General features: G+C 41.4%; 2 protein-coding genes and 1 long non-coding RNA gene across 3 annotated transcripts; 1 reads left to right on the forward strand and 2 right to left on the reverse strand.

Moving 5' to 3' along the window:
• Nucleotides 1-19718: 19718 nt before the first annotated feature.
• nav2a (neuron navigator 2a) lies at nt 19719-105120 on the forward strand. The gene is given in 41 exon segments (XM_019346135.2): nt 19719-20017; nt 31771-31888; nt 35676-35728; nt 43964-44036; nt 45084-45327; nt 45516-45572; nt 48320-48453; nt 56108-57338; nt 59317-59426; nt 59527-59635; nt 60338-60760; nt 67454-67576; nt 79266-79395; nt 80895-81213; nt 81414-82137; nt 83534-83753; nt 85301-85584; nt 86600-86665; nt 87360-87404; nt 87969-88129; nt 88261-88443; nt 90773-90825; nt 92763-92786; nt 93175-93249; nt 94868-94951; nt 95054-95177; nt 95366-95547; nt 97016-97188; nt 97291-97444; nt 97685-97871; nt 98045-98142; nt 98242-98337; nt 98526-98700; nt 99266-99501; nt 99920-100071; nt 100342-100413; nt 101587-101783; nt 101863-101981; nt 102256-102343; nt 102346-102455; nt 102601-105120. Coding segments are annotated over 41 exon segments (7383 nt in total). The 5' UTR covers nt 19719-19966; the 3' UTR covers nt 102727-105120.
• LOC112842058 (uncharacterized) lies at nt 41560-43277 on the reverse strand. Its single transcript, XR_003213651.1, has 3 exons — nt 43137-43277; nt 42463-42544; nt 41560-41898 (listed from the first exon to the last, which is right to left on the reverse strand). It is a non-coding gene; the product is annotated as an uncharacterized LOC112842058 (long non-coding RNA).
• dbx1a (developing brain homeobox 1a) lies at nt 104901-108813 on the reverse strand. Its single transcript, XM_005458912.3, has 4 exons — nt 108340-108813; nt 108125-108226; nt 106381-106583; nt 104901-106256 (listed from the first exon to the last, which is right to left on the reverse strand). The coding sequence occupies exons 1-4, from the start codon at nt 108698-108700 to the stop codon at nt 105963-105965; spliced, it is 960 nt and encodes a 319-aa protein (XP_005458969.1). The 5' UTR covers nt 108701-108813; the 3' UTR covers nt 104901-105962.
• Between the last annotated feature and the right edge of the window lie 35366 nt (nt 108814-144179).

A 144179-nucleotide genomic window follows, 5' to 3' on the forward strand; every position in this document is an offset into this window, starting at 1 on the left:
CAGAGTAGAATAGCATTTTTAAGTATGTACATTCTAGTTGTTGCCTAAATACACTTCTGAAAAAAATAAAATAAACAAGAGCATGTTTGCAAATGATAGTGATCCAGTATTTATCTCCTGACTCTTCAGTCAAGTACAAAAAGTAATAACTTGCTTCCTGTTGTTTCTCCAACTTATTCCTTTGTTCCCTTCAAGTCATTTCTGTTCTGATCTGCCCTATTTCTGTTCCAGCTCACTTCTTCTCTTCCTCTGTGCCTTACCTGCTGTTTCCTGTCTGCCGTTTCTGTCCTATTTCATCACTGGGGGGGCAGTAAGTGGTTTTGTGTCACAGCAGTTGGGGGTAATTGCTATTTAAGCCCGGGGCTCGCATTACATGGGCTGCTTTATTGCAGCCCTGTTACATGGTGCAATTTTTAATCTCACCCATATTGATTATTCCACTAAGGAACAGAGTGCCATGCAGTTGAATGTCACTTGCTGCTGGGTGGGGGCTGGTGTTTGGGATATTTAGGCCAAGCAACCTCTTCCTTTTTTCTGAACACTCAAATGCACAAAGGAGGTCACACCAAGTAATATTGACTTACCTACGTTTATTATGTCATTTGGAACATTTCTGGAAACAGCAGGAAGTGGGGCTCTAATGCTTTCAGACAGTAGTTGTCCTTTTCTTCACCCTCATCCATACATAAAATATTAACCACTGTCTCCGTTGTTGGTTGTTTGGGGGGGTTAAATGTTAATGTTTCCGCAATAAAAGAGAAGATTCCTAGAAGTCATAGCAGTTGTGTAATTAGATTCTGGTGGAAAACACGTCCAGCATATTGTGTTCACATGTAAGTCCACCTTTAGCTAAATGGTGGTAAATGAGCTATTAAAGGCTGATTAGTGCCGGTTAATTGTGCAGACTTCATTACAAGCCAATTGAGGAGACAGTTTCTTATATTTTATATATTTCTATTCTCTCGCAATTTTTCCATTAAAAAAGTAGGGCTTCAGATCACATGGTGAGTTTCTCCCCCACGTCCACACATGTACACACACACACACACACACACACACACACACACACACACACACACACACACACACCTACCTACCTCGGAGCTGTGGCCGTGATGACTTCTCCCTGCTTTTCTTATCTGTCACCCCAGTTTACTGCAGGGAGACTGTTGTTTGGGTGCTGCTGTCTTCTGTGTCTCGCTTTTGTCCACTGTCTGAGTGTGTGTGTGTACTTATTCGCTTGTGTATTTTGTGAGTTTTCTCTTGTGTTGTTTCTTTTGTTCCTGGTACCCAGGTTATGTTTTTGGGGTTTTATTTATTTATTTGGTGAAGTCAAGAGCTGCATATATGCGTTTGCTCTTGAGCCTGGAGTTTTGTGAGGATTTGTAGTTTTTGACCTTAAAGTGAGAATACTAGAAATTAAGGACATTTTGTCAGGTATTTAAGTAATCTGTGCAGAATTTGTCTCTGTCTCAAGAATTCTGTGTGTGTGTATTTTATTTTATTTTATTTTTTACATCCATTGAGCGATTCACAGGCACGTCTTGTTTCTACTAGCAAAGCCTCTTTTGTCTTCGGAACAGCTTGAATTATTATTTGTGGTAAAGATTGCCCGATTTGTCAGCTGCACAGTCATGACTGGAATCTCCTGTTCCCATTCTATTGGACTGAGATTTGGTGACTGTGGAGACCCATTTGAGTACAATGAATGCATGTGCATGTTGAAGAAACTAGTTTGAGATGATTTCAGCTCTGTAAAATGGCATATTATGAAAATGAAAATTGGTACAGTGTTTTTCATAAAAGGTTAAACATGGTCAACGACAGTAGGCTATGGTGTTTAAAAGATGCTCATTTGATGCTACGGGGTAGGGCAGGGCAATATGGCCAAAAATATTTATCACGATATATATTTGAAAATCTGCGATAACGATATAACTGTCAATATAATTGACGCGAGACAAAATACTTTACAACTCCACAACTTTATTAGTGCAAAAAAAACCCATCAATGTATTTCCACTTAAACAAGCAGCTATTTTTATGTGCATTAAAGTTATATAAAAATTAACATTTCAAATGCAAATTCCTTGCTGACAGTTTAACCAAAAGGCATTTCCAGTGGAAATTAGATGAAACTGTATTAATCCCTCGGGTGGGTTGCTCCAGGAAATTCAGTTGGCCGACATATCCTGAGCATAACCATGTATAATATCCACAAAACTTAAAAAGAGGTTATACACACACAACATGGTAATATTATGTTGAAGCACAGTACGTATTATTCTGCGAGGCTCCTGACTACGGTAGCCGTAATGCTCCGACAATCCATCAAGCGGTCTGGCTTCGTAACTTACGAAGGTCGTACTAAAACATTTTTTGACAGATTTTTGAGCGCCGTGTACCACATAAGAGCAGTTCGAGGTCAGTAAGCACAACCAGAATTCATACATAAGGGACACCGGATTATAAGGGGCAGTGTCGATTTTTCAGAAAATCTAAGAATTGATTTTAAGTGTGCCTTATTTTCCGAAAAACAAGGTGATAACGACGGCCCGCTTGCATGCTCTACCAAAAATTGTGCTTTGGTGTTTATCTGACGGACGAAAGCCAAACCAGTTCCAACCATGTGCGTATAAAAACAAAGGCACTGCGCATGCGCGTTTTACCCATATTCTATCGCGATATTTCATTTTCTTATCATTGCCTAACATTATACCGGTATAACTGTGAACGGTATGATATGGCCAGCCATAGTAAGGGGCCCAAATGAGTCAAGAAAATAACTGAATTCTAGATACAAGGCAGGATGGATCCATGCTTTCATGCTGTTTACACCAAACTCTGAACCTACCAACTGAGTGTTGCAACAAAAATCCAGCCTCATCAGCTCAAGCAACCTTTTTCCTATCTTCTGTTGTCCACTTTTGGTGATCCCCTGCAAATTGAAGCCTCAGTTTCCAGTTCTTAGTATGGTCTCCTGTTGCTGTAGTCTATTTACTTCAAGGTTCAAATTGTTGTATATTCAGATATGCTCTTCTGCATCACATGTTCTAACAACTGCTTGTTTGGGTTACTGTTGGCTTCCTTTTCATTCTCCTCTGACCTCTGGCATTTTCACACAGAAAACTGCAGCTCACTGGATATTTTCTCTTTTTCAGACCTTTTTCTGTACACTCTAGAGATGTTGTGTGGGAAAATCGCAGTAGATCAGCAGTTTCTGAAATACTCAGACCAGTCCTTCAAGACCAACAACCATAGCACATTCAAAGCTACAGAAGTACAACCTAAGTTAAAATATGTAGGACATTTTCTTTTAACAAAGGTCTTATTGTACTTGACTTGAGGCCAAATGACTTGTTAAGAGTACAAGTGTGTGTGCGCATGTTTGAAGCTCCTTCTGAACAGACAGAATCCTGCTCAGAGTGATGATTTGTGTAGGTGTCATGTGACAGGAAAGTGACAGGATGCCCCAAAGACACATACATACAAAGATTTACATACACACCACATGCGTGCATGAACACACACATGTTTGCACACACGTGTCACAGCTGTAGCTGGGCAAGGGCACAAACACACTCAGCAGGATCCAGACTGATGCACACACCCTTCCCTATCAGGTGACTCTTTATTGCATTATCTGTGCTGTGGATCCTGGACTTGTTTCATGTTTCCAAAGCAAACAGTGCTTCTCTCTCCTCTTCCGAGCTGGCTTAGCTCATTCTCTTAAACAAATTTGTATAAATAGGTTTGATATTCTGAGTGTTGTTTATTTGTGTGTGATTGGCCTGATGCTGTGTGTTGTGTCACTCGAGACATGCCAGGACCCTGCTGGGCTTCAGGGAGTCAGCTCCTCTTCCCCCTGTGATCCGGCCTTGCAGAACTGCCACTGTTCATTATTGTAACTAACTGTGTGTGTGTGTGTGTGTGTGTGTGTGTGTGTGTGTGAGAGAGAGAGAGAGAGAAAGAGAGGAAATAGTCCAGTGTGTAGGTCAAGCTGTAGATTGTGTGCTGTCATGGTGGAAATGTCAGGCCGTTGCTCCAGTTAGTGCAGCTCCTGTCAGTGAGAGCCTACTGTACTTGTTCTGCTCTGCTAACTCTGCTAATGAAAAAAAATCAGCAAAGGATGGCTATAAAGTGTGTGTGTGTGTGTGTGTGTGTCCATGCGTGTGTGCAATTTTCTTTCATTTACAATGCAGAAATATTTAAATAGATATGAAGTTGTTTGGTTGGAGATTCTGGGAGTGGATTGCTGCCAGTCTGTGACTTAAATTTGTTATACTTCACTATAGAATGATGGGTGCAGCACCCTTTCAAGAATAGCCTGCTCAGTAAGGCCAACCGAAGTGACAGGAGGAATGGGGTGTGTTCAGCAAACAGACAGCTGTTTCTAGTCAACATTTCACTGCAGCGATTCAAAAGCTCTGGTCTATGACTCCAATCCAGATAAATTAGATTATTTGGAGTGATACATAGTAACATTAATTTTGCACAGTTTGTACTGCGGGTGTGTGCTGCACTAATAAGCAAAAGTTGAATAACAGACTGCACTGATATTGAAGGGAGCATGCATTTATGTTTGTAACTCCTTATAGCATCCGCAGTGAGCATGAGGAGCAGATCAAAGTTAACCCATGGTAGCCATTGCTAACAAAAAATTTGGTACGTTTGTCAAAACCATGACTGTGGGATAGCAGAAATTGTAGTGTACAGTTTGAGTTTAAAATGAGATGGTGTTGTCTATCATGTAGCCCATTTCAAAACTGAATACCAATACACAGGAAAATGTGCAACACCATTCTGATGAAGGGAAGGGGGGGAGAAATGCATGATTAGGAGACTTAAAAAAAAATTGTAAAAACTTAAAGATTAGATCAATAGTGGCTCGTACAAATGCATTCAGGTACAGCTGTGTTTATTTCCTGTGTTTTTCCTGGTTTCTATCTATTTGCTGGTAGAGTTTTTACAGCTTCAGTCTACAAACGAATAACACTTTGGAGACACAAATAATTGTGTTAACCTGTTACATTAACACTGTCCAATAATGTTAGGCTGATAGCATTTGCTGCCTAGCTCCCACATTAACGTTATCATTTTATTTTTAGCCATAGTTGCTAGCTGGTACCTTAACTTAATAACTGGCTAATGTGGCTATCAAGTAATTGCTAACAGCTAAACTGCTAATGCCAACGTGTGCACCAGCTAGGTTAACATTTATAACAACTGTTAAATAATTCATTGTTGTTAATATGAAGCTTTACTGACCTCACTAGTGGCTATAAACACAACCTGAGGGTGTCAGTTTTTGAGGTGCTCACCAAGTTTGTATATTATTTGCATGCTCAGCTGCTAAAGAGTGGAGCAGCTGTATGCCTGCTGCCTGTAGTACTGAAAAACAGGTTCCTTCACATTTTCAGAATTTTGGCATAGAAAGGTACTGTTTCGGTTGTGGCGACATCCCTAGTTAGAATTTCATTACGTGTTTGGTAGGTTTACTCTTTTATCAACTTGACAGAGAATATTCATTGGATACTAACTGATTCATCTCTGAACTAAAACACTAGAGCCAACTTTAAATCTTGTTTTTTCCAGCTGGAGCATAAACACAACTACTGGAATATCACAACATTTGCAGAGAAAGAGGTCATTATTTGTAACAATAGGCTTTGTTTAGACAGACAATAGCTCAGGTATAAAAAAAAAAAATGCTGCCTCCTTATCTATGTCAGTGAAACCATTAAAATGACAGTGAATGTGCCGGCACACAGTGGTTTGATAGAAAAATACATGTTCGTAGCAATAAAGTTGGGCGTGTGCCAGCTTTTGCTGCAATCTACCTGCTGATTACCAAGACAGAGGTTAGCATCATTGTTCCTGTGACACAATTTCAAATGTCTGCGCTGCTTTTTGGGATGTGCTAAGGTAACATGTCCTGACTAAATGTATACCCTTTAAATTTCTTTAAAACGCTGTGCATTGAGTGTGAACAGGTCATTGTGGATTTGCACAGAGCTATGAACAGCGTATTCTTGGGATTATAACTCCACTGTCAGATATTGATAATTTACATCACGCATGAGTTCATAGATGATCTCTGACATTAAATTCTCAGCTATAGGGCTCTCAGCAAACGCCCACCATCTACCCCCACAACTGTTTATTATTCTAAGAAGAAATACTGTATAAACACGCAGCAGAGCAATGCAGTGGGTGTCCTAGTTATTACTGTCAATACCGCCCATTTACTGCCAAACGGGCTCTATTATTAGACTTCACTGGACTGTCATCAGGTATCTTCAAAGGTTGTTGCATAAATCAAATATGACTCCTTTTTTCTTTCTACTCTGCGAAGTGCTGCAGTGTGATCTGTGAGGGGTTGGAAAATGTTTAGTATCACAGAGGATAGTAGGAAAATAATGGAAGTTTCCCCTCTAACTCTACATGCTGTATGTTTTTCTTCTTTCCTCATTTTCCAAATGAGTGGATGACGTGAGACAAGCAGGGTGGAGTAAATGTATTTTCCTTTATGTTTCAAAGAAGTCCTGTGATGTCAGGATATGGTTGTTTTTAATCAGGGAGGCCCTCTGTATTTTCACTCACCACCACTTACAGCTGTAGTTGACAAAGTGGGGTAACTGAGACCTGCAGGTAGTGATTGCAAGGCTACATTCAAATGGGTGAAACTCAATGAAGCCAGTTAGAAACATTCAAGACAAATACAGTGTACAGGGTTTCAGATTTCACGGGGTATAAAAAAATAAATAATAATTTCACCTACAACCCCACCCCTCTCTATGTACACCACCATGACACAAATTTATAATCTGATATTGGTATTTGCATAATTTAGAATTAATGTAACAGGATTAAGATTAACATACTAAGCACACCCTTCCTTTGGATTAAATCGTGCTCTTGCAAAAGTCCATTGTGTGTGTGTGTGTGTGTGTGTGTGTGTGTGTGTGTGTGTGGCAGGGGTGTTACTGTTCTGAGAGTTACTAGAAATGAGAGAGTGTGTAGTTAATGTCTGACCCTTTCACATCCAAATAGAATAGAGGTGCGCTCAGTTTAGAGACCTAGACTTTCACATGTTTCTAATGTTTCTAATTTTTTATTTAGATTGTTTATTGTAAGTAATTACTGCATTAGACTATTATTTAAAGTAAACAGTGGTTTCAAACTAAAAGACCTGGGAAGATGTAGAGTAGACCTGGAGGAAGATTTTTGGCTTTTTTTGTTTTAGTCTGAAATAGTTGAACAACCACTGAAAAGATTTCCATGGGATCATGTGGAGACATTAACAGTTCATAAAGGATGGCTGGTTTCTGATGGTGCCATCAGTAGTCAGGGAAATCTTGCCACTGCTAGTTTTTTGTTGGAGAGAAAATATTTTTCCATCAAAACATAGTTGAGAATACAGTTATATACAACTCTTGATTCAAATACAGATTACTCTGTACGTTCTTAAATTAAGTAGTTATGGGTGACTGGGGATGGGCGTAAATCCTTCTCTTGCGTAAATCTCTTTTTTTCCTCACCTTACCGTAGCAGGATCTCAGCAGCTTGACTAAGCCTGCTGGGAGTTAGGCTGATCTGACACTAGTCCACTAATTGGCCATCCTCATATTTAAAAAGTGGAAGCTTAACAGACAGAAGAGGGAAAGAATACAGAAAAGAGAGTCCATCAATCAGTACAACATTATATAGGAATGTCTATACCAAAATTAATGACTGTGTATTGATTTGTTGTCAAGATATTTCAGTCAGTATCACAAATGTCAACCTCATGATGGCACTGGAGATAAAATCTGGATCACCAAAGCCATTAAGTTGGATGACAACTCCTGAAATGACCAGAACAAGCAGGCTTACATTCTATGTGGAACACAAATGTGTGGAAAAAACAAGAGTCCATCTAATATTTGTTGCTGGAAATTCTACTTTTCATGAAATAGCATCAAAGCAGGTTAATAGTATTGTTGTTTTCCATTAAAATCACATGATTTTGTGCAACCCGTGTTGAGTGGGCTGGGATGATTTGCCACGTTTTAAGACCATTGGCAAACCTTCTCCCGCATATAAAAATGCAAGTGGAACTAGCAAGTTATTATTTCTTTCTGAATATTATTTTGTATCAGTGGTTAACATGTAGCATCAGGGTGGAATTTTTATGTGAGAGGCAAACTCGCTGTGTGAGAGGAACCCACTGTGTAGATATGTTGAGCTTTTCACATATGTCAGTCCTGATCTAAGCCACACCTGCTGCTAACCACGACTTACCAGTGAGGGAGAGAGAGAGAGGCAGTAGAGGAAAGCGCAGTGTGTTTCAGGCTGTGTAGTCACAGGCTGAGCGGTCGCTGAAGTGAGCGGTCGCTGTGTCGCTGCTGCCTTTTGCTTTTTTTCCCCCTTCCTCTCCATCTCCTCGTTTCTACTACTCTCTCTGCTCTTCCTCAAAAAAAGAGGTTTCTTGCTGTCTTCCTGAAGCCATGGTGTAATTAATTACCAGGGCTCTGTGGGAGTGGAGCTGCTCTGCTTCCAATTGGATCCTTGGCCATTTGCTGACTCTCACTCATTGCTGGAAATAAATGGAAGGGAACACTCACTCTACCGCGAGGCAACTGGGGATTCCTTTTGGTGTGAAGTGGGATTTTTGATCTTCTTTCTTGGACTTTCCAGAGTGAGTTTTCATCAGGATACCTTTTTATTTTTTGAAACCAAAAAACTCTGAGGGCAAATTATTCTTGCATGAAACGACAAGCTGATCCAACTTAGTAACAGGAAGCAGGTGGGATTCTGTGGGTTTTAAACCCCTCCACTGCATGTTGGGGAGCTCAGGTCAACCCCCACCCCACCTCCTGCTAAGAATCAGTAGGAGAAGCTAAGACTGGGACATGAACAAACTGCACACTTCAATCAGGTGTCGGATCAGGTGCACCCTCAATGTGTGTGCTGTGTTTTTTTCCTTTCTTTTTTCCCCCCTCCAGTCTGGTAACTTATTCACAAACAGAAAAGTAGCTTGATTGCAGAGAATTCCTGCTTACCAGTGGCAGGATTTCCATCTCAGTGTGACAGGGAGGGGAGCTTGCAGTTATCTGGTGGCTGGGGAAAAGATGCCAGCCATTCTAGTGGCCTCAAATATGAAGTCGGGACTCCCCAAACCTAAACCTGTGCACAGTGCCCTACCTATCCCCCCAGACCCCCAGCAGGACGTCACCTCTAGCTCTACCTCCGGCACCTCTCAAGACACACATCCCCCTCGTTGGGCCAGCAGGTGGGCTCAAGACCCCCAAGAACCAACGCAGCAGAATCAGAGGTTGGCAGAAACACTCAGGTCAGGATGTAAAACAGTCATCTCCAAACCCAGATCCTAAGTGTTATTCTGCTAATACTGCTTAATTAAGAATTTTGTAGCAATGACATAGAGATGAGCTGCAAGGAGGATACATGGTTGATTATTTGTGTAGAATATTTTTTTTTACTATTAATTCTTATTAGTACTCACTGATTTAAAACTCCAAAAGAAAAAAATCCCAAGTAATTATAGTTTAAAAGCAGTTTGAGGGCCTCTTTCCCCGTGGAGGACAATAAAGCATTTATAAAAGAAATATAATAGAAAGATATTCTGTTCTTCAATTGTCAGCTGTAAATCGACAAACTCTGTATCTTCACTTTATTTGGCTCAGTGTAGCATAACAAAAACACAGAGCCAGATTCAGTGAGTTCCTGGAAGGACATGGAGCAGGCTGTGTCTCTGCTGTCCAGGATGGCAGCGTAGCAGGATATCAGGGTGGCTGTTTTGCTGTGTTTGTGAAATATTGGCTGCGCTTAGCAACCCCACGCAATGCAAAGGGCTGCAACGGCAAGAGGGATCGCTCCAACACCATGTAAGGCAGTGAGGGGAAGAAGGTGTCTGTGTGGGTTTGTGTGTATTGGTGAGGCAGCAAGTCCATGCTTGCCAGTCTGTCTGTACAGTGTGGGCTCAGTAAGCTTTTGCAGTTATTTGGGAAATCTGAATCCAGCGTGAGGACCTGATACAGGATACCACTTCTCTCGCACATGGCACGAGTTTGCTGCTGGTGTCATTTGTGTAGTGGCTAATCATGTTTTCTGACTGACCTACTTTCTGTGACTTTCTTGCTCTCTCCTGTCTGCCCTCTTTTCTCTTCCTCTCTTTATCCCCGTGGTGCTGATGATGCAGCCATCTTCACTCTCAGCTGGGTTAACCTTTGACCTCCATGACCAGGAGCAATGTTATTGCACTCATATCCTGAAATCTTTCAAATCCATGTGTATGTAGGTGACAGAGAGATGGGGGGTTTCTATCTAAAGCCATGTTTAGTAGACTACCCTTATTAGTCCAGCAAAGTAGTGTTTGTTCATATATTAGCTTTATTGCCCTTATTTCAGCCTTGTGTCTGCTGGGCTTCACCCAGGGAAATGACTGAACAGATCGGAGGGCTGTGAGGCAGAATTCCTGATGAGGTTTTTGATGAGCCTTCCACATGCAGGTCAAAGCCTCAGTGGAGTACCTGCACAGACTCCAGTGGTCCTTAGCATGAATTCAATCTGCTCTGATGGCAGGGTGAGATGAGACGAGGCTGTCTGGAGATGTGGTGGCTGCCTCACCAGACACAACAGTGAGAACTTGTCTTTTGCCTAATAGTCACAAAGGATTCCAGTCATCCTAAACATTCTCTCCACTGTCATTTGGTGACATTCATTTTTCTTCTTCTGGTTATATATAAATTAAAAGATGCTATGTCCAGAGTGTTGCAGCAGCTTTCATAGCAAGAAATGCTTGTGAGGTAGGGCAAGAGCTTTTTCTCTGGAGGGTCCATTTTGCACCAGATTTCATCAATACAAATGGGTGAAACATCATCTTTAGAAAGTCAGGAACAAATTTCAGTCCCCACAGAAGATGTAAATAGACTAGTCATAAGGGTGGGTTGAGGTTTGAGTCATTTCTCAACCATGAATACTTGCCCTTTTGCTTGTACTGTCTCTGTCATCTCTATAACTGGTGCTGCTTCTTTTTATTTGAGCATGAAGGTCTCCTGAAATTCAAATCTAATTTCAAGGAAAAAAGCCCCTCCCATAACAGGTCGCATCATTGCTGAATCCCCCTATCCTTTTTATAAATTGTTGAAAATATAGGAAAAAGCATAAGCAGAACCAGATGTGTTTGAATGGCAAACACCAAACACAGCATGCCCTGAACATAATGGGTACTAGCAGAGTATGTCAGTAGTTATCTGAGGGATTAGTGAAGTCATACCAGAGTGTGTCTGTGGCTGTGCTCTTCCCATGCATCCAGCTTGGATGGCCCACTTGGCACTAAACACACAAACATGTTGTGTACACCTGTAACAAAGAGTTAATCCATAATGCAGCAAGAGCAGCAGGAGGCAGAGGGAGACAGGCAGGCTGTATTTACAGGCAGGGAAGAGGATAGTCCTGGATAGTACTAAGGATAGTGCTTAGTCTGTGTGTGTGCTGTGTGTCAGTGGAGTCTGGCACAATCTGCTGAATCTGATGTGAAGGTGATAGTCTGGAAATGTGTGAATGGTATTTGAAGCTGTTTTCTGTGTGTGTGTGTGTGTGTGTGTGTGTGTGTGTGTGTGTGTCTGTCTGTCTGCGTGTGTGCGTGTGTGTGTGTGTGTGTACTATATTTGCTTCTAATGTGTGACATCATAAGAAATGACTGCTGTTCAGCTGTTGTGACCTTTAACTTTTTCCCATACTGTTATTCCTGAGTGCCTTGCCTTGAACAGATACTCTACTGCCCTCTGGTGTTTGAGTTTTCTCCTGCGCCTTCTTCCATCCGCAGACGCTATGAATTGTGTGGGTGTGAATGTGTGTTATTCCTGTCATTGAAGGCATCTGTCATTGCTTCTCTTTTCATTATAAATGCCTCAGTTTTGACCCTGAGCACCTTCGCTCTCTATCTTCCTTGCCCCCCCCCCATTCCCTCTTTTCCCTCTTTGTAATGTAATTGTTCATTATTGCCAGCTCATCAATTCTTAGCTACAGCTTTCAAAGGGTAAAGGTTCAAACCAAGAATTTTTGAAAGTCACACTGACCGCAGAAGACCCTGAAAAATACATTCTGGTACAATATGCAGCATACGTAGTCCTTTTATAAGGCATTAAAAACACATACGCACAAACACACAGAGTTACACGCTTGCTCACACAGAGAGATTTGTCTGTGTGCCAGTGTGATAAGGAGGTACTATCTTAATAAGCATCTCTCCAGATGCAGGCATAAGGCAGACTGTCTGTAAAGACTGGCTTTATTAGACTCATTACAAAAGCTCATTTCAGCCTGTGAGCTGAATCCCAATCACTTCAATACACAGTGAACCTGTGGAAACAAACAACGAACTACAATTAAGACAGGCCCTCATTCTATGGGGCTGGTAATAAAGAGCTTTGTTTGGATATTAAATCATCACGATAATAGATACTAATTTTACTAAGACAGGGCTCTGTTAATGTAATTCCTTCCATTCATAAAAATTTATAAATCCCTGAGATTATGATTTTCTCCAGTTTCAAAATTTAAATTCAGTCTGAGTCCATTGCATGACTGACAAACATATGTATCAAGTAACATGTTTGAAGCAATTTAATTATTCAAAGCTAATTAAATGACCTTTAAAGGGGAGGTACTGACTGATGGTGATGAAAGTGTAGAGATTATATATGCAAGCACACGCACACACAGACACACACACATATATATATCATCTGATTTGACTATGAGTTGTTTGTTTTCCAGATATAAAGAGTTATGCTGTTCAATTATGCTGTGTAAATGTTATTTTAGAAGATTTTCAAGCTTTTGGAAGAAGAAGCAAAAATACTACACAGAGCTTTAAGCATGAGACAAGACAAGTGAAAGCAATCGAACAAAAGCAGAAAATATTTAATAAAAGCATTATTGGCCTGTAAATGTCAGCATCAACCTTTAAAGCCCATTTCACTTGACCCCTCTCGTATGCTGGGTCTCTCATCAGCATCCTGTGAAAGGCAGTAATGACTTTTTTTATGGTGCTTACATCCAACCTAAGCCTCTTTAACACACGGCCCAGCAGGTGAGAGTGAAAGGCAGAAAACTGTCATCCTGCATTGGATTGCTAATGTCTTCTTACCTGCCCGGAGCAGGGCAGATTGGGTGGGGGTGCTGGGTGACTATATTGCTTCTTTTTTATTACCATGACAAAGGGTCACACATACACATATGTCTCTACAGAAGGCACTGCAAGTAGATGTTAAATTTAATGGATGTTTGAGTGACTCTTTGTTGTAAATTTCATTGTTCAAAAGGAATAACAGAGAATTCAACACACTGCAGGATTCAGACAATGAGTCCAGGAGAAAGGGCCATGTCTTGTTAGGTGTTGTGAGTGATCCTCATGAATTCAGGTTATACACTTTACCATTTTGTGGTTTCAGATGTCACTGTTGTCAGTCTGGAAACCGAGGTGGATTTCTTTAATTCCTGGCAGCTGACACTTTTGAGATAAGAGGTTTTCACCCAGTAGCCAATCACACATTTCATTATCACCGTGAGGGAGGAGGAAGCCAGTGTAAGAGTGGCATCACCACCTGTGTGTGTCCTGTGTCAGACAACACAGAGGCGGTCATCCTGCAGATTTATCAGGTTGGGCTGAAACAACCCAGTGGCTGTGATACCAGCAGATGCTTTAGGCACAGACTGAAAACGGTCAGATATACTGAGACAGGAATGTGTGGCTTTTATCTGAAATGAGGAGGCAGCTTGTCCTCCAATAGGTCGCTGAGCACCTTGTCAGTGTGAAATGGTGCAAAGATAAAGAACCGTGCAGTGTATGTGTTTAGGTTAAGTGCTGATTTCATTTATAATTTCATGAATACGAAATATTGCTGTCTTAATCAGAGTTTGTTTTATCTAAAAATGTTGCATGTGGTAGCTTTTCAGCCCTGGTTTAGTTGTCAGAATAAATGTGCTCATGCTTATGTACTGTATGAGAGTAAGAAGTAGAACTGTTCAGGTAAAAATCAGGAACTAAATAATCAAAAAGTCGCATTTGATGTAGAGTGTGGGAAAATGACAGACAAGACAGCAATAAGCTGTAAAATCATCGAGCAGTTTTTTTTTTATCAATAAATGACCATGATGCTTTTTCAAAGCAGTTCTGTGTTTTCTTTGCAGTATTTTTTCTTAAGCATATATGTGATCATATGGCAGTTGACTCCAGTTGTAATGACTTCATCTCTGCCTAATGCATCTCGATCAGATTCCACTTCCTGTGTGGTCGTCCCCTGTCCTTCCTGTGTGAGGTCATGGCTGAGGACATAACCATATTAATTAAGACTGGGCATCTGCTTCTCCTGAGTCAACATCCTTCCATTGATCTCCCTCCAAGGTGCCCTCCTCACTTTGGTTTCTCTCCTTCTCTGCTTTCCTTGTGTTAGTTGTCACAAGGACCCCATTTGTGCAGACAAGCGGGTTATGGTGAGTGGCGCCGCGTGGGGAATCTGCACGGCAGAGTGCTCAGACTAACACAATCAGCTTCATGTCAGTCTGGAAACAGAAGGCAACGTAGAAAACGAAGGTAGAGGTCAGCAGGGCTGAGCTCACCCTCCCCAGAGGATTGCACCAAAGGTCTTGCTGGACCGACACTCTGTTGGATAGCTTTATGACATCCATGGAGCCAGCAGGGAGCCAATGACGTATGATGGTCATGAAAGTTTGATGCGACATGTTAGATTTAAACAGATGAACCGTACAAAGAAAAATTACATGTTCGAAGCTAGGGAAAATTGGAACTTTGATATTAATATGAAGAGACAGCACAGAAATCCTGTTGAGTAGATTACATATATGTGGCCAAAAGTTACATATACTCATCATGGGCATGAAGATCATGGTATTTTGTGCTGGGTTTTTTTCCAGGCCAGGCATCTTCAATGATGTTTAACAATAAACAAGAATTAGGCGCAGAAGTTTGAATTTATTTTGAATTTTCTCTAATCCCCAGAGGGTCAAAGTGTTTTTGGTAATTGGCTAGGTGTGTAACCATGATTGTGAGGTGAGTGTTTCAAATGAAATGTAAAAAATGGCAGTGTATATTAAATCTCCACAAGCTCTTTTTAATCCATGCTCCTCCAGCTCTACAAGCTTAGAATGAATGAAGAAGGTTGCTAATAGGTTGCTTCTTTTCGCATTTAGAGCCTTATGTTTGTGTTGAAGGCTGTTTTCCCCTTCAGCTCTGACTCTTCTTTCACAATCTTCACTTCTGGTGCTGTTAAATGATCAAGCAAGTAGCAAACAGAAAGCTTAATGTTCTATCTAACGCACTTATTTGGAAGAGATAGTTACATTTTTTGGCCAAATATTTAGATATGTAATTGTATATACTGTATTTCCTAAATGTTAAGTGTATCACCATTTGTCTGTATGGTTCTCAGCTGTGCTCTGGGTTTGATGTGATTGTTGACCGTAAATAGGCATAAAACAACTATGAAATATTGCCTGGCTTTCTGTAGGCACTGCCTGCTTGAGAAAAGACGATATCGTGGATTTCTCCATCCAGCTTCAGGGAGTTTCTCATGCCGTTTTATTGCTCTGATTACAACCTGGCTAGAATCACAATGAAAGCGTGAGTGTGTATGCGCTGTACTGTGTTTGTGTGTGTTGTACTGCATGTCTGGGCTCACTCAGTTGGACTGGTTTAGGCTTGCTGATAAATGCTGAATCCAAGAGCTGGGCTGTAAATCTGCCATTCAAGAAGCCTCACCCAGATCCTTAACACTTTAAGTACCGTAACTTTGAAGACACCAGCTTCACCTGCTCCGACGCATGCATGAATAAACCAATCTATTTTACTTAAACAGTTAACCTCCTTTCAGGGATTACATATTATTTAAGAAGATCAAATGACTTGTGAACAGTTTGTGCTTTTTTTGCTGGATTGGATAACCTTTTCCAGTCTGTGAGAGGGTTGTCTGGTGTGTTTAGATGCTGTTTCATCAATAAGGCATCACTAAGGTGGCCTCAGCTGGTAGCTGTGGTAGACGGGCCCAGATGGCATCCTTGGATCCAAACTGTTCTAATCAGGTTTGTAATGGGACACCAGACAACTGTAATAACATTTTCTTTGCTTTGTACGAACAGAACAAACTGCAAGGTGAGTTGAAGATTATGTTGAGTGCAGCACTGCGCCGTGTTAATATGTTATAAATGTAATTTTCTTATGCTTGCGTCATACCCTTAAATTCAACAATTGAAAGTAGTAAATGTGTAAGGTACTGTAGTTAATACTCATTTAAAGCTCGGCAGATAGTATTACATCTGTCTGCCTGTATGGTGTCTTACTGTGGGGAGACATGGTAAATGGACTGGTTCTTAAATAGATTTTCAACTCAAGCACTCAGACCACTTCACACAACATGCCTCATTCATCCATTCATATAAACACTTTTTTCTAGTGTTTTCTATTTAACATTCATGCTGTGATGAAATCATCAGAATGTGAATCATCATAGAGCAACATGGGGTTCAGTGTCTTTCGCAAGGATAGTTTGACATGCAAGCCGGAGCAGCCAAGGTTCGAACCTTCTGATTAATAGATGACCTGCTCCACTTCCTAAGCTACGTTTTACTTCCTCAAGATACCTTTGCTTCTGATTATATTAAGGGTTTTGTGTTTGTACCATAAGCTGCTGTCTCACTGTCTTCACTTCTGAGATTTAATCTCCTCAATATTTCCAGGCATCAAGTTGTCCACCACTCTTAGGTTGTAGTGTCCTATCTTACTCACTTATTTGCAGATGAAGAAGAAAAAATGGATGATGAGTGATTACCTAATATTTGTACCTGCAGTAACCTTTAGTTATTTAGTTTGTTTAGACACAAGACAATGTCAAAGCCATAGAGAGACAAAGGATATAATCTGCCGTTACTTCCACAGCTGTCTCTCCACTAAATCCATATGTCCCTCAACCCCTCCCACCCCGAAATCACCTCCATCTAGAACAGCACAGCCAGGCAGCAGGTCCATCCCACCCCTTCACCCCCATTATTATTGCAGTCTTCCTCCCCAGGCTTTGAGAACACAGAGGTTTGAGTCCCCCAAAACAAGGACCCTTCCATGATGGGGTTACCCCCATTGTCCCTGACACACTAAGGTTTATCTGGGACTGTGAAAGGAACCATACTCAGCCCATTCACTGTGACTTCACTTAATGAGCTTGTTGAAGACTTGGACTAAAACAGTTAAACAGAAGCACTAAATGCTGACACATTCTCCGCTTGTTGAATATAATTAAATCAATGCCAGTTACGTGTAGTGGGAGACTGATGTTTCAGTGGTGTGGGAGGCTGTGTTGATTGGCTTTTCTTTTGTGGTGGTTATCACTTGAACTAGAGCATAGAAAAAGCAGGATGCCTGCAGTGTTTTTGCCTGTTTAAAGAATAGAAACCATCTGATAATCAACAGTGTAGTGGTGTCATAAAAGTGCACCTTTTAGAGATGCTCAGAAAACGTCCTGGATAGAAAAAAGGAAATGCATCATCAAGTTAAAAAGTTACAAATCCAACATGAACATTTTTAGCATGTTGGTGCAGCTACTTGCTAAAGAACTGTCAGTGTGTGTCCATATCCCCTAAATTCAGTTTCTTTTCTTTCATGAACAACATAAAAGCAATCAGCAACTTTCTAACTTTCTTTTTTTGTTAAAGAAGCAACAATTCCATTTTTTTTTTTGATTTTCAGTTTTCTTTCTAAGAGTTAATATTGACAGCTTTTTCTGATACAAACTTTAATTTTTATAATAAAAGAAAGTATTAAAGTTTATAATTTCCCCCAAACTGCAGTGTATTACAGGTTCTTCTGTCACTAAAATACTGAAAACAAAGTGCTCTGCTACTATTATTTTCATTGATAAATAATGAAATGAAAATGAGCCATTGTACACCCACCTTTACCCGAAATATTCGAACTTACCAAAGAAAATCAGCTACAAGTTATTAACGTAATTTTCAGTAGCTTCAGAAGATGGGACATAGACTCTGTTCAGTTTTTAATTCACCTCTATAATTTTCCTCCTAAGTGCTTTGACCCTTTGCTCGTACCGCGGCTGCTTGCTTGTGGTTGACTCTGAATTCAAGGTAGCTTTAGCGTTAGCCATTTTGCCTTTGTTAGCTAACCCATTAAGCTGGACGAGGGGATATAGATCGCTAATCTTATAGAAATACATATATCTATATGTATCTCGAGCCCTTTACTTCTATAGTAGTGGCATCATTGTGCTGCAGGCTGACTTTTAGTTTGTGAAATCACGGTTTTAATGGCTGTTAGCATACATATTTCTGCCTTCAAATGGTAAATATTAGCATGCTAACACACTAAAATAAGATCATTAACTTTGTGATTGGAATAACATATTGATATTTAACTCAGTCTTTAGCTACCCTCAGTTTTATTGTCATGATTTTTCAGTTGTTGTTTTTCTTTTTTCTTTTTGCACAACACTTCTGATGGGTGTCTCTGTCACTAGCAAGGAACAAAGACAATTACAGGGTCAAGTCAAAACTTGAATCTCAATCATGTATAGAGTAATATATTTTAACTGAAAGCCACTGACAGTTGATTGTGTTGACTTAGAGTTTATGGTGCATTTGAGCTCTGAATATGAAAACATAAAATACACATTTCCTCTCAGTCACAGAGTAGAAAACCTGCCATGGACGGCTATAAGTTGCATCTCTGTTCTTTTTTGGCAGTATAAAATGCTGTTGAAAAGCAAACCCTTTCTTTCATTACTTTATACTGTCTTCATGGTTTTAGTGTTATTGTTGTTTCATAAAGCTTAAAGCATTTTGTTCCGCCTGCTGGAAGCGATCAGGCATCCCCCTACTGTGGGAACTTTCTGTAAATCTTGGGCCTTTCCCAAAATTCAAATTCAGCTTGTAATTTGTGGTCGGTGGTTGCAGCGTGTATGCACAGAGGATTGGAACACGCTCAAACGCAGGGCATCCTGTACTGTGGACTCTTACATACACACTCACACATACATAAATGCTTAGGTTATGAACCCACTGTACGCATGCACATAAATAAACACATGCAGCTGCTGCAGTGTGTTGCGGGTGACGGCTGATCAGAGAGCGGACTGTTCCTTCTATGGTTGGGAAAAATAAAACTTGGCTTTTTAAAAAAAAAATTTAACAGGCAGCAGAGGAGCCGGTTAAAGAAATAATAAATAGAAAACCTACGGTTAGCATTGAGCTTTACGTGGTTTGGACTTTGGTTCTGCGCTTCTCACTATTTATTCTCTCCACTGCTATCAAGGGTGCACCGATCATCCCTTTTTTGTCTTTTGTGCTCACTTTTTGTCATGTATGGGGTAGACTGTCGGGGGAGGGGTGGTAGAAAGGTTAAGAGGTCTGTCCTTTTCTCTTGCTGTCTCCTCCCCATATGACCAATAGTCCATTGAAGAGGAATAGCACAATGTGTTGCTGTGGTCCAAGCATGAGGGGGATCCTCTCCTGCTTCTTCTCCACCGCATTTGGTTTGGCTGCCTCTCAGAGCGGCAGCAGAAGCCGCGGAGTGCCTCTTGCCTTTCACCTCCTGCCTTTATTTTTCCCTCCTCCTATGTCCCAGAGTGGGTGGAGAGAAACTGGAGGGACTGAGCTCCTTCCCCCCCCCCAGGCATACAGAGACCTGCTGGGGCTCCAGCAAGCAGTAGCTCTTCTGTTCTCCCTGGATCTCCAACGGTGCACCCAGTCGGGATTCAAACTTGCAGTTGGATTCTTTTTTAATTTGTGGATTTTTCTGTATTTTGCTACAGCTCTGCTCAGTGCAGGTTGTTCTAGACCTGCTACTAATGGCTTATATTTTGGTTTGGCTGGGCAAGCAACAGTCTTCCTCGGTGTGAGGCAGGTGTCTCTGAGGAAGGAAGCTGCACGACGCAACATGAGTGTGATGTTGTGCCGCTGGGAGCAGAACAATTTCACCATGAAACTGGTAGGCTGAACACTTCCAGATCATCACAAAGGTCAACCACCCATACGAAATCAGAAAACCGTGTATTTCAGTTCTTGACTGTGCATATAGAAAAGTATGTAGGCTTCTCTCTGTTGTTGACAGCTCTTTCTATTCACATCCTTCCCTGAAGCTGTAACATCAGAACATTTTTTTCTCCACTCTGTGTTTATGTGTCAGTAAAAGTGCTTGTCTCATCAGTCCAAAACCTTACAGCAGCTACAGTGTTAGATTGCACGCACACAGTGGATTAGTGGTGATCGTTTTAATATCAGAAGAAAGTGCTGAAGGCATGCATCTTGATTTTCCCCTCACCTGATACTAGCTTCACTTTGATGTCTGCATGGAAAGTTAAAACAGGCTTATCTAAGGCTTTAAACTGATTTGTGTAGCACATTTGCGTGTGTGTGTGTGTGTGTGTGTGTGTGTGTGTGTTTCTTCCCCTTTAAAGCATTTAAGGGGGAAAAATCAGGTTTGCTTGCTGCTTTGTTGCCTAGTGTTTGGTGTCATATAAGTATGATGGCAGAGAGATGGTAATTATTTAACAGCATCTGGGACACTGAGATAAAACACAGGGCCGGTCAGGTGCAGGTGGGTCATGTGGTGCAAACAAATGAGGGGAAAAAAGGGTCTGTGTAATGACTGATGTATATGATAAAAGTAGGAAGCAGCAGATTTAATAAAAGTCTGTTAGGATAATAGGCATCCTGTTGAGTTTACACGTAACTGAAGCGGACAGAACACACTCTCTTTTTCTTTTCTCTCTCTTTTTTCACGTCTCTCTCTTTTTCAGCCTTTTTCCTTATCTGGATCTCCTGTGAGCCCAGAGAAGAAGGGGAGATGGAAGCAGAGGAGGTTATTGCCAAAGCCTTGAGATGAGCTGATAAGAGGGCTAGCTTAATTACACACTGCTAACCTACACACAACTCAAATGAGGAGGGGGATTGTGTGTTTTCCGTGTGCCTGTGTGAAATGGAGTGGGGCTGACAAAGGCACGCACAGCCCAACATGTGCACACACTTAGAGAAATTAAAATGACCTTTCTTTTTATTATGAAGTGTAGTCGATGTCCATAGTTCTCTCTGTTATAGAACAGGTCTATTGATTATTTGATTTTCAAGATTCTTTTGTCGATGTGTGACCCATGCAGCATAAATCAAAATGCATGAATGATGTGCTTAATACTGATCCTGAGTCATGCCAGCATATGCAGAGGAGTGAAACCATGTTTTTGTTTTCGGTTACGCAAATAGATGTTCTACACCGTCAAGGCTATACCCATGCATGACACACTCAAGCTCTCAATAGCACAACGCACCCACGGCATGCCATAACTACCCTTTATTAAATTATTCTTCTCTGAAAAATCATCTAAGTAAACTCAAAGCACATCTGTTTTTTCTTTTTAAAAACTGATGTACTTAGTTGCATTTGATAAAGTCAAGCGGCTGATTCTAAGAAATCACAGGTACATGGCATGTACTTTAACCATAATGCACCCAAACATTTGGTTGAATAGAAGGATGTGAAAGCAGCAGCAATCTTTGGCCAATTTTGAACTGAAAAAGCTGTGGAATTCAACATCTGACTCAAAGGTAAAAAGATTGAAGGTTGAATATACATTATACAGGGCTTAAAAAGTCATGGTGGATAAGTGCTTTTCCAAATGCAGGAGAGTTAAAACAACAGCAGTGGTATTGTAGAGTTCTGGAGGTCACACCTCAGATGCTGCAAATATCTGCTGATTTTCAAGGACCACGATGAAGCTGTTTCGCTCTAACATCACTACCAAAACTGTCTTTATAACAGCTGCTGTGCCCTCATGAGCATCAGGCTGCATGTCTCAAAATTGATGTTGATTACATGTTGCGTAGCAGACACTGCTGTGCCGTTTCAGCTGTGCACGACTTTGGGGAATTTTGAGGTACTCATGATTCACTTCTCTCATATCCTGGAAGAACCTTTCTGTACAATCAGAGCTCTCGCTGCTGGATGCAAATGCTCTTTTCTTTTTATCGATTACTAGATGATGTTTTTCAGCCCATGGTCTTCAGATCACTTTTGACAAGTACAGGTGCCAGCACATGCTCACGCCGTCTCTTGGCTCTGTTTCCTATCCTCTTAACAGCACAGCTCTGGCCAAGTCATTTGTCTACATGTGCCTAGTATGGCCTCCATGCCTCACAAAGCCACATGTCTTTCATGTGCCAAACAGAGAGTAAGCAAAGACACGAGGGCTTATTTAAAGCTGGCCTGGTTCAGTTTTCTGTGGGCTAAAGCCACTTGAGAGGACAGTGTGAGTACACTGGCATGGAGTGGATCGCTGCCAAGGGCCTTACAGACCATGAACTAACCATGGTGTATCCTCCTCGTGACACCAAAGAAAAAGCTGCAGCCACAGATACACTTTTAATGAAGAGGAGAGAAAAAGAAAGGAGCACAAATGCTTTTGTGCTGTTTTCGTTTGTTTTCGGTTTGGTAGGATTACTGTATGAAGAACATGCACCTCGTACTCCGTCCTTAAAACATTTATGTTTGGTTTGTCAGGACGGATGATAGGAAAGACACCCAGTAAACTTTTTCCACTGTAGCAAAGGAATGTTTAGACATTTTAAAGATATAGCTTGTGGTCGGAAAGGGGAAGACTTAATGCTATTTCCAGGTAATTTCAGGGGTTGTTCATAGAATTGTCACTGCAACCTGTCTGGTATATAAGAATAATTCTCTTAAAAAGAAGAAATAAGATAAAGATAAATACATATAAAACTATTTGTAATATTCTAGTATAATATACTTTTTTTCTTGATTTTTCTTGAATTGCTTCACTGACTCAAGCTTGCATTTGCCTCTAGTTTTCATTTGCCTCTAGTACATCATAAAGTGTTGCTATGGAAAGTCTGTTTGACCACCCACTGGTCAAGCATTAAAAATCTCAGTGTTAGAGCGCAGGGCATAGCACAGCAGCTGCTAGAGCAGACTGTTGTCATTTCTGTCAGACCAGGACACCTTTGTGATGCTTGTTTTCTCAGAAGCCATCTGTTTGTGTCTGCTAGTGCTCACTGAGAGCTGTGCAGAGAATTCCCTTTGCCCAGTGCTGTGTTTCTGTGTTTTTTTAAGACGAGCAAGTTTCCTGCATTCACAGCGAGTGTTGTTGAGACTGTGTGTCGGAAGTGACAGAAAAATATACCACTGTTGGGTAAGTAGGATGCCCCTATGTACTACTCCCACCCCTCACTTCTTGATTGCTGTGTAAGTGACTCAGTCCATCCATCATCTCCCACCAGCCATCTGCTAGCCAGCCCAGCCTGGGTCAGAGGGGATGTGTTGCCACATGTCACCCTCAGCCTGCAGCAGCACAGAGGGATGCTGAGTCCTCATCGATAGGGCTCAGCATGTCTAGGCAGCAGGAGGGGTCACCCACAAAAATACATTTTCTAAGTAGTTTTTCAGGGTATCAAAGAGGTCATCCTTTACTTTGGAAAAAGTGGGAAAGAAAAATCTTAAATGCATGTATTCATCCATGTTCTATCACTAGAGCATAATCCAGCTGCCACAGGCCAAGGTATACCCTGGACAAGTCGTCTGTCTGTCAGTCACAGGACTAACACAGAGAGACAGACAACCATTCTCACTCACATTCACACCTATGGGCAATTTAGAATACTAAGTTAACCTAACCCCACATGTCTTTGGAAGAAGAATTGACCAGATGGATGTGGATTCAAATCCAGGACCTTCTTGCTGTGAGGCAGTAGTGCTAACCACCGCGCCACCGTGCTGTCCCACCATAAGTCTTTAATGTTAGAGAAAACTGGAGGATGCATTTGTCTTTATTTATTTTAATACAATTTAGAAGTCATCAGATTAAAACCCAGTAGAAGGCAGCACATTGCAGTGCAGATATGTGTTTTCTTGAGTAAAGCATGGAGAGTTTCTTTAGTGAAGCTGCTCTGAGACCCGCACTTGAAGTTTGTATTCCTTTTAGTGACACTGTAAGGTGTGAGGTCTCTTCGTGAATGTGAAGCAGCACACTGCTGATGACATAAGATGATGGCTGGATTTAGGAAGTAGCGCAGCCCACCCCCGACACCTGAGACCTCCCATGTTTTTTGTGTTTGTATTTGAGTGTGTATGTGTGTGCGCGTGCGCCTGCTATAAAATACAGCACCAGGTGTGCATGAAGGTCACTAAAGTGTCCTGTCATTAAGTGTGAGGAGCAAAGACATCCATCATATTTATATAATCTGTCTTCGACACAGGGAGCAACGGTGTGCTGTGAAGCACCACATACAGTAGGAAACTTCAAAATCTGATTTCTTTCTCATTGCCTGAATCAGCACCAATTATGTTCCCCTAGTACAACAGAAGACACGGCTTAGTTGTAGAACTGTTACATGCAGGTTGGGCCACCTACCGATAATGTAGGTAACTTATGTAGGGAAAGTCTGACAGTTAATGATCTTTCATGCTGGAGTTTTGGGTTTTTGTCTTGTTTGTCTTTTTCAAATACAGCAATCCTCCCTAACACAGTTCTCAAGTATTAAACATAAAAGGTTCCGTTTCTAGGTTAGTTTTCTTTTGACAGTCTCTCCACTCGTAGCAGAAGAAGGAACTGAGTCAAGGTGTCTGACTCAGTGAATGACAGACAGTGAGGGAGGGAGAGAGGGAGAAGGAGAGGGAGATTAAAAGAGTGTCAGACTGTCTGAGGCTTCACTATGAAGCTGACTAAAACAGGGTGAGATAAGAGAGAAGTACATTTATGGAGGAATAAAGCATGCCCCTTTCCTACAAGCAAGCCAGACAGAAGTTGTCACAGAGAAGTGTGTGTGAGAGGGGGAACACAGCATGACCAGTTATCTGTTCCAGTGTGCACCAAGTGCTCTTATCTTTTGGTCTTTTTGAAACTAAGGGATCTTCAAAATCTGAAGTTATCTTCGCCCAGATATTTGTGTTTATCGACGTGGTGGCCCCACATGGCGGGGTACAGCGGGCTCAGGGTGCCAGCCAGAAGCTACAGCCGCTTCTCCTGTGAAGCCTACAAAGTGGTAAGAAACCAGGGAGTACTTAATGCAGTGAGGCATTTAGAGTTTGTGGGCTGTCAGGGTGTTATGAATGCTTTTTTTTATACATATCTACCTTTTGATGAAGATAAAATAACATAAGAAATGATAGAGAGTATGCATTTACCTCGGGATTTAAGAAGGGAGACTGGGGAGAGAGTGCAAGAGGAAAGGTCAGCTTGAAATAGACATGTCAGGGGTAGAAACTGATCTCCAGGAACAGCAAGGAATTATTATAGATTCCTCCTTACTGAAGTGGGTATGCTACAAGTTTAATAAATGAATGGAGTCTCAGTGCTGGGATTTAGTTTTACCTTATAAACCCCTAAATAGTCGCAGGAAGAGGCCTTCAACTTAGGTTGCTCTGCGTTTGACGAGGTAGATTTCTTTTGAAAAGGTAGAAGAAAGCATTGTTATCAGAGCATGTCTTTTGTAGACTCAGCACTCAGGGCCATTACCTGAATTATAACAAGAGCTGTTTAAGTCCTGGCTCCCTATGAAAGCTTTTTGTGAGAGATAGCACTTTATGGCAGCTTTGGTCCTGCTGCGTTCTCCTTAAAGTTCTTGCTCATGTTGGTAGATTAGTTCATAATGGCGTGTTAAGCACAGCGCTTTTTAGGTTGCTTACTGAACCCTGAAAGTAATAAGGGTAATAGTCCTGAAGTTATCAACATAATTGTTGCTGCACCATCGACGTATGTGAGAACTGTGCTTTGAAGGACAGACCTCAGGTGTTGTGGTTTAATGCCGTGTGAAAATGTGAGAAATATTGTGGCTGGTTTGTGATTTTTACGCTTGAACTTCAGTGGAAAGACTAAATGGTCCTCGACAAGTGGAGAAAATTAACACACCTCTCGGTTATGAAACAATTCGAAAACCTTTGCGGTTGGAAAACAAAAGGAAACACATCATTATCACCAAACTAAAAATATACAAATCCAAAATGCCAGGAAAACATTTTGAGCATATTGCTGAACCCATGTGGTAAAATTAGATGCTTCTGTTTTTGGAATGCGCAAATTAAACAAAAAGTACTGGCAGCAAGTTTTTTAGTATGTGTCTAGGGGAAGTCTGATAGCTGTGTGGTTATTTTAGTATGTTTACTGTAATTCCATTAACTCTAATATAACAATAATTTGGTATAGAATTTCACTGATGATTGTCCATTGCTAGCTAAAATTTCCCACTGTCCTTAAACATGCAAACACTAGAAACAAAGTTACGCTGCAATAGGCCCAGGTTACTGACAGCTTCCCATGATGCACTTAGTGTTTCTTCTTCTTCTCTCTGCATTTATACATTTATCCATCACTTGCATTTACAGATGTCTGCCCCTTCCTGAGGCTGGTTCTGATGGAGAGTTTTCTGTTAAAAGGGAGTTTTTCCTTTCCACTCTTGGCAAGTGCTTGCTCAGACGGTGTTGTCTGATTGTTATGCTTTCTCTGTATTATTGTAGGGTCTTTACATTACAGTATGTGTAGTAAAGTGCGCTGAGGCGGCTGCTGTTGTAATTTGGTGCTATATAAATAAAACTGAATTCAATTCAGTTGAATATGATCAAAAAACGGTCGATAGCCAAGTTTTAGGTACTTAAAAAAGTCACTTGCAGCAGAGTGAGGACAAGCATCAGATTAGATAGAGTGCAGTGTTTGCTTTAGTGAACAAGTTATCATTTCTCAAGTGAGTGTTATTCCAAACAACAGAGATAAAAGAGCAAAAGAAATAAAAAGTGTTTGCTCCAGCTGCGTGTCAGTTTGAAATAAGCAAACATGCCCACAGGAAGTACACAAACACATCAGTCTATCTCCTCCTTCTGTCCTCAACCGAGTGACATTTGCCAAACTTATGCATCTAAACTCTTCAGTTTTCAGAAAGTGCCCTTCAAATTGAGGGCACACTCCCAGTGTGAGGCTCTGGCTGCCCGCAACTTCTGTTTGACAGGGCCAACCGAGCACTGCAGGGATGGCCTGTGTGCGTCATGCCCTTCTGTAGGCATCCCACACCAGCTTGGTGACTCAGCAAGCTGAGGCAGCAGGGATGCTGGATGTGAAGCAGATCTGTGCGTTTTTGTAAGAAAAAAAAAAGGAAAGATGCATCAGTCTGAATGACTCATCAATGTTTGTTAGAGGCTTTGAAGAACTGATGCTTTTCCAATTTTAAGCCTTAAATGGGACATTATTATTATGTGAACACGATGATGCAGTTGGGTCCAGGCTTTCATGCGGTGTGTGCTTGTGACTTGACAAAGCATGGCTCACTGTTTAAAGAATCTTTTGACTAAATGGCAAGCGATGGAGAGAAAATCTACTGTAGACTCCATACAATCGCACACTGATACCAGACTGACTGTATAATGGCAGCATTTATGTCAGGTTGCGGTGTTGGTGTGCTTTCAGTGCTTTCAGTGTTGCAGCAGAAAACAAATAACTGAAGTGAGAACTTAATCTTATTGAGTCTTAATAAAACAAATATTGACAAAGTTTAACCAAGTTGAAAAAGGTGATAAATCACAGTTTGTTATTCCAATACTCAGCATGTCACAAAATGTTAAAAATTGCAATAATATCTAGAATGAAGGATCATGATAATATCGTAACATGGGGTGTCTGGTGATTAACACTTCTACATGATGGATGCGCGCAGTGTCTAAATGATTCTGACGGTTAACACTCCAATCTCAATGCCTTTCTGTATTTTCAAATCCAGGGTCCTTAAGCCCGGGGCAAAAACAGTAGTTATCTGTAACTCTCCAAATACCATCAGACTGCTCTGCTACTTGTTACTGTTATATCAAAGAAAGATGCAAACTACCGGCAGGCCCAGATTTGGTTTATGGAGGCGACATATTCCCAAAGCAAAATGTCAGTAGAATTGATAGACCACATTTTACAGTTTCTGTAAGTCCGTGACATTGTGAATGAGTCAGTGTCATGTTGCTTTCTCTGATGATGGGAACGTCCCTTACCACAGCTCCAACTTACAACTCCTAAAACGACCCCCATTACCATCAGGGGGTAATGGAGGGATTTTCCATCTTAGAAGATGCATCTGCACGTTATGAATCCCCGACTGCCACACTGTTGTTGACATATGGCTGCGACGGTACTGGTGAGGAAGATAAGAGAAGTATGCTCTCCCAAGGGAAGTAAAGTTATTAATAGGATGGTTTTCATGATATTAGCAGATACATGTACCAGAGATACAGAACATGTAAGTTATTATGTTGGTGTAAATCCTTTCAGATTTATGGAACAATGTCATTTGTATTTTATTTCATGATAAGTCCCTGTTTCAAGTATTATAAATGATGTATTCAGAGGACACCCAGATGAAGAAGTATGAGTCATGTGGAGGTTGGTAGTTTTTGTGTATAAAATCCTTTTTTTTTTTACCTAGGTTATGTTTTCAGGTCCTCCACTTAGTGAGTTATTGGTCTGAAATGGACAAAAACCTTCTAACTTAGAAACTATGATTCTTACAGGTGGGGGTATATTTAAAATATTTCACATTTGACCTCTGACATTTCCCTTAAAGTCAATAGATTTGCCTGATCAGGTCAAAGTGATATAGAGCTATTTAAAAATAAATTTCTTATTGTCTTTGTTTGTACTGGCAGCATTGAGGGATTCTAAATATCACATTATAGCGTGCATCCAAATATCATGTCACATTTGACCCCTGACCTTACAGAAGATTTTACAAGTAAAATAAGGTAGGTACGTGTACTGTGTGTTCAGTGACCAGCTACACACAGAAATGCCAATAATGCCACGGGACTGCCCCGTGTAATAATGCTAACTACTTATCTTCTTATCTCCTTAGTGATTAAATTGTCTATATATTATTAACAGTGGTTTAAATTAAAGACTGAACCGGAATCTGTTGTATCTCATCTGTGTTTGATAGATGGATATTGAATCAATATGGAATTAATATTTCTTTTCACAAAGTATTCAGCCTGTTAAAATGCCTCCCAGATCTGATGTCTGCCTCTCATCACCCATCACTTTTTCTTTAAGCAACTTCCAGATCACAGAAGCTCCAATAAATGTGTGGTTTACCACACATGATTCCCATTATTGCATTCTTTCTTTTTCCTGTTTATTTCAAAGTTCCAGTTATGAGTGAGGTCTTTGATGTAGATGCATCTGACTTATATTGACTGATTCAGTTGGATAGCAGCGGGGTGAAACTTGAAGCAAATGATGCATCACTGTGGATGGCCCTGTTATTAATGCTTAATTGAGTTTCTGTTGACATGGTGAATGTAAGTTCAGTATTTGCTATCCTTTTATCTCTGTTTTGGTCTCTCCCAGGTGGTGTTTTTGTGAAGTTGTACTGCAAGTTAGACCTTTCACATATATATTAAAATATTTATTTGCTTAAGTTCAAAATGTTCTTTTTTGATCAAAATCCCTGTGGTTACTGTTAAGTTTTCTTCTTGAACGCAGCTCTAAGTTGCATCAAGCCTTTCTTTAAAATGAAAATTTTTCAAATGCAGCATTTACCTGCTGCATTTGAAGCTTGAGCAGCCTGAGTTGGAAACATCAGAGAAATAAAGTGTGTTTTGAAAAGTTGTCTCTTTCGGGACTTAAAAGCAACCTGTTGCTAACTTATCTCTCCCCTTGCTACAAGCCCATACCCCCTTCTCCACATGCCCTCGGGCTATTTGACCTCCCCTCTGGTTTTCAGCTCCTTCAATGACAGCTACCCATTTCCCCTCATTTTTAATTGCAATCCAAGCCCTCCATTTACCTGCCCGAAACTACTTCAAAGAGCGCTTGCACATTCACACAAAAGCTCTTCAAGATTGCACTTCCTTTTTTCCACAACCAGCTGAGAGTGTGAATGGATCGTCTAATCCGGCAGCTTAAAGGCTTTTTTTAGTTCAGCCTGTCACTCAGAACTTTTTTTGTTGTAACCGTGCGTTTGCGTTTGGGAATGCAGCCCGTGTAATTTCAAAATGTCGCTCCGAGGCGCTTTGTATTTAATGTGTGGTCGTGTGTTTGCATCGTAAACCTTTTGCGTTTGAGCTTGTGCGTGATGATGAGTGTACAGATGTGCGTGTTTATGAATCTTTTTGAAGTGCTCGCACCTGTTGTAAGACTTCATGAGAGCAGTGATTCATCTGTCGAGGCAGAAAAGCTTCAGGTTTGTTTACAGTGCAAATTCAAAGAAAGAAGGGTCACAACTGTGCCACACGCCTCACCTCAAGCATGTGCTTTTAGGCTTGGCCTATACAATGCCATGCACTCACTGAGGACTGACAGATAGACATGAATTTCACAGTGAAGTGTGTACTGACGAAGTTCGCTTGCTTGTGTGTCTGGATTTTGTAAATGAATCAGTTTTGGAATTTGACATTTATGCCAGCAGAAACTACTTTGTGTTTGAGTTGCATCCCATTATCTTAATACAAGAATCTGTCAGCCTGACTAATCATTATTTTCTTCCGTGTAAAAGAAAGATTAATCAAAAGCATAAACTTTGTACAAAGCAGAGAAGGAACATCTCTCTGAAAATCAGTTTGAGAGGTACACCAAGCTGAATTTAAGAGATGGAGGATCCAATCACTGAAGATGGATTTTTAGTTTACTTGGCAACGAAGAGTTGGAGATAAAGTGCCTGAATTTCAGGACCGGGACCACGCCTCCAAACACGCCCCTTCCGGTTCTTATCTATATATGGATACCCCAGTTCTACAAGCTGTTTGTTCTGCCAGGCCTGGGAGCCGCCGCCAGTTCCTTCTGAGGCCTTCCCCAAACCCCTAAGTTTAAGCCATTCACCTTTATCCACTAAAAACGCTGTCAAAACAGCTAGTGAAATGAGATTATTGCAGAAAACTGACAGTTACTTAAACATGCTGATTGCCACTTTCCTGTTATGTCTTAGTGGACTGCAGGTCTCTGAGTTTGTATGAATGCAAGAGTGAGACATGGAGTGAGAGGTGTCTTTATTTAGAAGCACATGTTTCAAATCCCTTTGGGCTCCACTGATGTTGGACTTGTCACACAGAGACTGTGCAGTTTACAGACAAGCCGGACATTGCTGCATATCACGATGGATTGATGACACATCCATTTCTTAAAAAACATCTCCTTCATTTTTAGGAATAGCCTTCTGCACAACTTCTCTTCAGCCGCTTCTTTTTTTCACCTCCTCAGAAAGAGAGACTCACTTCTTATGATCACAGAGGGAGTAAAAAAAGAGAGAGTTTGCAGCTAATTATGAAGGAAGCTATTCAGATTATTCAGATGCGTTCTCTACCAACACCCCCCCTCCTCCCCCGTGTCCTCTCCTCCCCCCAGGCGGTGAAGGGTCTTTTCTGTCCCCAGAGAGTGATGTCAGCATGGCCCATTGAAAACAGCCGCCGTGTGCTCCGAGATGAATGCCCTGGCTGAGCACAATGGCCCCAATTTGAATACCACGCGGATATATGCCAGATCGGAGCCCCCAACAAAAGAAAAGAGGGCTACTCTGCTCCCATTCAAGCATGCTGTTATTTTATTAGTCGTAAATTTGCTTCATCCATTTATAGCTTTTGTAGTTTTTCAAGTGTTTATGGAGTTTGAAACACACGGGCGACCTGACGGGGTCGGCCCCTGTTTTGGACAGAATTTTATTTTTGTTGGCACGTAACTGAAACACCGTGCTCGTGTTTGTGTCTGACTGCAGATTTACACGGACTGGGCCAACCACTACCTCGCCAAGTCAGGACACAAGCGTCTGATCAAGGACCTGCAAACAGACGTCACGGACGGAGTGCTGCTGGCTGAGATCATACAGGTCGTAGGTAAGGAAACCAACTTCTGATTCCAGGCCCTGCTGGAAGAAGCCAGCTCTGATCAAGTGACTGCTGGAGAAAAATGCGAGCCACGTCATTACTTGTTTAGATACGGCTGACCTTTACCAAATAAATGGTCGCTTCCAAACATCATCATTAACTACAAACTCTTCTTTTGTTGAGGTGATAAGATTAAACCATTTTACTCTATTATCTAATGTAATATTGAACTATAAAGTAGATTTTGCAGCTGAAGTAATTACTTCCACAAAGGGCCAATAGTCAGGAGAAAAACACTATTGTTGAGGAAAACTTCTATGAATTTATAGACAGTCAGTGAACCACAGTTTGTAGACAGGGAGAATGTATAGAAGAGAAAGGAGGACAGTTAGAAGAGTGAATATAAATATAAATCAAATTTAAACTTTCTGAAGTTTGTGCTTTACTGTGTCTCAACTCTTTACAAACCAATGTCTTGTATCGTGTTTGTATTGTTAAGCATGTTTTTGATTCAGTTATGTTCTCAAAGAGTCTTATGATCCTAAATCAAATTAAGAAAGCTTATAACTCATCAACAGCAGTTATACACAGTATGCAGCTGTTCAACCCACTGCTGATCGTCTGTGTTTTTGACCCATGCTCTCATCTGTAAAATAATCATCATCATCATCAGTCTTGTCATCTTGTCTGGCCGTCCTCAGCCTGTCATTTCATCTGCCGGCAGCCTTGCAGCTAAAACAGGCAAACACCAGCTGACCGGTGATTCAGCATGTCAGTGACTTTGTCTGTTCCCTGCTCCTCCCCCATGTCTCTGACCCAGATTCTGTACATTTTATGCTATGAAGACTTTTACTGTTCTCACACTACATCAGTTGTTGCATGTGATTGTGTTTTGAGTTAGGTCGTGAAGTTCATGTCTTTGTCCCTGATCCTGGTTCTGCCGGAGGTTTCATTCTGTTAAAATTTAGTTTTTCCTTCCTGCTGTCGCCCAGTGCTTGATTATAAGGCCTTGTCTGATTGTTGGGGGGGTTCTCTATTATTCTAGGGTCTCTTACAATATTAAGCACCTTGAGGCGACTTTTGTTTTAATTTGGCACTATATAAAGCTGAATGAGCATTATAGGTCTTTTTGGGTTATACGAATCTTCATCTGTTAGAAGGATTCCAGCAAAATGCAGTTGTTTTCACACCTGTATGGTTACTAAAGAGCAAGGTTGGCATTATATTCCTTTGGGGATATGCACAAGCATAAATGCTGACACAAGAATGTGGAACTGTTCTAATGCTACTTTCCAGCCTGGATGTGCTGGTGTTTTTTTTATGATTTATTCTTATGAAAGTTTGATGTTTTGACTGGGTAACATGTTGAACAGGGTCTGTCTTGCTCCTCTGTGTTTGTTCAGTTAGTATTAAATAATTCATTAGCAGTGAACCTGATTATTCAGACTATTTTGGAGCTCAAGAAGTGAAAGTTTTGCTGAATTTTATAAGTGAAAGGCGGCTCCTGAGTTTCTGCATTGTGGAAAAAGTACCTGATGTTAATGCAGTGCAGGTGACAGCTGGCTACAGCTTTGCTCTCAGATTAAATCATTTCCAACCAGAGCCATCCATTCACCTGTTTTGTACCTCCTTTCTGCCTGCTGCCTCTTGTCTCCTGGGAAAACCTCATACCCACATAGTGTGATGAAACCAGAGCAGCTTGCTGGTGTTGGAACAGCCGTACAAGTTCAGAGGCCTGGCCGGATATGACACCTGTTTAGCTCTTTGACCTGCTTAGATTCAAGGTCAGGGTTGACCTTCACACAAGCCTCCAGATCGATTTCTTCATCAGTTGTTTTTATGAATATTTCAGAGGGTAATCTGTCCGGTGAAATTCAACAAAAAATTAAGATATGGCTCTGTCCTCTGTTTCTAGTCTTCTCCAGTAATCTAGCTGTTGTATAGCCCAGCTGCAGGAATGTGAACTGTTTATTTATTTGCTCAGTATTCACAAGATAAACTGTGTGAGTATGTTTTTTAGTTTTAGTTTTAAGTGTGTCCCAAAATCACACAGAACGTGTCTCTTGTGAGTGTTGGTGTCTACAGTGTGCAATTTTTAGGTAGCACACAAACCAAAGCCAACAGTAGTAGTGTTAAATCACTGATAGTCTTGTTAGCACTAAACTATTTTGGAATCGCTTCATGCCAAATTTCAATTCTCAGTATGACAATGACGTGCTTTAAATGCACATAAAGAGAGGTAGTATCCAAATACATGCTGTAATACCAAGTTCATAAAAGTGAAAAACCCCTCGCCTTGAAGGTCATCTTGACCTCTCGAGCTCTTCCTGAGCTGCTGCTATTTCTAGATCACTTCTTATAAGTCTCCTACTGACCACTTGTATGAGCACCCTGTGATTTCACCACAGACCTCAGACTTGGGCAGGAAACGAACATCAACTGCTCTTTAAACCTGACCAGACTTGCAGGATCGGTGTCAATCCACAAAGATCAGTAGGGCCACCAGGAGCATGTTTGCTCTTTTGGGTTTTACAACATTCACTTATCTTGCACCAAGAATTTGTCCTTCATGGTCAGATCGTCAAAGTAGAGTTGGACTGTAATGCCCTGATGCTTCAGCGTGAGAACAGAAACCACGAGACCTGCAGTGGATCCTGTTGTGCACCATTGTGTGTACAAAATATACAACATATTAAAAACAATTTTTTTTCATCACCTCCTTTTTTTTCCAAAGTTAAAATTCAGGCTTTAGGGTCATCATCTTAAGAAACAGTGAAGGAGATCCATAGACCTTCAGTAAAAGGAGTCAGAGCTGGACTTCTATGGAGCGAATAACAGCAGCACTACAAGTATAGCAGTGTTGCCCAAGGAGGACTTTAAAACGAGAATGGTTTTACATTTTTATGGGTGGAGTTGTTGAAGTTTCTAATTGCATGTTGACCTAATTGACCTGATAACACCACCAATTTTTCAATACCGGTTTTTACCCTCTTTCAGCTGGAATGTTTTACCTTATGATCTCTGCTAAAGTCAATCCATCCATCCATCTTCCGGTATTTATCCACTAGTCACAGGGTGTAGGAGAGTATCCCAGTTGTTACTGTGTGAGAGGTGGCGTGCACCCTGGGCAGGTCACCGGTCTTCTCTACTACAATGTTTTATTGTTTTGTTTTTTTAAATTGGCATAAACTGAAAATTAAATCAGTTTTACATCACAGTCCAAAGTGTATGGGAGCTATTTATAAAAGCCCAGTAATCCCAGGAGTCTTCGTCATTTCCACTAAAACTGACCACAGTTCTTTCATATGTGAATTGTAAAACAAAACCATCCACTTCCCTGGAAGAACAGTGTTTTGTGCTACTGTAGGGTGTAAAGGATGTGGTCCTGACATGTAGCTGCCCTCTAGTCTCCACCGTGCCTCCTGATGCAGGAGTCTGTGCTGTTAGCCCAGTTGTCAGCTGTGAGCTGAGGGCTGTGTCTCAGCTGCTGTGGGCTGGGCCTTCTAATGGACGGGAGGGATGATTCTCGACACCACACACACACAGCAGCGCAACACTCCTGGTCGGGCCCCCAACGGCCCCGTTCCCATTTGCTGTGACCAGATAGCATTTCATGTGTCAGCGGGAGGGGATAGGAAAGGAGGAGCGGGGGGGGATCCCAGTCACTGGCATGAACACCTCTGCTCTCTGCAGACACACACATCGGGATAAAGGAGAGGATTACATCTGAACACGCCTGAAAAGAGTTCTCATTATCTCTTCTTTTTGTCTTTCTGTCTCTTCTGTCTCTCCTCAGCCAATGAGAAGATTGGTGATATCAATGGCTGTCCCAAGAGCCGTTCTCAGATGGTAAGTGACCTACCAAGTTTGTTTTGGCAGAACGTTGAGAAATTTACCTGCGTGTTTGTGTGAAACAAACCCAGCTCTTTGAAGTCCCATCTGATCAACTTAAGTGGCCCTCGCTAGAAACTGCGGCACAAAAGTCCCTGGTAAATAGTTGTAGATGTGAATAGTTAGCCCATTTATTTTTACTTTTGTGGTATGGTGGGCAGTCATCTGTGAAACCTCTGGCTCAGACTTCTGGATTTGGCTCTCAGTTAAAAGCATCGCAAGCTTTGGTTTTGGGGCCAGTTTTGCCTCTTCATGTTACACATGATACACATCCAAAGAAGTCAGCATTCCTCACATCTTCAGGGGTAAAAGCAGATGGAGAATATCAGCACTGATTTAAAAAAAAGAAGTGTTTAGAGCCAGTTACGATGTGTTTTTGTCTGCAGTGATAGTTAGAAGATACATAGGTGGGATTGCCTCCTTGACACCGCTGGTGGCATTTTAGCGGTTTTACAGTTTAGTGCTCTCTGTGGGAAATGAACTGAGCATCCCGAAGCAGGGCTGCCCTCCACTGAATGCAATGGGTCATAAATTAGGACAGTGTGCCAGCTGAGGGGACTATTTCTGGCCACCAGCCAGACTACTGAAGCCTACCAAAGCACCAGAGAGAGAATGATGGAGACACCCATACACACCCATATTTAACAACTGAGAAGGAGGTGGAAGCACAGCTGATCCCTGAGCGTCACTGCACACACATACCCACAGTGGAGCCATATTACGGTACTTATGAGGGCATTCTGCTCTGACTGATTATAGTTCTTCTTTAGCATTTGATGGTGTTTTCATTTCATTCGTTTTTGATGGAGGTCGCCTATGTCCTGCCATGTTATTACATTTATTTCAGAATGAATTATATATTTGAGAGCTTCTGACCTTTTGTAGAGAGTGAGGTTTCACACTATGATGCTCACGGTAGGCTCTGTATTTATCATTCCTGAAAACAGAGAGAAGGGGTTTATCCACGCTTCTCTTTGGGTTGCTGAGCATCACTGATTTGAACGTGTTTTTTCTGTCCGGCTGTGTTTGTGTGAGAGAGTAAATTCACTAGAACCAGAATCAGTGAAACACTTTATATAAAATATAATGACCTAAGAAAAACATAAATTAATTGCACATTGTTCAGTTGCATTGTTTATCCTGGACAAGCATTATTGTGATGATGCAGGAACAACACCAACATAGAGTATACACTTTTTACATTTTTACATAGTGTTTGAAAACATTTATTAACTCCCACTGAAAATGGTCTCGACTCCATCTCCACTTAGCTATCAGTTAGGTCTTTCCCATTAGCCGTGATTACACGCCCAGTTCTCCTGTAACCGAGGATCTTGAAATTTTGGTCTTGGTGGTCTGGACGTCTCTCTCTGTGGGTTTCTTATCAACATCCTGTTTAGAGCTCTTTCGCATCCAGCTCATGTGGCACAGCAGCTTTTTCTTTTTCAAGGCGAGAGGATTGTAGCTTACCTCTGAGACAGAACAAGTGGTTCCAAATGGATGGTGTATCTTTTATGGTGTTGTGATTCTTCATAGACTCTGTTTGCGTCAAAAGAAATGGTTTGTTTCTCTGTTTTTATAGTGTTCATTCAGTCAGTGGGAATTGTTTAATGGAAAGCAGTTGTCAAAATCTTGTTTTAACTTTGCACGCAGACCCACAGATGTTGCAGTATGTGCGCATGTTTGTCTATGTATGTGAATGTGATTGATTCTCTGTGTATAGTCTCAGTATTTGTGTCGGCTTTAGAACCGAATCTGAAGCATTCAAACAGCGCTAAGGGTAGGCATAACCACAGCAATTATGCAGAATGTCTGCTTTGTGTATCGTAGTGCTGTCAAAACAAACACACACAGAGGTTCTGAGAGTTTATTTAACAGAAGAAGTGTTTAGAGGAGTGAGAGAGCTCTTTTTTTTAACCACACTTGATTTCATTGTTTTCAAACTCTATCGAAAAAAAATCTGCTGCCATTCACTAGCACTTGACTCAAGCTCGGCTTCTGAATGAATAAAAATGGAAATAAGCTCCATCAGTGGGATAAACTGTAGTGCTTTCACCTCACTCACCTGCTGTCTATCCGCGCAAGTGCCTGTAACTGTCACATTCTTGTTGAAAGAAACCCCCCTGGCAGGTCATCCCTTTGCCACCCAGTCTGCCACAGTGTGTGTGTGTGTGCGTGTGCGTGTGCGTGTGTGTGTGCATCGTCTGCCTGCCTGTCTGTGCAGGTTTAGTCCAGACTGAGGGTGTTGATTTGACAGTGAGCTGTTAAAACATCCCAGGATGGCCCAGCACATAGGGAGACACACAGACATGCTTACATGGGGTGTCTCATTCAGGCACCCCCCTGAATGAGACACCCCCGTTTCCCCCTCTGGTTGAAAGTAGTTTAAATTAAAAAGTAAAGTGTTAGCAATTTTCAAAAGCCAGAATCACCGTATGAGATTCAAGATTCACGCAGCATGTTTCAAAACACAGATAAACCCATGGCATCCACATGATGTGTCCAAGATGTGAATACAGAGGGAGTGTGAAAGGGTTTCTGTCTTGATTTTATCTTTTAGGGAGCTGTTCATTTTCCCCCGTCCCTCTGTTCTCATTACTCTGTGTGCTGGACTGATTGGTTCTCACCAATCTGCCATAAAATAAAGAGGGTGAATTGAGGAAGTAGACTGACAGACAGCCACACAGGTGTTTAGAAACCAGCAGGACCAGGTGTTTAATGGACTTGATGAAGCATAGAATGAATGTTTATTTGCTGAACTGTCTGCACACTTGAGCTTTTCTTTATAATTCACCGCGCGTTTCACCTTCAGGTGTGGTTTGAGATTGGATTCTATCAGGTGAGAAAGCACCTTACCCTGCAGTGTCTTTATTTTGCTTTATTCAATCTAAAAATGTACACAGAATTGTGCTGGTGTGTCCATGGATGCTTATTTTTGATGTTTTAGCTGGTGGAGCTTTACACAGGTACGCAGGGCAAGAACTAGAAGGTGTTTGATTAATGCTTAAACAGGCTGGTTAATGTTTGATCATAAGGCGTTACACTTTCTGTGTGCGTTTGAGAGAGAAATCCCCGAGTGTGTCAGCTGGTCAGAGCTCAGGTGATCACATGGTGGATTGGAGAGAATGAGCAATCAGAGTTGCTGTTGCTAAGATACCAAATATACCAGAAGCCAAATAATATTTTTCAGCCGGCACAGACCTTTATTCACCCTGGAGATATTGTGTCTTCCACATGACTTCTGCTGACCCGCAAAAGAAAGAGCACCTATAGCAGTGGGATAAAATAAGAGCGACGTTACCCTGAATAATGCAGTTCAGTTCAACTGTTCTCAATCAAAAGCTGCCTCCATATAATATTAACACTTTTTTCTGGTGCTGTGATAGAGAGGTAATCATGTAATGTTCCACAAGGTGTTTGTATTTATTTGTCCAGCCTTTGTACATACACTGTGCTCATTTGTGGCTTAACAATTAGTCTATTCATGGGAGATATGACACAGCAGTTTTTAATGGCTTTTTTTTCCAGGAACATTTAAACTTTGAAAAATGTGGCCTTTTAAGATGAAAGCCTGGGGGAATTTCAGTTTGTGTTGGTGCAAGCCAATGTTAGCCTGAATCAAAACTGTTTCGAAGGAACAATTAAAACATAACAGTCAACTAACAATAGCACAGATATCCTAATATGACTGCCTCAGCTCTCAAACACAACAGTGAGTATGTAAAAATGAATTTTCAGATGGAAGAGGGCTCAGTGTGCTCCCTGTTACACCGATGTGTGTGAAGTTGCATCATGGTGTGTCTATTCATGCTGCTGCTGCGCCAGAACATTTCTGTTAAAAACTTGAGCGTACGTGGTTTTCTGTCAGAATAGAAAGAATTACTCAGGTACGTGTCAAAGTTCTGCAAGTGGGTGGCTAGATGCCATCCATGAAACATCCTGAGTGGGTGAAAGTGTGTGTGTGTATGCGAGGGCACACACTGATGGATTTAACAACGCACAGATACACACACATGCTGATGCAACGTGTTGGCTCACAGTCTTAACACGCAGCCAGACTCTACAAGAACCAACAGTCAAAAGGTCAAATGACATGGAGCTGCCCGGAAACAAAGCTTGTGTTGTCACATAATAGAAAAAAGGTCCAATGCATCAAGCCAATAAGGTGTTTCTCTAAAATTTCACATTTCAGCCAAAAAAAAGGTTCCTGCCTAATTGAAGCAGAAAAATTTAATTTGTTAACTGCTGTTTTGCAAAAGAATGTGTGATTTCAGTTTCTTACAATTTTTTTTCTTTTAATGGGAAACTGTAATGTACCCAAACAGACCAGCTTCTGGATTAACTTTGACCGTTCATAGTTAGGGGTAAAGTAGGGTATTTTATTGTTATTGGGATTTTGATGCTCATAATTTCAGTTTTACTTCCAAATGAAGTGATGAAGTGTTTCAGATGGTCTCACAGTTTCTTGCTGTAATGATGTTGTGCTTTGTTCCCAAATCCCAGCAAATAGAAAAGCATAGAGGTAAATTCAAAAGCAAGACTCAAATTGTGGTAAACTATAATCCTCATCAGAAGGCAGGTGTCAGTCTTAGAGTTCTCACATTTATTGTAGTACATCAGTCTGGTTAAATCTTATAGCCTAGTTTTGGTCACTCTGATCTGCTGGTGCTCTGCTTTTATTATGACTGGAAGACTGACATGTAAACAGTAAATGTAAGAGCCATTTTGCTGCTTGTCAGTGAAATCCTGCTTCACACTCATAATACTCTTGCTCAAGCATACTCCTTCCTCTCTCTCTCTCTCTCTCTCTCTCTCTCTCTGTCTTTCTCACTCACATGCTCTCTCTCTTGCTCTCTCACTTGCTCTCTCTCTCTCTGTCACTCACACACGCAAAAACACACACACACACACACACAATAGCAGCCCTGTGATGGGAGGAAATGTTTGTTCAGAGCACTGTTGGCCGGCTAGCCGTGCACTGACGCTGCCAGGAGCCGAGCAGAGCAGGGAGGTGACAGTAGCTCGGATCGAGGTGTGAAGCTGGGCAGAGGCTAACTGCAGGAACATGTCACACCTTCAGGCAGGTATGGGCTTCCCTGCAGATTTGTTGTCTTGTGCTGAAAGTGAACGCTTTCTTGTTTTTTTTTCTGGTTCTCAGTAGATTCTCTTCTGTACCATTTTAAATTTTGAGGCTATAGCTTACTGCCCTTTGGCAGCGTGGGCGCTTCGTTTACACTTTTCCTTTCACCTCAGTGTGTCTGCAATCATTTATCAGCCGGTTATCTTGGTACAAAGTTTGTGCAGAGCAGATTCATGAAAGCAGTGACCCAAAAAGTAAAGTATTGACAGACACAGACATTGCATTCCTCTTTCCTCTTGTTGGCAAAGTTTTGCAAATCCTGTCAACAGTACTAATGTGATCATCCATATCAGTCTGCTTTAACCAATGCTGTTTCAGTCATTTTCTTTTAAGCTGGATGATACTATTTAGATTCCTGGCCAGCCTTAAACTAAGTTTAACTTCTATGACATTGGAACACCCTGCCTAACAAGTGTTACAACCTTTGATCCGATTCTAACTCATGAAATATCCTGAATGGACTAATCAGTGATATACAGTAATTAGAAAATATATTTAGTGGAAGTGAGTGGTCTGAGTAGGATTTCAGGCTATAGCTGATGTTCCGCCAGCTTTACTAAACTGTTATTCCTACATGTTTTAAATAGCAGTAGAGGTTTCAGCATATTTACCCTGACCATGACACTTATGACGGGGTGTCTCACTGAAGTATACATTCTGAGGGTTACTGCTATTTAAGCTTCAACTATAAAAGGCTGCTTACAAGTTTAGGCCCAAGGTATTAAAGGTTTTCAACAGGTTTATTTTTAAGGACCCTGCAGTATTCAGAGAGGACCATAACCTGCATTCCTACTGTTTCTTAGTTTACTGCTGTATTACGTTGAAGGACAGCATGTGCCAGGCCTGCTAACAGCTGTTTCCCAGGTCAGAGGTCATGGAAATGACAGCAGAGTCAGTGGTGCATTTTCAATTCAGCCGATGACCTGAAGTCAGATGAACTCTTCACACACTGGCATGGCTCAGATATTTTTGGAGCTTGTTTCAAACACTGAAAGCAATGAAGAAATTGTTATCAAGCCAGTATTATTGAAATAATACATCCAATATTCTTTTAGAGGTTGTAACATTATTGTGAAATTCATAGTATCATAGTAGCAGGTCTATCTGATAATAATGTGGCTCTAAGAGCAGTATGACTGTGGAGTTGACTGATAAAGGAGTGCTAGCAAGTCCTTCAGCAAGGAGTACTTCCTGCTCAAGTTTTTTGCTGCTGACTGACAATTACAGTAGCCTGGACATTCCACCTTGATGATGTTGCCCTTGTTCACATGCAAATTGGGTGTAATGCTGATACTTTAATGACGTAAATGCTGTCCTCTACACCGTCTTTGCTATCTGAGCTACACTATTGCACTGCGCAAAGCATAATAGAAGGAGAGAAAAGAAGTGAAGTACACCCCAAAAGGGAATCCAAGTATTCAAACAAGTTACTTTGTAACATGTCCCCCAACTGCTGGTTGGATGTAACTAAATGTGACATAGTACAGGATGGCAGCAATATTAGTTGTAATTCTGTGGCTTCTGTGGTTCAGTAGTGCATTCATGGATTTACCTACAACATTTGCTGTCAGACATTTCTATGTTTTTACAGAGGCAGATGTAAATGAGTTCGTCACCTCATAGCCAGAGACTTCCTAGCAGGAGAAGCACAGTGGGAGCTGTAGGTCAGGTTATATTTAGTTGGTGCATATTAAGTGTAATCATGTCATTAATCATTACTGTACAGGACCCTTCTGCTTGCAGCCCACACCCAGGCTCATTTACAAAGAACACAGTTCATATGTATTTAGTTTTGAAACCACTTGCGGTATCATTGCTGTGTATCTGTGCTCCCACCCTCTGCTGTAAAGTTCTATTGAAGCTTTCAGAATGAGTTTTTTGTCAATACAGTGTTGCAGTGTTGCAGATTAGGCTCAGTGCATTAGAAATCTACTCTGTGAATAAATAGCATTCTGAAAAGATTCGGCCCCTCCCTAAACCTTTGTGTGCAGTTTAAAATTTCCACTTCTTAAACAGTTTTTATTGTTGATTAGTTGCTCTGCAGAGACTTCTACACAGCTAGTAACTCTGTGTGTAATATGAGAGATCAATGACTGTATAATACTGATATATCTTTTGTTGTACCCTGTGTGTTTGCTCCCCACCAACAACAACAGTTGGTACACTTTGATCGCACAGTCATTCATCAGCTCTACCCTGCTTGATGACTTGTTTTATGCGGTTTACCTTACGATAAGGTGCGCCAGCCAGCAGATTCTGTGTATAATGGGTCACATGGTCTCTAAACAAAGCCTGTCTGCCTATCAAATCCTCTCACAGTCTAGTGACAGCTCAGCAGTCTGCTCAGGTTGCCAAGGCTGCTGTCATAGCAACTGAGTGACTATAGATGTTTGCTTCCCCATAGATCAAGTGATGTAAGTGTGCCTGGTTTGAATTCTGCTTTGGTTATGTCACTATGTGGTCCAAATTACTTCTCTAGTATGGCACAGCAATCTCTGTACATACAGACTCTCTCTTCTACTCTTCAGCACCAGTTCATACTTTTATATGTGCCAGAAATGTGTGGTTTTAGTGCCATTTGTTTGTTATAAATGCTGATATCCCAAATGCCACAAAACGCCTTTAAATGCAGCGCTGTGTAAACACTTAACACACTGGTCTCATCACATAAAACTTGCCAAAAAATTGTCATGATGACTTTTTAGCACGAATCCAAAGTTGAATACAACACATTATTGAATGAAAAGCTTATTTTTCATCTTAACTGTTTTTGGAGTCATCCAAACTGTCAGATCAGTGATTATTAAATGATATACGATCTGCAGTCCCAACAGTTCTATCATTGTCATTGATATTCAGCACCTCTATTTACTGCTTAAGATGTTATGATGCCAACCTTTTGCCTTATGTTGACTCCCCCAGATTTGTTATTGTTGTGAGAGCCATGCAAAAAGCTAATCAGTGTGTGTTCTCATATTTCACCATGATGCAAATTTCAATGTAAATGTACAGTATGAAGAATCATGCAGCTGTGACTCTCTCTCTCTGTGTAGATTGAGAACATAGATGCCTGCCTCAGTTTCCTGGCAGCTAAAGGAGTCAACATCCAGGGTCTGTCTGCAGAAGGTAAGCTGGAACCACAGATTTATTCTTTCACATGGAACCTGAGAGTTCATCCTGAATCAAGCTCGGGCTTAGTTACTAAATAGAACTGATGCCGTGAGAAAGATAAAACCTCCGGATTGGTACACTGAAGTTTTTTTTTTATTGGCAAGCTCTCTCCAGGAAACTCTGTATTAATGCAAATGAAAACATTCAGGGCTGATTTCACAACACATATATCTAATGTACCAGAAAGCTTACAGTGGTAATGATGTTTAAATGTAGCTGTTGTAAAAAAAAACAAAAGAAAGAAAGAAAGAAAGAAAGAAAGAAAGAAAGAAAGAAAGAAAGGGGAAAAAAAAGAAAGAAATTCACACAGGGAACTGAGAGAAAATATTATTACTGGTGCTAATGCAAAGCTGAATCAAACAGCAGCATCATTTTACAGCACGAAAGACATGGGGTCCATTCACTGTTCTGTTAGGAGAACTTTGAGGTGTATCATCTTGCAGTTCAAGAACAATCTAGAAGGAGAGCTAAAGGCAGCAGAATTAGACAGAGGAATTAGACAGAGTGTGATATATTTGAAATGCCAGTTTGGAGATGCCAGATGGAGCTGACCACCTAAATAAGGCCTAGGGCCCAGAATCGGGCTGGCAAAGACACGCCAATATGTCTCACTGGACAACTTTGGAAAGGATGGTATAAATTTGGACTTTTAAATGGATTAATGCATTATACAGCTTTATACACATACTGATTCATGCTACAGTAAAGTAATGAAGTATGAGATAAACATTGAAATTACAAAAATGTTGCTGTTTTTCTATCTACAATAGAATAGAATATATGGTTTGAAAAGCAATCGAGTGATAAATGATCTCCATAAAAGGAAACAATCAAAATGCCATGAAATCATAAAAAACCCCAGTAGCTTAATTTCCAAGCACTAGTATGGTAAATGTGAAAAAATGTTGCAAACTTCATCCTCTATTTTGTTTTCATCTCCCCGTGTTTTTTCTGCTTTTCTTCTTTTAAATCATTCACCCCATCCTTGTTTCTGACCTTCAGAGATTCGGAATGGCAATCTGAAAGCCATCCTTGGCCTCTTCTTCAGCTTGTCCCGCTACAAACAGCAGCAGCAGCAGGCCCAGCGGCAAAACTCCCAGCCCACCCTCCCACTGGCCGCCCAGTCCCAGAGCACACACCCTCCACTGAGTCAGCAGATCAGCGCCCCGGCCCAGCTCAGCCACTCTCTGCATGGGACTCCTGCCATCAATTCCCAGAAAGCAGCACAGGCCGAGATGCAGTCCAGGTGAGGCTAACTGGAGTGAACAAATTTTTCCCTGTGGTGTTTACTTTCTTGACATGCCTGCTGTTGTAATCCATCATTTTGACATTTCTATCTTCCTGTTCACACTTTTTGTCATTTATAACTCTAAACCTGACATCTCACTGTCTCTGTCCTCTTCCATATCTTTCCTCTCTTTTCTTCTCCTCTAGGGATGGGTGTCAAAGTAAACTACTCAAGTTTTCCCTTGGTCAGAAAAAGACCTCTAGGTCAGCTCTTGTGCCTTTCTAATTTCTTTCTCCTTCCCTTCTTTCCTCCACCACACCTCCTATTCTGTCCAATTCCTGGAAATAGGTTGAGATTGCCCCTAATCAAGGATAGCATTTCTTTCGCGCTGTAATGAGTTTAATGTTGTTTCTTTGTCTGTGATTAAGGGCAATCTCTACTACAAGCACTATCTATTATGCATGAGTGGTAGTGTTGGAGCAGATAGGAACAAAAGCTCCAGGCTCCATTTTCAGAAGGCCCCGTCTCTCTGGCAGCGTGCCTCATTTGGCAGGCCTGCTTAATGGGCTGTAGAAGACCTTTAGATAACCCTTAAGTAAGTGTGTGCGTGCTTGTGTGTGTGCGCGTGTGTGCTCCTGCAATCCCCCATATAATATGACATTAATAATTAACACAGAGGAATCTGTGGCAGGTCTGTAATGAGACATGTTATATTTATCTTTGGTCTTATTTTTTTTCTTTTTCAGTCACATTAGCCGCCTTATAGCATGGAGCATCATATGATGTGATAACGCATTTTGAAATTTAATGTACCATTTAGTTTTGCATGCTGCCCCATCCCAGAATTTGTTTGCATTGCACCTGCCCGGCTCCAGCACCTGACCAAACTAAAGAAATGCCCCCCTCTTCTGGTCAGCATGTGCAACTACAATTATTCTACATCATTTTTTAAAACAGTTTTTAAACTCTTTTTTAAAAAATTGTTTGATCGTAATTAAGATTTAAATCACTCTCTGGCAGCATCTGATAGCAAATTTTAAAAGATTTTAAAGATGTGAATTGTTTATATTAATGCTAGTTGCTAATATTGCGGTGAAGGTCTATTTTTCTTTGTTTTGGAATAAAAATTATTGTTAACTCAGTGTTAACATACTGAGTTAACAGCAAAACATGGCGCTTTTGAATATAATCAGTGTGGAAGAATCTAAGTGAAGCGAAGAATTGCTGTACACGTGTCATCTTTGTGATTATTATGTGCGCTTCCTGCAAGAGCAGAGAGAGCTAGCCGTGCTTTGTGCAAAATAAGTTCCTGTTAATTTCGTGTAAGCACACTGTTTTTTGAAGGGTTTTCTTTTGGTAAGTTGGTTGTATCCAAGTGGTGATGTGCTGTTAGCACTAGTACTTCATTTTGAGAAATATTTAGGTACTTTTCTTTGTCTGCATTGCACTTTTAAGAGTATAGAAAGAGAAAGATTTGCGACGTAGATTTATTCTGGGATTTTTTTCACACTATAGCCCATATGAAAATTTAAATTTAAGAAAAAAGTGTTGCTTGTTTTTTTTAATGTAACCACTAGATTGAATTACTTCCTGACAGACTCAGTCCAGTGGGGGAAGGTAGTAGACTTGCTGGCCCTGCTATAATTGAAATGATCTTAGACTACTCTAGCCTAAATAATGTGGTTAAAGCTATTACCTTGCAACGGCTGGATAAATAGTGGTCACTCAAAGTGAATGGCAAGACGGAAATGAGAGTTTCTATAATGCACACGAGAGCTGAGTGAGACCGCTGTAATCTGCTTATCAAGCATCCGCCTCAATCCCAAGATGGTGATGATGACGCCAATGGTCAATTAGCATTTCATTAGCAGTCTGTGTGCCACAGCCTGTTAGATTACAACTCGCTTTATAGATTGGCTTGCAAAATGAAATCAAGGTGTCATAACTTCCCCCAAAGCTTATCCACAGTCACGATATCCTGTCCATGTGGGGAAAATAAGGAGGAGCACGTGTAATCTGAGCTCATAGTTCTCCCAGGACCCGCTCTCAGTCTGACTGTCCACTCTGCTGCAAGCTTATCTGTCTCCATTAGCCTGGTGTAGGTGTACCCTGGGGGTGGGTTGCTGCAACGCTGCAAGAAAAGCAAACAAAAGCTAAGTTTAAAACCAAAGCTGCAATTTTAAATAGAAAACTACACATGTCAGGAATAGGTTTGGAAAAATGCCTTGTTAGAAAGGAGTCTAAAATAGTATGAAGCATTTAGAAAGACATGAAGAGGAGGGCAGTCCTATTGTGGTTACTGTAGCCATGAGGTTGAGGTATATTTGACCTTCTGGAAAGCAAACAGAGACCACTTCACCCAGGAAATCAATACAGTAGGTCAAAAAGTTCATATTACAAATTAACCGTGGATGTTGGGGTCCTCTACAGCCTATTGAGGGTGGTACATCAGCTTCAGTGCACATCATCACAGAGACACGGTTTAGAAAACAAAGCACGCTTGTGCAGATTACTTTTTAAAGCTCATCCTTTGTGGCAAATTGCACTCCTCTAAACAGTGAAGCATGTTTGTGTAGCACTTTCCTTTATTAAACTATTAACTATGCTTTAATTAGTTTTGAAACTATATTAGTTTTATCACTAGTTTCAAAACAAACAGAACAAGTATGCTACTAGGATATTTTGGTATTTGTAGAATGTGGTTTCCTCTTTCAGAAATGTGATTTGCCACTTACCCTTCTAATGTGTTTGGTTTAATCACATACAATGCTTGGTGTAATAAATCTAATTATCTTATACCCTCCCATCTTAGTTTACAGTCTGTTGCCTAGTTGTGTGCTTGTGTTATAGGCTTGCAGTGACCTAATGTATCTCTGTAATGTGTGGGGGAAAATAAAACTGCTTTAGATTCATAAACTCGTGTTTGTCATAAAGCAGCTAACTGTTTTGGCCTGTTTATTCCCTCTTTTTTCTGCCTTGCTTTCTTCCTTTTCTTCTATCTATTCATCAGACTTCCTGGCCCCACAACAAGGGTGTCCACTGCTGGCAGTGAAATCCCACCGAGAGGCTCGGTCAGTGCTGCTGGGAACAGACGGAGCCAGGGCTTCAGTGACAAAACCAAAGCCAACTCACACCTGAACAAAGGTAAGCCAGAGATACAGATACAAATGTGTGCACACTGACATCTTCAGGTCGAATCTTGGATGTTGGCAAATCCCATTAGCTTGTCATCATGACATGTGTGAAAGTTTAGAGGAAGAGAAAGTAAAATTAGAGGACAGGCAGTAGCCTTGCAGCTGTAAAAAGTCTTAATGCTGTGTTTAGGATGATTTTATGGTGAATCCTTTGGGTGCTTTTTTTGTTTTTCTGGGGAAAATACAAGTTAGCTCTGCTGCTTTGAGACCAATAGAGGATTAAAAAACCGTGCCAGTAATGCTTGGCCCTCAGCACGCAGTGCTGCACAGAAACAACTGTGTCTTTTAAAGAGAACAGCAACAAAGAACCGATGAGCATGAAATCCAGAATCACATAATGACTACATGCTGACCACCTTTGCAATCATTCTGAACATTAATGTTGCATTTTTAAAGCATGTGGAGGTTGTTCTCAGTTTGCTGTTGTTGATGCTGAGTTGAGTCTCAGGCTGTCCTGTGCAGTGTCTTTAAGGAAACGCGTCTTTGAAACTCTCTCCCATTACTCTTAATGTGTGGTTTCATGGAATATGAGTTAAATGTCATTGTGACATCCATTTGCACAGACTGTATTCGTCCTCACAAATGGAAAGGTCTCTCAAGGTGTGGACCATTTAGAGCACTGCTCTCTAACTTTTTCCGACCTGCACAACTCAAGTGCGACGGCACAGTGAACCCGTTAGGATTTGCGAGAGGTGTTCGCCTCAGCACAAGAAGGTCCTGGCTTTGAAGGTCCGGGCGGTGTGGAGGTTACATGTTCTCTGTGACTGTGTGGGTTTTGTATGGGTTCTCTAGATTCCTCCCACAGTCACAGACGCTGTGAATGTAACAGTGTGAATGGTTGTCTGTCTCTTTGTGATGGCCCTGCAATAGACTGCCGACCCAGTCAGGGTGTGCCTCAGCTTTTGTCCTATCACAGTTGGGCTCCGGCACCTAAACCCCCCCACTCCCCCACCAGCTGCAGCACTGAGCTAAGAAAAGTTGACTGAATGGATGAATCCAAGAATTATTTTAGAGAAATAAAGTTCTGAATGAGAACATTGGCAAACAAAGTTCAGTTGCTCTTCATAAATCATTGTGCCTTTTCTTGTTTAGGAACATCAGGATCATCTCATCATCACCTTATGTCAACTTCAATTTTTTCAGTGTGTTTTTTTTTTTTTTTTTTTTTTTTCACAGAATCACAACACATGTGGCGTGTATGTACGCTACACGATAACATCCAAAAAATGTGTTTTTCAGGACACATTTAATGTATGAAGGTCTGAAGAACAGTGCAGGTATTCTAGGCAAAACAGTGTCATGTGTCCTCCACTCATGAGGCCTACGCTCTTGCCTAATCCAGATGGAGTGTTTCCACTAGTGGGACCCCGTCTGATGGGGACTGTCTTCTTTTGTCTGCTTTATGTGAGAAAGAGAAACAGTGGACAATGCCCCAATCAAATCCTCTCAGCATTGCATGGAGTGGTACTGTGAAGAATATGGATGGACATGAATATCTCTGGACACCTGGAATACCACCTCCCACCTGATTTCTTTAAGATTAAGCGGTTATGTTGAACACTCCCACAAGCAGTGTGGGAGTTTAGTAGATCCAAGAACAGAGCTGTTCACTGTAATAATTTTCCTTTGGAGTCAGAACTGTATTCACACCATATTCTTCCACGCTGCTCTGACCCAGTTTAACTGCTCTACACTGTTCTGAAGCTTACAAATTCTGGGTGTTTGGCAGTACGTTTGGTTAGACCAGTGTGGAAATAGTTTCTGTCACCACTCAATGGGCCAGAGCTTTATATAGACTTTGTTAGTGTTCACAGTCTAAACTCATTACCCTGCATTAGACAGAGAATTCTGACTGCCCAGAGAAAGACAGGGCAGAAGAGTAAGGGGAGAAAAAAAAAGTGTGTGTGTGAGAGAGAGAGAGAGAGGGAGCTGGAGAGGGACTGTTGTCTGTTTAAACAGTCACAAATTAACTGGGACCAACGCTGTGAGAAGCACTGTGGGGCATTTATTCTGATGCTCGGCTCCATTCGAGACGAGTGAGTTTATTAGTGTAGACTGAAGGGAGATTTGTCGGTTTGTGTGAGTGTAAAATTACAATGATTTGGGGAAAAAAACAAAAAAAAAACAGAATTTTAAGGAAGTGTCCTTAAATTTGTTGATTAAATACACTTCATAACACGAAATCCTATTAGTGCTCATAGTAGGATTTCCATTAAACACATTTGTCAATGACTTGTAAATTTATTGGAAGTATTTCCATATAGTTGGATTTGGTGGAAAAGTGTAATTCTTTAGGCATCTCCAAAGGGACTTGAGCACCAACAGCAATTCTGCTAGAAGGCACAATCCAGCCCATAACTAATAACAAAGTACATGAAGATTAGATTTTGTAAAAATCATTAGATACAGGGAGGTCAGGATGATCTGGGGGAGCTACGTTAGCAGCATTGACTTGAAAGTAACTGCAAGATGTGTGAAGTAGCTGTGATAATTTGCATGATAACAATTGTCTCTTAATGCTCAGCTGGTATCCTGACAGCTGATATATGAAGCTCTGAGTCTGAAGCATAGATGCGTCAGCTGATACCAGATATAAGCTATTTGCAGTATACTCTGGGTGAAATAAATGAGCACTGAAAGCAGAAAAGCAGGAGCTTGCATGTCTTTCTAGGTTCGTGTGTTTGGGGCAGCAGGTAGCATGAGAAATACTGGTCAACCCCCTTCCAGGTTCCTCTTGGCCTGTTGTTGCTAAGCCCCTCCTCCTGCTAGAGGACCCACCACACTCCTCCTCCCCTCCTACCCACTCTAGATCTGTGGTTATGGTTTAGAACTCTTCCCTGATCTCTCATCCATCTCTTCCTCTCCTCTACTTCTTTCTCTGATGTCCTGGATGTCTGCAACACCAGTGAGGTTTGTCATCTTTCACTTGTCGATCAAGTCTAATAGGCTAGAGTTACAGAGGAAGAATTTGAGTTTTGAATTGAATCTTTGATTGTTGCAGCCTAAAATGTATTTCTTTTCAATAGCACAGAAAGCAAAGGTTTTTCCTCCTATTTAATAAGCCAATTTCTTGCTCCTTTAATGTGAAATTGATGTAGATTATTTTTCCTCTTCTTACCAAATTGTCATTGAACTAAAAGCTGCTAGTAAGTATACTACACATGAAGTTATTTGTGCTTATTGTAAGACGTTGCTCCTCGAGGTTCAGATAGTTACAGAAACACCTGCAGCTTCTTTTCAGAGGCCAGATCTGCTCTGTGTCAAAGGCTCTGATGCCAAAATAAAATTATGTTACTGGATGGCTGTACAATAAGCAAACACAAGTGCCTTAATATAAGGTGACAGAGTCTGGGTGTTCACCAAGTGACACATAGCAGAGAGACAGAAAGACCGTGGGACACCTATGGTTGTGTGTTTCTGTATGTGTGTGTTTCTGTTGCCCATGTGTCTCTTGGATTGTATGTTGTGTATGTGGCTGGTGCCCCTGCTGAATGAATAGCCTGCTGATGAGCTGTAGCGTCACTGTTTGAGTGTATTCATGTGGAGAAACTTTAAAAAGTTTCAGTCACCACACAAAAGCCGGCTGTCCCTCTCACTTTTTTGAACACAATGACTGAGGAGCGAGAGAGAGGCGGCTTCTCAAATGTGAACACGATGAGCAGCCAAACACCTGCAGCCTCAAACTCTGTGCCAGATTTTTACATATTAAATGTCTCTGAAGGTGTCAGTGCATTGAATAAATCTAACCAGTCAGGGAGAACTGACACCGCAGGTTTGGTTCAGCACAAAGATGGTTTTACTCTGGCTACATGTGAGGGTAACTTGCACATAAGTGTGACATTTTCAGGTCAGTAATATGGTTGTTGACCGATTGAGAGCTTAATATCTTGTGATCAGGGCAACCGCAAGGAGCAAGGAGGGTTTGTGATGTCTAAACATTGTTAGCTGATGTACACTTTTATACATTTTATGCATTTTGTGCATGAAATCTATGTTACATCTGTGCAGACTGTGCATTGTCATAGGCCCAGTGATTTCACTGTTTATAGATGCTTAGCAGAAAATAGCTAGATCAGGTGGCTCAAGTGCTTGCTCCTAGGTGCCTGCCTGGGGCTCATCTGATTGTTGGGGCTTCTCTGGATTATTGTAGGGTCTTTACTAGATCAGGGCAATATGGCCAAAAATATTTATCACGATATATATTTGAAAATTTGCGATAACGATATAACTGACGATATAATTGACGCGAGACAAAATACTTTACAACTCCACAACTTTATTAGTAGCAAAAAAAGCAAAAAACACCCCATCAATGTATTTTCACTTAAACAAGCAGCTGTTTTTATGTGCATTAAAGCTATATAAAAATGTAACAGTGCAAATGCAAATTCCTTGCTGACAGTTTAACCAAAAGGAATTTCCAGTGGAAATTGGCCGACATATCCTGAGCATAACCATGTATAATATCCACAAAACTTAAAAATAAGTTATATACACGCAATGAAGCAGAGTACGTATTACTCCACGAGACTCCTGACTACGGTAGCCGTAATGCTTCGACAATCCATCAAGCGGTGCGGCTTCGTACTTTAGCAAAGTCGTACTAAAACATTTTTTGACAGATTTTTGAGCGCTGTGTACCACCTAAAATCGGTACGGTAATAACAGTAATAACGACGGGCCGCTTGCATGCTCTACCAAAAAATGTGCTTTGGTGTGTATCTGACGGACGAAAGCCAAATCAGTTCCACACCACTGAAGTTGCACCATTATTACAAACCAATTCTGGTTAATCTGTTTCATTCAACGATCCGCTTTCGCCCTTCTCATTCTCCATCGCCGCCATGCTTTTTCCGCCATGTGCGTATGAAAACAAAGGTACTGCGCATGCGCGTTTTACCCATATTTTATCGCGAGATTTCATTTTCTTATCATTGCCTAACATTATACCGGTATTACTGTGAACGGTATGATATGGCCCAGCCCTAGTCTTTACCTTACAATATAAAGCACCTTGAGGCAGGTAAATTGAATTCTAATATATACACACACGGGCATGAGTGTGGCACTCCATGAAATAAAAATTGAATTTTTAAAATTACCATTTCAGTTCATTCCTGAAATTATTTGATGTAATCACGATGCTGACTCAGAAACAGACTCGTAGAGACCGAGGCAGATTTTTTGGCAGACAGGAAGTAGGAGGGTGGTCTGTGATCCTTGTCCCTTTGGGCTGTGCTCTTCTGTCATTTTCTGCTTTTTATTTTAACCACCAATGCTTGCAGTAATTAAGCAGTTAAGCCATGACTACTCAAATTCTTTCAACATGTTTCCTCAAGTAGTCAGCTCAGCCAGAACAGTAAAGGAACGGCAATGAGAAGATTTAATTCCTGGACTTGGCTGGGGGCTACACAGGGGTCATAGGGTTAGTGACCCACACAGTGGGCCACGTTAAAGCAATTATGTGTTTATTTTTGAGGTGAAACTGCTTCCTCAAGTGCAAAAACTCCACCACTACATGAGAACAACATAATCTGCATGTCTGCCTGTTAATTTATCTTGATTGGTTCAGATTTGGACAAACTGAAAGTGATGCATACAAAACACAAAAGTCATCAGTGTTCGCTTAGACATGAAGCTGACATTTGCAGAAATTTCTAGATTAATGGAAAGCTGTGTAGGTGTCACAGGGGATGAGGTCTTCACACCCTCTTGTGGTCACTTCATTAAGTATACAAGTGGCAGTTTTGATTTTTATTCATAGAGGAAACTCTTTATTCTTTCACTGGTATTTATTTTGCATGTGACTGATTTATGTTTTTAATTTCTAAAGCCTTTCCAGGAATTGGGTCCCAAGCTTCTTTTAAGTTGAGATTGTGTTGCAACAGTTCATCACGCTAGTGTCAAATCTGACCCGACCCGTTGAAGATTGACTGCTTTCCTTCACCCCTGACAACCTAACTGGAGCGTGTAAGCCCCGGTCACTGGGTCCAATCTTGTCAGTGACTAGCTGACCCATTGTCCAGAGCCTTTCCTTTCTTTCTTTTTTTTCCAACAAAAATCCAAGCTGACCCCATTCTTGGACAGTACCGACCCTCCTGCTGGCCTATATCAAAGCCCCACTCATCTCAAACCTGCAGTATCAATCCCCTTTATTCTCTTTGCAGTCCCCGTAATCACAGCAGGTCTCCCTCTCATTCAGCCGCTACCAATTGGAAGCCAGCTATTAGCAACCTGACCCACTTTGCTGATTGCTAACTACTAGCACATCTAATTGGGCCCTAATCACTTCCTAATGGCTGCATTGTTTCAGGCTGCTCTCACTAAATGCTAAATAGGGGTAGAAAGAAGCAGCAGTGAGTGGCTCCCTATTTGCAATTAGGCCATGAAAGGTGCTATAAAATGAAATAATCACGCAGGACTAGTGTTTAATAAATTCTGACATAATGAGAGCATAAGAATAACTTATGTAGTAAGTGAGTTAACATAGCTGTGTGAATTGATCAGAATACCAAGTTATCTGTATTGATTTTCATGTGTAATTGTTCCTCTGAATAGAAAAAAATGTATTGGCATGCAATTGGAGTTTGAAATGTGTTTTCTCTTGTCTCGTCTAATGAAAAACACTTGTAATAAAAAGAAAACTCAGGAGGTTTTAGGGGTTTGTAGATGAAGAAGGACAACAGAGCAGCTGCACTATCTTTGAATTAATGTGTCACTTTTTGTGTTTGTGTCTAAGAAGTAAGAGGAGTGTGTTACAGCTAAAGTGAGATGATTCATTGCACCCAGTGCTCCCTGCACTGGCCCTCTCTCTCTCTCTCTCTCACCCTGGCCGTTGGTGTTTGAATATTCAAATGTTGCTGGTCTGAGCTCCATGCTGTTAGTAGCCCTGCTGTGCGTACACATTGAGATCTTGAGCAGCACTCAGAATACTTGTTTTTTTTTTTGTTTTGTTTTTTTATATGGGCAGTGACTTATACCTGAATGTTCAGCTCTTGCGTTGCTTCTCCAGCTCTTGGTAAGTTTGCTTGTTGAGAGTCACGTGCTGCAGATTTTCTCAGACAGCTCCTTAATGAATGATGGATCTGTAGCAGGAACATGTTTGTAAAAAAGTACTTTCTGTTCTGTTCATTTCTAATTCAAACCATATTTTTTCGTCTTGTTTCTCAGTTTAATATACAGGGGAGTGGTGTAACTAGACAGTGTTTCTTTGTTAAGCAGAGGGACCGTGACCAAAATAAGTCCATATAAGTCCATGCCTTATAAGTGCAGCAGCACTGCTTCTTGACTAGGCCTGCTTGGCAAGACTTAAAAGCACTTGAGTATGGCCCTCATTGTTTTTATAAACAGTTTGTGATGGGCTCCTCTCATTGTTAGTGCTAAGGGGTTTTTAACAGTTTTGGTGGTTAGTCCAGAGAAAAGTAATGGCATGTTTGGTTATATCAACACAGGCCACCTTCAGGGCTTATAAGGTAACTCTGTGTGGGGTCAAAGAAGCTTCTGTTTTTCCTTGTGTCCTTCAGATTCTTCATCTGCCTGATTTTAGTATCTAAGCTTTACCTCCCTTCTTTATTGTTTAATAAATTGTCTCTTTTCTGGTACAGATTCCTCAGAGGGCCTGACCTCACAACCTTCGGTGATGACTGAGCATGCTCCATCATCTGCAGTGTCTGTCAGCTCCTCCACCAGCATCCCTGCCACTACCTCTACCCTGATCCCTCCCTTGTCCTCATCCTCCTCTTCCACAGCTATTCCCCAGCCCAACAGCAAGCCCTGGAGGGGCAAGTCGGCAAGCTCCAAACACACCTCTTCTAATTCCTCCTCCTCAACGAGCCCCCCCTCATCTGCCATGCAGTCTGTCAAGCAGGAGAAGGACACTTCCTGTAAGACTGCTCTGACGAATGAAGCTCCTCCTAAGGTGGTAACTCAAAAGTCAATGCTGGAGAAGCTTAAACTCTTCAACAGTAAAGGAGGCTCCAAGTCGTCCTCCATCTCTTCCTCCAATGGGGTAGGGCCCCAGACTGTTAATGCTGCACCTACCAGGCAGCTTGGAGCGGGGCAGGTGGAGAGAGCTGAGACAGGCTCCAACACCGACCCCTTAGAGGAGGATGATGGCAATGTTCGGCCGGGACTCAACGGAACCAGCAATGGGAATTCTTGTGGAGCGGCTCCCTCTTCGGGAACTACTGTTTCTACCACCGCAAGCAGCCCCAAAATAGCTCTGAGGGGCATTGCCCAGCGAACTTTCAGCAGAGCTTTGACTGCCAAGAAAGGCTCAGTCAAAGGAGCTGAAAAAGATAAGGAGAAGGGGAAGGAGAAGGAGAAAGGGAAGGAGGTAGGGAAGCGCACCTCCGTCCCTGATAAAACAGAGCTGAGGGGAGAGGAGCACAAGGAGGAAGTAGTACCTGTTGCTCTGGATGCTGACACAAATAAAAGAACCTCTAAAATTGCCAGTTTCATTCCCAAGGGAGGTAAAGTGGCCAAAAAAGAGAGTTCCACCCCTGCACAAAGCGGAATACCAAAGCCAGGAGGCAAACCCACAGGAGCTGGTGGTAAAGCTTCTTCAGTGAAGGAAGCAGGGGAGAGGCCTCGGAGCATGCGGTTAGGAGGGGGTCTCGTCATGCACCGTGGCCCCCTGGACAGAGACAGGGACAGCAGACACTCCAGCTCTACCTCCAGCCTGGCCTCCACAGAAGGAAAGACCAGCACTGCCCCTGTGGCAGGTGGGGGCACTACGCAGAGCACAGCCAGCAACACGGTCAGCGTGCAGCTACCTCAGACGCAACAGCACCATAGCCACCCCAACACAGCCACTGTTGCACCTTTCATGTACAGGTAAGATTGCACTTTCTTGGAGTAGCTTGTCTAAAGTATGTGGTAGTGAATCTCAGTTTCACCTGCCTATATCACCTATATGCAATAATGAAAGCAAGTAATGATAATTTATAGTCAAAAACTATATATTAAAAAAATCTATCTCTCTCTCTATATACACACACACACACACACACACACACACACATATATATATGTATTACACTGTTAGAAAAGTAAAAAGAAACAAAATGAACTTAGGCCTCATAAAACAACACTATTAAAACAATAGTATTAAAACACTGCTTGTACAGTATGCTGCATATTCATTCTGTTGTAATGTGATGTGATCATGTTTCAGAACTTATTCCACATATTTGAATGAATATGAATCGGTGTATAACCCGGCTCTATGTTTCCAGGGCTGTGTAAGTTTATAAAAAAATGGAGTGAAGCCTGCAAGCTAGTTCAGACAGGCAGCTTGAGTTGCATTGCGTCATACACGCTTACATGCCTCACTTTGATTACATCGTGTACCAGATACGCCTTCACAATTTGGCGATCCATTTAAGCTGCAAACTATCCAATCTTCCCCCTGACAGAAAGCGCTGTCCTGTATTACACATGCTGTTTGAACCTCTCCACCACTCTAGCATCCATATGTAGGTTCTCAGGGTGATGTTTACTTAGCCCTCCTCAGTTTTATGTGTAACATATTTGCAGGGGGGCTTGAAACCAAACTTTTAACTGGACAGCGTGTGTGTACTGTGTCCTGTCTGCTATCCCTTCACCCCAACTGGTCGTGGCAGATGGAAACCCCTCCCTGAGCCTGGTTCTCCTGGAGGTTTCTTTCTGTTAAAAGGGAGATTTCCTTCTCACTGTTACCAAATGCTTGTTCACAGGGGGTCATCTGATTGTTGGGTTTTCTTTGTATTATCGTAGGGCCTTTAATTTATTCAGGCAATTCTCGTTGTGATTTGGCGCTATATAAATAAAATTGGATTGGATTGGATTGGGGGGTTTTTTCACCAAATATCTGTTATGGAAAATGCAAAGTTTTGTTTGAGTTTTTGAGTATTTGTCCATCTCTAAATTGTTAACCAGCAATCTTTAATATGTTCAGGTTCTCATATTTTGCCTGCCTGTTTGTACACGTGCATCTGGGCAAATATGTGTAGATGTTGTGCGCCCCTGACCTCTGTCCTGGTCGCAGTGTGATAAGGAAGGAGGTCCCTCATGCGCTCAAGAAGTCTTTTCTAACAACCACTCATTAACTTCCTGATGCTTCCTGTGCTGCTGCCCTTTCTCCCTGTGTACATTCTGACCTATAGTTAACAACCCCACCTCCAAAAAAATGCCTCCATTATCAGCACTTTGAAACTTCCTCTTTTGCTGTCAGGTACCATTACCAGCAGGATTATACCGCCTCCACCTGTCAGGAAGATTATGTTTGACAGTAAATGAGAAGAATTAAAAACATACGATCAATGCTGATGACCATTAACTTAAAAGAAAGCACACTGGTAGAAATTAGAGATAGAAAAGATATGGAAATAAGTTAAAGTTTAACCCTGTATTAGGTTGGTTAACCAGAAGGTCGAGAAGAGTTGCCATGCTGCCATTCTCTGTACAACAGTGTGAGTCTGAAGCAGTCAGTGGTTTTCTTTGGCCGGTACACAGAGCGACTAGTCAACAAGGACAAAGTCTGGAATCGGGCAAAGACCTCAGGCTGCATATGAGTGAAGCTTTCGAATGTCATCATTTCAAAACACTACCAGTGGTTCAGCTGTATCGATTTATCCTTCAAAGGCAAACTTTTCTGCCGTGTGGGGATTAGCAGGCATTCATTTCGGACTCCAGTCACAAGACTTGAAACACAGCAGATTTAAATCTTAATCAGGTTTATCCCTCTTTCGTGACAATTTGCTCAATATTAGGTCCCCACTAAGTGCACAATAATTCAGAATCGATTTGATCTGTTGCACAATTTATTTTACAGATCCCAAACAGACAGCGAGGGAACAGTGACTACTGAGACCGATTCAGGAGGCAGAGGTGGAGACATTTCCTTCACCAAGACCAGCCAGACATCCATCGAGGACCTTTCAGGTTGGCGATCAATGGAAATATGTAATCTTTCTGGTTCAGCATAGAGAAATTACGTTCTTTAATTTTTTTTGTTTTTATGTTTTTTTATTGTGCTACTCAGGTGAAGACCCGGAGACAAGGCGGCTGCGTACTGTCAAAAACATAGCTGACCTGCGGCAAAACTTAGAGGAGACCATGTCCAGCCTCCGAGGAACTCAGGTCTCACACAGGTACAGTGATTGGCACTGCGCTCTGGCTCACCCCACATAGTGTTTTTCTTGATATAGAGCAATTAATTTTTCACTGAGCTTGTTAGGAAAACAGTGCTTGGAGTGAAGTTTATATGTGAACAAACACCTACTATCTGAACAGCAACTGAAGTTTCTTACAATGCTGTTATGGTTGAGTGGTAAATCGTCTAAATCACACTCATTTTTTTGGTGGATTTGAATCAGTCACTTAACTGTCTCGTGGTCAGTAGACTATGTCTGTCTGCGTTTAACAGGTATTACCTCCTTTTTTTTCTTATAGCAGTCTCATCCTTCTTTTTAGGGATCCTTTACGTTGGGCAAGTCTTTGATGCTTCTGGCTTAGCTTTAATGCCATTCCCTCCTACAGAGTTGTGACCTGTGCTCTGGTGTTATGTGTCAGTGCTGACCCAACTGTCTACATAGTTTATACTCTGCTCTAAGGTCAATAAATCTGTTGTTCATAAATGAAATTGTGCAATTTGACACTTTTTTCCCCCCAGTACTTCTCTCTGTTCTATATTTCCAGATCCTAGGAAAATAATTCTAGACATTTGGTGTAGTGATTGGCCACTTGCTTACTGCTACAAAAGGCACATTTTTGAATGAGATGTTATCAGAAAACATTAATGTGTGCTCTCAACTTGTCTTGCCTTTAATTATCGTTCATTGTATTCCGCTCAGCACCTTGGAAACCACCTTTGACAGCAGCATTACCACAGATATCAGCGGCGGTGGCGGCACAGGCAGTGGCAGCAGCAATAGCGGAGGTGGTCGAAGCATCCTCAGCATTACATCTTCCCGCCCCTCACTATCGTCGTGGCGACTGGGCCAGTCTAGTCCTCGTCTTCAGGCGGGTGATGCCCCCTCTATGGGGAATGGTTACGGTGGCCGTGTGGTTGGTGGCCAGGGAGGACGCTACCTTTACCCCGGGAACCTGCGGCGACAGCTGGCTGGCAGGGGAGGAGCCCTGTGCAGCGTGGACCTGGGAGACAGAGCCGGGGAAGACGTCGATATTGATGGTATCCCAATGGAAGTCACGGGATACATGAGCGATGGAGATGTGCTGAGCAAGAATGCTGTGCGCACTGATGATGTGACCAGTGGGTAAGTGAGTCTTTTTTAATCAGACACATGTGTTATCAGTACAGAAACCTTTAGCCAATAAATCCATTACTGTCCACATTAGTTAACAAGAGTATCTAGAAACTTTCACTGGTTCTAACATCTTCACCGGGAGGATTTTCAGCATTTCTCTGTTCTGTCATCGTCCATGCATCATCTTTTGTTTCTGTACAGGAAAAACATGAAAACCTGTTAGAAAGATTTTGCAGCATTTACTAATACCGCATTACAGTTCACAAAAAGTTGAGTCACAGTGAATGTGGGTAAGTGCAGTATTTATGTGACAAAAACATATTTGGAATTTTTCCCAACCACAAAAGATTACTGGTAAATATTCTAATAACTCTGATGTGCTCAAACATATAAAAAACATATGAAAATGGATGCCATGCTTATATAATATGACTTTTATGGCTGAGACGTGACAGTTTGGTCTCTCAACAATGAGAGACTTGTCTTTAATGTAGGCCTACCACAGGAGGGCAGTAGTGTTTCTTGACTGTATGTGTGCAACCCAGCTGACAGATGATATCTCACAGTTTAGTCTCTATAGCACAAGTATCATTTATTCTGCACAGTGAAGATCCCACAAGTTTGCAGCTTTCAGTGTTTCGATGCTGTTGTCCTGATAACCTGGTTATTTTTCTCTTTGAAAGCAAGTGACCGTGTTGTAGCAGGCCCCTTGCATACCTTGGCTGACACACAATTTAAAGTACTGTTGTCATCATTATTATCAGATGAAGCCGTAAAAGGCACCAAATTATCTTCAGATGGAATAGAAAGTTGGAAAACAAGAGATCAGGGTATTTGTTCAGATTCTGTGTAACGTTAATATGAATGAGATTTCATGAAAGCAGTGAAGGTGATTTTAAAAAAACAAACAAAAAAAACATGCCTCTTAAAAGCTGTGTGGAAATTACTTCATCTGGCCTGCATAGATCTGGGACTGAGTCACCAGCCCCGAGGCACCTTTAGAAAGCCAGAGAGCAAAGTACTGTTGAACTACTTGATATATCTGAATCTGTGACTAAGCAAACCAAGCCAGGCCGCAGCCACACCTGGACAGACGAGTGACGTGTACATGTGAGCCAAGACATTATCTTATTCAAAACACTTTATATCGGTAAGAACTATGAATAAGACAAAAAAAATATATACCTCATGTTTACATTTATAATTATAAATATAAATATAAATCTTTTTTTTGACAAACTGATTCATCAGTTTAGTCTTTAAACAAAGGAAATCAACATCATCCTCACGTTTTAGAAGCTGGTGCTTTTTTATTTAGACTGGTAAATGATCATATATCCATCATTTCAAAAAACCTTTTTGTCATTTGCAAGCTAGATTGGATCAAACAGACTATGCAGAGAGTAAATTGAGCTGGATTTGATGTTTAAATGGTGCCTTTTTGTCTGTGTGAGAAACAGGCTTGTGGTGTGTATTTGGTCTCAGCTGTCTGAACTCTATGGATGATGTGACGGATGGCTGGCAAAATGAGCTTTTATTCAAATGAGAACATGCTGACTAGATTATATTCTTTGTGTTGGGGCGAAGGGGGTGGGGGGGATTGCAGAGTGTGTGTGTGTGTGTGTGTGTGTGTAAGAAAGGAACTGTGTAGGTACAGCCATGTGGGTGTGTGGGCAGTCTTCCTTTGGGTTAACCATTATTCTCGACATCCTCAGGCTATTTAACGATTAGCTCCATTCCAAGCATGTTAGCGTCCACAAAATAACAGGTTCTTCTGCACAAAAGTGGTATGTTTACCCAGAGAGGAGGAGCTGGCTCTTGGATTAGAGCCGTAAACTCTCACACCTCAAGTCTTTGTTACCTCTTAAATGTTAATTAAATCTGAAATCACACGTATTACAAAAGGTGCTTTTTTGCCTCTCTTATCTCTATGGCACGCAGACACTTGGGGTTGATATTTCTCTGAGCTCCTGGCTTCCAACACATTGTCATTAAGGCTTATGGAATTTAATTTGTGGCCTTTGTGGTGGAAAAAATATTGTTTGTCCCTGTAAGAGTGAATCCACAAAGATCTGTCTGTAAAGTTGCCCCTAATTAATTCTACAAAGTGAGATGTTCATAGCTATGAACAACTCTGATACAATTTCTACTTCTGGAACCAAAACAGTTAGAAACATTACTTGAACTAATTCTTTAACGCCTGTAACAATATTCAGTAGCATAAAATAGCTGTTAAATAGCAATATATAATAATTTATAACATGTTTTAATTTTCTCTTGCGTTTTTAATTAAACATTTGTAGTATTGGGGGAGTATGAACCAGTATAATATTCTGCAGCTGCTCTTTAGAGCTGTCCACGTCTCACATGCAGGCCAGTTAGTTTTTGGGACACCAATAACATTCCTGCTTTGAAAGGGATACCTTCACTGAACACGTGTCCCTGCTAATGAACACAAAACACATGAAGTGAGCCAGAGCAGGTGAGATAATGCTTATCTGGACATTTGCTAAGTAAGCACAGTGAAAGTCACCTTGAATTTATTATATCAATAAGTCCCCACAAGCATACAAATATTTGGGGCAGCCCCTAATTCTGCTAGAAGTCTCTGCCGGTTAAAAGGGAGTTCTTCCTTCCCACTGTTGCCAAAGGCTCTCTTGGTGGTCAAAAGAAATCAATGGTAAATAGCCATAACAGTAAAACAACTTATAGCCAAAATATAAAAAATAATTATTTAAAAGACATCAACCTCCACACTATATTTACTGGGGTCCAGTAACTGTATTTGTCTTTTATCTGTTTTCAAAGCCTCAGGTATTTTTTTTTCTTGCTGTTTTAAATTTTATGGAAAAAATATTGCGATAATGTTGAGAGGTAAGTCAACAATGAAAACAAGTTGCAGCTCTAGAAATGTCTAAGGAATCTACATTCTTGATTGCTTAGAAACATCTAGAGACATAACAGGTAATTTATTTAGCATACAGTAAATCCTAGTAGATAGGCAGTGTGACTGAGGGCACCACTTTTACTAATTACTGTGGTTTTTCAGTGACCAATCACCCCCACCCCCTTCTTTTTTTTTTTTTCCTTTCGCTATCTCTGGTCATGGAAATGTGGGGATCTGTCTCCCCACCTCTATGGCTCAGGGGTATGTGGCTGATATACCACTCCCCCCACTCCAATTCTTCCCTCCTCTCCCTCCTCCACCCTTTGCAGACAGACCCAACCTCCAGTCAGGAGAGAAAAACATGTGGAGCAGGGGAGCGAGACTGCATATCAACACTGAGTTTTCACAGAGCAGGACACACTTACAAACAGTCAGGCTGCACCTTAGTATATACATGGAGAGTTGCTGGGTGCTTTGCATTGATCTCTGATATCACCAAACAGGTTTTCACCTGGTGATATCACAGCAGATCTCACACACGCACAGGACCAGACTTAGTAACAGCAGACAGAAGAAAGCCAGACAGTAAAAGACAGTTAACATTTCTTTGGAGATTTTCATCAGCAAAGATCAACACACACCTGGACTTGTTTATTTTTCTTTGGACTAACTGTTTAACCATGTTCAAGGCAGACAGGTACGTCAGAGTGGAGCAGGAGCTGTAAAGTTGACTGTTTGTTTTTTGTTTTTTTTTCCGTAGCGTGACAATATGGGAGTTAACTCCTGTCTGCACCACAGTGCATGCATTGTTAGTGAGTCAAATATATCTGCAATGTCATTTACCCACGACTCTCTCTTTCTGTTAGTTGCTTTACTGTGTAAACTTTACCTGGCTCTTCAGTGTCAGCCCATAAAGTGTCTTGTTTGGACACGTTTCTCCTGCTGCAGAAGGTTACAGGTTAACAGGCATCTGAAACAAGAGGAGAGGCCCTCAGTTAGTTATTAGTGTCAAGGAGTAACTTGTCAATCAGGAGTTTTGATTGTGTGTGTCACCGTTAAGGTGACTTTGTGTTGTGATGACAGACGCTTCCCATAAAGAGCAGCAAATCCCCCCATCCAAGTTGGTCCTTTGTCGCAAGAGAATCCCAGTACCTTCAGTGTCTGTGTCTTTTGTTGTTATGGAAATCTATTGCACTCAAATCATATCTGTGCTATGTTGTCTCTATGATTTTTTTTTATTCTTAAACATATCCCATTAATTTGTTTCATATTTAGTAGTTCATGGGTCATTTGGTTTAATGTTGACAGTTTTATTTATCTATTGCTCAGAAATGTTGATAGGCACCAGTTGATTTTAAATCAGTAGCATCAGCATTTTGGCCATTACCATGTTGTCGTTGTTTTTTTTTATCCAGGGTTAATGCATCTGGACAAAGGGATGAAGCGCTAATTTATGAATTGTGGGTAGCAAGTCTTGTTACCAAGCAGCAGCAGGATTTGTGTGGGTGCAACTGCTAATTAACACTAATTTAAAGACTAGGAAAATACTACAATTCTACATCTTGGATAATCTTTTCCACACAGCAGACCATGTTATTTGTCAGCTGTTATTAAAAACCGACAGAAATTAGAAGAGGTGAGACCTAGCAGCCAACAGCTCCCTTTTGGCACACCTGTCAGTTAAAGCAGTCGAACACCCAACTTTAAGCCTGAGTAGTGAATTGGATAGTAAGTACAGATGGACTGGAAATCAGAGGGAAAGAGAGAGGAAGACATGCAGCAAAGGGCCACAGGTGGGATTCAAACCTTGGCCGCTGTGTTCTAGCTATGCAGCATGTAGTTGCCTACACTTTAAAAAAAAAATCCAGTTTATACCCAATAATATAATACCAGTATATTCTCTGTGAATACTTTATGTATGTTTTTGTTTTTTAACCAGGCAGCCTTTTAATGCTGTTTAGCTGGACATGTTGACATTGGCATCCTTGAGGACTGATTGACATTTGTGGCCTGCTTAGAGTGGCTCTTGAAGGAAATGCAGTTTTTGGACTTGAGTTAGCTGAGTTAGCTTTATTTCTCAGCCCTAAAGGCTACTGCTGCATATCAATACATTACAGCTCAAAAGGCACGGGATTTACCAGTACCAGTGTTTCATGGTTACAAAATCTGATATATAGGCCAATATTTTTTTTTTCTTTTATACACATGAAACATGAACAGTTTTCCTTAACATTTATGATGTGTGATTTGATTCATTACTAAGATATGACATTGCAGTAAAAAAAAACAAATTGTAGACAAATACTAAATGCTATTAAAGTAGTAACTGATAAACACTTGGTCTATAAAGATACATTGTCCTTATCAGTGCAATCCTTCCCCTGGAAGTCTGTGATTAAAAAATGCTAAAATTTTAGTCCCCCAACCAACGCCTGCAGATGCCGGCTGCCCTTCCCTGGGTCTGGTTCTTCTAGAGGTTTCTTACTGTTAAAAGGAGTTTTTCCTTCCCACTGTTACCAAATTCTTGCTTGTAGGCGGGGTCGTCTGATTGTTGGTTTTCTCTGTATTAATGTACAATATGAAGTGCCTTGAGTATTAAATAAATTGAATTAGTGCATATTTAGTTTTATCACTTGTCAATGCATAATACATTATTACCAGATAACCTAAAAAAAAAAATATCCAGAGCTTGTATATTTTTCTCTTCTGGTTAAGAAAGTATAACATTTGATACTTTTCAGCTTGGTTACTTAGATACATTTAGACACAGTTACATTTTCATGCTGCTGGGGTACAGCACACAGAATCTGCTTTCATGCTGATTCCATTTGAGTCACATTATACAAAGAAGCTCTGTCTGTACGAAACACTGTACTGTGTGTATACTGTATACACATTTAGGTACAAATGCGCGTTTGTCTGTGCGTGTAGGGTTTCCTCTCACTGAGATCCACTTTGAGATAACGCATAACTGCTTTAGTGGTCGCACTTTTGCTAGGCTTCTTTCTCTACTCACATCACTCCATACACAGAATCATCAAAACTTCAACGTTAAACCAGCAAACATCTCATTAAATTACACCCGGGTTAAAGGAGTCAATATTTAGTTCCATTAGGAAGCTCCTCCACAGGTAAATATTTGGGGAATTAGTTAGTGTTGTTTTAGTTTGAATGGGAATGTTTATGTAAGTGCTCATGGCCTCAGCATTAGCCACAGGCTGTAACTGCTGCTAACTGAACCTCCGAGGCCAGCAAGCAATAAATTGAGTCCTTTCAAATATAATTTTCCGTTACGAAATGAAGTGAATGCCCTACTTAGCCTGCACATATAAATACAGTACAAGTATTTTTAGCTTCTTCTAATGCTTAGTTACTCAGTCAATCATAATATTCCAGTCTGGTGCACTGATGGTCTCAGTATTGGTGATGAATTGCAATGTGCTTCCTGTAGACATAAAGAGCAAACTGTGTTCTGAGCAATTTTTTCTTTTAAAGGCCACTGTTGTTGAGCACTAGCCACATGAGAGAAATGTCTCCTTAGTTAGTTTGCTGTCTCCAGTGTTGATGTGGGAGGTTTTTGCTCCATTTAAGCCTGACTGATGAGAGCTTCACCTCAGCCAGAGAACTACATGGATGTGGCTTCCTCCTCAGTAATACATTTATAACAAAAGCAGCCCCAGCAAGAAGACAAGTGTCTGTTAACTCGTCCCACTATCTCAAACAAAGTGGCGCAACTTCAAATCATCCTCTTTGAGGTCTCTAATTATGTATGTCAGAGTTACTTATTTCTAATACGTTTTGGTTGTCTCTTGCAGCTACATGACTGATGGAGGTTTGGGATTGTACACTCGGCGCCTTAACCGCCTTCCCGACAGCATGGCTGCCGTTCGAGAGACGCTCCATCGAAACGCGTCGTCGGGACAGGGAGATGCTGACAGGTAGGTCTGAAATATCTTTAAATCTTACCTGCTTCTCTTAAACTGGAACCGTTTCATTTGAGGAGAATTTTTTTGGTGCTGTGTTGCAGCTCAATATCTTCAAGTAATCAGTTCAACTGAGTTTGCAATCTGTAGGCTTCATTTCTCAGGAGGCCTTTATGCACCTACTATCGAATGTACTGAGCTTGATGTGTTTGTCCAAATGAAAAACACATAAATATAACTAGCCGGTGAGTTGGCTCATGTCTCTGGTTGCAATGCTTTTTGCTTGTTTCCTGCTGTCACTGTAGAAAATGTAAATTTATCATCCTGCAAGTGAAGGTGGCATGTAGAGGTATTGTGTTGTTCTGGGACAGGGAAATATTCAATGAGGTCATCCTGAGGTATGGCACAAAAACAGTGCGTGTGAATGAAATTGCGAAACTTCTTGACCATGGGCTAAACAAGGTGTGTTCACACATGCAGGTAGAAAAAGTCACTCGAACCGTGAAGCGTACCTAAAAATCAGTCTCTGATTAAATATTTGTTAAGGTGGCCTAGTTTCTGCTTCTTCACATGCATTTCAGTGGACGACTGAAAAACAAATGCACAGTTACAGTATCCACTAGAAAATGTCTGCTTTTAACCATATAAATGATAAATAAAAACACACAGAGCGATGCACATTTTAGGGTGGACTTGATTATACTTGTTCAACTACACAGGACATAAAGCAGCGAGCTTTGCGGACACCACACCGCTGATGTACGTAAACTCATCCTGAACACAAGTTTCTGTGTTATTGGGATATGTGGGCCACAACATGTAGTAAAATGAGAATATCGCTTGAATATTTTTATATCTGCGGGACTTTCTGAAGCGTCTCGTTTCAGTGCAAGTAATTTGGTGAGACGTTGCCGTCTTTGTCCTGTCACAGAGCTGGAGAAGGATTTTTGTTTCTGGCAAGTTGACAGAAGGAAATGAATGAAGGCTGAGCTGAAACCATGTTACCAGATAGTGATGGGGGTGGTGGAAAGAAAGAGAAATAGGTTGGGGGGAGGGAATGGGCTTGTTATGAAGATGAACTGCAGAATGGATGAAGGTGGTCATGAGAGTAAGGGATAAATCGTGTGTGACAAAGGGGACTATACTATAGGTTAAGACGCGGCATTGGCCTTCTCAAATGTATCCCTTTGTCAACTTGTGATATTTTATTAGATAGGAAAATGTCTATATTTGTGCTTCGGTGAAGTGTAGAAAACAAAAGCTTTTAAACCTTTTTAATCTCTTCACTCTTAAGTGGATGTGTTGCGTGGACAGACGTGTTTCTCAGAGGGTTTCAAGTAGTCTTTGTCCATAAATCCTCAGGTGTGGCTAATTTCCTGTCTGCCAGACTTTTGACCTTCGCCCCCTTGCTACCTTGTACTCTGTACACACACACACACACACACACACACACACTCACACACAAATACACTGTCCTTCACATTAAACAGCTCCAGCCCTCAGGTGGGCCTTAAAACAAACTGTCCTCCTTCTCACCTTTCATCTGTCCCCTCCCTATCATCCTCCTCCTTCTCTCTTTACTCCATCTCTCCTCTCACCTCTTATTTTTCCTCTTCTAAGTTGTTTTGATTAAAGTGCAGCAATGAGAAGAAACTTAAAAGCAATAAAAAAGATAAGTCAGGGGTTTTCCCTTTTGTTTCCATTTGATTTTGCACTTTAATGTTTCCAGCCTAATTTTTAGGTTCAAAAGATTAGAGAAAAATGCAGATGGTGGGCTTTCAAGAGGAGATGAGGTGACTGCAACCACACCTCCTCTCCCCTGAAGGATTGCCTGATAAATGTGCTTACCACTTTTACTTTGAGATTAATTAAGAGAGCTGAAGAAGCAGCTCATGAAATATATTAGCATAATAAACAGAAACTAGTGGAGCTGCAGGATAAAGAAGGGTGACTGGTTTTCTCATGTATAAGATAAAGGCAGTTTAATTCACAAAAGGAGGGTTAACAGTGCGATTTGGGGCTGGTGGAGGAGAACCGGCACCTTACTGTCTCTGCGTGTGCTTTGTACAGTTTATTTGCGAGCGTCATAGTTGAACGTGTGATCTTAAAAGTATGTTTATCTATATATTAATTTACTGGGTATGGTTGCAACCAGGCTGTAGTTGCCTTTAATGCATTTTCTGGTTTACAATGCGGCGAGCCTCCCAGAGGAAGTCAGGCTGGGGGTAGGTGCCTAGTGTTGTTGTGGCACCGGGGCAAAATGCTTGTGACCCCAGAACGAAGAGGTCACAAGCTTCAAAGGCCCGAGGTTCACAGTTAAGAGCGTTCCAAATGTCTCTAAGCTTTTGCGCTAAAACCCTCCAGATCTGGCCAGTGCCGGGCTAATAAGAAGTGAAGGATGCTGGAAAACACGGTATTGAACAGCATATTTCGACAACAGGGAAACCATGCAAAGTAATTATGAGAGCGTCAGTTGTGGTCTGGCTGTTGGAAGTGCAAAAACTAGTTTGACCAACTGTCAGATGTATGCAAAGGAGAACATGGAAACAAAATGACTCATGGGAGAACGGGGCCTACTATCCTGAGTGTATAGACAAAGAAAATAGAGGCTAGAAAGTGTGTGTGTGTGTCAGTGTGTGTGTGTGTGTGTCTGAGCATGCTTATCCCTGTCATTTATCTCTGTGGCCAGAGAAAGAGGAAGCTATCCATAATGGCCTGTCTTCTGCTTTGGCTTCTCTTTGTTAGAGCAGACAAAGGGATGAGGTCTTTGTGGTGTGAAAATGCTGTAGCAGTGAGTGTTACAGAGACTAACCCTGTGATTCCTGCATACAGGCGTTGGAGATATCATTACTCTATCCCAAATGAGGACGTGACAAAAAGAAAAAAAAACAAAGGAGCACCACACATAACTCAGTTTGAGACAGTTTTCACACGAATCAGTATAATGTGGAGTCAGAATCCTGTTAATGGTTTAGGGTTCTGCGAATAGGCTCTATATTTGTCTTGATGGTGTCTACACGATAATACATAAAGTCTCCATTTTTATTGATATATTATTTGTTTGATAGCTGAGAAAAATGAATTTATATTGAAATAGACCAAAGTATGTCAAAAACTAAAACATTGCTTGTAAGTACAAGCACAAGTGCTGTTTCTTGGCTGGGTCAGATCACTCAGATCATCATTGTCAAAGTGTCTTTCAATAAGAGCCTTTCCTAAAAGGTTTTAAATCAAGATCAGAGACTTGGTAGACTTCCAAAGACTTCAGAGAGTATGTGTATATGAGTTATAGATACAAGTACTTACAGGGAAAAGCAAACAGGGTTGTCTTGTGATGAAATATAATTTGGATTACAGACTATTCCAATGACAAAGACACTGTAGTCCCGAGGTAACATAAAGAACAGGAACAAAGAAAGTACTTGTTTTTTTTTTAAAATCTCTGTGTATGTTTTACAGGCTTTGTGTGATGCTTCTTAAGAGCAGGATTACACTCATGTTTCAGAAGCTGTTTTTCAGTCTGTTATCTTTCATTGTAGATTTGTTTCCTTGGTAAAGTATTTTGCATTACCCTAATAAACTAAAATAAACTTACCACCTTTGACTAAGCCTTTATGCCTTTCAAGGTATTCAGATCATTGTTAGAAGTACATCTAAATACTCCTCATTTATTGCAGTAATGCTTCAATAGGGCTCAATAATGCAAAGAAACACAGGAAGGCCTTGGTTCAACTTTTAGCATAGACTGTGATGGACTGTATTGGCAAATTCCCACATTCCTGGAACATCACTCTGCAGTGTGAATTGTGCAAGTCCACTGTGATAACTTGCTAAACCTGTAAAATCCCTTCTCTTGTTAAGCTATTGTGCAGTCTCTCAACATCTGTAACCCAGCCCGGTTGTTAAATGTTGCTGTTCTATTTTCTGTCAGTATGGACTACCTGCAGCTACCTGGTCAGTGGTAGCTCCTCTGATTTGCTCTTAACTGCTTATCCAGGGGGGCCAAAGCTCATGTCAGCTCTCACAGGGTGAGAAGCAGGACACACCCTGGACAAGTCACCAATCTATTGCAGCGTTAGACAGAAAGAACTTAGCAGTTAAGCATATTTGTCTTGAAAGTGTGGGAGGAAGCTGGAGTAACTGGAGAGAACACATGAGAATTCTCTGGGCTTGAGCATGTTCCCTGTTGGCCTGCTGAGCACAGCTGTGAGGCAACCACTGCTGCTGCTTCCAAAGTCTTGTTTAATTCAATATTTAAATTAGTATGATGCGTTTTCAAATGACTTTATCTGCAACCCTATCATGCGAAAACAAGTGTGCGTATCATGGACTTTCATACTCAAGAAATCTCTGATGATTTTATTTGTCAGAAAATTGGTGCCTATGTTTATTGAAAGCACATTTGCTGGTTTCCAGTTTGTGTCACTGCGCTTCAGTCCCACCTGCATGAGAGCTGAAGTTGTTTAGAACATGCCCCGAGCCCCAATATCTTATCTCTCCTGTCTAGACTTGAGTAGGTTCCCTGTTGGCCTGAGGTGGGGGAAGAAAGAGCTTCGACTTATACCTCATAAGCTCTTTTCCTCAGCTACCAACAGCTGGCATGCCATGTGTCTCACGCTTTACCTGTCTATCTCTGTCTGTCCTCTGTAACCCCACCTCCACCTGCTCTCACGGGCTTAGCTAAGTGAATGTGTGTGGAAGGTTTCCAAGCTCTGACTAAAATAATTGCTAGATCAGTTTTTACCTTTCCTTTATGACCCATGTTCCCTGAAACCAGGAGTATATGTTAACAGACATACATGGGCACAGCTGCATCTGGTCATACTCTATACTTTCCTTGCTTGGTCCTGCTTGTTGGCGTCATCAGCCTGTCACTGCTGAATACAGCTGCTGTTTATCAAGACTTAACTAACAGTAACCCATTAGTTTTTGTGTGTTTGTGTGTATGTTAGACCTTGGCTCCAGTCTAGATTATCAGAAGGCCTTGGGTAATGATGGCAAACGGGTGCAGGTTGCAGCAGTGATAGATTATCAGGATTAAGGAGAAAATGCTGCATGATTTTTTTTTTGTGCCATTATGTAAAATGTTGTGTTTGGAATTAAGTTAAAATGCGTTTTTTGTGAAAACAGTCTGCTTTGAGAGCTGAATTTGAGCTGCAAAGCTTATATAAAGGTTCCAAGGAATTCCACCAATTCCACCGTTATTAGAGCTTTTTCATCTTAAGGATATAATTTAAACTCCTTCTCATTCTTTGTTTCTGTTGATCGTCCAAGATTTTCATGCATAGCTTAACCCTGTAATGCCAGGTGTTACAGGGTTAAGCTATCATGTTTGTTACCTCTGCAACAGTTTTATTTGTTTAAGATAAAGATACTGTGAGCAATAAATTGAACAAAAAACCCAGATGTAGCAGAAATGATTCAAATAAAAACTCATATATGCAAATTAATATTTAATTTCTCAACACACAAAACACTTCAGGTTTTCTTTTTGGTTTTTGGTTTTCAATTTTCTCCTTCAGGCCTTACAGGGTTAACATCTTTGACCCATTGGTGGTGCTAAAGTGCTCCAAGTGCCGAACATGAACCTTGGAGAAAAGAATCAGGAATGTCCCCAGTGAGATTTTTTTACTGTATGGTTCTAGACTGTAATTAAACAGAAGAATGAAAAGGTATCTGTAACTGCACACATTCACCCCGTGAGTTAAAAAGCCTCTCCTTTGTCTGCTCTATCCTTATCTTCTACAAACGCTCCCTCATAGCACACAATAAGCAGCCAAATATTTTTCTCTCCAAATGTCCAGACTCTCACAAAGCCTTCGACTCCCCCTCGATTGCTAAATGCTATAACTGCCTCCCAGCTACAGCCATGCTAAAAGCTGTGCTCTGCTATATCCCAAGGGCGCAGGGGCTGCTCAAACCATGCAGGCCAGGCATTGCGGGGCTTCTGGGAGCCGTCTGAATTTTAAGCTGTTCGATGCAAGACGTGAGGTCAACTGTGTTTCCAAGTTAATGATACTCCCACACACATGCTGCAGCTGGCATAAGATGCTCTTCCGCCCACATGAAAAAAAAAACAAAAAAACTCTATTTTAGTCAGTTCAGTTGCATGTTCGTTTTTTTTCCCTAAAAGTAAGACCTCTTCTTGACAGTTATTGTAGCTCACATCCTTAATTTTTAGTTTGTGTTAGGGGGTGAAATTGATAAATGTTGAGGGTCAATCGATGGGGAAGAGCAACATAATATGAGAAGAAAGAAACCCACAGAGACGGAGTCTTAAGAGAACTGATGTTTTTGTTGCTATGGATACTGCATCAGCAGAACACCAAACACCTACCCGCTGGGCACACTCACAAACACTAAAGAGGGCGGGGCTGCTACTCAGGTAAATTTAAGTGTTCTCTTTTTGTCAAACATTGCAGCTCTAACAGCCACAATCGTTCTTTCCCCATCCTTCCACCCACTTTTTTAAATTACTAATGACCCATAGAGGGCAAAACAAAAACCTTTATATGGGATAAAAGTTGCTGCCACAGGCAGCTGAACAAGCTACAAGTCCAGTCGTGGTTTTGTTTAAGGAAAACAAAGAAGCCAGAGATGGTCCCTTGTCTCTGGTCCAATATGGAATCTGACCCAGACCAGGAGGTGATAATAGATGGGGAATGCAGATCAAAGGAGCATTAACGAGTGGTTTGTGGAATCACCAACACAGAGTAAGTTTTAACTCTCCATACCTTCCCTCAGTCATATATTTTCCATGTTAGCTTGAATTCAGATGGGGAATAAGGGAGTGGGGTTCATGCAGGTTGCAGCTTTAAAGTATTAAGCTGATTATCCATGTTTCACCATGTGAGCTCAGGAAAAGCTCTTGGGACAGGTCTGCGGACCTGAAACAGACAGCATATTTTGTCCCATGATTCCCAAATGTTATCCTTGATTTATCCCAGTTGTATACTTAAATAATAGATATACAGCTGATACATGTTAAATAGGAATGCGGTTTTTTTGGTTTTTGGTTTTTTTTACATCCGCAGTTGTATTTATTGCACAGTTTTGCACTGCGTGACTAATCGTTAGCTTAGATGGAAACCCAACCAAGAGCATCTGTTGAAAAACTAGAAAAGTGGGAGAAAAACACAAATGGCTCAAGAGTAAGAGAGAAGCCTCTTGAAAATGTTTTATTTCCTTAAAGTGGGTTATCATCTGTCATCTGGGGACACTTTCAAAGATATCAAACCAGATGAGTATTAAAGAAAGGGACAGCTTAGGAAAAATCTGTTTTTATGTTGTAGCCGTCTTTTCTTTCCTTTTCTTTTTCTTTTCTTTTCTTTTTCTTTTTCTTTTCTTTTCTTTATTTATCCCAGCGATCCCGGGAGCCTGTTTCCTTAACCACTGGTCTACAGGCAGGAGTCACAGCTCTGTGCTTCATTCTAGCATTGAGGTGACAGTAGGTTAGTTTTGAGTGCGGTGTGTGTTTATGCAGCGTGCCTGCAGACATGAGGAATTCCAAGTTTGTCACAGTAGTCTTTTAAATTTAGGATTTTTTTTTTGTCGCCTGTGCAGATGCAGCATGGTGGAGTCGTGTGCGTGAGTTCAGTGATGCGTGTCACGTGTGTGAAAAGTTTGTTGAGTTTTTACCGCGGATCCGGGTCAGTCTGTCGAATCTAAAGGAGTCTGTGTTTACACATCAAATAGAAAGAGAGAGAGGGGGCAGTCAAAGAGAAGCTAAGTGAAAGAGCGGCAGCCAGAGGGATCTACATGCTTTGATAAATTCTCAGAGTATAGATAGCAAATGTTTTCCCAGGACAGAAGACAATAGGACTAGACACCAAAGAGAGAGACGGAGAGAAAAATGGAGAGAGCGAGAGAGAGAGACATTCCTCAGTGTGCTGTCCAGTCCAGTCCAGTCCTGTCTTGCAGGGACAGCTGTGTCATTTTCGTACCACAGGGCTCCTGGGCTCCAGCCCAGAATGTGCCGTTCTCCACCGCCTTCATCTTCACACTGTTCGCACTCAGTCCTCCTATCATTTGTTTTGTTTATTTGTTTTAAGCTTTAAGTGTATTCAAATTTATGGTCTTTTTTCAGACTTGCAACTTTTTCTTATACCATAATAATACTTTTTGAAGTACCTCAAACACAGGAAACACTTCCTCCTGGGCTTCAAGGCAATGAGCACCTGCAGGTGTAAATGCTGTTGTGAGGCAGAGAAGCTTAGAGAAATTGGTATCCTTCATGGTGTACCATTTAGTGATAGGAATAAATTGTTTTTCATGGTTATGATGGCACTGATTTGTGTGGAGGTGAAGTGTAGACACTCCTTCTGTCCTGATGCTTCCACAAGACTCACCTGTCAAGTTGCCCATGCTCTTATCTGCGTGCATCAAACCCTGAGGGCTGGAAGTCAGAGAGACCGTCAGTTAAAGCCGCTCCCTCTTCCTCTCCCATCTGTCTGTCTGTATAGTGAGCAGAGCAGCAGTTTGGGGTTATGTGATACAGCTGCAACGTGAGGACCAGTATTCACCCCTCAAACACAGGAAATCCCCTTACTTCTGCTTCACAGCTCTGTTGTGGCCGCACGTCTGTGTGTACATTTCTGCGGCACAGATCCTGTGTGCATGTGCCAGAGTCGGACTGGGCTTTTCAGGAAGGAGGGGAGGGGGTACAGTACAGCAGAACAACCCACCGCAGCCTCAAGGGACACAAACAAGAAAAGTTAAAACAAACACAACCGCTGCCCTTTTCTCAGGACACTTTCAGACACTTCTATTGGCTGACCCGAGCAGGAGCCCTTTTTTTTCATTCGTCCTCTTGCCTCCCCCTCTCTGCTTTTCTCTTTAAGGAATTTTGGAGGTTTGACCTCTGAACTCTGACCCCTTTGGAAAAGCTAAAGCTTTCTAAAGGGACCTGGTTCGAGACGAGGGTTCTCGCTCTCTCCTGATTTAGGTCACTTTCTTTCTTCAATTCTGTCCTGTTTGACTGGTTTGTAGAGTGACACAGTGTAGCCGCATGTCATCCCGATGAATGACAAACTTGCACACACAGTTTAACTGCAAACTCCACTGCATGTAAGAGTCACTTTTCAATTCATTTCCATAGCCTATCCCGCTTGCTTCTGTTATATTATATTAGAGGAAGAAATCTAAAAATCCCGAAATTTTCTACATGACTTGATCCTGTAAAAGGTTAAGAGGAGAAAATGTATAATTTTGTGATTTGGGTAAACTGGAAGAGTTAGGAGTACATCACATCATACCCTCAGTGTGATGATCTATTAAATGCTGACCTCATTGGCCTGTGTTTGGCACCGGTTCCCCCTGTCTCTGTCTCCTGTGATTGGCTGTAAAGGGCTCAGTGGTTGTTAACTGGCAGGTTGCTTTGCCAGCGGGAGGCTGTGGGCTGAGCCACGCCGCTTGGCCTGATCTCTAATTAGCACTGGCTTGTCAGCTGGTCAGGGTGGATCTGTCTGGGAAATTGCAGTCTTACAAACACACACACACACACAGGCATAAGCCATGGCTGGGAAAGACACTAAAAAGCAGCAGTGGGATGTGGATTGTCCTTTAGTTTTTAGAGACTTTGTCTGTGATCATGCAGCTTTGACTTTTGTTGCCTCTTGATTCTCATCAGGCTGAAGTGGCTTATTTAGGGCTTGGGGTGTGTTTCAGTGTGCACTCTTTAGTGGTGCGGCTGCAGCAGTGAAGTGGTTAAAAGTCCCAGGGGAAGCTCATGTTACCAGCAGTAGGGCAGGCCCTTCTCCCCCCCCTCCTTACAGGTTTCTCTCTCTGTTAGTCCAGAGAGAGACGAAGAGTGCCCGAGGGGTGAAGCATCAGCGCAACGAGTGACAAAGGAGCTCAATCTAGGAACTTTGCCAGGGCAAGAGAGGGAGCGAGAGACATTGAGGAAGCTCAGAGTGAGAGAGCGACAGACAGAGAGGGAGTGGGACAGATATTTGGCTGCGTGAGCTCTCTCAGCGGCATGGAGTCATGAAGCTCTCTGTCCAGCTCGGCATTTTCCCGCAGCGCTCTGCTTCCCACAGCAACCCAGGCACCCTGAGCAGGTAGATACCTATGTGTGTTCTTGTCTTTGTGTGCGCGCACAAACGCATAAAAGAAAGTAGAAAGTTTGTCCTTTTAGCACTGACAGCTATGATTTGTTGAGAGTGTTGAGGCCATTGCAGATTACATATGTTATCTTTATTTCCTTTTTGGGTTTTTTTTTCTTGCATTCATGTGTGTGGGAATTTCCCCTGTGGCTGTGTGGATGAGCTGAACCGGTTGCGGTCACTCTCAATCTCTCTGCACCTCACAGCTCGTTTGCTTTACGGATGCTTTCAACTCTGAAAGCCAATGCCTCTACTCACTCTGCTTGTGCCGGTGATCCCAGAAGGAAGTTGTGTTTTCCCCTGTCTCTGTTTGTCAGGTTGTTAGCAAGGTTGCTCCAAAAGCAGCAGATGTATTTTGTTTAGAGTCTGCCAAGAAACAGCTGATTAGGTTTCGGTGGCAATCTGAGTCTGGGATTTTTGCCATAGAAAATGCTTTGTTTTTGTTTAGTTTTCTCTTTTTTTTAAGGCCATAATTATGTGTTTTCATGCGGACTTCCAAGTTAGCCACTGAGCAGTAATGTTGTATAAAAATCAAGACTGCAAGATGAATGAGGAATTGGAGCAGTTAGAAAATAAACGATGGGATATTTGAGTTTAGGTTTTTGGTGGTCTTTCAAACACGTACCCTTAATGAAACAAAGCTCTTGTGTTGGTGCTTAAGTTCAGACACTATTGTTGAATTGAGGAGTTTTGCTCATTTTGTTAAGGGAAAGCTGCAGAAAAACATTCAAACTCCTCAAAGAAATCCAAATTTAACCTGTATTGTTTCAAATCATATACAGCACAGCCTTCATAGTTTACAAATTCTCTGGTTTTACTTCATTTTAGAAACAGAACATTTTAGGTAATAACAGATTTATCTGACAGACTATTTGGAGATGAAATGTACAATATACTGAAACAAGCATGTGTCTTAGATGAGTCTTAAAAATGCAAGTGACAACTTGACAAGAGTTGTGCGCGTGTGTGTTCTGATCCAGCAAACCCTGCACCGGCCATCACCATTCGCCTCCCCCTGGTCCTTTCAGAGTGATGTTTGCCAACTGGCTGGGTTTCCTGTCCCCCACAGATTCTAAGCAACACACACACACACACACACACACACACACACACACACACACACACACACACACACACACACACACACACACACATATTTACAAATATCCTGTTCAGATGGGTCTGTTTGAACAGTTCAGACACACACAAGCACACCATGATGTCACCCCTCCATTGCGCCTTTGTTCGTGTGATAGACAACCCCATTCAGCCTGTTTATGTGCATGTACCCACACTGAATTCAGTTCAGTTTCAATGAATATAAATCACGAGGCAGCTCTGAACATTTATTTCCGTTTAGCAGTGCTCAAAGTTCTGTGCGTCTGTGCCTGAAAAGAAATATGGAAATGGGGGAAAGGGAACAGAATAATTACTTTTAGGTGTCACATTGATGGTGAGCAGTGTTGTATTCATAGGATAAGAAGCATCACAGCTCAGTCTGGTGTCTCCAAGTTCTGCTGTCTTCCTTTTTGTCTTCACTCTGGAAGAGGCACTATTTAAAATGAGCGTTTCCTCCTGTACTGGTGTGTGTGTGTGTCTAGTTGGGACGACAGCAGCTCTGTGAGCAGTGGCATCAGCGACAACATCGACACAGATGACATCAACACCAGCTCCTCCATCTCCTCATACGCCCACACCCCCGCAGCACAGCGCAAGAGCCTCAGTACACAGGTGAGACTACACACTCAAGAATACTGCAGTCTTTTTAAGAGTGTTTAGAGCTTTTTGCATTTGATAAAACCATAGTCTTTATATGAAAATAGAAATAATGAGTCTTTATTGTTTTTGCTGCACACATGTCTACAAGTCTTAACAAACCTGTAATCTATAGCCTAACCTTCTGTCTTGACGCTAGTCATAAATATGAAACCATCTGTATCTGAGGTTGGAAACATTCTGCTGTAGTTGCATGCCTCCTTTGAGTTTAACAACTTTCTGAAGCCTTTGTTTCCATCTGTGGCTCCATATCTTTGCTGCTTTGTGGATTCAAAATGACACCAAGACTTTAATTTTTTTTTAATTTAGAAACTGTCTGATGGCCAATGGACGTACAGGCCTCTCTGTACACTCTATGAAAACATACTCAGTCTCCCACCTGAGTTGAAATGATCTGCCTTCAGAATGAACTTTGCTTTTTTCTTGTGTTCTTTAATCTTCAGGTGCAGTGGAGATGTGCCTGTCCGTTTAGTTTGGCATTAGCAGGGAGTGTATGTAACTCTCTGAGCCAAAATTAACATATTCTATCTTTTAAAATGTGAGCCAGATGAAAATTTGTGAAGGGCCTCATATGGCCTGGATTTTTGATTTTTTATTTTGATTGATTTGAATGAGCATCTGTCCGCTCTACTTCAATTATTTTTCTAACTGTGTCTGTCCCAGCATTCCTCGGCACATCTCTGAACTCTCAAAGCTAAAGCTGGTGTTGACACTAGCTTTAAACCATTAAATAGTGATTTTGAGCCACTAAAGGTTCAGGAAGTTGAGAGATGAAATGAGAATATTAACAACTGACTCACATGTTTATGTCACACACACAGCGTGTTGTGGCTGACGCATGTCTGTTATTGCTTCAGAGGCAGAGGTGAAGGAAAAACAAAGGTGTGCACAAAGAGGTCTTTCTCTTAGTGCAGCAGCCAGATTAATTAAGTGTGTGTCATCTGTTCTTGAGGAATCCTATATTGGCTGGATGTTTTTTAAGGTCTGTGAGCAGAGCTGCGTTTTTGTACTGTTGTCTGGAAAGCTGCAGAATCTACTTAAAAGCTGCTGTCATCTTTCCTTTACTAATTTACAAATTAAGGCTGAGCTGTAACAGCAAATTGAAAATGGTAAAGCCTAAACAGTCAGCATGATTTCGATGATCACCTATCAGAGTTTTAAAAGACTTGCATCTTGCTTCAGAAAATTTCAAAAAGAAGTACCTTCCTCAAAAACATGAACTGCTTGACAAAGCAAAGGTAGAAAAGTGTATAAGCTGCATTTTAGCTGTTAGTGCTCGAGATGCTCGAGTCTACTCAAGCCCCGATGTTCTCGGACAGCTGCACAGGTGGTGATGACGGCGTAAATGCTGGTAGCTTTAACCAGCATGATGGCTTTGGTCATAACAGAGTGCTTTTTAGAGCCACATTCTCTACAACTGCAGTAAATCTGACTATCTTTGTATGTCTTCCCAGCCTGTAACGGATGCAGAGAAGCACTCAGCCTCAACACCGGCACACCAGACTTGGTCTGGAGACGAGGTCAAGAGGCCAGACGGACGTTCAGACAGCGGGGTCAGGATGGAAGCGGGTTCCAAGTGGAGCCGTCGGAACCCCTCCGACATTTCTGATGAGTCAGACAAGGGTGGCTCAGGAAGAAAGACTCCCTCCGTCTCCCATACTGGCTCCTGGAGGAGAGGCATGAGCACTCAGGTGGGGGTGACGTCACCCCGGACTAAAAGCATCAGTAGCACAGGCTCCACTGGTTCAGTGAGCCACAAGACCCACAGTTCAGGTAACATGATCATCCAGCACTGATAATAAAAAAAAAAAAAAAAAAAGATAATTAAAGTCATGTGTGACAAATAAACTTTTAGACATAAGGACAAATTGTCACATCTTATAGATACAAGTGTCACTGTATTGGAAAAAAATGAGATGTCAAGTCAGAGTTTGAAATCCCGTGTTTCTGATGTCTCATTCTGTGTCCTGCAGGTAAGACAGATGATGTTAAGGTGTCAGAAAAAGGACGTCTCTCTCCTCGTTCCAACGGCCTTCATCGCTCACCCTCGGATGCTGGGCGCAGCAGTGGTGATGAGGCCAAAAAACAGACGATCCCCACTAGCCGCACACCGACAACACACACACTCACAAACACCGTCTCAGAGCCCCACACACAGACGCATGCACTGACCTCACGCACCCCAACCAGCACCTTTGGCTTCAAGAAGCAAGGCCATGGGATGGTAACAATGGTTACCGCCAGTGGTGCCACCATCACCAGCGGCTCGGCTACACTGGGGAAGATGCCTAAATCTGGGGCACGCTCATTGTCCGGAGGGTTGAAGGCTGGCGGGCAGGATGGAGGCACAGTGTTAGGACACCATGATGACGGTTTCCTCCCGATGAGCGCCCGCTCCACACTGCAGTACCGTAGCCTGCCGAGACCCAGCCGCTCCGGAGCAGCCGCCCGCAATGGAAACCGCTCCTCCACCAGCAGCATTGAAGCCGCTGTGCTTTCTGTCACCTCTCACGGGAAAAACTCAATCAGCATAGCCAAGGCCAACGGCTCAGCAAGCCTGCTGGCCAATCAGACAGATCGGGAAAAAGGTGTCTCTGAGATTGACAACCTCAGGAGTGGGGTCGCGATGCAGAGCGGAGGAGCAGCAACTGTTCCTCTGACAGGAAGACAGCAGGTTTCTTCACCTACTTTACGCAGGTGAACACACACACAAACGCACACACTTAGAACCCATCGTTTGTATGCTGAGTAATCCTGCAGACACACTGACAGCTAAGTGATGAGCCACCCTCTGTGGGGGCCCTCTTGTATGGGCTTGACTTTACCCGCATGCAGTACACACACACACACACTTACACTGAAGACCATTTTAAAGGCAGTAATCATGAACTCACAGTAAATGATAAGTAGTGGTGAGTAAGGAACACATGTGTAGACTTGTTACAGTCTTTGAGAGGTTAAATCAGGCCATTGTGAATCAGACCTTGAGCTCGGCTGATCAGCTGCCAAGCCTCAGCCTTGGTGGTGTGGGGTGTAGGGTGTGGCACCGGGTAATGGAAGCTGAGTCTTACCTCAGCTCTCTGCCCTCATTAATGTGAGGGAGTGATAACTCTTCAAAGAGACTGTGCTGCTATTATCGCCTACCACGGCTCCAGTCACCGCTGCCTGCCATTTAAATCTAACCAGAGATTAGCGTAGAAAGAGGAGAGAGTTGTGTGTGTGCTGGCCTTGTCTCGGATTCGAAGACTGACTCTATACTGGCTACGGTTTTGCTACTGTCCTCTTTGTTACAGAGTTGAAATGAATACAGTTGAAATTTTGGCAAAAAAAAGCACTTTTAAATCACTTTGCTGCTCCATTTAACACTTTAATCCTGCCACAGCTCCAAACTAGGCTGTCCAGGTAATCTAATTTTAGTTTTATATTTCAGCTTTCAGTGATTATAAAACTAAGGTATTGATGAAAGAAAAAAACAACAACAACAACAAAAAAGGTTGTTCTGTCACATTTTAGACCTTTTATCTTCTATTATAAATATGGTGCTCTGAAGTACAACACAGCTTTTTGTCCTTACCTGTAAGATCAAACTGACTTCTTTTCTAGCTTTGGCAGCTTTAGTTCAGTGTATTGATTTATTCATATGTTTATTAAGGTTTTTTTTTTTTTAATTCAGTGAATGCCTGATGCTTCCAGAGTAAATTTCAGAGTAATAACATGAAATAGAATGACGGTACTCTCTAAACATTTTACTCCTTTTTCTATTTTCTATTAATATTAATATGCTACGTTTTTTTTAATTGGTTCTGCTAGAAGTTTCTTCCTGCTAAAAGGAAGTTTTTCCTTCCCACTCTCACCAAGTACTTGCTCATAGGGGCTTTTATAATTGTTAGTTTTTTCTGTATTATTGTAGGGTCTTTATCTCACAATATAAAGCACCTTTGGGTGATTATGGTTTGGTGCTGTATACAGAAATCGAGATTGAATTATTTATGCAATGATAATTGTGAATTTGTTGATTACAAATACAAGATTGCACAATTCCTGCTCTACTACAAGCACTTTAGCTGTTCTGCCTCTTCTGCATTTACCACAGATTATTTGGTGGAAAGCCCAGTAAACAGGCACCAGTGACCACAGCTGAAAGCATGAAGAACTCTACTGTTATCTCCAACCCCCATGCTACCATGAACCACGTGGCTACAGTGCTGGAGTCTCCCGATGGAGGACTAAGTTGCTTGGACAACGAAACCAGCAGTCACCTGTTTGGAGGCCGGGCACTTGGATCGGGGACAGGCACACTGGGCAGCGAGCAGGTGAGCAGGACGTAAATAATGGAGACACTGGATTAGAATATCAGTGAAATAAAAAATATTACATCTATCAAGAAGATTCTTAAGGTTGTATTCTTTATTCTCTACAGAAATAACTTCATTTATACACTATAGGTGCTATCAGTCCAAAGGTTAACTTTTAAAATCGCTGAACTAGACTGGATATTAGTTGATTTTAGTAGATGTCAATTTTAGATCTGTCAAGGGAACAGCCACTTATTCATTAGCTGTACTTTTACATGTAGCTGTACAGTTCTCCAACTGTTCACCACTTGTTAGTTACCATAAAAAGAGCCAAAGTATGTACTTGGTTTGTTTTGTGGTTTAAAGGCAACTATACAAAAATAAGAAACATGTTTGCAGTATGACAAGGTATTAATTAATGAATTCATGGAGTACAAAGGATGAATTTAAAGAGTTTGTTAGGCCTTTTGAGAAGTACCATCTGGTTTTGAAGGCAGTTCCAAAATCAGAAGACGTGCCTATTCCTCCGTGCTTGATCAGGGATTACATGAACTATCAAAGTTAAATGGGTTGCCATGAAATTTGGCACAGACATCCACCTGGTCTTTAGAGTTAATGCTACAGCGACTGCACATGTTAGCTTTGCGATTTCTGGTTGGCTGCCAAACAAGAAGGTCAGGTTCGGCTTTTAGATTCAAAATGGTTATGTGCCTCTGAGCTCAGCAATGATCCAGATGTGTGTTAAGCACGTGAGATATTTTTGTAGAACTACTACAAGGCTTTGGCAGGGACACAGAGATGATTTTTGTTCTCACCTTACTAATGCCACAAATGTGGCAATTTCCTCGAACTGCTGTTAGGTGTGTTCAGTAGGAGTAGAAGCTGGCAGCATGTGTACTTGTTGGACTGACTGTAGGCTACGTATTGCAGCACAGCACAAATGTGTGAGCTTGCTGGATCATGAACTTTCCATCATGTTCACACATGATTCATAAGGCTTAATCAGATTAGTTATGAATCATGAAGTGTCACAATTTGTCATTTTTTACAAAGTAGCAGTCGTGTCTTTTTAAACACTGGGCATGAAGATATGTAAATAGTCAGTTATTCTAATAAATATACATCCTGCGAGAAAACTAGAACATCTTGTATAATTGTGAGGGTGCATGTTTAAAAAAATGTCTGTTTGCTTTTATAATAGGGTAGCATTGTCTTCGGCCAAAACAGGCCACTCAGTAAAAACACGGCTAACACAGTCGATCTTTTGGCAGTTAAAGAGCCAGATGCTAGTTTGTAGGGATAAAATATAGACCTAGAAGAAGGTAAGTATCAATATATTTTTCCCTCATCAGCTCAGGGTTAACTAAGGTTAACCCATTAGGCCAGAAACATGGCTCCCAATATGATAATCTTACTCTGTGACTGCAAGATGTGTAAATCAGCAAGTGTTTAATTGGACTGTGTCAGTGCTCTATCTTATTGCTGCACATCACAAAATAATCACTTCAAAAGATAGGCAGATTTTATTTTTCTTTAATGTCAATGTAATTTTTGATCATCCTCAGGCCTCCAGCCCTGGCTCTGTGTACTCCTCCACCGGCCCCTCCAACAGCCTGACGTGGGGAACCACCCTGAGCAGCTCCTCTGTGCAGAGCAGGGAGAGCACCCTGGGTGGACACGGTGGAGCTGGAAGCGTGGGTTTCCCTTCTGTTAGCAGCATGCACACGAGCAGCGAGTCCATCGACATGAGCCTAGGCAGTGCCGGAGGTGGCGGCCACGGGACCCACAGGGAGGACACGCTGTCCGCTCTTGGTCGCACTGGAAGTGTCAAGACCGGCATGTCTGAAAGGTTAGGACACACATTTCCTAAGAATGATCAAACATTGAGCTCTTTAATATTTTACAGTCATCAGTTTGATTTTTGCAGAAGATTTCACATTAATGACAGTTAACCTAAGGAGAAAAAAAAGTCAGATTGTGTAGAAGTCCTTTTAACTGTTACCTCTGTAAGCACTTTACTAATGTTTATGGTGTTAACTAGTTTTGAGTTCTAATGTTCTTTTGGTACATTATGTTAAAAAAGACAGTAAAGCAGGTTAGTTATCTCATGACCTTGCAGTGTGCCTGAGTTTCTCAGTCAGATCAGTGCCTCATTATTCTAAAAGCTAAGATAGCAAAACTAAAAAGAGTTGAGTTAGTTAAAAGGACAAATAAGACAGTAATTGTAGTAAAATAATACAATCCAGTTGAATCCAGCTATTAATGAATGACCACTGTAGCTGCAAACAGCAGTTGAAGGGTAATAAAAAATGCATGCTTCATGTAAAATGGTCATGGCCTAATGACGCAAATAAAAAGCTCCTTTTACATATGAAAGCGTAGGTTAAGTAAAAAATGGCTTGTATAATGCTTAATTCTAGTGAGCACTTCTTTTATTCTAAGATCTATTGTGTCCAACATTCTGTTGACTTGACATCAGCTACCTTTTAAAGAACTCAGAATCAAGATGAGGTGTCACTTCTTGTTTGCCATTCTGTCTGCACTCGAGCAGAAACATAATCCCGTGGCGTCCTCAGCTGATTATACAGTAATTGTGGTCATTGTAGCAGATTCCATCCTGACAGGTTGACTTTGTAATGTGACAGGAATGACACAGAGGAAACTTAATAGCATCTGAAGTTCAAGCTTTAAGGAGGTGACATCACCCTCGTTGAGTTTTCTTATTAGCTTTGCGGGTGAAGAGTCATGCACTTGATCTGTTCTTAAACATTTCTTCATTTGCGTTATTTTCTAAAAACTTTCTTTCTCTGTGTCTGTTGTGCGTTTTTTTTTTTTTTTTTTTTTTCCTTCCTGTCTTCCATCAGTCCCCTCTCCTCCCCCTCTGCTAGCCCTATATTCAGCCGAAACACCCTACCTCGGAGGCAGGACAGGTAAAATGTGCCTGTATGCAAATGCTAGGCTTCTGGTGAAACAGCTGTGGATTTACCTACTAAACCACCACCTGCTGTCACACAGAGAGCACCACCAATAACCTCAGAGAGTCCCTCTGTGCGGTAGTTAGTTAGTATTTTGTGGTTTTAGTTTGAAACGTGTCGCTCTGTGTGGTGGTTTGTGTGGATATTGTTTTTTAGCTCCTGTGTGAATGGTTGTGTGTGTCAGAGTGCATATGTGAGGTTGTCTGTGTGGATGTTGGCAGCTTCAGTGTTTTTGTTTCGCGGACAGCTTCTAGTCTGTTATGACTGTTCACTTATCGCCACCTTGTGGTTGAGTACAGAGATGCCAGCATGAGCTTAGGTTGTGTTTGAGTTTTCACTGCAAAAATATCAATCTCAGATCATTATTTTTATTTATCTTTCTGAGTCTTTAAACTCTTTTTCACAGAAAAGCTGAAAAATGAAATTTAAATGGATTCAAATGAAAGTTTTTGGATTTTTCTATGGTAAAAAAAAAAAGATCATATGTGTCCAAAAAAATAAAAAAAAGATGACTCAACATGGAAAGATGGATGTTTTTTGCAGTCTAGAAATAATATCATTTGGTAGTTGTTGAGAGATGCAGCCACACATGTTTCCTTGCCTCCTTGCTTCCTTTGTTTTCCTCTTCTGAAGTGTTTCTCTCCCACAGCGGGCCACACTGTGGTAGAAACACTCTGCCTAAGAAGGGACTCAGGTACTGAATTCACTCCCCCGCTGGTCATGTTGCGCTTTTGCACACTGGTTCGCCAAATTGTCCTCCGCCTTTCTTTTTGTTGTTCTGCGTCCACATTCACTCTTCGAGGCTTGTTGTCACGCTTTCAAGAATGCTTTTCTTTTTAATTTAGCACTTGGCACATTTGTTGTTGTGTTGTGCTTCTGTGCAGAGGCATGTCGCGTTGTCCCCCGTACAGATCTGTCACTGTGCTTCGATGCAGCACACTTGATTGTGGGCCTCAAATTTTCTTTGGCTTCTGTTCTGCTTTTTTTTTTCCTGCTAGTTTATGTTTCTCACAGCTGGAAGTCGGTCAATGTTGGCACATTGTTGTTTTAAATTGTTTCAGCATCTGATTCATCTGTTGCTAAATTCAAGCCATTAATCAGTTTGCTTCAGCAAAAAAAAAAAAAGGAATCATCTCACTGATTGTGAAGTATCTGGGAAAAGAATCCAAATCGAGATCAACTCGTCCGTAAAAACACAGACCTATTCTGCTCTGTCCTCACTTCTGGTTTGACCTTTTTTGTCTTTGACATCCTGTAGGTATGGTCCCTCACCACAGCTGCGAGGCCACGAGGAGGCCCGTGATTGGCTGCGCTCCCACTCCACCAGCGGCCTTCAGGACTCAGCCAGCAATTCTCCGTTCTCTCCTGGCTCCAGCCTCACCTCCCCCTCTGGAACACGCTTCAACTTTGGACAACTCGGTATGTCTCCACATCTGACAATGTTTCCTTAGAGTCCTTTGTCACAATTTTATAAGATTTTATTAAACATATGAGTAACAAAGAAATGTAATGCTTGCCAACTTTTACATCGCCGTATATCATTTTCACAGCATCAAGCCCGACCTCATCAGCTCAGATTAACCTTGGTGGTCTGCGCAACAACAGCCTGACCAATCAGGATGCCCCTATCGACCCTTGCTGTGACAACCGCCTGAGAAACTCCTGCATGTCGCTTGACGAGAAGACCCGCACCATGAGCAGATCGGGATCCTTCAGGGATGGCTTCGAAGAAGGTAGGAGGAGACGGGAGAAAGCTGGATGTGGTGGTTTGGTGAATATTCGGTGGCTCCGTGTGAGTCCTGGCCACGTTTTCCTCAGATGTTTGGTGAAATCTGTAATTAGGTGTAATCCTTTTCTAAGAACTGCATGCCCCCCCCCGTCCCTCTGTAACTGCGAAGCCTCAGCTTCCTTATTTCACGTCCTCATGCCAAAAGAATTATTATTCCATTTGTTTAGAGAACATTAGGGCAGATTACAACCCCTCCTCAAAGAAAAGCCCTTTATCCCCCTTAGAAATCCATAATCAGCTTTAGTTTGGCTTTGTTTTTTTCATAAGCTTGTTTATTGGGAAAAGTACCCACCAGTGCTTTTCCCACCAGCGGGCAGACTCCCCACTCAGGAGAGGTTTCTCTGCTGGAGCCATCCCAATCCTCTGAGCCATAGAAACAGCACTTTGATTTAGAGGGGGGAAAAAAGAAGAAGGGAGAGTGAAGGAAGTGCAGTATTTTGTTCTCTCAATGGGGAAAAACCCAGCATTCAGTGATGTTAAAACAGTAGTTTGCTGTGAACTTGGATTTCAGTAATCCATAATAAACACATAACCTATTATAATGCAGCTGAAAGACATGCTGGGAAGTAAAGTGAAATATTTTACATGTTTAAAAAAAAGTGCAGAAATTTATACTCCTCTCAAATTTGTCACAGTCATCCTGGTTAGTTTTAGGTTATAGGATGCTGACATAAAACTTGAAGGCACAGATGAACATCACAGGCGGGTTTCGCACCCAACACTGTAAAGAAATACAAAGGCATGTGTGTCCTCCACAGTGAAGGCGGTATGTAAATATAGAGGACAAAGCCATGAGCAAAGACATCAAATCTGGTAACACGTTATGTGAAACAGCTGTCTGTATGTGTTCTTCAGCAAATGTAAATCTAAATTCCAAATTGAAAACTTTTTTTTCTTATTTTTTTTTTTAAATATCAAACTCTGATAAAGATCCTTTGTCAGCCATACCAGCCATGTTCATGATTTCACCTTTTGCCATCCGTTTTCTTCCTCCAGAATTCGGTTACATTTCTAAGCAAACACGTGTTTGAGGCTTTCTTTTGCTAAGAGACTAAGGTCACTGTCGGTTAGTCATGTCCTCTCTTGTGTACACAGTTTCAAGGCTGCCTTAATTTTTAAAGTCACGCACACCTGATTGTTTTTTTTGTTTTTTTTAAGAGTTTGGTGGAATGTACATGCACAGTTACATCGCTGCAAACTTATTATTAAGACACCGCCATTCCCGATAGCATATCTGCCTCAGTTCTTTCCAGCTCCACAAGTCTGTCCTCTCTTTTACTAGTGGAGATAATGACAGGGTTCACAGTGAGGTGTGAGGGATATGTGGTGACATTCAAGATTACTCAGACATAACTTTCTCCATCTCACACACTCTTGCTTTGTGTTTGTGTGTTGGTTCGCAGTGTGCAGGCCTGTGAGGATATGAGTGTGTGTGTGTACATGTGCATATTACCCAAGTGTAGAGTTACCCGACTGTTCTTTGAGTGACAGGACAAAAGTCACATTATACTCAAAACACTTTGTCGGACCTGTCCTTTTTTAAAGAGCGACACCATTATACAGTTTCACTCCATCCCCTCCACCCAAAAGCCTCCCCATTTTATCATTGTATGTTCTGATGCTCTTCCTGCATCTGCAGGCTAAAAGAGACTTACTTGGAATTTGCACTCATAAAACCTTCAGTGCTACCGCCGTCCTGTATAAAACAACTTCTGTGAATAATAATGGATATTAGTAGTTAGAAAAAGATGCAAACTAATAATGATGATCTAAAACTAAAGTGCAGTTCTCCTTTTCATGTGGCTTCCAGCACATGATTCTGTCTAGACCAAATCAAGATAAAAGTGAGTCCTCTGTGAGCTCACATCTCATACTTACAAGGCTATTTATGAACTAATAAATCAGCTGGGATCGGCACAACTTCTCGGTGCGGTTGATGACATCACACTGCTGATCCTTTCTGATCTGCTCACAGCCAGGAAACAGTGCTGGCGTTGTTTCCCTGCCTCTGATGTGTTATTACCAGTTGAGTCATTAGTTGCGCCACAGTCTGACTGCTGCATGTAGGAGTTCTTTATCTCAGCAGTCATTATGTCATTTATGAGGAGGTGGGCAGGAGCTGGGAAGACTGGGAGGAACCGTGCTGGGTGGGCAGTGTTGGAAAAGAGTGGGTGGTTAGTGAGGGGAGTGTGGGAGGTCTGCTGATAATGAAGGTAGTGCTTGTGTCTACAGATGTAATTTCTAATCACTGCTTTCACATTTTGTCTTTTCAGTTCACGGATCATCTCTGTCTCTGGTCTCCAGCACTTCTTCCATTTACTCCACGGTGAGTTCAGAAACTGCCAAGTTAAACAGAGTTAATCAGGGCTAAATATGACTGAGGTTCTCAATAAAAACTACATTTTTAAAGTGATGCAAAAGACAAGCGGTGCATTTTTTCTGGATACATTATTTTTGGGTAAATAAAGAATAAGAAAAACATTTCAATATAACTGCTACTGAGAAAGCATGCACTGTTGTGATGGTATCTAAAAGGCAAAATCTCATTTAAGGCAGTCTTTGCAAAGCAGCAGGTATTGTGGTATTGCAGCAGCACCACAATTCACATGGAAACTGGAGAAACCAGTTTGTTCTTTTGTCAGTGCAGTTATGATATACTGACTACATGAATTGGTGAATTTACCCCCTAATCCATGCAGATATGTAGCTCAAAGATCCTGTGAGAAATCGGCTGTTTGAAGTCACACGGGACAGCCCACGAGTATGCACTGTAGCCAGTCAGAGGTTTGTGCTTCACAGTGTGGCTCCTCCTCCCTGTGTGAGTTTCTTCACCTGGGCAGGTGTAGCAGAGAAACTCTCAGACACTGGCTGGTTCTTTTTGAGATAAAGAGTCGCAGGTTCGAAATCACAGAGGGGAAGAGAGTGGAAGCAAAATGATGGCAACTTTATCCTTGACAGGCGCTGTCGCATCGTGGCAACTAACGGTAGGGATGAGACAGAGCAGGGCCGTAGGGTGCAGAAAGTCTTTGTTGTATTTCTTGCGGTCTGAGTGTCGAATACAGCCGTTAAATATCTGATTATGTGGAACTCTTTTTCTTTTTTTTTTCTGAGTGTAGATTGCAAGGTAATGGTGCTTGATTGATTTCAGAGATTCAGATTCATGTGCAGTTTAGTTTAAAGGTCTCCAGGTTAGAAATTACACTGCTATGAAATTTCTTTTATCCTATTTATAGCTTGTCCTTAATAAAAGCACGCAAACATTTTGCTTAACTAAATTATATTCACATTTGCAGAGCTTATGTGTCACCACAGAGGAAAATACATGATGTGTTTTGTCTGCGTTTCCAAGACAGACTACTGTTTGCGTATCTAGGATAAGCCTGTTGTGTGTGTGCGTGTGTGTGTGTTAGTGTTTGCGTGCAATTGACAGCTCCGTTTGCGTATGTGGACAGATGCCACTTAGTAACCCACGTGCCACAACACAGATGTGCTCACGCACCTCTGTGCACAGATTAGATGATAAAAGCTGTTGCGTGCTGCTGCTCTGATCAGGAGCTGGAAAGTGGACAGATGGAAAAATCGCGGCTTATCAGCTGTTCTGCTCAAGTTCAGGAGCTATGCTGAAAGACTGTCGATCACACTGCAAAGGTCTCTAAATTTAATTTTGTATTTAAAAGCTTCATATTAAATCTTATATCTAATCTTCATCAGAAGATGCAAGATTCATGGAAAACCGAGGCATTTGCTACGTCGCTGTCATTGGTTGGAAATGGCGTAAGATGGCTTCATAGTCGTATTAAATTTTAGCCTCAGGGAGGCCAGTTTTGATCCAACAATACACTCACCTCTTGCTAAGAAAGATCTTTCCGTTGCAGTGTGTTTACACATAAATGTGGGTGTTGCGTGTTTCGCTGTTTTGGTGAACAGCAGCAGGGTGTGTTGTGTTCGTGCGAGCGTTTGTTTTGCATGCTCTCACTCTGTACATATTTGACTACCTGTCTTTTCTTACTATTGTTCCATGTGCAGCCTGTCAAGACAATGAATCTCTCAGTGAAATGCCTTTAGGAGGATTTCTCTACTTTCCAGACATATTACGCCAGACAATATATTCCACAGTTTATAAAGCTCATCTCCATGGAGCTAACAAATCAGACGAGAGTGTGCTCCAACCTCCACTTTGCTCTGCTTTTTAATTAAAGTCTGTCTCAATTCAGTCAGTGTGCCCTCTAATGGTTTTCTTATCTTCTGGTGTTTGTTTTACAGAATGAGGAAAAGTCTCAGTCGGAGGTAAGCTTCAGCCCGCCCACAGCACTTCTCGCCTCTTTAATTTTCCACACGGAGCCACTGGACTTGTTGGAACACGGGGATGTTTTTACAGTTGGATCCAGATACACGTGTAGCTGTATTGTGACTGACCCTGTAACAAGCTGTTGTTCCTGTGAACACCTGCGTATGCTCTTTTATGCTTTTTGCCATTTCATCGCTGAACCTGAACTTCAATCACAGCTTCAGAGCTTCAATCTGGGAGCCTGACTCTTTTGATGCTGGATGCATTTGTGCTTAGCGTTACATACATGCTCCATGAAGGCATGCATGTATTTAAATCTATGTGTGTATGCTTTTGTTTTGGCACCTTTTGATGTCATGCCATTTTTTTTTTCTTTTAAATCCTCAGATTCGCAAGCTTCGGCGGGAGTTGGATGCCTCCCAGGAAAAAGTTTCAGCCTTGACAACACAACTAAGTGCAAATGTAAGGCCTCAAGCACTTCAGAACATGCAAACCCAAACTGTTGAAGAACATCTGTCAAAACTATCAAAGGGAATAAAAAAAACCCTTTTATTATATATAGTATTTAGTTTTTATTTTCCAAAGATTAAGCTAATTAAGCCATTTTATATCAAATAATTTCATATATGCTCATTTCTAAATGCTGAATTTTCTAACTGCTGATTAGTGAAGTATTAACAAATGTATTGAGCTCTTTAAAATGCCAGCATTTTCTCAAATTCCTGAACATTTCCCAAACACAGGCAGAAACACTTATTCAGACTGAGGGGATAGCTCCTACAGGTATCATTTTACAACTGGCAGAACGATCAGAACATCTCTTTAAGCATCTCTAGACACGATCATTTCTGCCAACCCCGCTCCTGTATTGCACAAGTCCTGCCACGCTCAGCTGGTAATCTGCAGCCTGAGTGGGCGCTTGCTAGTAGTTTCACTGTGGATTAGAGATATGGAAGCAAGGCAGAGGTGTTACATTACAGCAGTGTCAAGTCCCAGCACAATGCCGAGGGTTTGTCCCAGATGTGGAATAAAGATTTGTTGTTGATGACGCCTGGATACACAAAGTGCACACGAGTGTTGAAAGATAAGCACAGACAGAGCAGACAGGAGCTGGTATTGGGGAGGTGGGCTTTGTTCAAATGTAATTATATGCGTGATGAATTATCTGAACACACCTTGAAGACCTGGAGGCTGACAACATTTTTCTGCTTTAAAAAGTCACGACTTGAATCACATGTCAGTCAGCACTGTGCTCAACTCTCACACACATTTCTACAGGCGTCCGCGGAATATTTATATTCACAGCCCAGAACATAATAGTGAAGGATGAGCAAGTTCACCCATGTCTAACTGTTTAAATCATCATAATGATCCGTGTCACTCAAAAGGAAAAGTTCAAGTCTTTTGTTGTAAATTCGTCTCTAGTTTTAATCCTTGGCACTCACATTATTTTTCTTTGACATGTTATGTCTGTGTCTGTGTATTTCTTTTGAACTGTGAACACATACCCAACTTACCTCTCTCTCAGAAGGTCGTGTAAAAAAACAAAACAAAAAAAAAAACAAACAAAAAAAACCACCTAGAGTTAAACTAGGTCTGACCAATCGTTGACTGTCTGTGGCCTTGAATGAGCCAAGGATCCAAGGATTGTTTTTGGAACAGTTTTGTCACAGTTGTACTCGTAACGTGCCCTCTCCAGAAGATAATATTTTTTCCAAGGACATTATTGTCTAGTATATTATTTGGGTTTGGTTATGTTTTCATTTTGGTGTGAAGATGGATTGACTAACATGTTTGGGCTTTAGCCTCAAGGTCTCACTCAAGGTGTCTCACTTTTTTTCCTTTATTTCAGAAAAAGTTCAGAAGAAGCAGGCTGTTCATTTTCTTATTGTCTCTGTTTTTTTTAAAATCAAGATTGTTTCATACACTTACAGAATATTATAAAACAGACTTGGGATACAATTCTTTATACACGAACCATTCACTTTGCTCTCTGAAGTTAGCTAAAATTTGTGTATTTGTATATTTGCCATGTTATGTAAGGAGTTGTTAAGATGTAATTTGATTGTTTCTGGTGAAGGCTCACCTGGTGGCAGCGTTTGAACAGTCTCTGGGCAACATGACCATAAGGCTGAAGAGTCTCACCTTGACGGCCGAGCAGAAGGTAAAAAGAGAAAAGAAAAAACAAAAAAAATGTTTGGTTTCTGATGTGCACAAGGTCTCTGTAGATGATTGTTAGGTTGATCATCATATTTTTTCTGTACAGGACTCCGAGCTGAATGAGTTGAGGAAGACCATCGAGCTTCTGAAAAAGCAGAATGCTGTTGCTCAGGCTGCCATCAATGGAGTCATTAACACACCTGAACTTACACCTAAAGGGGATCGCACAGGTACAGAAAATAACAGTAACGCCTCAGTACAGCAATTTGAATTTGTGCCAATAATATCAGGATTATGAACTGGGAATCATGCAAAGGCACTCTAGTATAGAGGCTCTGTATAGACATGTCTGGGAAAAAGGTCATTATGGGACACATTGTAATGACATACATCTTTTCCCCATCCTCTGTCTCCCCAGCTGGCAGTAATGGCAGTCCACAGCAGCAGCAGCAACAACAAAACCAGCAGCCAGATCTGCGCATCAAGAGACAGCACTCCTCCGACAGCGTCAGCAGTGTTGCCAGCGCGACCAGCCACTCGAGTGTGGGCTCCAACATGGATGCTGACGCCAAAAACAAAAAGAAGAACAAAAAGAACTGGGTAAGAAGCCAGCAGTTTAAATAAATTATGTACAAGGAGGTGATTGCACTGTGTGACTTAACCAACAAGCAGCCATTTTTTATTATTTTTTTTGTCTTGTGTATCTGCATTTTCATATTTGTGTGGGTGACACATCTTTGGGTTTCTCCTCTTTAGCGTTCTTTGACTGGGGAGAAGGTGATTACAAACAGTATTTTCATAGGCTCAGTGTTGTTGAAAAGCAAGTAATGATGGATTTGACTGGTTATTTTAGAGATCAGAAAACATCAGTGATTTACCTTGATATTTAGCTAAATGTAGTAGTTGTCTTTTGACCTGCAAATTATGTAGTAATTGCTTTCTGGATAGAGTGTTGTCCCACTGTTGAGTCATTAGTGTTTTTTTTTATTAGTGATCATACAACAAATATCACACTTAAAAAATTTTTGTTGTTGTTGAAAGACTTTTTTGTGCACCGGAGGACAAGTCAGAGATGATGAAGTACGAAACTTTTCTTCCTCCCTCTCTTCCTCCTGGTTGACTGAAACAATGTGTTTGGCCACCTGTGCTTGTTAATCCAGATGTTGTCAAATGTCAGGAAGAGCAATGCAGCACTTTTAGACATCAGATCCTCTAGAGTTTCCTGCCTTAGGTCACAGTGATAATAAAATACCACTGCTTGGATAGATGAGACCCCACAGGAGCCTCCTCCATGCAGGTGCTGCTCATACAGTGAGTGATGTGTTGAGTGCATGGGGGCAGCGTGTGTGTTGGATCATGAAAGACCTCTCGCTTCATGGTGGCTGTGATGTAGAATTAGCTCGCAGCTGCCTGAAGTCAAATAAAATCTCTAGTCCTGTAGGCATCTCTAGTTTAATCTGTTTGTCCCACCGTAACACATTATCACCCCCAAACCCATATGAACATGTGCTGTTTTGTCTCTCTGTCTTCCTGTGCTTCGCTTCATGTGGCAGGTGTATGAGGTAAGAATGGTACGCTATGTGAAATGAAAGGAAAGAAGCCTAACCCCTGCACTTTTTATAGGTTACTAACATCGACCCTCTTCTTCCTTTCCTGCACTTTGCTGTCACCGTAGTGCCTTTCTGCTCTTTTCTAACACTACTTCTCCCTTAAAGCTGTTCTCATGACGCTCGAGCTGGCTCTTCAAGGAAAAATTCACCTGAAAATGTCAGAAGAACCATAATGCTTGTGGTTCTTGTAGGAGATTGCCAAAACACCTTAAAGAAATTACTAACATTAGAAGAAGAAGAAGAAACAAATATGTTTACATAAGAGTGTAAACATAACATATTACACTTTCGAGTGTAATGTGGAGCTGTAGCTCTGAGCCAGTCATAAGACAGTTTTCCCCTGTTTCTTCTCCCTGCGACTCACTTGCTGTTTTCCCACTACTTCCCCTCTCAGCAGCTTTTTTAATAACCTCACCTGTTCACCGCCTCGCTTTCTTTTTTCTTTTTGTTTCCTGCAGTTGCGAAGTTCCTTCAAACAAGCATTCAGCAAGAAGAAATCTCCAAAGTCGGCCTCCTCTCACTCTGACATCGAGGAGATGACGGACTCTTCATTGCCATCCTCCCCCAAGCTGCCTCACAATGGCACCTCGGCCACAGGCCACATGCTCAGGAACACGCACTCCAACACACTGTGTGTACAAGCTCAACATCTGCATGTGACACAAAACAACCAAACTGCTCAAATTGCACTATGTTAATGCTCCAAACTGCATTGCCTTGTGTGCATATACAGATTGTCAGAGTGTTTGGACAGCGAGGCCGAGACGGTGATGCAGCTGCGCAGTGAGCTCAGAGAGAAGGAGATGAAACTAACTGACATCCGCCTGGAGGCTCTTAGCTCTGCACATCAGCTAGATCAACTCCGCGAGGCCATGAACCGCATGCAGGTCTGCAAATTTCAGACTGAGCTTACTGAGTATGCTTCACATTGAGATGGATGTAAACGTTGAATCTCTGATTGCATACAATTATTGCTGTACTCATGTGACTGAAGCGTTATTGATCTCTGGTGTTTAATACAGTTTAATGCTAACAGTCTAATTGACCTGAAGGAAGGATGAATACATGTGCTTGACAGAAGCTGACACGATGTACATAAAAGATTATTTTCGGATGTTTGTCTGCAGGTGGAGATCGAGAAGCTCAAGGCGGAGAATGACCGTCTGAAGCTGGAGAACCAAGGCAGCAGGACGGGCTCCCAGGCCTCCATCTCATCCTCTCCTCCCCCTCATACACACGGCCACACCCCAGGGCCTGGACCAGGGCTTTCCCAACATAGCCTCAACCTCACCACCAGTGAGTCTACCAGCCTGGGTAAGACAGGACCTGCACCGTTCAGGATAGATTTACATTAAATACCGACCATTGTTTATCCAAGACGAAAGTTGGGGCATGTGATACATTACTCCAGTGTATTTAACAATGTAATGTTTTAATGTGTAACACTGACAATGGAGAAGTCACATGTAACGTTGTCTTCCGGTCAGACATGTTGCTGGACGACACGGGCGGAGAAGGAGGGAGGAAGGAGGGGCGGCACGTGAGGATTGTCGTTAGCTTGGATGAAGACAGCAAGTGGGGAGAGGTGAGACTGGTGTAACAAATGCTTTTCTGGTTGTTTTTAGGTTTTAATTTTATCTGTAGGCTTTTGGTATATTCAACTTTCTTAATTTTTCCATCACAGGAGGCTCGACCTCGACATTTTCTTATTGGTTGCATCGGTGTTAGTGGCAAAACTAAGTGGGATGTCCTGGATGGAGTAGTCCGACGCCTTTTCAAGGTAAAGACAGGAAAATGGTTAAGAATCAGATAGAAACAAAACGTGGTTGGCTGTATTTGACACATTTATGCTTCCTATATTATATGAACATCATTTCCTTCCATTCGCTTTCATGCTTTTGGACAAAACATTCTCATTCAGAAACATTTCAGTCCTTAGAAAGCTGCTAAATGATTTATCTCTGACAGGAGTACATCACCCATGTGGATCCAGTGAGCCAGCTAGGCTTGAGCTCAGACAGCGTGCAGGGATACAACATTGGAGAAATCCATCGGCCCAGCAGCCCCAGTGCCGCCAACACGCCTGAGCTGCTGCCGTGCGGCTACCTGGTGGGAGACAACACTATCAACATCCAGCTCAAAGGTACCAACCTCTCATTGGTCATTGGTCCCAATGAGTTGGCAGCCTTCGGTTTCCATGAGCTCGATGGAAGTGTGGCTGATCACCAGCATGTTAAATTCATCATGGGAACTTCACAAAGTTATATATATATTATAGAGAGTAGTTTTTAAGAAAAAGGTTTCCCACAGTAATAAATCAAAACAAAACACCTTGTGCTAAAACTTAAAATATGTCTTGGGTTCAATAAATGAATAAAACATTTTAATTCACTGTAAATAAAAAGAAAAAAAAGAAAAAAAAAAAGAACAAACAATGAATAAAGCTGTCAAAAGAAAGGATTTTTAATTGCGATACAATGAATTATCTGAATTTAAACAAACTATTGATTGATAAAAAATCTAATTAATACACTTTGGTTATGAAAGGTAGAGGAGTTTAGCTTAACTGAACTAAAGAAAATAACATTAAGATATTTGACAAACTCAGTCATCTTCTGCAAACTGCTAACCTCCCATGACATGAATGTGTGTGTGTGTGTGTGTGTGTGTGTGTGTGTGTGTGTGTGTGTGTGTGTGTGTGTGTCCAGGTGCAGGCAGTGAAAACGTGGACTCGCTGGTGTTTGACACACTCATCCCCAAACCGATGCTGCAGCGCTACGTCTCCCTGCTGAAGGAGCACAGGCGCGTCATCCTGTCAGGCCCCAGCGGTACAGGAAAGACCTACCTGGCCAATCAGCTATCGCGTCACCTGCTGCTGCTGGAGGGCCGACCGCTAACTCCAAATGCTGTCGTCACTTTCAACGTGGATCACAAGTCCAGCAAAGTAAACATGCACACAGATTCTGTACATGCTGGATGTTAAACCCAGTCAGCAAAATGTAACAAGCACAAAAAGCTACATTGCAGAGGAATTCCTCTTTAGTGGGTCGTAGGAGGTAACAGCTGAATTTATCACCTCTAAGAGCTCCGATATTTAATTTTCCTAGGGTTAAGTAAGTGTTGGGTTGACTCTTGAATATATTGAATTTAATTCTTTATATTTTGTAGTTTGCAAAACTGTAAACAACAGCTACAAATATAAAAATGTAATATTAGGGCAACAATTATTTCAATATGTCAGAGCAGTTTGTACCCCCCAAAAAACATGGTTGTTTTCTAACAAGCTTCTGGTCAGATGGGTTTTTGAGAAAACCCTGGTTCCCTGATTTGAGAAATGTAAAACATAATCTATGTGTTTGTAGGAGCTGCGTCAGTACTTGTCCGGTTTGGCAGAGCAGTGCAGCAGTGTCTCAGGGGCAGAGAGCCCTCTAGTGGTCATCTTGGACAACCTCCACCATGTCAGCTCCCTGGGAGAAATCTTCAATGGTCTGTTCAACTGCAACTACCAGCACAGGTCAGTTCACTGCACATTCCATCTGCATAGTCCTCCTAAAGCTTGAATGGATTGTTATTACTCAATAAAGACTAGAAGTATCGCATTTATTTGAAAATGTGTACAGTTGTTCTGTAGAGCAGGTAAGCTTCACTTTACCTCAAATGAACTGAGCTCAAAGTTAAACCCCTGTTAGAACAGCTCAGCGAGTTATGTCAGATTAAAGCAGAGTAAATCCCTCTCAGCGTGTTCAGTGACTTCATGAAATGATGTACTTTTCTTGCCTTTCAGCCCTTACATTATCGGCACCATGAGCCAAGCCACTTCATCTGCCCCCAACCTGCAGCTTCACCACAACTTCAGGTAAACTGGGGATTTATGCCATAGCTACGTAAACCCTACAGCTTAACCTGACATGCACCTCCCTAGAAATGTTACTACAGGTTGGCTCCATGCAGCCCACAGCTACAGTGACAGGTCTGTTCAGCACAGTTGATTCTTCTTCTGTATTTCTGGCTACTTTTCGCCCCAGTTTTTGAATTTATCAGTGAGAGAGTAACAATCATCCCCTCAGTATAAAGAATAAATATCATAGCATCAATATAAGAACTTAGAAATGCCAGCAAATTCCTGGAGGAAGCCTGCTGAAACTGTCAGAATGGACCTGAAGGAATGTAAAAAAAAATTGGAACAGCTAGACGGACAAATATGTGTGCACCCGAAAAACAAAATGAGCACAAGAAAGAGCAAAGACCCGGGAGGGAAAAAAATCCCAGCGTTTTGTTTCTATTGGCTGGCACTGCTTATAAAACACAGAGACACAACCACACAGTAATTAAAACATAATGCACCAGCACAAGCATAAATACCAACAACTTGTATAGCGGTACAGGAAAGACCTACCTGGCCAATCAGCTATCGCGTCACCTGCTGCTGCTGGAGCGCCGAGCGCAAACTCCAAATGCTGTCGTCACTTTCAACGTGGATCACAAGTCCAGCAAAGTAAACATGCACACAGATTCTGTACATGCTGGATGTTAAACCCAGTCTGCAAAATGTAACAAGCACAAAAAGCTACATTGCAGAGGAATTCCTCTTTAGTGGGTCGTAGGAGGTAACAGCTGAATTTATCACCTCTAAGAGCTCCGATATTTAATTTTCCTAGGGTTAAGTAAGTGTTGGGTTGACTCTTGAATATATTGAATTTAATTCTTTATGATTTGTAGTTTGCAAAACTGTAAACAACAGCTACAAATATAAAAATGTAATATTAGGGCAACAATTAGTTCAATATGTCAGAGCAGTTTGTACCCCAAAAAAACATGGTTGTTTTCTAACAAGTTTCTGGTCAGATGGGTTTTTGAGAAAACCCTGGCTCCCTGGCTTGAGACATAGGTTATGTCGTAGGCTGTTTTTGTAGAGCCTGGCAACTGAATGCTTAGATTCACATGATCTTAGTTACAGCTTCTCCCTTCAGGACAGGCGGTAGGATGTTATATTTCTGAGTCCTGATATACCTGTGTGATCTCTGATCAGGTGGGTGCTGTGTGTCAACCACATGGAGCCAGTGAAAGGTTTCCTTGGCCGCTACTTGAGAAGGAAGCTGATCGAGATGGAGATCAGCAACCGAACACGCAGCGTAGAGCTGGTGAAGATTATCGACTGGGTCCCGCGGGTCTGGCACCACCTCAACCGCTTCCTGGAGACACACAGCTCCTCTGATGTCACCATTGGTGAGAGTACGCCGAAGAACAGGGAGTGCATAGTTGCCAGTGTGGAAGCAGTATTTATACTCTGCTCTGTGGTTTGCAGGACCCCGTCTCTTCTTGTCATGTCCCATGGACGTGGAAGGATCCAGGGTTTGGTTCACTGATCTCTGGAATTACTCCATCATCCCCTACATGCTGGAGGCAGTGCGTGAGGGACTGCAGGTTGGGCTTAGTTTTTGTTTCTAGAGTTATTAAACATATTACCATTCTTCTCTTTCACATTTTTCCCATTTCATCCAAGAATCAGAAGCTGTGTCTTCTTTCATTTCTGTTCACATCTATTCCAGCTTTCACTCTTGTCTGCTGTAACTTTTAGTTATTACTCATAAACCTGAACCCCAGGCAACAAACTTGTTTTCAAAACTGTTGTCCTAAATTCTTTGTCTACCTCAAAGCTTCACTGGGTCACAGTTCTGCTGTTCGTCTCTCTCTGTAGCTGTATGGCCGCAGAGCTGCATGGGAAGACCCAGCTGCCTGGGTGATTGACACCTACCCGTGGTCAGCAACTCCCCCCCCAGGTGACTGGCCCCGCTGCTGCAGCTCCGGCCAGAGGATGTCGGGTTCGATGGCTACTCAGCCCCGAGAGAAGGAGTCAGAAAAGAGCCACCACAGAGTGACAGTGACGCAGACCCACTGGTGAGTAAAGAGCAGGCTGTGATGCCCATTTCTGTTCTGAGCATTTAAACAATTTAAACCAAATGCACAGTGTTTACTATAACCTGTGTGTGAAAGAAACAGCTTCGTGCATAAAGCTCAGTCAAACACTTGGTTGTGCCGACAGATGAACATGCTGATGCGTCTGAAGGAGGCAGCGACCTCGTCGAGCCCACAGAGCTACGACAGCGACTCCAACAGCAACAGCCACCAGGATGACATCCTGGACTCATCGCTGGAGTCGACCTTGTGATGCTATCTAAAGGCAACACCGGCATCACTTTTAAAAATTCTTTTTTTTTCTTTTAAATAATAAGAACTGTTCTCAGTGTGAGAACTTCCTTTTGAGGGTTGAATTTCATGCCACAAAATCCAGCCACCTTAATTTGGGTGCAGGTAACCCAAACACTTTAAAAAAGGAAAGGAAAAAAAAGTGAAATTGCATTTCAGTAAACGGGCAGCAGAAGTTTCTACTGCACTGCGCTGTTTGTCCTTTTTTTTTTGGTGGGTTTTTTTCCCTTCACCACTGTGGCCCGTGGCTCCTCTCTCTGGAGCCTGACATGTATTCCAGACAGACAGAAGAAAAGCACACAGCCTGTCGCTCTTGGCGAGGCTTCATCATTACCATCATCACCAGCCATCAGTGTACTTAAAACACCAGCCAGGAGTCCTCCATCCTCCACGGGGCTGCAGCATCGGTCCAAGCACATCAGGCTAAGACACTACTGGTCCTGCCAAGCTGTAGTGTGCCAGAGCTGCCTGCAGATGGCGATACAGGCCCTCAGCTCTGGAGCGTGAGTGAACCCTGTGCTTCAGCCTTCTGAAACATTTATGCTGCTGCGGGTTGAATGGATGGAGGAACAGCCAGCCACTTTCTTGCTCCCCCTCCTCTTCCATTGCTGAAGTTGCCTGTGTGATCGCTGGAGGATGAATCGAGCCAAAGTGAATGTTCAGTCTCATAGCATGCCTGATCTCACTCCAACAGACTACTCAGAGAGGTCATTAGTTGTCCATCCCAGACTAGCAAAGACAAAAAAAAAAAAGAGTCTATCGAAGGACACGTGTCCATTAAAACCAACTAAGCGATGATTTCCTACCAGACATATCCGAGTGTGTTTGTGGACATGAAGGATGGGAACTGCTGGCTTTCTATATGGTACCAGAGAAGTAAGCAAATACTGTAGCAAAGCTTTGTCTACACCGTGTTTTAAGAAAGGACCTTATGAAGGCAAGCTTAGTTAGTTGAATCAAAAGTTCTTATCACAAAACCTACTTACTTTTTTTTGGTATTTTATATTGCAGTTTTTCTTTAAGGTCCACAGAGGTTATAATATGGCATTATAGCTAAGAAATTATTATTCCAGTAAATCTAGAAGGATAACATGTAGGTTTTACTGGCTAAACAAACAAATATAAACACTTACTTCCTGAGAAAAGCTTTTTGTTTCTTTTTGTAATCCACAGCATCTGTAAAGTAACTTTTAAAAAACTGCACATATGAAAATCTCTTTTACAAAATCCCTTTAAAGTTCTCACCAAAAGATTTTAAAATGGAAAGGGCACTTACTGGGAAATTAGCATCCACCACAGCTAGATTTGTCCTTTTTGAGACATTCTTCTCCACTTGATGTGTTACAACTTCACCGTGCAAGTCTGTGAGCTCATGCTTCGACCCCCTTAGTAAACGTTTGAGATCTCCACGCACATTAGCCCCAAGCAGGCTGTTGTAGCACAAAACCCTTTTGGTGCTGGACTGAATTCTAACAAACAATGCCTTACTATTTTCTACGTGCATTAGCGAATTATTTATTCCTCTAAATGGCTGTAAACTTGACAGGGCTCTGAGTCAACTCTCACCTCGAGCGACTGCAGTTGTCGAGGAGTGATGCTGACCTCTCATCATATTAATCACCAGTGCCGCAGGATTGAATACACATGAAAGAGAAGTAGTGCTTTTGTATGGATGTGTGAACTGAGAAGATGGTGTAAATATTTGGACCACTATCAAGAAAAAGATTCGGATGTGTTGTGGTGCTCAATACCCGAACTTAACTTATTGGCGGTTGAACGGGGGAGGGGAACTTTAAGAAAATGTCTTTAATTTTTTTTTTTAATACCTCATCCACATCCTTGAACTGTGCTTCTGCCACACTTATTGTCTGTTTTTTATGTGATTTGTGATGAACAAAACTGTCATAACTACATATTGAGCTAATTATGGAAAACTAGTGCATATGCTGCTTTGTTTATAGTGATATAATTAATCAGAGGTGAGATAAAAGTGCTTGTGGTTGAATGATAATGAAAAGCGGTTTGCCATTATTTCAGTAGCTTAAAGAATTACGAATATCGTACTTTTGTTTTAAGCCTCCCAGCCTGCCTTCTGGGAGGGGTGCTTAAAGCTGGGGTCACGGAGTTCAGCGCAACTTTCCATGTTTTTCTCACCTATCCTATGCAACATTCATTCTGATCTCCAAATGGAAGCCAAAAGCCGCATGTGTGTTTGTTTTCAGCACTGCCTCGAGATGTACAGCATGGAACCAGATATGTGAAGACTTTTCAGATTTGTGGCCAACGTTCTTTGTCCATTAAGTGTGTCTGTGTATTTCATAAGGCCTCTCCCTGCTACTGTCCTCGTAAGCACAAAGAGACTTAATTCTGTTTGCGTGTGTAAACCCGCTCTGAGAGGTGTGGATGTCTATCAAGCATTTGACTCGTCTGTCGTTTTATTACTCACAAACTCAATGAATGTTTAGCCTTCTTAGCAATGTACTTTTTTTTTTTTTTTTACATGTAACATAATTTTGTAAATAGTTGATTATTGCGCAGCATTTTGATGACCTTTTTCTAGCCAATTTGTTACAGTACTTGAAAAGGAGTATTTTGTGTACAGTCTCTTTACATCAGAGCAGATTGGTGCAGTTTCTCATCACTGGTTTGTCCGGGGCTCAGAGAATTAAATCTGATATCACTGTACTAGTCTTAAGTTATTGTGATTCAATAAAATTAATAATTATTTATGATTGAATGGTCAAACTGTTATGTTAAAACAACACACACACACGTGACTTTCAATTGTTTACAGTTTTATTTAGTTTTTGTACAAAAGGTGAAATAAACATATATACAGCACATAATACAACATAGTTATTAAACAAATTGATATAAATTAACAAAATAGCTACATTTTTCAATAAACAACTCTATTCAGTGTCAATGTAAAGTAACGCAATATTCTTGGCATAAAATTTCCATACAAACTTGTACAAAATACTGTACAATTGAACAAAGCTGTGCAAAACAGCAAATTGTGTCTCAGTAGCAGATCCTGTCCAGTGCGCATGCACTGATGAAGCCACAAACATGGGTGCAACTTGTTTGAACGGCGACGTTGATGGTTTGTCACAGCGGCAGTTTCCTACTAATCTGGTCACCGTCCCATAAAAACAGATCATGGGTAATAACTCTATACTCGCTTTTCAAAATAAATTAAGATACTGTTATCTCCTCTTCATCTGACTCCGAGAAGTCCGAGTGCTTACTGGAGAGGGAGGGAGAGGAGATGGTGGAACCTGCCGCCCTCATTCTCTCTGTTCCGAACTCCTTTTCTTCCTCTTCTTCCTCTTCGTCCTCGGCTGAGGACTTCTTGCCCACATCGCTGAGGTCCGGGTGCGGGTTGGCTTTGGTGGGCAGCGTCTGCTCGCGGCATCCACCGGATGACAGCAGCTCTCGTTCCTTGGAATTTCTCCATTTCATCCGTCGGTTCTGAAACCAAATTTTTACCTGCAAGAAGGGGAAAATCATGAGTGGATAAAGTAGTGGATTAGTCGTTTGAGGATTACGAAACTGGTTTTACGCACAAATTACGCACGGCGTACTGAACATTTTGAGCACTTGCGAGTTTTACCTGCGAGTCTTTTAGGCCAAGTTTAGATGCCAGCTTCTTCCTGTCGGGCTTGCTGATGTATTTCTGTTTCTGAAACATTTTCTCCAAGGCTTTGCGCTGCACGTCGGAGAACACCGCTCTCCTCAGCATCCCTCTCCGGGGTTTTCCTCTGGCTGCCAAAGGCCACGAAAAAGTCCCCGGGATTGGAACAACGGATGAAGATGCTACATTGCAGAAAAAAAAAAAACAGATTAAGTGGAAGCAGTTAGCATCGTTTTCAATCATTAAAGACCATGCCACCAATGTACCGAATTGCTGTACTTAAAACTGCCTGGACATGAGACCATGACATGGCCACATGAATATAACGATTCTGCGTTAGGACCAGCTTTCAATGGATTATTTGAAGTTTCCCTTTTTGGAACTGTGCAATACTCATGCGTCCTTAGTGAAATGGCACGAGGTGACTAATTAGCACATTGGCCGGTCCCCAACCGCATTGGTATGGTAAAGAGGTAGCATATCCTTTAAGGAACCCTGTGAGGGCGGATAGAGGAGTTAATAAACCGTGAACGGTAATTGTGTAGTAATGAACTAACGGTGAAAAGACTCTGGACAGGCGGCGAAGGCCATATATTATCGCAACAAAAGGAGATTTACACTTTCAAACTAAACACAACTGCATACCAGAATACTGATGCTTGGAGGGGGAGTGAAGAGTGGAGGGGAATGGTGCTTTTTTTTCGTGCCCTCAAATCATTTTCATTAAATGAACACGAAAAGCTATTCAGGACGCTGGAGTTGTTTTGTTGAGGCATTCAGCTGAGCCCATGAAAAGACTCCATCTCCATTATGATTTGTCTGAATGAAAGACTAGCGACTTTATAGACTTTTCTAAGAGATTATTCTTTATCTCAACTCGATGATTGGCCCACTCGGAGAAAAGAGAAACGTTTAAGGCACAGACAGAGTGGGGATTTGAGGTCAGCGGTAACCTATCCTATGAGTCGCCCAGCATGCAGAAAACTTTTCCCCGGCTGTGCCAGTTGGAGCGCAACTGGGATTTTTTTTTAAACCTTGGCGTTATTTGAAAATCCCCCTCTCCCGGCGAAGGACGCTGTTCCTGTCCGCACACTGCTGCCTGGACTCCCCCCTGACTGCAGCTGCCCCGCGCTCGCAGCAGCACCAAGAACAACGACGCGCTATGTGGTCTTGTGAGAATATTGAAAACTCTCAATAGCGCCTAATAGGGAAATTAGTGCATGACTGGTTCACGCCTTTGGTCCGACTGGTAAAAGTCACTCTACGGGGTGTGTGGGTGGTTCACCCGGTGGGAGCTGACCAAATTGGTCACGGTGGTGAGGGCTTTGTTGCCCACCACAGTGGCCCGCTGGCCCCCCGGACGCTGTGGGAAAACGCGGTGCCGGGGAAATGCCAAAACGCCCCCCAATGGGAAGCAAGGGGGACTATAACTCGCCACCCCGCCTTAAATTTAGAGCGTGACGATTTGGGATAATTGGTTAATTAGGGGGTGGGTGTGTGGGTCCACGCAGAGGCCAGAGCCAGCGGTCCCCATTAATGAGACAGTGATTTCTTCTTTTCTGGCTGTTTGTTTCCCTTTCTGCTTCTGTTTTGGTTAAAATATATGGCAGGAGGGTGTGAAAGTGTTTTACATTTAGATGCAATTAGTACAGACACAACTCTAAAGGCTAAAGAGAGTCATCGATAAGGAAGAAGCAAGTATATAAACAAAAGTTGCGCCTACCTGGTAAATAAGGCGCCCTGAATATGGGGTGAAAGGCTGCGTCAAAGCAGGGGACGGGGAAGGTCTTGGTGTTCAGACTGTGGACTGCAGGGGGTGAGGACGCTGTTGAAGAGCAGAGCATGTTAAAGTCATTCCTTCATTTAGAAAAGAAAAAAGTGGCTCTAAATCAAACGCATGCGCGTAAGGAGAAAGCAGATGGTGTGGTGTCTACTCACCCGTCTTTGGTGAGGGTGCGAGGATGGCGTTCACTCCAAACTTGAGAAAACTCGGGTCCTTGCTGTTCGGCACCGATGTTTTAGGTGAGCACGATTCGCGCGTCCCCGCACTCGCCGCTACCGTGCGCTCCGGCGCGCCGCCGGTGGACACGGTGGTGGCTGTTGGCACGGAGGCGCTCGCTGACTGGACAGTTCGGTTTATAAAGGCGGCGGGGCGGCTTATCCGCAGCAGATCCTCCACCAGGAAGCTAGAGTGGGTCTGGAAGGCCGACGGCAGGGTCTGGTGGAGCGGGAGAGCCGCGGTGGGCCGGTACAGCCCGGGGTAGAAGGCAGGAGGCGCAATAACGCTTGGGATCATCATGGTCCCGGCTTTACGAAAAATTCAAATACTCCTCGTGTCAGCTGGGAGAGAATCAGTCTTGTGAACAGCTGCTAACTCCTCTGGTTTCCTCACTCTGGGGAGAGAAGTTTTATAGCAGCTTGCCCCCCCCCCCCCACCTCGGCCCTGGCCCTCCTCTCAGGGCTGACAGCCTCAACAATGGTGCTCAACAAAGTTCTCCACATGGGTCGCTTTCGTGCAGCATCTCCCGGGCCGCTGATTGGCCGGAGGACGCAATTTATGATTGTATTAGACTTCATAAGCAAGTATCACACAATGCGGGGACCACAAAGGAGGCTCAGTCATCAATTTTGCATGTTGGCTACTTTCCTTTGAGTTTGTTTTGTTTGGCAGAGCCAAGCGCCCTAATTAAAGAGCAATCTTTGTATTCAGGTATTATATTGGGAGATTTAATGACTGCTTAAAAAGATATAATTTTTCGCTTTAACGCCCCCCTTCTGCTATGCGGGATTTAAAAGAAAAGCTTAGTTATTATTTTAATCTATTGTCAGTTATGCAAAAAATAAAAATATTGAGGTGGATTTCTAAAAAAAAAAACCCAGGTAAGATTTCTATGGCTGTCATTATTACAATAAACTGTAGTCCGTTTCTATTGTTAAACCTACACCTTCTACATCAGTTGCAGACATGGGCAGCATCTCAGATGTAAATCACTTTTAGGGTTTCATAGGATTCTCAACACTCAATCTGGCCCTCGTCATGGAATAATGTCTTAAACGGATTTCTGCTATCAAAACGCTTTAACAGATGTGTTAAATATCACTCTTTTTTGCACAGGCTTCATTCATTGCGCACTGAGCTGCGGCTGTGCGCAGAGTAGAAGTGTGCGGCCTGAGCCGTGCGCTCATGATCCTGTTAACCATGAACTAACTGTCACCCTCAGCTGCGGAGGAGGCGCCCCTCGGCCTTTCTCCCCTTCCTTCTCTCGCCTTCAGAAAAAGCCCAGTGGAATTAAAAAAGAAAAAAAGAAAAAGAAAAAAAAAAGCCTTATTTCTAAAGACGGTTTTGTTCTGCTATTTTAACTGGCTGAATAAAAGTGCATCTGTGATTTGATTTAAAACGCATTCATATGAGCGGACACTGAGACCCCATATAAAACTCTTATTAAAGCGACTTGGAGCCTGATAGTCGTGTTCTGTCAGCTCCCCCCCCCCCCGAAAACCTGTTAAAGCAGCGCAATCAGGCGAAAATGCGTTACAGACTCAAAGGGGGGGGGGCAATTGTTGCCAGCATTAAACCCATTTAAAAACAAACAAACAATTAAAATAAAACCAATCTGTAAGAAATATGTGGCTTTAAAATGTAAACAAAAGTTACAACTTGATTTAATATGTAATTTAGCTCAAATTGTTTTTTCGTTTATATGTTTTCTTTGAGCTCAAGAGTTTTAGGTCTTAATTACTATTATTTCTTTGCCAAAAATTCAGTTTGATCACACTGATTATTTTCATTTACACATATGAAACTCATTGTGTGCAATTTTTCAGTCTCATTTAAACAAACAAAACAAAACAAAAAAATAGAATAGTTATACTCTTTAGACCATATTTTAGTTTGTTTTTGAGGAAAACAGGTTCACCGTTACGTGGAAGAGCGAGTTAAACTCTGAAAGAATTAAAAATCAGCCTTCCTTCCTTTCTCTGAGTCGCATTTCTGTGTGAAGCAAAGCTTCATTTGGGATCAGCTCAGATCATGATTAGCAGTTCTACGTCAGTCTAAGTGGCCACAATCCGATAATTAAAAGGGAACGCCTCCGTGAAATGATCCTTTAAAGAGAGTCAACGCTTATAAGAGGTGCGTCTGCGTTATTCACGAGCGCAGGACGCACAAACAGGCGTTAACACAGCGCTCCGTCCCGGCAGCTACACCTCCGCTAAGTAACGAGACCTTCAAAGCTTTTTTATGAGCCTATATTCCTTTACTCGGCCGCCCGAAATCCTTCTTTTGTGAGCGGTAAGCAGATGGTTAGCAGGAAGCATAGGCTTCTCTAGCTGACCGAGACTAATTTCTACGAGCTTTGCAAGCTTGCCACGTCCCCGCTCCTTTACCAGGCCGAGTAAAAACAGCTGGCTGCGGCTGAATTAAAAGCCATTAATAGCGCATCTCTCAAACATTAACACTAACGACCCTCCCTCCCTTCCTCTGTCAGAGCACGATGCAGTCCATCATTTTTATATAATTATCCCGCAGGGATTCAGATACTCACAAGATAAAGTTTAGGCGGCACCACGTGATACTCTGTAGTATTTCAAGCCCAGAAGTGTTTTATAAATCACTGCGCATGTGTGGATCCGCGGTGGTATTCACCGTTTAGTTTTTAATGCGTCAGTTTGACATAGCAATATTATTCATATTGCCAGTATTATTTATAGTACTCAGAATATCCCTGATAGCCTTTGTATAGGGATTACCATTACAGAGTGGCAGCTGCAGGAGATGCAATTCATTTACACTCCCAGTTATACTGATTACATTAAACACTTTTCCTAAGAGTGTTCTAGTTTTTTTTTTTCCGGCAGGGCCATGCCAGTTTACCAAATAGATGAACTTAACCATTATCTTGGCTCTCTTTCTGCTTCGTTAAGTGAAAGGGGCTGAGTAAATATGTTACCCATGCATGAGAGGCTCTCTATGGGCCGTCCTATTGTGCTGCGGGTCCGACAGGTGGTTGACTGTTTATTATTCCCTCATTATTTATCAGTGACGTGGGCGCATCGAGGAAAGGGAACTCCCCGTCTTTTCACTTATCCGGGACGAACAGATTGTGCTGACTGGTTGCTGCCTGGTTTATGACACCGGCCACCAGTCCATCCATCTCCACCCTGCAGCCGTTTAGCTGGCATCCACCTCCATCAGGGTCTGTTGACTCCGTGAAACGCATTCTCTGGGTTAACACATCCATCCCGACAACTTCTGTTGTGGCGATTTCAGTGTGGTTTTAGCATCACTGTTTAGCTTTGAATCATTACAACAAAACTGGGAGCTTATTGTAAAATAAATAAACAAAAATCTGCACGTCGAAAGTTTAAGAATTTGTAGCTCTACATACTGCAAAATTCAAATTTACCACAAAAATGTCCAAGTTTGTTTCATTATGTTAAAGAAAAGTCTAATTTTGCACATATGATCCTAAACACTGAAGCCATGTAAGTTTTTGTTTCTGTGTAAAGAAGCAGTGGTTTTACTGCTTTCATTTATTTTACATATTTTACATATTTGTACTCGACATTTTCCATTTGAATACAACGCCATCCTGGTTACCCATTAACATTTAAATATGAAAAAATGGTGCACTCTGAAATATAAGTAGGCTTTAGTTGAGGGAAAAGGGTAGACTTGAAGTGTAAGTTGCATAATTTTTGTGTTGGGTGTCCAAAATATGAATCCTCAAACACTACATAGCTCCAGAAGATTTTTTTTTTTTTTTTTTTTTTACATTTATTTTCACATGCATGAAAAAAATAAACAGGTAAAAATAAAAATCTGGAAACAGATCATTTGTTTTTTGGATCACGTTTGCAACACTTATTATACTTGCAACAGAAAAAGGAGAAACTAGTTTTGGCTGATTACAAACAACAATTCACATGATGGTGTGCTACATTAATAATCTAAAAAACAAGCAAACAAAAAAACCCTGAATCTTTTTTTACTTGCCAGTGTGGAAGTATTCATACAGTAAATCCAATTTTATTAAAAGAAACAAGTATGCAGGAAAGCAGACAAGCCAGTGGAAGCAAGTAGAAGATAAAAAAAAAATGAATGTACTTAATTAAATCAAGATATTCTTTGCATTTTCAATATGGCTGAAATGATCTCGTGGTACATACATTTATTTAAATCAACTACTTCAGTGAGATCATGATAAATTACAGCTTCTTTAAAGCAATTATTAAAAAGAAGGTTTAAACTCATCTTTCTTTGATAATATTAAAATAATTTATGATAATCTTCATGCCCCCCATCCCCTCCAATTTTTAATGATTTTGGTACTACTTGTTGAAGTTTGTGAGTGCTTGTGCCCTCGCTGTATATCATTTGTCAGATGACTCCGGCCTTTAGCCCATACACTTCTTAAAATGTCCCAGTGTGTACAGGTTTCAGATGAAGCTGAAATGGGTCCTTGCTCCTGCCATGTGGAGTTAACCAAACATCTATTTCAATGGATTCAGTTTGTGACCGGGCTTCACCTCAGCAGCAGCTCCCACTTGGGGTGTTTTGGCCGCGGCTTCACCTCACCGCTCGCTGCAGCACTGAAGGTCCCTGTGGCATCTGGTGCAGGCGGTGCAAAAACCCCGCTCAACACTGAGCGAATTAGCGATGCCACAAGATTCAGAAGAACAGTGACAAGCATTAAATTGATATTAACTTTGTATTAAACATGGGCCCCTCCCTCTTCCCCAAATGGACCGGAGCCATATCAGGACACAAAGCGCTCTGTATGAACTCTAGCTGCACCTGTTCCCTCTCACTTGGTCATGGGAGTTCAACTTCTTAGTTTCACCCCAGGCTCCCTTTTTTGTTTGCTTCGCCACACACTGAATTCTTTTAGTTTGGCCTTTTGTTATCATTTTTTTGATCTCATCTTCACAACCCCAAAGTTACATCTTATCAAATCGCGATCCTTAAGAACATCAATTTCACAGCAACCATCCAAACTTTAAATCGCAAGTTTCTAAGCAGAATTGCTCTTTTCGGGCCAGACGGGGGACACTTGCCTCACCTTTTTTCTGTTCATTTATTAGCAGTTGTTGGTATGGATGTCGAGTGGTGTCCTAATCCTTTTAAAACGCATGTTGGTACAGTTTGCATATCATTTTCTGATCTTGGAGAAAGGCCAGAACCCTCTCTATTCACAAGGATTCCCTGTCCTCTTTCAGTGGAGCCACTGCCAACAGCATTAGCATAATCTGACAACCAATACCATTGTCCGTGACCTTGTATGCAAAGTTAATTGCTCATTAATACCAGACAAAACAGAGGGGTGCAGAGGAAACACAGTAGTGCTTGAAATCCCTGTTTTAGAAGGGATAGGCAGGCAGGTGGAATATCCTTGACTGGGTTATTAAACTCTTCCTGAAGTTACTGCAATTACATCATGTCTGAAATATTTTAATGCTGGTTTCTGGTAAAAAAAAAAAAAAAAAAGAGTTTTTTTTAAAAATAGACTCCTAAAAATTAAAATAAAAAACAAACAAACAAAAAATCACCTGGTATTTAGACACCTCATTTGAACTCCTTTTAAGTAATTGTTGTTTAACTAACCTCTTTAGTTTTCTCAATAATCTGGTGCTGATATTGGAAAAAGTATACACACACGCACACAAAGGGTCATACACACTCTCTCAAAATTATATACAATTTGTCACAGTGGCTCAGTGCTAATCAATTGCAAATGTATCTCTGTGCAAGTTTAATCTCATCTCGACATTAGTTTCACGGATTTGGGGCGATTTATGAGAGGAGACTCCACTCCACCACCCCCTCCCGAGCACCTGGCAGTCTTTTGGGGTAGCGTCATGTAAACACCCACTGCTTCAACGAGTGCCCTGTCTGAGGACCCAAGCGTCATTGCACAGCACGGAAAAGAGGGCCGGGTTGTGTGGTTGTCAAGACCGGTTTAGCTTAGGAGACCCATGGTGACATTAGTGGTAACTCTCCTGGTCAGCCCAACCTGCAGAACTTGTCTGATATAGATATAGCTGCTAATATCTGATTATTATGGAATGAACAGGCACTAGACAGGGTTCAGAAGGCCACTGCATGCAGCTGCCTAATGCTGTCTTTGTGCTCTGCAGAGCTGCACGAGAACAAGCTTGACGCAATTAAAATAAAACCAAATGCTTGCATGCATGTTTTCCAGTAATGTGCACAACAAGAAAGCTTGAAACAAGCAAAAAGCAACTGTTTAGAGTGAATGGAAGGTAGAAGAGTTTTCAGATTTTAATTCATTATTTTTTCCCCCATCTTTCAAACAAAGTTTTGATCAGGTTTGAATTTGTCCGTTGAAAACTCTGTCCTGGAAGTTTGTTGTTTACTAAGGCTGGAGGCCTCAAGAAGTGTGTGTGAGAGTGTTTGGGAGGGGTAGCTGCACAGGGCAGTTGAAGAAGGTGCTATGAATGGGGAAAGAAGGAGCTTGGGTGGAGGAGGGGATGCTTGACGGACTTCACTGCCTGTTGGCCCTGTAGCATTGATGCCGTGTTGGCCATATAATCGGATTGCCAGTGAGTGAAAGTGAGCCTGGGTGCTTATGTCAGTTTGCGTCTCGTCAAGCTGAATAATACGCATGGCCGGGGAGTGAAGCGGACGCTTGCCATTGAGGGCTCTCAGTACTTGTGGCTAAGCATTTCTAAAAGAGAGAAAAAGCCTCATTGGATTCATATATAATTCTCACTCAAGCGTTTTGATGCATTTGCATAACAGGGGGAAACCAGTGATCTTTTCAGTGCTGCTACTGCTCCTGCTGCACAAGTGTGTTTGCATGTAATACTGTGTGTGTCTGTGGGTGTGTGTCGAGCTGGGCCTTGCATAAACAAGGCTGACACGGTTCTTGTACTTGGCCTCATGATTAATTGAAGATCAACAAGAAAACAACAGAACATTTAGCATTTTCCACTTATCTTCTTTTACATTGAGAGAAAAATATTGTCAGGACCAAAGGTTTGCTATTTATTGTCATAAAAGAACATGTACAAAGAAATGTAACATTCAGTTATTTTTGCCTGAAACACTGTTCTATTTTTTTTATTTTAATTTTCTGTTAAAGTCAATAATGGTACAGAAATGCTTTTTTTTCCTCATTGCCTGGGCTGGTGTTGAATTTAGCCCAGGATTATAGTTTTAAAAAAATACACTGCTTTGTCTCCATCCTTAAGCCCAATTTATATGATTAAATTGTTAAAATGCTCACTTTCAGGATTTATTTGAGAGTGTTCACTAAGTGGAATTCATTAAAAATGAATGAAAAACAAAATCAAACCAATCTTTCTCCAAAGGCCAATTGAAGCTAGCTTTAAAAGCAGCCTCTGTATATTCCCCATACTGAAATGTCTGACCTTACAGTGGAAATAATCACAAATACTAGCCAAAACAAAAAACAAAAACAAAACTCATTTTATACAACTCAATTCAGATTATTAAGCCTTAAAGTTTTGCATTATTAGGGTTGTTGCTAATTTGGCAGATGTTGCTAGCTGCTAACTAGGCCTCGTATCTACTAATGAACAACCCATCAAAAAGTCTCCATTCCTTTTTTTTAAGAGAAATTCTTGCATTATTTATAGCTTACCACAAAAGAGGCATATATTAAAGTGGAATGATGGGATGACATTTGCTAAGCAAGCTAGCTAGCTAAATTTAAGCTAAATTTAAGTAATTTAAAGCTTGTTGCTCCTTTTATTTCATTCTTTTTTTTCACTCATCTTTGGGTTTTTAACTGCTCACTGGGAAACAAAGTTAAAATGTCACATCTGAGAGCTTATAATGCACAGAATCTATTAAGTCAAAAATAAACAATATGAAAAATGCTAACTGAGGACTTTAGCAACGTTTAGTTGCAACACAAACTTGGAGCCAAATATGTGTCAGTATTATTGTTTCTTTCCTATTCCGTACTGCCAAAACAAGACCATTTGTAACAGTAGCTACCATACTGTATAATATTATCCAATGTTTAGTTTACACTGGTTATTACTCAAAGTATATCAAATATCTGTTGATATTTGAACCACATGGTTCTGTGGGACATGATATGAGGTGGTGGTTTGATAACAAGGGAGCTGCAGTTCCCTTCAACCCGGATGTGAACCTCCCGTCGGTCCATTTAGCCTGTTGAAACTCTGTGAGGCATGATGACCATCGGGGGAATCAGGGTCTTTAGGTATAACAGTTGGTAGTAATGTGGTCTTACTGACTTTCCACACAGTGGACCCCCCGCACCTCAATCGGAGTCCTGGAGCAGTCAAAGTCTTGCATCTCAAAGTCACATGCAGCCATTTGGAACCACTGGCCTGTGCTGGTTCTTATTCTCAGTGTGACTGATAATTTATCCCATCATTGCATTATGGGGGAATCTAATAGGCTCTAGGTGAGCTGACCTCTGCTCCCGTAGCTCTTTAACTCCTCTTTTCTGCTTGTCAGTTCACCAAACCATCACTCTTCAGTTCCTTTCAAAATCTCCTTTCTTCTTCACTCTTCCTCTTTCTTCAGGTTTAGCAGCCATGTTGAGCTCTAAGCTGTTTCAACTTAATGTGAAATAAATTGCACAATATACCCAGATTCAAGGTTTTTGTTTTATGCAATTTTCACATCGATTTGTCAGAATTGCATTGTTTAAACTCACGACTAGGATGCAGGGTTAAAAGCTTTATTTCTTAAAGCTTTTACAAACATTATGGGAGACTGCTTAAGTCTCTGGCTTTGTTGCGATTCCTCTGAATCTTCGACATTTCCATTCATTTCCTATTTCAAGTTGTTCAAAGCTGTATTGAGGTATATCTCAGAGTACTTTGTATATTATCTTTAGTTGAAGAGTCTTCCTAGAGACCTCTTGTACTTCTTACATTCTTGTACAATAGTGGAATGAAGGCAGCAGGGGGAAGGGTCACCTATTGCAGAGTGACCTCTGCTCTGCAGTCCCAAACGATAAGGCGCTTGAGGTCAAGAAGAGAACAATGGACCGAGAGAGAGTCCACTCCAAAGACAACAAATTGCAGAGGAGGAATGTGAAACTTTCACTTGCCTTCAAAAATCTCTTGAGGTAAAGCTTGAAGAAGAGACGCCACCCTTTCAAAACTACGCAATGGGTCAAGGATGCAAGGAACTCGACCTGCTCTTACAACTCATCTTCATGTTTTGGGAACACAAAAGACATAAAAACAGAGAATGACCTATTGTTTGCCCTGCTCCACACAGGCACAGATTATAGCTTCAGTTGTTCTACTTGATTTTCATGAGGCAGAGTGTGATTCCAGCTATTATCCATGACCACTGTGTCCTTGAACATTTTCCCACTGTCTTGTCTTTATATCTATAGTTGGATGGATCTTTACAGACTTTTTACTATAGTGTTGATACAGTGGGACAAGGCAAGGATAATTGATCAAGGGAGCAGCAAATCTCAGTGTCACAGTCAGGGAATCCAGTTGCATTAGCTTTACGACATGTGTCCAAAAAGTCCAGCCCAGCCTGATCTCCAATTATATCCAAGATCCAAGCACATGGATGGGAAATTATAGCTACCATTTGTTGTTAGAAGCAGATGCATAGTTTTATACTCATGCAACTCCTTGAAGCAGAGCGGCAGTGATAATTCATGGAATCCGAGAAACTGAATTTTCTGCATGTTTGATGAAAAGAAGAAAAGACATTATTTGCAAATGATGACTGCTGCGTGAGACATTTGTAGCTTGTGAGCGATGGCCTGTGAAAACAGGCTGGGATAAAACAACAGACTGGCAATCACAATATAATGAAAGACTTACAGAATAATGACACATATGTTCCAATTTTACACCATTCATTGAACTGGGGACAATAATTCAAGGATTAAAGATGACAGGCTATGATAGGCCGTCTCCTGAGTCCAAGGATCACAGCTCTATTCACATGCAAAGAGACTGCACACACACACACACACAAACACACACACACACTTTGAAATTTATTTTTAATGACCAGACAGCACAAAAATGTTCACAGTAAGAAACCGATTCCTTCCAAACATTTCAATGGTGTGCAAAAAACTAATTAATAAGGGCAATTCATTCACTGTTGCAACGTCAGACAATGACAGCAGAATGAAGAGAGCAAGAGACAGTTGCAAAGGCCAGTTGAGAGAAACTATTCAGTCCTTCCTATGTCCTCCATACTCACAGAGGAGATGACAAAGAGCACCAGTTAATTAGCAAGAAGTAGCATCTCAAGGACCAAAGGAAAAAAAACTCCATTCACTTTCTCCGCTCACCTCTTGCTTATGAGGGAGACTGAAGAGTTGGAAGAAGGGGGGCAGTGAGACGAGAGCAGGCTAAGCTCAGACTGAGAGCTGAGCTTCTGGCATGGAGCTGCCTTGCTTGATTTAATCTGGACAGTCATTCCTTTAATTTGCAAGGTCATTGTATCTAATGTGGGGGGGATTTCTATTGAGGCTGGTAAATAAGTGAAAGGCTTGGAGTGCGAGTCAACGATGTCCCCCTTCTGTCTGCTTGGTGAGACGCGGCTGTGGAGGAGGAAAGAGGATGAGAGGAGAAGAATAAAGCAGAGCGCGGGGATTTGGACATTTGGAGGATGAAGTTTTAATTAAGGCAATTCTCCTCTCCCTAAGCAGACTAATTTAGCCATACTTCCTCACAAGTGTATGAGACGATTGAAACAAGAAGCAAAGGAGAGGGCTGAAGAGCAGCCAATATTAGATCTATTGTAAAAGAAGATTTTGAAGTGCTTGAATGTGTCATTCAAGAGAAAATAACTGTGAGGAGGTGGGGGGGGGGGGGGGGGAGACAGCCGAACAGTTGGTGTGCTTTCAGAAAAGAAAAAAGGAAATGAATACAATCCTTACTATCAATTTGGAAATATTACTCTTAAAGCACAAACTTTGGTTTTAAAATTTAAAAAGCAGGTAAACTGGATTTTCTTTTACATTCTTTAGCGGTAAATGTGCAGCTTAGGAAACAATCTAATGACCCAAGGAATTAACATTTGCCATCGCACCAGGAGCAGAAGGGTAACAGCTTGCAAATAAATCTTGGATTGAGGGAACCTGGTTGGATTAAATGTTGTTTTTGTTTAACTTGTTTAAATGGAGGCCTGATCAGAGCAAAGAACTCCCTGAGGTCCACAGGCTGAGGTGCAAACAAAGGTAGGCCTGCCTGGGCTAAAGTCTCTGAGGACTCGGGAATATGCAAAGCCTTGCACCTCCACCACCGAGGCTGAATTTGAATGGCTTAAACCAAGCAGCACCATAAGGAGGCAACAATCAGCTCCCCAAGCCACCGGGCTTTACATATAAAGGTTATAAAATGTAAATAGATGACAGTGGCTGGGATGTCAGGGGCTTAAGTGGGGAAATGCAAGTTTGTATAAAGTGTCAGCCAAACAAATAAAATATATAAATAACTGTAAAGTTCGCCATGGATGAAACCTGGGCGTGGGAGGGGAATTTAAAAAAAACAAAAAACACAACTAGAGTAGAGTTCATTGCCCGTGATAGACAGTGTCAATCAAACCAGTGTGTGGAAAGCCTCACCGCCCAGGTCTTTGAGGACACAGTGACTCCCTGTTCATCTTCACTGCACCATTCTACACTCCTGAGAGATGGCTACATGGGAACTGAGCAGCAGTTAAAAATATCCATTTGACCTTTTCTTCCATTTGACTCTGCCGAATACAATAACCTACACAATGATAGCAATAATAATAAAAATTCCATTTCATGCCTTATCCCATAGCATTTCCTTCAGCAGCAGTGAAAGTGTACTTTATTAGAAGTAATGCTGAACCATCATCATCATTAACATTTTTCTCCAAAAAAGTCAATATATACTAATATATACTGGTTCATGTAGGGTGTTTCATGATCATTATTATTTACAACTACAGATAAATTATTTAAAAGTTGATAAAAAATGCAGATCAAATAATAGCTTATGGTTTTCATGCACATCGACCTTTTGCATGCATGCAAGTAACACCTGTTCGAATGCAACTGGCCACAAGGACTGTGACTAAAGATGGAAGCCTGAAAGGATCAAGTACCAAAAAATCTTGTCCTTTGCAGATAGAATCTGAATTTGAAGATATAAGTTTATAGAGAATAGAAAATCCACTTTTACATTTTTGAACCAGTTAATTTAAGAAGGAAAAAAAGGATTCAGCCTTTCCACAAATTTGCATAAAACCCCCAAACATGATCTCTTCTTTTAGGAAAATGGATGAGCTAACAAAAATGACCAACAATTTCCTTGATTATAGGATTACTCAACTAACAAACAGAGGGGTTTTTTTTGTTGTTGTTTTTTTTAAAAAATCTGACAACGTACTAATGTATTAAGTAAATTCCCACTTACCAGTTGGGGTAAATAGCCAGCTAATCCTGCTGTGTCAGTAAATGTCAGTGTGATACTTCCTGCAGCCAGGAACCTGCTGACAGACACCACAACAGCGCTAACTAGGGCCTTTTAGAGATGCAGGGTAATGGTTAGCTTGCCAGTACAACCTCAGCATTTCAACATCTGTCTCTTTCAAAAGTCAGCAGGAAGGAAGATGACAGCTATTTCCTGGTAATGCCAAACCAAGATGCCCGGCATTAGATCTGCCTACCAGGTGTGATTATTTCATGTTATCAGCAATCTGAAGCTAGTTATAAATTTAAGAGCAATATAAAGTGGATGGTAATGCCAACAAGCACAACTATCAAAGGCCTAATTTGATATCATCTATACACATGTCAGAGATTAAAAACATAATGGTTTTTGATATGTCTGATAAGTAATGAATATCCAAATAGCAGCATTGTGCTTGCAGTGGTCAATATGGAAATGATGACTTTCCAAATAGCTGTGACTCTTTGTGAGAGTTGTGAACATTTGTAAGCATGAGAAGGTCGGGAGAAAAGACTCTTTTTCTTGGAGAAGTGTGGAAACTTTTTGGAGGGAGGACGGTTTCAGGGGTTGTGCTCAAATCGCCGGAAAATTCAAAGTGGGAGAGTGGAGGGGGTGGATCTGCCAGAACAGAAGGGTGGAGGAGAGGTGGAGGGAGGGGTGATGTATGGATGCGTAAGAGTAAGAGTTTATTCACTGGCGTCTGAGGGAGCCTTTCAGAGCCACTGAGTGAGTGTCTATAGTGGAGCAATCAACCATAGGACTAGAAGGCTTTATCTCTAAAATACAACCCCACCTCCACCACCCCATCCCACCCCACCCTTCACACACACACACACACACACACACACACACACACACACACACACACACACACACAGTCTTTTTGGTACCTGTGAGAGTCTCTCATGTGCGGCTAAGGGTGCCATTGAGGGAGACAGCAGGGAGAATGGCCCATGAGCAACAAACAATTCAGAGGAGTCTATCATTCTGTGTGGTGTTGTCTTAGGGATTGAATAGAACCACTGTGACCCCACCACCACCACCACCTCCTCCTCCTCTCTTCTATATCAACCCCTCCTATCTGCTGCCAACCACTCCACCATTACTATCTCCAACTTTCACAAGCCGCTCTCTCTTCAGGCACAGGCTGTCATTTTTATGGAACTCGAGTAGCATACGTTTTTAACACATCCCTATTTTTATTTTTTTTTAATGTGTCAGATATGTGCTCTAGTTTTTACTGTCTTGCATGGCCGAGTTTAATGCCTCGATGCAGAAACATTCACTTGCCTCTGTTCCATATACTGTCTCTAAAAAGTGCACCATAGTTTACATAGCTCTCAGCTCTCAGTTTGCATAGCTCTCAGAGTGCAGGTTTCCAGATGGTTCCTGTATAAGGTTGGGATTGGGGTATTAGGTAAAGCCTAAAATCAGGGCTTGGCTTATGATATACTGAACCATTCCTGAGGATGACAGTGGTCCAAAGGCTAGCCGCTTTAGCTTTTTTTACATTTTTCTTTACATTATTACTGACATTTACCTTTTTTTTTTTAGAAGAAGAAGAAACTAAAGTTACATTTCATGATCACACATACAGTAGGGTAAACTATATATCAAGCCATTCAGCAAAATTATCCCCAATGTCACCAGACCTTGTATCTGCTAAACAACATTTGGAAGTAAACAAACTGATGGATGACTGAAGCTCAGAAGTTAAGGACACTTGCTGTATATTCATTTTACTGTAATATTCTGTAATATTTAGCTACATACTTGATACAGTTAAATGAACAGCTTGACATGACAATGTTCATATTGTCATATATTTTTGTACAGCACATGCTTAGAATGTTCTTTTTTTCCTAATTACTGGACTACAACTTTGGACATGTTTAGATGAGATCACTTGAAATGTGGTGGCAGATATGACTTGGAAAACTGATGAAGCAGTTGAATATTTTTCTGAATATTCTGAATTAGCTCATAGACTGAAAACTTAACACTTGATAATTCTACAAAACTTTGTTCTAATAAATATTTAAAAAATAGAAAGTTACACAGTAGAATAAATCAACTTCAATAAAACAAATATAGTATATGAAGTGCCCTGGCTTTTGTGACTTGGCGCTATATCATCTAAACTAAATTAAAATGAATACCGTACTGTGTGTTGTGCTGAGAGGCCAAAGTGTGACTTGAAAATTAGAAATGTTTGTCTTCACTGGACCTTTGCCTCCTAAGTTGAAAAATGGAGTGGAATTACTTTTTAAAACCAAACTTGTTGTCATTTTTTTCCTGGAATAGATGTAAACTCTGTATGTTAGCTGTATGAATCAACCCTGTAGTTTTTTTTCTCTGGTCCCCTCCCCAATCAGACCAGGAGTGACATGTTTAGCCGCATGTTCTCCTTAAATTGCTGGCTGTCTGAGTGGTGTCCCAGAAACGATGTGGGCTTCATAGATAATTGGCAAACCTTCTGGAGGAAACCTGGTCTTGTTAGGAGAGACGGCATCTATCCCACTTTGGATGGAGCAGCTCTCATTTCTAGAAATATGGACCAATTTATTAACCCCCCCCAAAATATGACTATCCAGAGTTGGGACCAGGAAGCAGAGTTGCAGTCTTACACGCCTCTCTGCAGCTTCTCTCCTCCTGCTACCCCCCCAAAAACCCATCTCCACTGAGACTGTGTCAGCTCCCAAACAGACAAAAAACAAACTAAAAACCAGCAATAAACAACTTAAACATAAAAAATCACAAAGAAAGAACAATACAGTATCCACATCTGAACCAAAGAGTAAAACAGTGAAATGTGGATTATTAAATATTAGGTCTCTCTCCTCCAAGTCTCTGTTAGTACATGACTTAATAATTGATCAACAAATCGATTTACTCTGCCTTACAGAAATCTGGTTGCAGCAGGATGAGCATGTTAGTTTAAATGAATCAACACCCCCGAGTCATTCTAACTACCAGAAACCTCGAAGCACAGGCCGAGGGGGCGGTGTGGCAGCAATTTTTCACACCAGCCTATTAATTAACGAAAGACCAAGACAGACTTTTAATTCATTTGAAAGCCTGATGCTTAGCCTTGTCCACCCCAGCTGTAAAACTCAGAAACCAGTCTTACTTGCTATTATCTATCGTCCACCTGGGCCTTACACAGAGTTTCTCTCTGATTTCTCAGACTTTTTATCTGATTTAGTGCTCAGCTCAGATAAAATAATTATTGTGGGTGATTTTAACATCCATGTAGATGCTAAAAATGACAGCCTCAACATCGCATTTAATCTGTTATTACAGGAAGAGGAATGCTCTTACCCTGGGAGGGTGAAAACAGCAGTGTGTGCCCAGAGAACAGGGCTGAAACCCCAGTGTCATCAAAGCTGGTCAGTTTTAAGTACAATGCCAACAACCGAACAGTAGAAAGATGAGTGTTGACATTGAGTAGAATAAATGATAAGCCAGATATTTTTTTTAGTTCCCATTGTTTTTAATAAAAGAACTTTTAAATTTGATTTATTTTGCTTCATTCTAATCAAAAAAGAAATAGCAGAAAACATTTACCAAACACAAACTTTCTCTGTAATGTCTAAGATGCATGTCCAAGTACTGTTTACCTTGAACTGACATCCGGGTAACATGCATGGTGCCTGTTCAATTTTCACTTCAGAACAATTTTTAAGTTATTTTTCAGTTATGACTAGACACAGAGAAAAGACCGCAAGCTGACAGAGTACACTGATAGAGCAAAGATGCCAGTCAGTGATGTCCATGAAGTGACCTCATTCAAAGGAATTAGAAGGTTCATAACTAGGATAGGTAGTTCTACAGGGTGGGCCATTTATATGGATACACCGCAATAAAATGGGAATGGTTGGTGATATTAAAGTCCTGTTTGTGGCACATTAGTATATGTGAGGGGGCAAACTCCTCAAGATGGGTGGTGACCATGGTGGCCATTTAGAAGTCGGCCATCTTGGATACAACTTTTGTTTTTTCAATAGGAAGAGGGCCATGTGACACATCAAACTTATTGGTAATGTCACAAGAAAAACAATGGTTTGCTTGGTTTCAACGTAACTTTATTCTTTCATGAGTTATTTGCAAGTTTCTCTTTGTTCACAGCCATTGACATGTCGAAGAGGTTAACATGTGAGGAGCGAATAGAAATTCTGTTGATATCTGGTGAACGCAGTAACCGAGTCATTGCAGCAGATTTCAATGCAAGACACCCTACGAGACCACCCATCTCCCATGCTACAGTTAGCAAACTGCTTGCTAAGTTTCGTGAAACTGGTTCAGTGTTGGATTTGCCAAAATGTGGACGCAAGAAAACTGTCACTAATGAAGAAACATCAGTGGCTGTCCTAGCTTCATTCAGCAAGAGCCCGCAGCGTAGCACTCGCCGCATGTCACTGGAGAGTGGCATTAGTCGAACATCCCTTCGGCGGATATTAGCTACTCACAAATGGCACCCTTACAAACTCCAGCTACTGCAGCATCTCAACGAGGATGACCCAGATCGGCGCACAGAATTTGCAGAATGGGCAAAACAAAAACTGGAACAGGACCCTCAGTTCACGCAGAAGATTTTGTTCAGTGATGAGGCAAACTTTTATGTGAATGGTGAAGTTCACAAACAAAACCACCGCTATTGGTCTGACACTAACCCACAACGCACACCATTGTTTTTCTTGTGACATTACCAATAAGTTTGATGTGTCACATGACCCTCTTCCTATTGAAAAAACAAAAGTTGTATCCAAGATGGCCGACTTCTAAATGGCCACCGTGGTCACCACCCCATCTTGAGGAGTTTGCCCCCTCACATATACTAATGTGCCACAAACAGGACTTTAATATCACCAACCATTCCCATGTTATTACGGTGTATCCATATAAATGGCCCACCCTGTAGTTAAGTATAACTAGCAAACCTTGGCACTCACTTGCACTTGAAATGTACTCTGTTAAGTTTTCATGTTCCATATACCAGAAAGTCCCACTTTCTCCAACACAGCCTCCTCTATCGAGCTCTGGAAAAAGCAGGAGGAGCATCACTTATCCCAACATATGGTCCCGTGATCCCTTCTCCCTGATCTGTCGACAGCATCTGTTGCCAAGTGCATAACACAGACAGAAATTACAAACATTGTGTAGATGACACCAGCAGAAGACCAGGGGAGCACTCAGAGTTGGAAGGAGGGGTACGGAGAGGGCACGGGGCTGGTGGCCACTGGGGTAAGGTGGGGGTGTGTGTGAGGGCACCAGGAGGGCGTAAATAGAAAGGCATAGAATACAGTCATTACCCACCCAGGGCTATTCCTCTCTGGCCCATTAGCTGCTGGCGGCCGTGACCAATTGGGTTTTGTCGCTCCTAGCAGGGTCATCCAGTGGTGGTCTGGGCCTTTTCTATAATGGACGCTCACTCAGCCGTCCTCACACAAAACCTTTAAGAGGGAAAGAAATTCTCTCCCTGACTCCCTCTCCTCTCCCTCTCAGTTTAAAAGGAGCCAGTCAGGCAAGAAAGCGAAAGAGTGAAAAGTGATCATGAAAGGAGATTTGTTGCAATGCGAGACGTGCAGGGAAGTGATCGTTTAGCCACACGTGGGTTGAAGGGGGACTCCATGGCAGTGGGTCTTGTTAACCCTCTTGACTTGTATGCTAGAAACCACATCAAATTGCTCTGCGCCTCAAAGTCTGCGGACGTGGTTCCTTGTGGGATAAGCTCACAACTTCACAACCTAGCGGCATGTGTAATTTTCAAAGAGGAAAGGAGGACTTTGAATAGGTCATTGCAGATTATCCAGTGTGCATGAACACAGCACCTTGAACTTCGATGGTTAAAGCGAAGTTCGGTCTTTAGAAGAATCAGAAAAGATTACGAGTCAGTGGAAGAAACACAAATTCCTAGACATTGCCTTTACAGAATCATTGTCTTGAATTATCTTCATCATCGACACACTGCCATTTGAAAACCTGAAACATCTACTTTGTGGAAATCTCTATGAAACTCTCATCTTCATGGCTGAAAAAACCCCAAAACATCATTAGACTTTCCAGGCAAGACGTGGAAATGGGACATTCACACAGAGTGATATTTAATTGTGTGAACATAAATGCATATTGCATCTTATGAGATGTGCATCTGTCTGTGTGTGGGTGTTTTTTGTTTTTTTTTTGTCCAGTCCCAAGCTGAATAAAAGGCCAGTTAGCCACCTAGCGGGCTGCTAATTCTCCATGTCAAATACAATAGCTGCAATTATATGGTAATCAGTGTTGGTGGCTCATACCTTTCTGCTGCTTTTCTGCGAGTGTGTGTCTGGTCGAGCTGCTCCTCAGGGAGACGGTTAGTCACGGCTTATTATTGACCCATTAGACACCCGTCCCACTGCCAGAAAGAAACCAGTCAGCTCACAGGCCGTGCTGCATTTACGGAACAATAACGGAGGGGAGACTGAAAATAAAGTTAATCATTTTGTTATCTGTGGACAAATTGAACACGTCGCTGCCGAAGATGATTCTTTTAGAGGCACCATATCCAAAGTTTTGCATGCTTTCATTAAAAACTAACAAACTAATGACTTTAGAAGCCATGATGCTAGAATTGAGGCTCTTTTCCAGCCTGCACTAATGCATAAGGAATTATTTGTGCTGGTAAATAACAGGAGACTTTTCAAATCAGAACATACTAAAACTCCATGACCATCTAGTAATAATGTAGCTTGATAAATCCCGAAACATATTAGCTGTCTAAAACTTTAGGACCTTTATGTAACATATTCCCATGAAACATCCTAGTTATAGTTAAATTTTACGTACACCCTGGTCCCCCAACTCACAGTGTTGCTGCAAATAAAAATGAGCAGTTACTCCATTTTATTTTGGCATCACCAAGTGCTTTTTTGCAGCTTTTTTTTGGTATACACTCGAGAAGAAGTCAAAAAGAGATTATTATACAAAGGAGACTCATAACATGACACAAGCCTGTGAAGATCCTCGTGTCTTTGTTGCTTCTTCTCTTCGTCCCATAATCGGCAACTGTGTTGTTTTGATATAATCCTCCAGATCTGTCAACTCAAAAGCTTGCCCTCTGCCCCACCCATCCGTCCATCCCCTCACCCCGCAACACACCCACACAGACCCCTCTGCCACCTCCTCAGCGGTCTCCACCCCTCCAAAGCAAAGCTCTCTTTGTTAACCTAATGTGCTTTTACCAGTTGCTTTCTGCCAGGGAGACATCTGCTGTGTGCAACCAGTCAATATTGTGAGGACAGTTCAAAGCAGCCAGTTCATTATCTGTGTCAGCTTAACAACCCGAAGGTAGCGGTCTAAGGGACACAGGGAGGAGGTGGTGGCGGAGGGGGAGGAGGGTGAAGGGGGGATACAATGTGTGAGGACACAATAGACTCCTCATTAACCAGTGATTTATCATGATGGGATGCCCGGTTCAAGCTTTGCCCCCCCCTCTTCGTGCACACACCTCTAGCACCCCTAGAGAAAGATTCCTATTGTTGGAAAAAGGGAAAAGTGGACTGTGAAAGTTGGGTTGAAAGCAAAATGATACAGTTAAAAAGTCAAATGAAAAGTTAAGGTGGTAAAGCATCCTGCATTGCTAAAGTCTGCTCTTTTGAGCATGTCTAAGGTTAAAGAGTCAGCGAAGACCAACAGTCTAACTTACAAGCTTATCACATTTTTTTTAAAAGAAAGAAAAACAGACAAAACCAACAGTTTCTCTGTTAAATTTTTCAATTTTCCTACTTAGATCTGGAAAATTAAAACACACTTTAATAAATCTTGAGACTTCTTTGATTACCAAATGCTCTAATCCTGACAACTTAAGAGAGAGCCTAGAGACCTGAAAAGTCAACTTTAAACATAATGACGCACACCGTAAAAAATTAGCCTTGCAACATACACACCCCTCCCTTTTCTGATTTCAGGCTATATGAAAGTCAAATCTCTCGGTCATGATGATATCATACATGTCAGAAAGCCTCTAAAGATGCTCCATGCATGCATATGCAGAGAGATCATAGTCCACCCTCGGCCGCTCTGCCCTCACACAGACGGAGCCTCCCTTTGCACATAAAGGCTGTATAATGAGCGTTTAATGTATGGCTTCTCAAAACGCGAGAAAAAAAGAATATTCAGCGTGGCCCATGTGGTGGTTTTGTAAAGCTGCTGCATGAAGGAACACACCCCTTTTCACTTTCTACTTTTCCATCCTTTCCATGCAAACCCCCCCTCTCTCTCCACCCCTCCCTCCTTTTCTGAATCCATTTGCCTAAATCAATCCCACAGGAGGCGGTCGTGGATAATGTACCAGCCAGGGTTTGTAAACCGTTTTGTTAACAATGCATTTTGAAAAGAAAAGAAAAGAGGAGGAGAGAGATAAAGCGAGACGGAGAGAGTGAGAGAAGGAGACGGGGAAATGGGCAGAAGGGTGCTGAAAAAGGAACAGTTGGGTGGGTGTGGTGCACTGGGCTGCTTCGGACAGGCCCTGCCGACTGGTGACACCCCTGTCCCATCTCCTCCTCCCTCAGCTAAAGCCTGCATCCGCCTAATTCGGCCCCAGTCCTCGCTTTAGTCACACCACCTGCTTTCACCATTCTTCACTAACTACACATCCACCCATCGGCTGACACGTTGAACACACAGAATAAACTCCTGTGAGTCAGCCTAAACCTCCTTTTTTATGTATACTAACACATGTTACACAAGCAGCCAGACTGATAGGCCCAGCGTAATAATAGTGATGAAAAATAAGCAGTGAAAGGTAATCAGCTCCTCACTTACAGTGCATCATTTTTTGCTTGTTTTTTAGAGGGAACAAGGGAACACCTGAATACTCTGGAAAGGTTCATGTGATCATGCAGACAGTGTGAGGACAATCATACTTCTAAACTCAGCATCTTTTCCATTTTTATATTATCATATGTGCATTTTTCTTTATTAAGGGTTTTCCTGCCACATCAAAACTGTCAAGATATTTGACATCCATAATTGAAAGCTTTCAAACTTTCCTTGCAAAAAGCACATGATCTAAACAGTCTGGTTTTATGTGCGAGATTGTATGTGACCTACTTTGTCACTTAGTAATGTTGTCTCTGTTCACTGCCACACTGGATTGTAGCCATGCACATCACAAAACATTGCGTTTCCCCCTTGAGTTGCTCTCTTAGGCCTTCACTGCAGCCACCTTTAGTTGCTGCTTGTTTGTGGGTCTCTATGCATTTGGTTTTATCCTCTCTGACTGACTTGACAGCGGAAGAAAAACACATTTCTTTGCCCTAAGAAACTGTTGGGTTACTTTTGCCATATGCTTAGGGTCAATGACTGGCAGTGGCTCAGGTGCTAGGGTAGGTCATCTGCCAATCAGAAGGTATGTCAATCTCTCCCCAGCTTCTCCTGTGGATGTGTTGACGCATCCTTGGGCAAGATACTGAATACCATGTTGCCCCTGATGCATCCATCAGAGTGTGAGTAAGAATGTTAGGTAAAACTGCTTAGATATAGGTACTCTGTGTGTGATTGGGTGAATAAGACTGTAGTAGAAAGCCACTACATAAGTACCAGTCCAGTTCGTAATAATATCAAAGTAACATCAAATTAACTGCTTATTAGAATAAAAACAAACTGATCATCACATGACAACGACAAAAGCATCCTGCAAACAAACAATTGCCTCCAAAACTATATATTTATAGTTATATTTATATATTTTTGCAACCAATGAGCAGTGATACAGGCTTTGCAACAGTTGAGAGGGGAAAGTGGACAGAGCTGCTGAAGCTTTTTCATTCCCTGCCGCATCAATTTACATATTAGTTTCAGCTAATTAAAATCTGTCCAAATATCGTGCAAAGCAAGATCAGAGTTTTAATTCAGGTAACTCCAGGTTTGACAAACATTTAACATATTATTACTGACAAGACTGAAAGGGTTGTCTCTATGAGCTGTGTTAGCAAGGGGTCATCTGCTTCGGTACAAGTTAGTAGTGACATATCCTATCAGCTGGGACCTGTTTCTCAATGTTCTCTTTGCCCAACTACTTTGCCTATCAAAGAGCCTTTCAGCCTGAGGACGCCTGAGCCAGTTTGACATCATATTCCCTTAGGATCCCTCAGATATCCACCAAAGCACCCATTACTGGATCATAAGCTTCAGAATCAGGCAACACTGGACAGGAATCCCCAGTAGAGTCCTGTGGATCCGTGCTGATTTGCAACATAAGCCCCCCTGTGATTGCCCATTAGCCCCTGTCCCCACTGACAGTGGCTAGTAGGGTAGCATGTGTAGGTCCAACCAGCTACTGTGCTTTCCCATTGAAGGTTTGCTACCATTACTTCCCCTAATTGGCTGTGAGGGGTATTAGTAGAGGTTGTGCCTTTGGGGAATTGATACTGACATCTGAACTGATGTCCACTTAAAATGAAGATGATGTTGAGTCATAGTGTGCTAACAGAAGAATATTCCCTTGGGATGCAGCTTAGGATCTGATGATTGATGGGATATTCTAATACAAGCCCCCTTTGTCAAAACTGATTTGACGTTTGCTTCATTTTCTGTGTTCCTTACAAAAGCTAAAATCTTCACTTTACTGTTTTTCTTAGATTACTTCTAACCATATAAAGGTAACCCAGGTGTGTGGGAAATTCTGGACAGATTCAAAAATGTTTCTGCTTATTAAACAGCCATTTAATAAGCTCATCACCTATTATGATGGATAGAAATCTGCACCCAGCATTTGGAACATTTTCTGTGTTTGTGTAGGGACAGCTTTGTCGCTGGAACCAACTATGATGTGTGACATTGCATGCTGGGATACCATGCTAAATTTTACAAACTAGCATAATGTCCTTTTCTTGTGGCATTCAAAATAAGATCTCTAAATTCAGTAGTAAACAGCTTTATGATGTCATTTCCTATTGCCTCTCTGTTTGCTTGGGAAACTCACATTTTAAGCAATTAAGTAAAATCAACACTCCATTCCATCTGATATAAGCAAACTTTTAGACTATTTTCTTCTTTCTTCTTCTTAATTTGCACAAAAACGTTATGGTCCCGAGTTTGAACATATATAATAAATGCTGTGATTTGGTTTTTTGTTTGTTTGTTTTTTTAAATGGCTCACTGACCCATCTTTAGGTCATTTTTTCACACATTGAAATCCGAAGCAATTGTTGAACATGAACATCTCAAAAACTATTAAAGCATTTTCACGAACCTTTTGTACCATCAAAAGTAACATCTGAAAACTCCAGAATTTTGTTTTATTTAAATTATACTATGTTGATATTTCCATTTGCTCAAGTCAACATGAAAGTTGAGCAACAATTTCCTTCTGTGTTACCAGAATTTCATGTTATAAATATTGTGTTTTATTTTTGCATTTTGTGAAATATAATGATTCAGAAATTGTCTTTTGTAAGTCTTTGTAATGTGGATTCTTTATTAGTGTATGGTCAAACATGGGATTTTAAATGAGAGCTGAAATTTTTTTAGATTTTAACCTCAGAGGGAGACACACAAGGTTAGACCAGGTTTACAGATGCCTTTTTACAATGAAGGAGAGTTCTACAACAAAAAAGCTGGACAATTTGTACAAAAAAACTCCACAGTCTCAGTATTACTCCATGGAAACATGTCTGATTTCCCATGCACACACAGGTCAGGGGGTGCACATGATGGTATGGTCCAAAACAGATTCCTCACAATAATCTTACCCCTGCTTTTTCATAAACTGAAGAGCATTTGTGCTACATTTTAAAAGGACTTTGGGAGAAGCATCAGATACCTGATCTGTTAACACTTTGTAAGCGCACCAGAGGCTACAACAAGCCAACTTGGAGCCACCCACAGTCAGAACTAGTGTGACACATGAGCCAAAGGGGCTCACAGATTTTCTGCATAATGTCTGCAGATCAGAGCACACCAACACTGAGTGTGGTCCATCAACAGGTCTTCCTAATCAACCTCAGAGACCCCAGCCTTTTAGCCGCCAACTCTCAACATGTCTCGCTGTGTTTACACACACTGATTAGTTGGTAAGTGCACAGAATGTCCAAGGACGGTGATCTCTGAATCAATGTGCCCCTCAGTCCCATCCTTTATCTTTGCATCCCTCTGTCACAAAAGCTAGAGATCCTCTTGGAATCGGTGAGAGAAATTAGGGGATCAGAGTCGGCCTACTCTTGGGCAAACAGAGTGAGCTAATGGACCAGCCGCTTTCTCCTCCCCTCAAATTATTAGTGCAGCGAGGGAATGTAGCCAGTCCAGTCATGATGTTAATGCTAAAGCTCACTAATCCCTTACACACACATTGGCTTCACACTTGCCTTGATACACACATGGCTACTGGGTAATCAGCCCACCACCCATGCAGTGGGAGAGGATGGGAGAGTGCAAGACAGCCAAGGAATGAGGTTGAAATGGACACATGCAAATGATGGCGTTTCCAAGTAACTAAAAAATGTACGCTTGAGAGATGGGGAAAATGACAAGAAAGAGGATAAATTGTGGTCCACAGCATTTCGGGGGGGGTGGGGGGGGGGGGGGGGGGGGGGGCTTCTACAGGAATGCATAGGTAACCCGTTACCGATCTTTCCCCTCCTCTTTAGCAACACATCACTGTTGAAGCTGTCTCTTTTGGGTTCAGGTTAGCAACAGCTGGCTTGAGAAGTATATGTTAATGCCACTGTTTGGGAGGAGTACTTTGGGCTTATGAGGATTAGCACTTGTTGGCCAGCCCTTACTCCCTGCCGAGCGAGCACACTAATACAGGTGTTAGTAAACTGGCATTAGACTCCAGCTAATTAGCTTCCATTCAGCAAGTGATTGTCCAGCTAGCTCTGCCATTTGTCGTGGTGTTTGCTCATCGGCAGGGAGGTCTCTGTGCTGTGGTGGGTCTGCCATGATCCAGCATGATCTCCCTTCTTCCCTTTGAATCACCACAAGACAGCATGGCCCATCCAAAGGAGAAACTCAGGCAGTTTTATAAGACGCTAAGATTGAGAAACAGAGGGGCGCACAGAGAAAGATCCTATGAGTGTCCGTGGTGAAGCATGAGTTTGACAGTGTTTCTTCTCTTCACTTTTTGCCTTCCTTTCACACTATGCCAGCATATCCTACCAGTAAAAACAGAGTATATGGAAGTTTATTTGAGTCACTTTAGTTGAAGACAACTCTGAAGTGAGTGCACCTGAAAAAACCAGCAATCATACAGTTTATGGACACTACTGTAACTGCAGTAGGTTAAAGCTGAAACAGGAACATGATGCATGCACAGAATCTGATCATATTTGTAACTTTTACTCTTTTATTTCCAACTAAGTTTTGTCTAACCTCGAGATTTCTATCATCTTACTACATGACCAGACCCTTCATTTAAAATACAGTACTTATATGTAAGAAATATATATGTATATAGTCTATGTATATAAATGTATATAATGTATAGGAGCAACCCATTACACATAGTTTTAAATAGTTTTTCCCCAATTTTTCAACTGATTTCGACCTGAATTGGACAAGCAGAATTTTGGGATAAATGGATATTTGCATGTATGACAGTGTGCAAATACACTGTTGAATTTTATTCATGGCGTTACTTTTAAAAGCATGACTATGTCAAGATAACATGTTTTATATATGTGATCATGTATTTTAAGCAAATACAATCCTACAAGATTCAAAGGAAGTTGAAAATCACATCACCTGCAACTATTTGGCGACTTTGCATTTTCCCTTCCAAAGATAAAGTTGTAATTTGTACAAAACATTAAAATGCAGTAGGCTAGCTCAATAGGCCTATTACCATAAAAGCCTCATGTATGTGTATGTGATATACAAATTAATTACCTGATTATGAATACAGGAGAGGGACATGAATCGAAAGATTGGTATTACGTGCCCTTCACTGTTGCTTCATGTGGGAAAGAGACTAAAGGTTAGTTGGCTGACATTCCCGAATCCAATCTGCCGGGATGTCGGCAGTTCAAAGGAGTCATTAGGCTTCATCCGTCCTGCCACAAAAGGGAGATTAAGACAGCAAATAGATCTGATAGTGAAAACTCAAAGCCAAACACAGATATCCTCTAAGAGGCTTTGGTGTATTATGCTATTATTACTACATACAAGACCATATAGATTTAACAGTTTCAAGTTTAATTTTCTCCTGGGAAAAATCCCATCCTATGATCATCTGTCTTTTTCATGTTAACTAATATAGAGAAAAAAATAAGCAAGAAGAAAATGTCAGTGACAGCCAATTACAAAATTGCTATTTCAGTGAGTTCCGGAGGTTAGACACTCACACAAATCCACATCTCAACTTATACATTTGGAATGCATTAAATATTGGAAAAAGGTTAGTAAACCCTAGCTAATGTAGGCGGAACAAGGGAAAAGGAAGGCCCTTCAAGTTAGCTGTCTGACTTTAACAAAGCCAGGCTCGTGAAATGGGCTCAAAGGCCAATACACATCTATTCAGACAAAGGCAGCAGAAAGCATTTGGTAAGGAAACAACTTTTAGTAAATGGGAATGGAAATGTTGACCAAAGGCACAATACAGCATATCAGCAGATTACTGACAAAAAAATCTGAAATAAATAATAATAATATTTTTCAGATAACTAATCTGAAAATAAAATAAAATGTGAAATTTAAAAAAGTGCATTTGGTATCAGCCTTGCTCTTTAAAGTATCGAAATGATGTCTTAAAAAAATCATAGGACTGTCTTCTGCACCATGGAAATTTGTCTCCAATCAACTTTATGATTCCTTTTTGTCTCTTTATGATGTCTCAATCCCAGCAAATGGCAATAGCACCACTGTTAATTATTTGAAAAATGTAATTATTAATTATTTTCAAATTTATGCTTACTATATATAATATTGTTTCAACTGTATTGTTATTTACAAGGTAATACACAGTAATCACTGTAATGCTTTATGGTTCACAAAAAGTTCACCATTCATGACATTTAATTCAATACCCCAACGAAATAACATTTCTAGAAGTAACTTTATCTTAGCTCAGTTTAATACCTTTGAAGGCTAAAACATTGTAAAATGGATGCAATTGCTGCTCATGGTTCTGCTTCTGCTACACACATGTCCACTACTGAGCATTTCTTTCCAGAAAACCCTGACAGACGGGCAGATGCAAAAACTCCAGGTTAATTAGCCAAACGCTCAGAGCCTTTGGCAATTACCTCATAACTTTGCTGTGAACTTTCAGTTTCAGTACTGGCAGACTTGGAAACATGGCCTCATGCTTCAAGCAAGTGAGACACTTTGATGTTCAAAGGTCAAGACAAATCATGTTCTTTATGTCACAGCTTGTTGTTTAGACCTAGATTTCATACTGTGAAGTTTGTTTTCAGAGAAGATAATAGAGTTTGCAATGTGTCTTATTTAAGTGCACAAAGATGTTTGTGCAGTTTTAAGACAGCAGAAACCAGCAGGTCAGCCAGATGTGCATGGGTAGTCTTAACTCTACCTGCTGGAGCTGCTAGGTCCCCAGACTCCTCAGGATCATCTATTGAAAAACACTGACAATCTGTTTGCTCTTGTAATGAGCTCATTGTTCAGTAAAGAAGGAAAAAGCAGGTGTCATTGCTGCTTAGCTGTGGCTCTTTGAGCAGGAAAGCTCCTCTGAGTCCAGCTGATACCTTGATTTGGCTCAAACATATTGCAAAAGTCTGAGCCTGCAACAAAGCTGAGCCTGAGGAAGACTGGGCCTTTATCTTACCATGCCATTTTTTTAAACTTAAAACTGATGAGATGAGCCTTTAAAAGCCTTTAAAGTCAAAACTTCTCTTTTTTAAATTTCCATAGACTCCATGGAAAATTGTAAAACATAGGCTGGCTGTTTTTATGTGACTTTATTTTTGTTAGATTTTAAACAAAAAACTGTTTAGGCACAGACAGGCAAAGACAGATAAAAAAGAGATTCATATTGAATTAAAACCTTCGCTACTTATTTACAGGGATTTTAGTTCAGATAACACATGCTTTTCTTGCTTAGATGGAACTTCAAGGGGAAAACTTTTTTGCATTGCGTAGAATAACTTAAAAAGTTCTCTTTACTACATGTATGTTTTTATAAAAAGTGCAAGTTTATATGTCCTGTATATGTCTATGTCTATGTCTATGTATATGTATGTCTTTAACATGCCAAAAGTGCAAAACATGTAGTGACAAAACACTGTCAATAAATAAATCAATGAATCAAGTGGGGAGAGAAAAAAATCCAAACGATTTTTAAACTAATGACATTGCCCAGTAATAAGTTCACTTTAGGCACCCTAAAATATTCATGGATATATTATCATTTGGACCACAGAACACAATAGAGATGATTTCCCATTGAAATGTATGGAAAATGAACTAAGGTCAGCAAAAGACAAAAGACACATTTTTAACTATTGTTCACATTAGTAGACTCTGCAACATCTGATGGCAACAGTCGGCTTTAATGATGGAGCTTTGCTCACATCTCTCCCTCACAGATGCACCATCGATATCACTGAACCCTCCATCTTGATTAGACAGTGCCTTTCTAATTGAGCTAATCCCCACTTCAGTTTGAGCGTTGTCCCCTGAGGTCTGACCCTCCACTCTGGCTGCCTCCTGCTCTCACTGTCTCAGCTCTCAGCTTAAAACTCCCTTCCCCTCTGAGGCTCATGTGGACTGTAAAGCTGTTTATTGGGAGACAATGGGCAGCAGATTGTGCTGTCAGGCTCCATTAATTACCATCATTAGCATCACACTCCAGAGTCTGTGGAACTGGGGCCTTAAGCCTTAAGCTGTGTTGGCGTACAGATTGTGTGTGTGTGTGTGTGTGTGTGTGTGTGTGTGTGTGTGTGTGTGTCTGTATGTGATGTGTATATACAGGCATGCATGTATGCGCTTTTTATTTGTCTTAATTGGTCGTATCAGTCGTTTTATTTGCTTCAAAGAAATATACATTTCAGAACATACACACAAACACAAAATCTTATCTATAATTAGTTATGTTCATCTTAGTTTGGTGTCCAGGGATTCAATCATATATCAGCAGTTAACACTTTAAAATGAAACTTTTAAACAGTTGTCAAGATGTTAAATTGTACTCTGAAGCTGAAGTGTTGGCAGACTTCAGCCAAGTTCAGTTTGATGTAAACATGGAAAACTGTTTGAGACTGCAGATGACTGACACCTGCAGTCTCAAACAGTTATATATATCTAATTCTGAACACAAATAAAATGTATATGAGGTGAAAACAGTAACTTCTTAACTGCATGAGCCAAAAAGCTTTTAAATATTTCTGGTCAACCAAATTTTTCACCTTCATCTAAAGTCAAAATAAAAATGTGAGAATTTGGGTATTAATTTAAATACTGACATCAATAGCTGGGACCAGGGTATAATAAAGCATGATGCTTACCCACCAACTATTGTCAAAGTTAGTGTTGCATGAAAATGTTTTTGTTAACATTGCATAACACACCTGTTATGCAATATTGGGTAAATGCTATAACTGAAGTGTAAAGTAAAAGGAACGACTGACGGAAAACCAACTCTTTATGATCCATATGTCCTTTTAGAGACTAATCAATGGTCAAATGCAATTGACCACTGACCACCATTGGTATTTTCACCTCCAACGGCGGAGTCTAAAAGGAAATTGAACCACGTTTCTGCACGCACCCACTGAGGCATAAGCCTTCTTACTCCAACTTCCTGTCTGATCAATGTGAGAGACAATGACTCAACAGGTGCGACAGACAGGAGCCCAGCGGCAGCTTTCTTCCCTGCCGCTAGCTCCAATTAGCACCCGTGGCTAAGGAACAAAGAGGCGACATTTCATTTCAGCAGAGTGCCAGTTTAAGGCCTCTTCTCTCAACCTCAGCCTATTTTCTTTCTGTCTCTTACTGCTGACATCTTTAAAGGATCATCCCTGGCTCCATCATATTCTATTAGATTGGGTCGATGCCTTGTGTTCAAAGTGGCAGGGGTGTTAAAAACATGGGTGTTGATGAATTCATTGCATGTGACTGGACTTGCTTTCTTTGTGTGGAGGTTTTGACTAATGAAACCCCCTGAAGATCTGACAAAAGGCAAAGACATTTTTTAAGGTTTGGTCCAACTCTAGATCCACGCTGGATTTCTTCACCAGCAGACTAAAGTGTTGCTTTCCTACAACTTCAACTTTTGGGAGAAGAGACCTGGTTTATTCTATTTCAATAACAATTTTAAAAGCTATTCATCATCTTTTCTCCCCATACACAGCACCTGTTGTGTGAATAGCTTTAACCACTGTAAGAATACACATAGTGGAAAGCAGTTTAGCTCTACAGGTTGAGCAGGTGACCCACATGCCGCAAAGCTAATGCAGAGACTTAGGTTCAAATCTACCCCAAGGCCATTTACTGCGTGTCTTCTTCCTGACCTTTCTTCTTCTGCCTTAAGGTTTTTTAACCTAATTTTCCTCTAAAGCATTGGCATGACATGAGGTCGTGTAAGCATATTTTCTATGTAACTTTTTATGTTTTTCAACAGCATGAGCTGCTCTGACTAAGCAATTACAAATGTGTTCAGCTCCAGTGAAATAATCATTACCTATGTATAGATTATAGGTCTAGGTATAATATTGGTCTAGTTGACCATGTTTGGTCCTTTATGGTGTTCTGTTAATGGGTGGGTTATTTTAGAGAGCAAATGAATATTTTGTGCTTAGAGTTTGTGTGTTACAAGCAGGAAAATAGGGAATCTTTAGGATTTGAGTGAGTTTGACAAGGGACAAATTGTAGTGGCTAGCCGACTGGGTCAGAAACTAAATTAAACCTGGGTCTGGCTCAGAAAGATGGTGGGAGTGTCTTAGTAGTTCAAGATCACTCTTTGACTCTAAACTGCAACAAACGGTCTCATGTGTTTACAATCCGGTGTAAATCAGAGAGAAATCCAAAAAGTGGATGAGTTTAAATATCTGGGTGTCATCTTGGATTCCCATGTTAATTTTGAGACTCACATCAGGAAAGTATCCAGAACCATTAAGATCAACATAAACTGTTTCTGTTGTATAGGTTCATGTTTATATGGAAAAGCTGCTCATTTGTACCTGCATGATTCTGTGTCATCTCTCATACTGTGTCACTGTTTGGAGCCAAGTAACTCAGTCTACTTTAAAACCCATGATGGTGTGGTATAAAAAGCACTGAAAGTTTTAGACCAGAAACTAATGAAGTGACACCACTGTAAAATACTGGAGAAAAACATTCTCTTAAGCTTTGATACAATTTTGGGACTTCTCTTTTTAAACTAACTTTTAAATGCATCAATGGTCTTGTCCCAGAGTTAGTGAGCAGTATGATGCTAAAAGCCAGCAGTAACAAGAAGAGTAGCTCATAGAGACCGCAAACTACCAAAATAGAAAACATAATTTGCTCAATCCTGGTTCTCACTCAAAGTCCTCAGATTATGGGAACAGTTTACCATCTGCAATAAAATGTTAACAGATTCTAGGTTTTTAATTCCCAGGTGAAACAATGGCTGAAACAAAAACAAATCTCTGGATACTGATGTAAACCAGCCTGCTTTGCTGTGGTTGGATAACACGACATGGCCATGCATCTCCTGCTATTAGTTAAAGTAACTCTGAGTGAGTGTGTGTGTATTTGTGGACGGATTAGTTTTATTTCTGCTGTATTTTTTTTTTTTTTTAAAGTCCAACCACGGACTGGGTTTTCTAGCCTTTAGCTAGAAGACCTTTGTACAAAACAACGGTTGCATGTTTTATCATGTAACATTGTCTCATGTCCTGTCCTTATCAAATACATGTAGCTAACTAACTAGCCGCAGACCAGTCCTTGTTGGCAGAGACAGTGTGTTTATTTGTTCCTGAGTAAATCGGTTTGGCTGAGATTTAAAGTTATAGTTTTTACACCACTGAATAAATGTCAGAGAACTGATTAAAAAGAAGTGTGAGATGGTCGAGAATTTACTCCTGTTATATTTTAGATAGCAAGGAGGAGACGGCTGAGTTTATTAAACTCCACCGAGACAATCTGCAAATGTAATTAAACGTTTAATACATTGTGTGGGTTTAACTCCTTTTTTCGGTTTCTTCCCAACCAGTTGTGGCAGATAAATTATTCGGTTTTTTTCATTCTCAGTATGCATGTACGCAAGTCCGTACTTGCATTCTTGGTGATCCTTGCTTTCGCAAGTTCACACAGGAGTCTAGACTTCTGGAGAACTGGAGATCACAGCACCATCATTTTACAATTGAAATGGCACTTGACGACATCAGCCCCAGAGTTTTTACTACCACCCCCCTTTTAATTTGACTGTGATTAATATTTGCAATGGAAATTACACATGATCTAAAATTACATGTTATGTAATAAGCTAATTTTTTTAAAGATAAAGGATCATTTTTAAACAAGTATTTTAAGCACTTTGACCAAATTCACTTTTACATACGTTCTGTATCATTGTGTCTAATAAGCTTCACACAGTTAACTGCAGTCACTACATGACTGAAACACAAACTTTATCTCTCCTAAAAGATTATAGATGTATGCTGTTGTGTTCTGTTTTTGAGAGCAAAGATTAATATGTTCAAGTTATAAGTTTTCAAAATTTATTATCAAACAGTTAGAATTTCAAGTTAGTTTTACATTGCACCACGGACCTCGGCTCTCCACATGGCTCCGAGAGATAAAGGCTGCCGCACCCAAGCAGTAAACACTTTTATCGCGTGTGGTTAAACAGAATGTTAACATGATTGGTCAAAAAGTAGTAGACACTCAAAAGTTACAAAAGACAGCTGGTGTTTGGAAGAGAACAAATATTCAAAACATTATTTGATCATTTCAGTATCTCCATGTACCAACATGCTGTTTCTGCTCCCAGTGAAATACTTCCTCCTGGATTAAAATGTTTTTAATGTTAGATTTAATTCAGAGTAAGCTGTTAAAATGAGAACAACACATTTTTACATCAGGCGATAAGGACGCGCCCGCGGGGGGTTGAAAACAGTGTGCCGGGAGTCAGGCGTTCTCACCAGCTATAGTGAGCCTTGACCTCCTGCTCAACTATCAAGCTGGTGGGGTAACAGACATCTCCGAAAATATCAGATTATCTTAGCGAATAGTAATATATTGATAACTTGAGCAGATATTTGAAGTTTACAAATCTACATTCTTGCCTGAAAATATTGTAAAAGTTTATTTTGTGTCACAGAAATAGTAAAATTTTAAACTTTGAGAAATGGCCTCATTATTTCCTCCTGACCTACATTGTGTGGGTTCAGTTGTTTTTCAGGTTTGGCGCTGAAACTGTTTTCAGTGTTTTCATCTTCCCTTTTTGACTTTAACTTGGAAGGTTGGATATTTGAAACAATAAAGTGCTAGACTTTCAGTGCATCAGGCAGTCTGCGTGCATCGAAGAGCCCCAGGTCACATAAATATTAAACTTTATAATATCTGAAACAGACAGACAACCAATCACAACAGAATACTGTTGTGATTGGTTGTCTCTTGGGCATTTCCTTAGAAGGCAGTTGTCTCTGGTCTTCTGTGTGTAGCATTCCCCTGAGGTGAACGGTTGCCTGCAAAACAAGATCTCTCTCTCTCACTCACACACACACACACACACACACACACACACACACACACACACCACACACTTAAAACCCCAAAAGGTCACCAGGATCAAGGATGCGGCACTGAGGCAGATGGCTCCAATATTAACATGTCTTTATTTGGGTTTGTAAAAAAAATAAACAAAGAAAAAAAACAATAAAGATGACTGTGACACAGCCATCCTAAAACAGTGGCCACTGGTGGTCTTGGTTCACTGGATTTAAAACAACAAAAACACAACACGTGAAAAGCCACAAAAAACAAACAAAAAAAACCCACAACACATTAAAGGAAGGATACCAAGCTCGCTGTGAGCAGTCAGGTGACAATATAAATTTCAGATTTTAAGAAAACAACCACACACACACACACACACACACACACACACACACACACACACACACACAAAACAAATAGATTGAAGGGCTTGCACCAGCAAGTGAAGAGCAGTCTGTACTGGTTACAGTGGTTAAAATACTGATCGTGACCCCTCACAAAGAGGAATCCTCTACAGCTCCTGGAGCAAATCAGCTGGTCGGTGCAGAGGTAACAAAGAACCAGCACGACACACCAGGAGGGGATCACTCTCGCTCGGTCACGTGGGCACAAGTATAAACGGTCCACAATTAACTAAATAAAACAAGGCAAGGTAAAGAAATAAAACCAATAAAAATAAAATCACCGGGGCACAAGGCAGCAGCTCCTTTGAGGACAGTCCCAAAACAGCGCCTACTACAGGTGTTTCTATAGTTCAGTTGGGCTGGAACACAAACAGATGAGGAGAGGCTTATAGCGCAATCAGAGCCTGAAAACGAAAATGCATTTAGCGCTTAGCCTTCTCTAGTTAGGAGTAGGAAAAAATATAGTTAGAGGCTGCTTACCCAGGACTGAAGTCGCTAAACTGAATCTGCTGATAATACTGCAACTACTATCTCCACGACAGCTGAAGTCAAAAAGGAATATGTTTAGTATTGCAGCATCAACAGCAATCAACTCAAAGGAATTGATCTTAGATTTTGGGAACTTTATTCCACGTTAACACGCGGTAAACCTTTCCTCATGGATGCCATTTTTCTTGTGGTACACTCTCTCTCAGGCAGGGGTGTGATGACGCAGCATACGCGTTGCAGTGAAACAGTCCCCCTTGGGGGGACAACTAAAATACTGTCTCTCTGTTAAACGACAGTAGCAATATTGCAGTTCAATACCTGCTACAACATGAGTACACACATGTATAACTTAACACAATAAGACAGCCATGCTACAACAGGACAACAAATGTGTCACTATACAACTCAAATGGGAAAAAAAGAAGAAAAGAATCTGAGGACAAACGTGCAGCCTACCTGTGGCTGTGGTGTAGCCCGATCAAAACTACCCGATTTATCCTGAAGATATATCTGCTCGCAATGTTGCTTGCAGGAGGCAAAGGAGGAATGAACGGGAGAAAGCCTGCATAGCTTATATGAGCAGGCGCCACCTGCAATTAGTGTACAGTGCATTCCTAGTCAACCTCAGTTAACTAGCTACGTGACAACAGAGAGCGAGAGCAGGGGAGAACGGGCAATAGGGCGAGCGAGTAGCCCAGTGAGCAAACTGTGCAACAATTCCAATGGTGTGGTTTCCGTGAGTGTGCTCCTGATTCCCGCCCTGTGCTCGTGATCCGTGGCAGGTAAGCAGTTCCAACACTCGATTCCACAATT

Source organism: Oreochromis niloticus, linkage group LG1, assembly GCF_001858045.2.
Source record: "Oreochromis niloticus isolate F11D_XX linkage group LG1, O_niloticus_UMD_NMBU, whole genome shotgun sequence".
In the NCBI taxonomy this organism is placed as follows: domain Eukaryota; kingdom Metazoa; phylum Chordata; class Actinopteri; order Cichliformes; family Cichlidae; genus Oreochromis; species Oreochromis niloticus.

Bases quoted from the DNA above. Each gene is read 5' to 3' on its own strand.
- dbx1a (XM_005458912.3), bottom strand. From the start codon at position 108,700: ATGATGATCCCAAGCGTTATTGCGCCTCCTGCCTTCTACCCCGGGCTG. The intron at 106,584-108,124 runs GTAGGCGCAACT...TCTGCAATGTAG, and splicing joins CAGGGCGCCTTATTTACCAG to CATCTTCATCCGTTGTTCCA. The intron at 106,257-106,380 runs GTAAAACTCGCA...CCCTTCTTGCAG, and splicing joins TTGGCCTAAAAGACTCGCAG to GTAAAAATTTGGTTTCAGAA.